The sequence below is a fragment of the Talpa europaea genome (genome assembly GCF_964194135.1).
Source record: "Talpa europaea genome assembly, chromosome: 11".
Taxonomy (NCBI): Eukaryota; Metazoa; Chordata; class Mammalia; order Eulipotyphla; family Talpidae; genus Talpa; species Talpa europaea.
In genome coordinates this window covers 18,430,180-18,550,602 of record NC_140078.1, presented here as the reverse complement: position 1 = coordinate 18,550,602, position 120,423 = coordinate 18,430,180, and the positions used below count along the sequence as shown (strand labels likewise).

Below are 120,423 nucleotides of genomic sequence, written 5' to 3'. Positions count from 1 at the left end.
TCAAAGAATCGGAGTCTGGCGGAGGAGACTAAGTTCTAATGCAAGTATGTTATTAATCATAATGGAGAAATGCACATGTACTGTATTTCTGTGCTGTATATGTAGAAATAAAGGTCTAGGAGGAAACACTCAGCACCTTGGAATATTGAGCAGATTTTGCTAAAGAGGCACTGTCTGGACTTCAAGACCCAGAGTCTCAGAGAGGCTGTGGTCAGGACAGGACTGTTTTAGGGGCAATATTGAGTCCACTACTGCCTCCTCAGACAGAACTTCTTGATGTTGATACACTGCTAAGAAACACATCTGGCACTCTTTCCAGGGTGTAAATTTCCTGAATAAAGCTTCTCTTTCCTCCTCCTGCTGCCGTTTGGGCACTTTATTGTCCTTAGCACCTCTATGAGGAGAATTGTGAAAAGTAGTGGGTGAGGGGAAGATAGGATAAAGAGGAAGAGGAGGAGGAGCTTTCTGTAGGTTTAGTGGGGAGGACATAAATGTGAAATCAGAAGAGAACTGTTTGGAGTGTAGGGCTTTTACTTCCTCAGATTATCTTGTTTCTTATTAGTCTAGGTGGCCCTAGTAATAGTTACCATTAAGCATTTACTAGGTATCCAGCCTTTTGCTGAATGAATGTTTTATATTATTTAATAAAATGAGCCTTGGGATTTAGGAGTTTATTGAATCCCTTTATAAATAAGGGACTATCTTAGTAATTGGCTGAAAGTAAATAGCTTCTAAGTGGAAGGGCTGGGGATAGAATGGGGATCTGTGTGCCTCCTGAGCCCATGTTTTTGTGGTATTAGGCTCCCTAACACCACGTGTTCTGATGTTTCAGGTGAAGAGATTGTTTTCTGAAGGCTGCGTTGGAGGCTGTGACAGAACAAAGAGCCTGTTTGGAACTGATGGGGAGGCTTTCTGAATAACATGGCCCTTCGCCATTAGCCTTGCCATGACCACATTTTTCACCAGCGTCCCCCCCTGGATTCAAGATGCAAAGCAGGAGGAGGAAGTGGGCTGGAAACTAGTTCCCAGGCCTCGGGGCCGGGAGGCAGAGAGTCAAGTGAAGTGCCAATGTGAAATCTCGGGGACACCCTTCTCAAATGGGGAGAAGCTGAGACCTCACAGCCTTCCCCATCCAGAGCAGAGGCCGTATAGCTGCCCTCAGCTGCACTGTGGCAAGGCTTTTGCCTCCAAGTACAAGCTGTATAGGTAGGTAAAACTCCCGAACCTCTCCTTGCCTCAAGCTTCCCTGAGGACAAAACCACTGAGTGTGAGGCTTTATCCGTGACAGAAAAGTAGAGATTAATTTGTTGTACAAGTATACCTTCAGCACAAACCATATGAGGTTACTCATTAAGAAATAATGGTTATTTTTTATCCAGATATTAGAATCTGATGGGTGCAATATCAGTTAGCCATGAACAAACTTAAGATTGTATTAGTCTACTTCAGTACTACTTTCTCTTAGTTCAAAATTAGCAGTCTTAGAACTTTAGAAGGAAAAGGGATGTTTGACCCAATCTGTAAATTTTAAAGTGAAGGCTCAGAGTGGAAAAATAACTTACCCAAGGTCACATAGGTGCTCAGGTCTTGCAGTGCCTCTTCTACTGAACCAGCCTATCACTCAGGTGATTATGTTGGTCTCTGTAGAGCCCCTGGTACTCTCTCCGTCAGCGGCTTCCCTGAAATTGAAACCCAGGAGCCTCAACTTTAAGTGAAATAGAATGTGAAAACCTCCTCCGTATAGAGCAGACATGGAGGAGCAGCTTTGAAGGGCAAGGGACCTGGTTGGAAGTGACTTTGCTCTCGTCTGTGCCTTTCCATCAGAGGTACCGTGAACATGTTCTTTGCAAATGAGACAGGCTGCTGATGCAGTCATTCATCTATCCATCTGTCCAACTGCAATTTATTGAGCTCCTGCTGCCTACCAGGCACATATACCCATGCAAGGGACAGAGTAGAGTACCAGACAGATGGGGGTGGTGGCCTTCCTTGAGTTTATTCACTTAATGGTGGCAAACAAGAGTAGAGTAGTGGCAAACAAGTAAATACAGTAGTGTCCCCTTGTCCATGTTTTCGAGTTCCACATTTTCAGCTGCAGTTAACTGAGGACCAAAAATATACATATGATAAGACATTTTGAGAGACCACATTCACATAAGTTTTGTTTTAGTATGTCATTAATTCTGTTTTATTGTTAATTTTTTATTCTGCCTAATTTATAAATACTTCATCATAGGTATGGGGGGGAAAGTGTATGTTGGGTTTGGTACTGTCTGTGGTTTTAGGCAACCCCCGGGGGTCTTGGAATGTACCTCCTAAGCTTGAAGGGGAGGGAGAGACACTGTTTATTATATGTGAACAAGGTGACCACAGGAAGCTTCAGTTCCTTATCTGAAAAACAGTTGATGGGAAAGGGAATAAAGCAGCTAACAGGGTAGTCTGGCCAAGACTGCGCTCATGACAGTTCTGTGGTCCTCAAAATGCTTTGTCAGTGTGCTCCTGTGACACAGGTGGACTCCAACAGGCTGTCCTCTAAGACTTCCTTAGTGACAGACTGGGTGTCAGTGGAAAGCTGCAGGAAACGTCCTGGTCCAGGAGACAGGAGCCCTGCTTCACCCTCAGGTCACTGTGTGATCTTAAGCACATTACCAAATCACTTTGGGCCTCATTTTCCTCACCTGCAAAATGAGGGAACTTGTGGATCACCCAACATCTCCTCTCATTCGTTATCGTGTCAGTCCTGGGAGGTTGATAGTAACATTCACAAGCATGAACACTCTTGAACACACACATGTAGCCTGAGAATAATGGGAGTGCTTGAAGTTATCCAGGTAGGAAGCATCACTCTAGAGTAGAGCTAGTTGTGGCATACGTAAGCAAATCCAGGTCTTAAGAAATCTGTATCGAAATCCAACCTCTGCTACTATTGATTGGTGAGTGGGACTACCCTGTGCTTCAGCCTCTTGTGGAGGACACTACTAATGGCACAGCTCACACAAGGCCTGGCAAACAGGTCTTTCTGTAGTCTCTCTGAATTCATTCTGGATATACTGTAGAGCCTGCATTGCATTTTCTGGACTCTGAGCTGCTTTCCAATCAAATGGGAGCAGGTAGACCAAGGGGGCACTGAGGTTCCACACCACAAAAACATTGTTAAAAAGTTTACATGGCAAATAAGTATAAACAGTACAAATGACATTCAGTAAAAAATGAATTGTTCTCACACTTGAAGCCATCATTTTTGTCCCCAAAGGTAACTGGTGGGTCAGTTTCTTATGTATCCTTGCTGAGACAGTCAAAACATGTATTCCCCACACCTTTTTATTTTCAAAAGGGATTGTATTACACACATTGTGCTGAACTTCTTTTTTTCACTTAACCCCTATATCTTGGGAGATTGTTCCAGGTCAAGAAGTTTAGGTGTATTTTCCTTTCTCTTTAATGTACCATTAATTTTTTTTAACTACAATTTTTTGGAATGGAAATACATTCACACAGATAGCAATTCTAAAGATGCCAGAATGTATACAAAGAAAATTTTTTATCACACCCATCCATAAGCTGCCCATTTCTTCTCCCCATAGGCAGTGAGTATTTAATTTCTTGTCTATCCTTCTATAAATGTTTTAAGCATGCAAGCAAATATACATGTTTTTCCTTTTTTCATATGCATAGTACTGTCCTATCTCATTGCTTTTTCACCCACTTACAAATCCTAGGAGTGTGTCCCTGTGGGTACATGTAAAGCAGCCTTAATTTTTTAAAAATTGAATCATCTATGTACTTAGGATATTTAGAGTGTTCCCAGTTTTTTACTACTACAAACAGTGCTAGAAAGAATAGCGTTGCGTACATGGTTTTGCAGGAGGGCAAGGATATCTATAAAGTATGGTCAGCATGGTAGCCCTTAACATTGCATTGCATGACTCAGCCTTAATTTTTGCATCTATTCCCTATTAGTGGACACTTCAGTTGCTGACCATCCCTTGTGATCTCCCTTCTTTCCTCTGTCTTCCTTCTCTACCCCAGGCACATGGCCACCCACTCAGCCCAGAAACCCCACCAGTGCATGTACTGTGATAAGATGTTTCACCGCAAGGATCACCTGCGGAACCACCTGCAGACCCATGACCCAAACAAAGAGGCCCTCCACTGTTCTGAGTGCGGTAAGAATTACAATACGAAGCTGGGCTACCGGCGTCACCTGGCCATGCATGCTGCCAGCAGCGGTGACCTCAGCTGCAAGGTGTGCCTGCAGACATTTGAGAATACCCAGGTTCTGCTAGAGCACCTGAAGGCCCACTCACGCCGCGTAGCAGGTGGTGTCAAGGAGAAGAAGCACCCCTGTGACCACTGTGACCGCCGGTTCTATACTCGAAAGGATGTGCGGCGGCACCTGGTGGTACACACAGGTCGGAAGGACTTTTTGTGCCAGTACTGTGCCCAGCGGTTTGGCCGCAAGGACCACCTGACCCGTCATGTAAAGAAGAGCCACTCACAGGAACTGCTCAAGATCAAGACAGAGCCAGTGGACATGTTAGGCCTACTCAGCTGCAGCTCCACAGTCAGTGTGAAGGAAGAGTTGAGCCCTGTGCTGTGTATGGCCTCTCGGGACATGATGGGGGCCAAGGCCTTCCCTGGCATGTTGCCCATGGGCATGTATGGTGCCCACATCCCTACCATGCCCAGTGCGGGCGTGCCACACTCCCTGGTGCATAACACGCTGCCCATGGGTATGAGCTACCCTCTGGAATCCTCACCTATCTCTTCCCCAGCTCAGCTTCCTCCAAAATACCAGCTTGGATCTACCTCATACTTGCCTGACAAATTGCCCAAAGTGGAGGTGGATAGTTTTCTGGCGGAGCTTCCTGGAAGCTTGTCTCTCTCATCCGCTGAACCTCAGCCCGCCTCACCTCAGCCGGCGGCAGCTGCAGCCCTTCTTGATGAAGCACTGCTCACCAAGAGCCCCGCCAACCTCTCTGAGGCCCTCTGCGCTGCTAATGTGGACTTCTCCCACTTACTGGGCTTTCTTCCACTCAACCTGCCCCCGTGTAACCCACCTGGGACCACAGGTGGTCTGGTCATGGGCTACTCTCAGGCTGAGGCACAGCCCCTGCTCACCACTTTGCAAGCTCAGCCTCAAGATTCCCCAGGAACTGGGGGACCGCTGAACTTTGGGCCTCTGCACTCCTTGCCTCCTGTCTTCACCTCTGGCCTGAGTACCACCACCCTGCCTCGTTTCCACCAGGCATTCCAGTAGCCCCTAAGGAGGCCCTCCACTCAGTCTTGGCTCTGTCGAGGAGCCTCAGTACCCACCCCATCCACATCCCCCATGAAGGCAGCTGAGCTTTCAGAGCTGGGTTCAAAAGAATAATTCCAGTATCTGTATGGAGCACTTGGTTTGGGGGCTCAGGCTCTAGGATCATTTCCAAAAGGCTCCTTGAGCCCCGACCCCACAAAAAGATCTCATACCGTAGGACTTCAGGTATTTTTACTTTCATTGTTTTGATCTGAATCAGGAGCCACGCTTGGCCTTGTCCCTCTCCAAAGCATCAGAGCCCCTTCTCTGTGGAGAAGGAGAGGCCTCTTGGAGACATAGAGGGATTCACTTCGGATAACCTCAAGAGAAACAGCCCAAGAAGCCCGCCTTCTGGTCCCAACCTGCAGACCCCAGTCAGTTGGTCAGGCCCTGCTGCAGAGGGTCGCTTGGCTTATCACCTGCTTACACCCGGTGGGCAGGAGACAAGGCCTCTCTTCTTCCCCACCACCCCGTCCCTCCTGTACCAGCACCTCCATGTTCAGTCAGTGTTTTCCAGCAACGGTACCGTTTACACAGTCGCCTCAGACACACCATTTCACCTCCCTTGCCGAGCTGTTAGCCTTAGAATGATTGCAGTGAACATTGTTTACACACTGTGAATCCATTCCCATTAGTCCATTCCAGTTTGTACCAGCCAGAACCATTTGGTACCTGGTGTTAACTGGAGCCCTGTTTACAAGGCGGAGTCGGGTCTTGCTGACTTCTCTTCACTTGAGGTCACATTTTTTCCCCTGTGGGGAATAAACTGACTTTGGACTGCTTCACTCTCTGCCATCTTCCATGACTGTCTGTTCCTGCCGTCCTCAGCAGTGTCCACAGGAGACAGGCAAGAAGATCGGAGCAGTTTACTCACAGGTCTGCAATTCTATTTTTCTCCAAGTACATCATGATCCCCTCATCCTCCATGTGGACTGGAGTGGGGAAGAAATGCAAGGCGTACCTACTTCCATCATTTCCTACTCCCTGACCCCCACCCCAGACATCATGAGTTGTTATCATTCGTCTTGGAAGGAGGGACTTGGGTTCAAGACTGGTGTGGAGAGTTGAGGAGAGGGTATGAATCTTTTTCTCTCTCCTGACTGTCCCTTTTCCAGGCAGTTGTGAAACTGTTGGAAGAAGACTTTTCAGAAAGCTAAGCCTAGGCCTATTCTATGGGTACATCATTCCCTCCCATACCTAACTTTTCTTAGCCAGTTTCCCTCCTCTCTCCTGCACTTTGCAGTCCCCATGGACTCAGGGCCGCCCTTCTCTGCTCTCCCATCAAAGAGCTTCCCCCTTGTATTCCTCCCCTACTGCCCCGAACCTTCTGCTTCCAGTACCTGGTAAGATTTCTTACAGCCGTTGATCAGTTCTCTTCTGACTTGTGGGGCTCCCTGCCACAGACAGCACAGCCCTTGCCCAGCTGAACCGCATCCCAGCTTCATCTTAGTTCTGCATGAGCTTCACTTTTCCCACTTGTGAAGGGAGGCAGCTCAGAGACCACCAATGTGGAACCCTCTTGAGACACCTCCACTCTGATTCAGAAACACACTTCTACCTCTTTACTGTTAACTCCTACAGATGCAGCCAGCAGTTCCCAGGCATGACTCAGCCTATGCTGGCTTCTCCACTAGGATTTCAGGACAAACTACCAAGGAACTGCCTCAGCCTCCCCCAGCCCTCTCCTATTTCTTTCCTTCCCATCTGGCCATTTAGTTTAGCATCAGGAACTGAGCAGGCCCAAGACCTAGGCTTCTGCTTCACCCCAGGCCAGTACTCTGTGGTGACAGCCTTAAAATACAGCTCCTTGGCCCTTGATTAGTAGTGTGAACAAGCATGTTTTGATCTAGACAGGGTAGCTTGGGGATAACTTTCAAAAAACAAACCAGATATAGAAATGTCTGGCAAGATTCAAATCAAAATAGGTAATTTGCTTCTAAAAATTTGTTTCAGTGAGTCCCAGGGACTAATTTTGTTTTAAATAGCATCCGCCATGGTATGCAGCCACCTCCTTCATGCTGTGCATGTTACTGGGACTCGTATTATAGGAAATGGCCTGTGAGGACCCAAGTGGGACTCAACTGCTGCCATTCTCCTTGTCGTCTCTGGTCTTCTAGACCCAGCAACCCTTCACCCACTCCCTGCAGCCTTCCCTGCACCCTCCTTTTTACAGAGGCAAATGAGCCTCTGACCACAAAGTCCTTACTATTAGTCTCTGCCTGCTCTTTCCTGCCCCTTCCTTGAATCTTTCCCCAGTTAGCGATGCTGAGAAACTCACAGGACAGGCAAAGCAATTATTTAAAACCTAACTGGGGCCTTGCCCTCTTGCCCCGCCTTATTTCCATCCTGTCCCTTCTATCCTGTTTGCGCCCTCACCACACTCAAGGAATTTCCTTATCACTGTGAACTTGGCTCGTGCAGAGAAACATCTACCTTCGCTTTTTTTTTTTTTTCTCTTTTTTGGACCATAGCGACCTGGCTGTTTCTTAAACCTCTCCTCAAAATTTAAAAAAAAAAAAAAAAAAAAAAGGCAAAAAAAAAAACAAAAAACACAAGCCTTATTGGCTTGGTGGTTCCATGGATAAGAATAGCTGTATCCTACACTCGGTACCAAACCCACTCGAGTACCCTTATTGAGGCCGTGAGAGCCCAAGGGGCATCTGCCTAGGAAAGGAGCCATGGCATGTGGCAGATAATGAACAGGGACCAGATAGAAGGGGTGATGTCCCCTCTCCCCATCACTCCAACTTCTGTCAGCAGTGAGCTGACCTGAACAGGGGCAGGCATCACCCACCCTGCACAGCAGTTGGTTAGGGTTGGCTGCAGTTCTAGGGGCCACAGGATGACATGCCCAGCTGTCAGTTCAGAGGCTCTGTGCACACCTTAAAGAGGTGAGAGGTAGGGAAGAGGAGCACCAATGAGTTTTTCCCCCAACCTTTTACAAATGGCATTTTAATGGAAATCCGGGAAACAGGTGTGATTACTTTTTTGCTCGTAGATATTGTCCTAAGTTGAAATTCTCTCACTGCTCTAAACTTTGCCTAGTAGCCCTTTTAAGTCCTCCTTTCTTTTTTGGTAGCTGTTTTCTCCACCCCTCTCCACCTCTCTTATCTAGGAGCTGTTTTTAAGCACGATTTTTTTTTTAACAGTTTATATTGTACAGGATCAATATTTTGCTTTTTAACAAGGATATTTATGTAATAAGAAACTTTGCCTTAGGCAGGTGTTGGCCAGAAAAGTCCAGATTCCTCTGGGACCCCACCCTGGCCTCTCCTGGAGCTCTGAACCTGCTGTGGAAGGAATTGGCTGTGACCTTCACCACTGGAGAGTAGGGTCTGAGGCGAGAGAAAGGGTTATTTGGCTCTGACAGGAGGAGGATCATCCCGATGATCTAGTGCCTCTGGGGGACGGAGAGGATGGAAGTATTTCTGTCAGGTTTCTGACTTCCTTAGCCTCTCAGGAGCACCTTTCCACCTCTGAATATTCGCACGAGAACTCCTGAAACACCGCTTCTCCTCACGCCCCTCCTTCCCTCCCTCCCAGTGGTGAAGGCTTTGGAGCCACTCTTTCGTAATGCCAGATTATTTAAAGAGAGAAAAATACGAGACAAAAAAACCTTCTAGCACTTTGTAAACACAGTGAATAACCTCTTGGAGTATTTTTGGCTTTATATAAAACAAGGTTTTTAATTGTAAAATATAAGTGCCATTAGAAAATGCACAGGGCATATCTTTGTTAAAGTAGATTTTTCAATGTTTTACAGAATTACATTTTCAAAAAAAGTTTTTATAATGAAGTTGTTTATTAAAAACTTCTGAATGATGTGTTTGGAAGTTGTGAACCTGTCTGATTGGGGAAGGGCTGGACTCGCCAAGCATCTTTAGCATTGAAGAAGGTGATGAGCACATGGCAGACAATAATGACCCTTCACATTGGCACCTATAAACTTTGTGTATTTTGAAACATCTTACGTGACTTTGAGGTAAGTGACATTTAATCTTGGGTGCAAGGCTCAAAAAAATTCAACTCTGAAATTTCATTTAACTGAAAATGCCAGTAAAGCAGTCTTTGGGTTAGATTAGTCCAACTCAGACATAGTTGGCTTTTGCACTCCTGTTTCTGCCCTAGTTTAGGAGTTTTAACTTCGTCCCTAAGCCCTACAAAGTGGCTTGACCCTTGTGGAAAGAATGCAGCTATGATTCCCAGTCTTTCGTTCCTACACAGTGCTGACCAGGACAAATGGATGACCCTTTCCAGGCTTTGTCAGAAGAGAGAAGTCCTATTAACTCAGTGAACCCTCAGTCCTGAACCCTCAGTGAACATGTCTCATTGGCCCTGATCTGTGCCCTCCCAAAGCCAGTCACTCACTATATGCCAGAGATACAAGCCGAGACAGGGAAGAGCGGTTTCTCCAAGCCTGGGCTACTGTTAAGATGAGAGACGGATTCTTGTTTTCCAGAATAAATGACATCTACTGCTCAAGTTACATAGAGGTGACTTGCCCACACTTGTGCCTACCCATCAGGTTCAGACAGGCTGTTTAGAGGGTGATGTGGCTTCACCTGACATCATTGTTTGACCAGTCTCTAATGAAAAGAGCCATCGCCGTCTTGGGCCCTTTCCTTTGTGCTGAGATCCTCCAGGGCTCAGACTGGGCCCGCTTTTCTGTGGACGGGAGCCAATGTCCATAGCCAAGTAGGGCAGGTCACTCGGAATCCAGCCCGAGTCTATGGGGCATTAACAAATGTTAATGTGTGTAACAGGTGTTTGGTGCACAAACAGCACAAACCTGCTGACTGTCTCCTTGGTCTTCACCTTTTGACCACCAATGCCTCAGATCCCAGAAAGGGTCCCAAAGTAGCACACCTTGCCCTCTAGTGGGTGCATACCTCAGGATGGGTCTCGGGTGGCAGCGCTGTCTTATCTGTTGGATGGGAAGAGGCTGAAGATTTTCTGGAGGAGGCAAGGACTTCCAGGCATGGAAGTGGGGGTCTTTAGATGTTTTGGTGTCAGGCCAGACGTTTGGGAGCAAAACCACTGCAGAATATACTTGCAGAATCAGGGCTGCCGGGGCTGGTCCAATCAACTCTTACCTGCCCAAGCACAGCCCCGGCACTGAAGGCTGGGGCTCACACCTGCAAAATGTTCTGCAGAGCAAGGAATGCCCACCTTTCTGCCAAGTAGCCCAGGAGTATCCCAACTGTGAGGAAACCTGGGCACATGTCCACTTGCTCCCTGGTTGGCCACGTTTAAGATCTTTCCTTGCCCCAGATCCTTCTAAGCTCACCTTGATTCTTGTCTCTCTTCACATATTTTGAGCACCTCCGGGTACTTATGCCGCTCTCAGTTTTGAGTCTGATTAGCTTTTGCAAGAGATACTTCTTGAGCCCTCTGCATATATGCCTGCATAATGTATCCTGTGCAAAGGTGCAAATACCCCACAGCAGTCCCTGCGAGAACCCGGTGACTCGCAGACGCCCAGTGCAGATGCGGGGAATAGTAACGTGGTGCGGTGGCTGTGAGCCGGGTGGGTCTGACCCCGGCGCCTGCTCCTAGCTGCGGCCTGTGCATCGCCAGCGCTCTACTAAGAAGGGTCCAGTTCCGTTTTGCGCCCGCGGCCGCGCCTCCACCGCGTCTCCAGGTATCGGACACGCCGCACGCAGCCAGGGGACCCTGGCGGATCCCAGCCGGAGAAGTCCTGCGCCTGCCATCCCCGGGCGCGGCACCACCGCCGCCGCCAGGCGCGGAACCCACGGTCACCGCGCACCCAGGGCCGCTCTGGGTCTGTGGCTCCTGCAGGTGATGGACGAGGGAACGCGCGCGCCTGCCGCCCCGCCCCGGAAAGGAACGGGGCGCGCGCCCGGCCCCCGCGACCTGGGTCTTAGAAGCGAAGGGGCGCGGGCGCCCCGACCCTGCAGTGGACCCCCGGCCGCCCGGAAGCTGCCTCTGAGGCGTCCGACGGGATTTTGGAAAACCGTCTTGTCGGGGAGGAGGCACCAGAAATCTGGGGCGCAAAAAAGGGTGGGGGGCTCTGGCGGGAACTGGCGAGAAGGCCGAGGGAGGGACGACTGGGGAGTCTGGGGAGAGATGGAGGCGGCAGAGGAGCTGCCGGGGAGGAGAAGCTGGAGGTGGGAGCCGAGGTGCAGGAGGTCCCGGCCCCCTAAACCTTGACGCTCGGTGTGGACTCACGGGCAGCCGTCCAGTGGGAGCGGGAGGCCGTGAGCGCCCGGGAGGACCCCCTTACCTGCGAGCCGGGGCTGGCTTCGACGCCTGCGCCTCTCGCACCTGTCCACAGGCGCTTCCTACGCGCGGGATCCCAGGCTTCTGCTCGCAGTTTCTTGAAACCCCCCCCCCCCCCCCGCAGCTGTCAGCCACAATCAACCCAACATGGAGACACGCTCTACTACCTGATGAATTTAGAGGCGATGGAGCCCTGGCATGCCAGGAGGGGCTGCAAGTTCGAGTTTTGGTTTAGGAGCAACCCCTGATTCTGGAACCAGGTGAAGGAGTGTGGGGCGGGAGGGTGTCCATTTTCAACTCGCAGCCAGCGGCACCGGCTCAAGTTCACAGGGGCTGGGATGAGGTTCTCACAGCACAGCCTCCTGGAGGCAACCTATAGGTTGCCCAGATTATTAAAGAAGATCTGTGGCCCACCCCCCTGCATTCCTACCCACTGGGGCATAGGCCCCACAGAGCCAGAGAAGGCCTAACGAGGTGGCTATAGAAGCTCTCCTGGGGCCTGTGGGTTCCCAGCCTGGCTAGGTTCTGCTCTGGGACCAGGCCTCTAGCTCAGACTCCCTTCTCCTCCTGTGGCTCTGTGCTTAGGCCATCAACAGCACCATGCTATCCACTTTATCCTCCATGTACTCTGCCTCCTCTAGATGTCCAGCACACCCAGCTTCAAGACTGTAATCCTGGTGGCCAAACTCTTGTTTCCAGTGTCTCATGACTGTCCCATGCCACTGTTCTACCTGAGCAGCCTGCGCGATGGACGCGTAACGTCTTCATGTTGTGGATCTCACACATCTTCATGGTGTGGATTTCTCTGATTCCCACCATTGTGACATGGGCACCCACACAGCTCTTTGCTTGGAGGACCAGTGCCTTTTCAAAATGTACTACTTCAAGGCCACACATGCTAGGCTTCATATCTATGCTGGCCCTGCACACTGACCGTGCAAACTGAATCACATCTCCCAAGATGAGGTGGGTGTATTTGGTGCTGGTTGTCAACTAGTCTTGGATGTTCCTTGTCCCCAGGGCCTCAGGGCCACAGGCCAGGCCACCCCAGGCTACTGGACTGTTGGCCATCTGGCAGAATGGATACACAGCAGCCAGATGGCTGCTGGGCACAGGTGAGATCAGGGACACAAAACAGCAATGTATTCTTTGTGGTTACGTTGCTTTCTTGCCCGTGGGCCTACATGGAAGCCTGCTCTTGGCTTATGAAGTCTCAGCTGTGCTCTGCAATGTCTGACCATTGCCTTTCTCGTGAGTTTTATCCAGCTGCCACCAACATTGCCGCTGTTCCTAGGTCTACAAGTACCTCAAGATACACCTGTGGTCACCTGCAGTCACCTGCTAATGCTCGAGAGCCCCATGCCCAACACCCCCAGAAACTGCCACGGTGGCATATCTGGGCATGGGCTCAAGGCAGGGGCAAAGATGTGGTCCCCCCCAGAAGCCTACATTCCTGAGCCCCAATCACTGGACTCAAAGAGTCCAGCTCTCCCATCTCCACCTGTTTTTAGACTTCAGTTTGGGGGCCCAGGAGAGGGCGTGTTTCTGGGCATGGGGCCTACACTTGCCCAGATCTCACATCTTTCTGTTTTAAAGTGATAGCCCAGGAAACAACTGAGAAAGCAATGTGGTTTTGTTGTTGTTGTTTTTAAACAGCACAGAAAGCAGGCTTTCCTGTTGAATCTACCTCTGTCTGTCTCCAGAGAAGGTATTGTAGACTGCATTGATCTCTCAGCTCCCTCTGCTCCCATGTCCCAAGGCCTAGACTCTTCAAAGAGGGCCAGTGCAGGGCTGCTCAACAGGCCAAGAGCTTGGAGTCCCCAGGGGCAGGGTAGTGTGTTGTTTTATGTTGTGTTCTTTTAAGTTAACTTTAGCCCTAACTTTGCTTTCTTCTCCCATCAGGTACAACTGCCACCCCCTGTGGCATCCTATAGGTTCAAGAGCTGCCTCCAACCCACTCCTCTGGTTTTTGGGACTGTCTCCATGTTATTTGGGGGGTGTGTGTGACTATTCAGGGTGGGTGCCCTTATAGGAGAATGCAATAGGAGCCAGGGCCAGCTGGGCAGTAGGCTGGGCAGTAGGGATGGCTGAAGGCCTGTGGGGTGGAGGGAGGAGAGACCCTGGTTTGTCCTAACTTTTTGAACTGATAACAACTCTGAAAGCTTCGAGAATTCTCTTGGTCCGGGTATGACCCTTCTGTATAGAAAGTTAAGGCTGTGTGCTTTGGACTTTACCTCTTTAAAAAATCGTTCTCGAAGTACCATTATTTTACATCCTTGTTAGTGTTTTGACAGTGTAGGATTTCCCCCGCAGGTGCAATCACCATAGCCCGGTCCTCCGCTATCATCCACTGTGTCCTCCTCCCATCTCACTGACTTCACTGTTTTAACTGAACCTATGTGTCTCCTTCATTTCTACCAGTGGGGGAAAGTGAGCTGTACAGGCCTGCTTATTGCTTTTAGTTGAGAACGTTTACAATATCAATAAAACTTCTGTCATTGATGTCACCCCAAAAGAGATAGACTTCACTAAGGCCAGCTTGGCATACAGTTCACCCCATCTGTAAATGACGTGAGATCAGAGGATGGAGATGACTTTGAAGTTGGGGCACTGACACTGGACTTTGAGGAATGGGGAATAGTTTACAAAGTGGGGCTGGAGAAGGGAATTCCTGGCAGAGCAAGCAGCATACCAAAGGGGCTGGGAGGGAAATGTGTTCAGGGCACAGCACATGCCCTGCTGTGGCCCTTTGAGAAAGGCAAGACAAGGCTGAATGTGTGGGTTAAGGCTCTGTTCTGAAGATGGGAATTATGAATGCAAATCACTGCATTTTGTGAGCAGCGGGGAGGGGCATCTGATGTGAATCAGGAGGACTGCTCCCAGGGCATCTGGATGCAAGGAGAGTTGTCCGGAACGCCAACTCTTATATTTTCAGTTTGGATTTTGTCTATTTTTCCAGGCAGCAACTCTTTCAGGAAGCCCTCCAAGACTGCTCTGGCCTGTAACAATCTCTGTTACCTCTTAAGTACAGCCTAGAATCTGAATTTTGGGCACCAGTGCTTGGCCAGGCTGCACGTTCTGGGCATCTCTTTTGTGACGAACACCTGTCCCTGATGTTTCCAGAAGACAGGTTGAGCCCCCGAAACATCCTGGTAACATTGGAATTTAGGGCTGCATGTGACCCCTATTTACTGGGCACTGGGAGAACAAGATGACTATTCTGGCTTCTGCCCTCAGTGGCTCAAGAATCCACTGAAGTGGCTGAAAACAATGACAACCACCACCAGTGTTTAATGAACACCCACTTACGTGAACACAGCAGTCAGAGTGGCTCTCTAAACTTGAGTTGGGCCATGCCCTTCCTCAGCTCCAAATTCCCCTAACAGTTCTGACAGCACACTGGAGAAGTCATGTTCCTCATGGGTTGCAAGGCCCTTATGATCTGACTGTGTGTCCCTTCTCCAAGTTCCTTGGAGAACACCTCTCCTCTTCCAGAAGTTGACTCTTCCTTCTGCCTGGAAACTTTACCTGATATTTACATGGCTGGCTCCTTGATTCATCAAGGCTTCTCAGCTCATGTTATAATTTTACTTCTTCAGGGCAGCCTTCCCTGACATCCTTCCTGAAAAACATCCCTCTCCCTTCCCTTTCATGGATTTGGATTTAATTGTAGCACTTCCAACTATCTGACAGTATGTTGTGTAGTCATTTATTTACCTGCTTTTTTCCCTCTATACTCCTGGGGACTTTGTTTTATCCATTACCCCCTCAGCAAAATGCCCATCACAGCTGGGGGCTCAGATGCTCTTTGTGGAATGAATGAATCCTTCATACCTTTGAGGTTCAGGAGGGTTTAGAAAAGTAGGCAAAGGAACAACACATACAAAGGTATGGAACTGAATGCCTTTGCAAGGCTTGTGTATCTCTAGGGATGGGAACTCTGGCCACCCAAGCAGCCAAGCGGAGTTCAAGTGATGTCTATGGCCCAATTCCTGGTCCTTTCTACAGAGAGATGGCCACCTGACTTATACGCACCTGAAAGGGTAGAGGAGGAGGTAAGGGTTTAGGAGGGCTTCCCACTCCGGGTAGGAACAAGAGCCTCTAGGTTTTGCTTACCTCTGGCCTCAAGGATATTGCCCTGCTGTGTTGGCCTGAGAAGGAACTTTGGACAAGTTCTCTCCAATCTGAAAAACCTGTTCAGAAACTATGGCAATTAATTATAACCTGTAGCCACCTTGATTACAGCTCAGGGACTTTGGAATTTCCTCCAAGGACATGATTTCAGCACCAAAACTCAAGGAAATCCCTCATATCTGCTTGCCTTTGCTCCACAGAAGAATGAAACACTGATTTGAGTGATCTTTGAGGCTCCCACCATCCAAGCTGACTCAGGCTTGCAAGGGTTTGGGGCTGTGGTGAAGAGGGCACCAGCTAGAAGGCAGATAGGCCCAGGTGCTCTGTTCCCCACTGTGTGGCCTTGGGCAAGTCTTTTCACAGCTCCCAGCCTGTCTTCACCAAAAGGACTATTTAGAATTCCTTAGCAGGAGAAAAAATTCCCTTAATGATGACCTCCCTTCCACATCCACCTCCAGCCCTTCAGTTGGCTGGCTTGCAACAATGCTTTTGGTAGCATCTAACAGAAACTCAAATTGACTGAAAGGAGGTATTTTTTTTTTTTATTTATAGAGGCATGTTTTTATTTATTTATTTGTTTGTTTGTTTTGTTTATACATGCACTGGGTACAGTCAGAAGCGCGGGAGGGCGAGAGAATTCACCAGAGTCAGAGCGGAGAGCAGAGCAGGCAGACTGACGAAATACACTGCTGAGGGGAGCAGCGGGCGGCAGGAGAGGTCTGCACGCCATGTGGGACCCTCCTCCGGTGGCCGGGGAGCAGCTGGGGATCGAACCGCTGCGCCGCAGAGGTCGCTGGCAGCTTCGCAACCCAGCGCTCAACCGCTGCGCCACCGGGGAGGCCCCTGAAAGGAGGTTTTTTTTTTTCCCCTTGTCTGAACATCAAGAAATGGGCTTTTGGGTCTCCCTGGTGGAGCAAGGGGTTGAGCACCACACTGTGAAGCAATCCACAGCCTCTGCAGCGTGAGTTCGATCCCCGACCGGCCAGGGAGCAACCCACATGGCGCAGCAGACCTTCTTGTCTCGCCTGCTGCTCCCCCTCAGCAGTGTGTTTCAGTCCGTCTGCCTGTTCTGTTCCCCACTCTGTCTCTGGTGAATCCTCTCACCCCCCGAGCCTCTGGCCTGTACCCCAGCTCTTGTATGCATAAATAAATCTTAGAAAAAAAAAGAAATGGGCTTTTGGGTTGTTTGATTCAGTAGCTGAATGTCTTCAGGGACTTGCGCCTTCTCTGATCTGCCATCCTTGCTTTGCCACCAGGTTGGGGCCAAGCTGGTGGCAATTAGGACATGGCAACTCCAGAAGCAGCCAATTGTATCTTCCCAATTGCAACTCCCTTAATATGAAACTTTCCTGCTCCTGCAATTTACTGGCTAGAACAGCTTAACATATCTACTCTTGAATCAATTATTGACAACAGGGAACAAGCTACCATGACTTGTTTGGGACAAGCATCAGTGGTGAAACGAATGTCTACCCAAAGTGTTCAGTAGGATGGTGAAGCCTGTCATCTCTAGGAGCTCACACTCATACCTTAGCTCTGTTAGGGGACCTCAGGTGGCACTTTACCCCTCAGGGTGTTGGCTCTTAGGATTAGAGGGTACTGACTTTTGGGCTAGTAGAGGTACATTTTCAAGGTTACTGGACTTAGAGTTCCCTAAGTCCATCCAAGTCGCTATTAAACTAGATTCCTAGGAGTCAAGCCCTTCAGGATCATTTTTGGTGGATGTGGAGAGGAAAATGGATGGAGCACTTACTGTGTGACAGAACTCAAATAGTACCTCAGAGCCCTTGTGATTGTATCCATAAAAAAGACTGCAGTAGAGATTTCTACTTTAGTCATGATGGTATGTTAGGGATCAGTCATCCTCCCACTTGAAATAACCAGAAAAACTAGATAAAATACACGAAACGGTGTTTAATAGGCAGTTTCAGTTTGGGATGACAGATAAGTTCTAGTGATGGCCAATGGTGATGGTTGCTAAATACTGTGAATGTACTTATTCGCACTGAATTGTACACCTTCAAATGGTTAAAATGCTAAACTTTATTTTATGTATATCTTTATTTTTTTAAAGATTTATTTATGCATACAAGAGCTGGGGTACAGGCCAGAGATGCGGGGGTGAGAGGATTCACCAGAGACAGAGTGGGCAGCAGAACAGGCAGATTGACTGGAATACACTGCTGAGGGGAGCAGTGGGCAAGTCAGGAGAGGTCTGCTGCACCATGTGGGTTGCTCCCTGGCCGGCCGGGGGATCGAACTCATGCTGTAGAGGCTTACGGATTGCTTCATAGTGCTGTGCTTAACCCCTTGCGCCACCAGGGAGGCCCTATGTATATCTTTTTAAAAAAGATTTATTTATGCATACAAGAGCTGGGGTACAGGCCAGAGATGTGGGGGGTGAGAGGATTCACCAGAGACAGAGTGGGGAACAGAACAGGCAGACTGACTGAAATACACTGCTGAGGGGAGTAGTGGGCGAAACAGGAGAGGCCTGCTTCGCCATGTGGGTTGCTCTCTGGCCGGCTGGGGATTGAACTCGTGCTGCAGAGGCTGCGGATTGCTTCACAGTACATATGTAAAAGTAAAAAGGAATTACAACCATAATATTAAGGCTGGGAAGGGAGAAATGGAAGTATACTACTGTAAGGTTCTTGCATTACATGCTAAATAGTATATCACATGATAGTAGACTGTGATAAATTAGAGATATATAACCTAAAGTAACCATTAAAAGGGCAAACCAAAAAAATTATAGCTAATAAGCCAATGAAGGAGATTAAAGTGCAAAGAATGCTTGATTCACCCTAATGAAGGCAAAAAAAGTGTAAATTAAGTGTACATTTCTCTCCCTGTTCCCAACCATGGGGTAGATGCAGAATAAGCATACAGTTGGTCTGGCTCAATGAAGAGGATGAGCCCAGGAAAAATGCTGTCTTTGTAAAAAAGTTTGGAAATTACTGCCTTCTAGTAACTTCAAAGAATGTTGATTTTGAGATCTGTGACACTGCTAAAACTCCCAGTTTCCAGAAAAGATCATAAATAAATTTTAACAACCCTTTGTTTTCCTCAATGCATAGACAATGTCAGATAGATACATTAACTACAGCTACACCCAGATTTTCTTTGTAGAAACCCTTGAAATGTTTCATGTGACCTCCTTTCAAACTGTATATAATCCATGTTGAGAACCTCAGAATTAAGTTAGCTATTTCAGAGCTACCTGCAGGATATTCCATTAGTCTCAAGTCTTTAATAAACTCACTCACTTTTACTTGTCTCAATTTACTTAAACTGACAATAGGAGAAAGGAAACAACAGATGGAATAAATAGGAAACAAGTGGCAAGACTACAGATTACTAGGCAAATCAGTATCACATTAATTGTAAATGTCTAAATACTCCATTTAAAATGCAGAGATTATAAGACTGTCTTAAAAAAGCAAGATCAAGTTATATGCTACCTATAAGAAACACAGTTTAAATTTGAAACTGCATATAGGCTAAGAGTAAAGGGAGAGAAAATGATATTCTATGCTAACATTAGTTCAAAAAAAGGTAGGCTTGGCTATATTAACGTCAGGTAAAGTAGATTTTGGAACAAAGACTATTAGGGATAAATTCATCGAAAGGACAGTATGCATCTAACAGAGTTTCAAAATACATAGAGCAAAAACAACTTCAACGAGAAATATAAAAACCTGTAATAATAGCCAGAGTTCAATACTCCTCAATCACTGATAAAAAAAAAAGTAGGCAGAAAATCAACAGGAATATCATAGACCTGAACAACTAACTCTACCTAATAATATTTAAAGAACACCTTTTTAAGAATAGCAGAATACTTTTTATTTTCAAGGGTATATGGAACACTTACCAAGACAGACCATATTTTATAGGCTGCAAAACAAGTCTCAATAAATTCAAAAGGATTTAAGCCACACAAAGTTTTTACTAACTATAGAATTAAATTAGAAATCAGTAACAGACTGTTGAAAAAACCTCCCACAATACTTGGAAACTAAATAACATGTTCCTAAATAACACATGAATTTAAAAAAAAAAGGAAATTAGAAAGTATCTGAACTGAATAATAATGAAGACATAACACATCAGAATTTCTGGGATTGTTGCTAAAGCACTAAATAGCTGTATAAGAGGTAAGAAACGATCTCAAACAAGGACCTCAGCTTCTAAAATAGAGCAAATTAAGGACAGCTATCTACTCTCCCCATTTGGCACAGCATTGGAGGTTATAGTCTGTGCAATAAAGCAAGAAAAATAAATAGAAGGCACCCAGATTTGACAGGCAGAAGTAAAACTGTCTTTATTCATAAACATGATCATCCATATAGAAGTCTGATGGGATCTAAAAAAAAAAAAGCTATTAGAATAAGCAAATTTGGCAGGTTTTAGGATATAAAGTCTATATATATGTAACAATTTTTTATACATCAATAATAGAAAAAATAGAAATATACCATTTATAACAGCATAAAAAATATGAAATACTTGGGAATAAATCTGACCAAAAGATTGAAGACCTATATACAAAACACTATAAACTATTGTTCAGAGAATATAAAACCCTATATGAAAGGAAATATAACTTGGGTCAGAATTCTCAACATTGTTAACACGGTATCAATATAAAAATGGATCAATGGAATGGAAATTCCAGAAAGAAATACACACATATATGGACAACTGATTTGTCAAAGGTACAAAGGCAAAGGAGAAAGGATAAGTTTTTCAACAAATGGTACTGAACTGGACATCCATGTGTGAAAAATGAATCTGGATTCATACTTTACACCATGCTACAGTTACTTAAAATGGATCATAGAGCTAAATGTAAAACTTAAAACTATAAATTTCTAAAAGAAAGCATAGGACAAAATCATTGTGACCTTAGATGTGATACCAAAACCAAAATCCATAAAAGAACAAACTTGATCAAAACTGAACTTGTTTAAAAATTTCTGCTCTTCAAAAGATACTCTTAAGAAATGAAAACACAAGCCAAAGACTGGGAGAAAAATCTTAAAGTATGTATCTGATAAGGGACTTGAATGCATAATATATAAAGAATTCTCAAAACAATAAAAAAATCAACTCAAAATTGAGCAAAAGCTCTGACCACACACATCACCAAACAAGATATATAGATGCCAGATAAGCACATGAAAAGATGCTGAACCTGTCAATAGGGAAATGTAAATTAACAATCAGATATTATGTACCTGTTCAAATGACTAAAATCAAAAAAGATTAATCACACCAGTGTCACAACATGGTGGAACTGGAACTCTCATATGCTGATGGAAATGTAAGACACAATTACTTTGGAAAAGAGCTTGGCCATTTAGTTTAAACATACACCCCTGGGGTAGGCAACCCATAACAGTATCTATCCTCTCCTCTATTAATCTCTCTTGGAATCCAAAATGTGCAAACAGTAATCCAAGCCGGGCCCACCAGAAACCTTTCCTGCGATTTATCTATACTGAATATACTAAAGTAGGGAAGGAAATGCCTTTTTCTACTACATTTTCCAAACTTGCTAATGTAAGCCTAGAGTTACCTGTGCCTTGCTGTCCCTGACTCTTCCATAACAAAGAAGGTTGACAACAGGACACAATGGGCCATAAGAAGCACAGCGGAGAAACAGGGGGGGGGGGGGAGTCCTGGGTCTATCCAGACCTGAAGCTAAATTACTCGTTTCCTTAATGACTTAGAAACCAATCAATTCCCCTTGGGGCTTAATCCAGTTTGACCTGTTTCTACTGCTTGCAATCAAAGAAGTCTTCATGTAAAATGAATTAGTAATATATTGGGAATATAAAACCAGGTCTTGGGCCTCCCTAGTAGTGCAGGCAGCTGAGCGCAGCGCTGTGAAGCTGTCCACAGCCTCTGCAGTGCTGGTTCGAGCCCCACCGGCCGTGGAAATACCCACATGGCAGGGCAGACCTCTGTCTCACTCACTGCTCCCATCAGCAGTGTATTTCTGTCTGTCTGCCTGTTCTGTTCCCCACTCTGTCTCTGGTGAATCCTCACCCTCCTGCACATCTGGCCTGTACCCCGGTTCTTGTATAAAAATAAAAAATCTTTAAAAAAAAAAAAACACAAAAAACAACCAGGTTTCACAGCTACCAAAGTTCACACTTGTCTGATGTTTCTGGCTTGTGGGACCAGAGGAGCAAATGCTTACGATTCAGTCTGGAGGGATTAAGCAGATGGAAGTGGTGGTGCATTTGCACCAGGTAGGGGAACAGCAGTGGTCTGAGTCTTAAAAGTCTGACACAAGATAGAGCTTGGATGGAAATCACTCAACTCATCCCATTTGGGGAAACTGTCTCACTTCAGACCCCTAACCCTTGCAGGATTCAAGAGACATGACAACAGGACAATGGCATATTTATTTACAATTGGATCAAAAAAAGGCATACAGGCATTTTTTAATTAAAAATAATGATGATAATTAAAAAATTCAGAAAAATTGACAATGTTCAAACCCTTAATGAGGAATCCAAATCCCCACTCCCCTCCCCTCAAAAGAGAATCTCTTAGGGGAAATAATGCAAGATCGGAATGAACAAGACTGTCATCATTCTTTACTGCTTGCGTTCCCTTTCTCTAACCTGATTCTTGGTGGATGCTGCTGGGCACTGCGGCACCACTGTGAGGCAAGGTTCAGAAGTTCACTGGTTTGATTGTGGAGGTGGGGAGGGGAAGCTGGGAGAGTATGGGGGTTGAAGGGCAGGGTATGTTCCTAGCTTAACCAGCATCCTGAGCGTTATCTTATGGGGGTCCCAAGGGGGCTGCAGTAGGGGTGAGTGGCTGTAACTTAAACTCTAATCCCATGGTGGGCTTGGTCTCTTGCAACTTAAGAGCATTTGCTCTATGACATGCATGGGGCGGGCAGGGGTTGTTAAAAGTGGGCATTTATGGAGGAGCCAGGTCTGCCCCATTAGCTCCCTCTAACCTGGGAAGACCAGACTCTTTGCCTATTCCTGGGAATTGGGGAATGATAGAACTTACCTTCCATCTTCCTTCTCACAAGTAGTTTTCTGGTGTCCTCAAAAGAAGGCAAGAACTTAAGACGGAAGGTGGAGGGGACAGGTCTGACTAAAAGACCTGAGAATGGGCACGGAGGTGGGTGATGTCAGGGAAAGAACAACTCTTCCCAGTCACGTAAAGGTGGGGAGCTGAGGTATCCAGGCCTTGCTCTGCCCTGGAAATTGAAGAGGAGAGGGTCTGCCGCAGCACAACTTGCAAAGAGCAGCGACCTCCTGAGGAAAAGGTTGGGGAGCAATCCTGAGGGGTGAGGAACCTCATCTCAGACGTGTGGATGCCTGGCTCTGGAAATACTTGGCCCCAGGTCCAGGGTTTCTTGGCACAAAAACAGTTCACTGCATGTCTCTTCTCTAGCCCAGCCAACTCCTGCTGCTCTGAGCAAGGGCTCCTGCTGTCCTGGGGCACTTGGCCCCCAGTACTTCTAGGGGATTTCCTTGTAGCAACCAAGACGTGGGCTTGCTCCTGGTGAGAAGATGACCTGGAGGCCTGGCTGGAAGCCCTGCCTTGGGCAGCTCTGGGAGGAGGTTGGGGAGCAGGAAGAGGGAGGGATAGGGCTGGTAGAGGCTGGTTGGCACTGAGGATGCACGTCCGGCTAGAGCTGTGCTTTGTCACGGCATCAACGGCGAGGACGGATGGCGAGAGGCTCGGAAACCTCACTGAAGCCCCAGAAGGCCTGGTGTTTCCTCTTCCAGTTAATTGTGGGGTGGCCAACAGCCCTGAGGAACTGAGGTGGATACAGTGACCAAAACCCAGTGTCTTGGTGGATTTATCCATCCTGGATCCATTTGATAAAAAAAAAAAAAAAAAAAAAAACAACTAAAGAAAAACCCCAAACCAAAAATAAACCTGAATAAACAGGTTTGAGAGTTCCACTGGAGGGAACTTTCTTAGCACTGAAGAAAAAAACAACCCACAAAACACTCATCCCCCACAGAACTGGAATAAGATGATGAAGAGAAATGCAAGATATATCTACAGGCCCTCCCGCCCCCCCCACGCAGCCCCAGGATCCAGGAACACTGTGCCAGGAGTTACATTCCAAACGAGCAGGAGTTATTTTATTTTGTGTGCCTGCAGTTCCGCACGCAGGGTGGCTTCCTGTCTGAGGAAGGAGTGGGCCTGGCCATGGTCCACTCCCATCAGTCTATCTTCACAGCAGCGTAGATCTTGCGGACAAACATGTAGGCTGCATAGAAGCCGATGGTGCCCGTGAGGAGCCAGAAGGACAGGACCATGAGGGCCGTGTAGCCAAAATAGAGCAAAGAAGGAATGAACTCTACGATGTCCAACTGAGGTCCCAGTGGGGGAGAGAAAAAAGGGGCAGATGCTTAGTGCAGCCTGTCATGACAACTGGGAGGCACCCCCACCCCCAAGTGATCTCATACTGAAGTGGAGGCCCTGAAAGGGGGAGTAGCTGGCTCCAGATGGGCAGTGAGGAACTCACAGTCGCAGTGAAGCTGCACTGGTACCAGGGCCCACAATACCTTGCATACTCACTAGAGGTTATTAACCCATTTTACAGATGAGATACAGAGCAGTTAGACAAGAGTTGGGCCTATTATTAAGCTTAGGTTTCACAAGCCATAGACAGAGCCTCTGCTGAAACTATTTAACTCTGCCACTGTAGTGTAAGACTAGTCACAGATGACATGCAAATTACTAATGGCTTTGTACCAATAAAACTTTATTTACAGAAACCAGCTCACTGGCCACGGGCTACATTTCACTGACCCCTGAACTAGGTGACTGTTGGGATGGCTGGAGGAGCATGTCAGTAAACTGGAAGTTTTACATTTAGTATGGCCGGAGGCCCACGCAAAATTATCCTTACAGTGCTTCCAATCTGACATCTTTGGGAAAAGGCATTCCAGCTTCAACCACTGACCTATGAGTCTAGTTTGGAAATACACCTTGGCTGTAAGCAGAGCACTGCATACTTGTGGGTTCTGAAGATCCAGAGTACAGCAGGTGTAAGTTAGCTTCGGAGGTGAGGGGTCCACCAGAGAGACCCCAAGCTCCTCTCAGTGGCCCGTACGGTTATGTGTCAGGCATGAATCGATCAGAACTGTAACAGGGATTTGTTTGTATCCTTGTTCCTGCCACTCTTTGGAGACAAGGAGCTCTTCCCAATGTGCCGAAGCCTACATTTGGGTGCTAAGGGCTATGTCAGCATTTTCTGCTTTTTGCCGTAATAACACTTCTTATTCACATTCCTTATTCTCTCATGCATTGTTCTCTCTGTTCTAGATCTGGAGGGGAGTACTGTATTACCATCTCTATTATGCCCTACTAAAAGCACTGTATGGTGATACATTTCCTTTAACTTCTGCTTTGGCTGTACATCACAGGTTTTGTTTGCAATATTCTCCTTGTCTATGCTGGAGGTTTTGGTCTTTCAAACATACAGAAAATAAATTCTCGTTTCCCTAAAAAGATGCATGTTTTAAAGCAAAAACAGTTCTAGAAAGGCTTGGGTGCTCTCCACTCTTGGTGGGAAAGTATGGCTTTTCCCCTAGCACCTGCCTGTCCTGAAACGGCTGAGACAGTCCCCCACACAGGGCAATACCTTGTTAACAAAATAAAAGATGGCATAGACCAGGACGTAGAATGCAGATCCCCCGGAGACCAGGAAATTCCTCCACCACCAGCGGTAATCCTGAGGAGGAAAAAGAGAAGGGCCATAACCATCTCCAGGCAGAACTTCTTCCCCCAAGTTTCAGAGTATCTGAGAGGCTAGTGGTGGGCTACAAGAACAGTAGTAATATGTAGGATAATGGGATTGGCTTGACATCTTGACTTGATGATTACACAACCATAGGTTCTAAAAACTCATAGAATTGTAGATTCAAAGGGTGAACTTTATTTTTATAAATTACATCTCAATTTAAAACAACAACAAAAGAACAGCAATAACAATAACAGCCCTTATGCAAATGCTCACCGTGTGCCAGGCCGCACTGTAAGTGCTGTATCTGATCAATTCACCTAGTGCCTGCGGCAGCCCCAAGTCAGTGCTCTTGCTATCTCTGTTACATTAGGGGGAATGGGAAGCAGAAAGGCTAGGCAAGGCTAGGATCCTGGCCCAGCTGTTTGTCCCAAAGCCCTTGCATTACCCATGTTGTCAAAAGCTAGTCCCCAGAGAGTGGGTCACCCAACTTACGCCAGCTCTTGGAGAAAGCATGACTGGAACGGGCTCAGTACTGACAAATGTGCTATCTTTTCGTCAAGTCTTTGTGATTAACCCACATGACCATGCTGAGACAGGGGTTAACTGTAGTGTACAGCTGAATAAATGAAGGCTGGAAAAGGGAAAAGATGTACTTGCCCAAGACTCAAGGCAGAAGAGGGGGGATCACAAGGGAAACCCAGACAGTCTCATTGATCCATTCAATGCTGAACTAGCTCCACCCTTCCTCAACTCTTGGTCCCATTCCCCTCACCTCTGCACACAGCTGGAAGTACACCATGACGATGCTGATTTGGGAGCAGGACACAACCAGGATGATGAAGACGAGGAACAGGAAGCCAAAGAGGTAATAGAACTGATTCTCCCAGATCGCCTGTAGAAATATCACAGCTGGCTTTCAGCTAGCCTGCCTCCGCCCAGCTGCCCCTTCCCCGGGCATACTCTGCTTGTTCTCAGGAAGGCCATTCCTCAGTCAGGACTGGCTTATCACCTGGTGCCAGGGCAGGAGTGGAGATACCATCATGACACCACATGGGGGCTATGGCTGGTCCCTCCCCCAGGAATAAAGGGTGAGTCAGGCGTGTCTTAGGCAGGCGCTGGGGGCATGGCTGATTCTGCAACTGGACCTTGGCAGTGTGTGGAAAATAATAACTCCATTCCAGTCAAAATTACACAGCAGCCACCACCATGTAGGGGCAGCTTGTCACATGCTACATAGGAGATGCTTTACATGCATCTCCACAGGTGAGCCTTCAAGTGTGGCCTTTTATGACTTGGGAAGTCAAGGCTCAGAGAGGCTGGTGATTGCCCCAGAGCATAATAGAGTAGAGGTGGCCTCCTTGGGAGGTCAGTCAATACATCCTCTGACCCTTTTCCTGGACAGAGCTGGGTAGGAAGGCTGGACCACTGCAGAGCAGAGAATACCTGTCCAGCACCGACTTGGTGCAGGCACTCTCTGTGTTGGGCACCAAGCTGGATCAGCCACATGTAGATGGCTTGGAACTTCCATCTTGACATGGCTAGGGTAGGAGTAATCATCACAACAGCTACTATTTAACAACACTCCCTGAATGCCAGTCCCCGTGCCTTTTATAGACAGGTTTGCAATGCAACCTCACAATGATCCTGAGAATCAGGGTTCATTCTCCCACTTTCCTGAAGATCTGAGGAACTTAGGTAAAGATGCATAGGGGTCTAGAACGCAACGCTGACTCAGCAATGACATCAAGGGCGGTGGTGACTGACTGCAGTGTCACCGAGGCAGTTTCTATTTACTGAGCCCTTCCCACACTCCAGACCTGGACACTGAGCATATTTCTGCTAAACTTCAGAGCTGTTCTACAAGACAGACTATCACCCCACTGTGATGAGGGCTCTAAGAGGTTAAGTGACCATGGGAAATTTCGCAGACAATAAAGAGGCAGAGCCTCAGGAGGGGTGGAGACTAGCTGGCAGGGGTGCAGGCTGTGTGTGTGGAGGGGTGGGGCGCAGGGTGCACTACTCACACTGAAGATGAAGAAAAGCTCGATGAACATGGCGCCAAAGGGCAGGATCCCAGCCATGAGGATGCTGCAGCAGAACAGGAGGGTTAACACCACCAAGACACCCAGCGTAGGACGCCCCAGGTGCCCTCCCCAGCCAGGATGAATGAGATTGTGGGAATTCCTTTGGCTGCTTTTGTAACAGTTATAATGCCGAGCGGTAGGTAGGGTGGGTAGCATTCTCCCTACATTACAGATGGAGAAATTGAGATACAGAGAGCTGTACCTATTTAATCCACCTATTAACCTATTTAACCTTAACCTATTTAATCTTAACCTATTTAATCCACCTTCCCACCCCTCCCGTTCCCTGCCCTGGTTCCTGGGCTGACACCAAGTCTGGCTACAACACGGTCGGCTTTATCTTAGAGAGGAGCTAAGCTTTCATGAGGTCTATTTGAGCTGGCTGAGCTGCAGGAACACTAGTCATGGTGCCTGGCGGGGAGGTCTTCCCCTAAGGAGAAGGCTCAGGGCAGTGTCCCACTCCAGAGGCCTGCTGGCCTTGCCCCTGCAGAAGACTCACCCCACAAACCGGTTCATGTACCACCGCTGCTCAGGGATCTGCCGGGGAATCTGGTTGGTGCGCACAGGGTTGTCATATGGCTGCTTGCGGAAGCCAAAGTAGTAGCCCAAGTAGACAAGGGGCAGGGAGATCCCGAACCACATGCACAGCAGGGCCACCATCGTGGGGAAGGGCACCTGTGGGCACAGTGTTGTGAGGCCCCACAGAGCCCTTATGCCCAAGACGTGGGGGCCAGGGAAGGAGGGACCCAGTGGGAGCACCATGGTGAGGAAGTCCTGCAGACAACCTCACTTGGGGCTCCTGGACAGAACCCTGGTCTGAAGGAAGAACAGAGTGCAGGCGGAGAAGCACTTGGACGGTGAAGAGAAGAAGGAACATGGCACCCCAGGGAAGCTTGCCATCCGGGGAGGAAGTGGGGAAAGAACAAGGAAGAAGGCACTGAGAACATGGGGGGATGAAGAGTGAAGAGTCCGAATGAGGGAAATGACGTGTGGTTGGTTAAGCAAATAGAAAAAGGGGAAAACACAACTGCAAAGAGTGTTCCTAATTTTGTTAAAATAAAACACCATAATAGACCATTATGTGAAAAAAGCAGGCTACATAATGCTTTTTTAATATGTATGCATAGGAGACTCCCTTTGAATAAAAACACACTGGTATTTACACGTGTATGTGATATGGCTCCTGCTGCGCCAAATACTAGCTCAGCTAAGATAGAGGAAACAAGAACTATTTTTCACATTCTTTATCTTCTTCTGTATTGTTTTTAAAACAAGAATCATGCAAAAAGAAATAATTAATATGTGTTTATTATTCCAAAGAGAGCACCAATAAATGATGGCTATTTTGTGATTTTTCGGTTCTATCATTGCATTTAAAATATCTAAAAAGAGGAGAAAAGACTCAAAAACATAGACTAAAGAATCTGGGTTAACTTCTCTGTACTTTCCAAAATTTCTACCCTGAGTAGTAAGCTGGTAACTGGGAGAAAAAGGCTGAACGAAAGCAGGCACGAAGGTATAAAAAGAGGAAGTGGCCTATAGTCCTTCCTGAGGGCTACTTCCTGGACTATGGCGAGAACCGCCCTCCGGCAGCCTTACCTAAGGACCTTTAACAAGTACCTCCAGGGGGAAGCCAGCTCTATCCATGCCCCACCTCCACTGCAGCTTGACCTCATCTCCCCATCCCCAACTGTGTTCAAAGCCCTACTGAGGGCCTCTCCGATGGCGCAGCAGTTGAGTGCTGGGTTGCAAAGCTGCCCGCAGCCTCTGCAGCGCCGGTTCGATCCCCGAACCCCGGGTGAGGGTCCCACATGGAGAGCAGACCTCTCCTGCCGCCCGCTGCTCCCCTCAGCAGTGTACTTCGTCAGTCGGCCTGCTCTGCTCTCCGCCCTGACTCTAGTGAATTCTCTCACCCTCCCGACTCTGGTGAATTCTCTCACCCTCCCGTGCTTCTGACTGCACCCAGTGCTTGTATAAATAAATATATAAATCTTTAAAAAAAAAAAAAAAGCCCTATTGAGTCCTGGGGCTGGCAGGATCAGCACTCTGAGGACAGGCAGCCCTTCCTCCCCGTTCTCTCTGCCTCCAAGAATAGAGCAGGGGGCAGGGACATTAGGTGAATGTGTTTGGAGATAATGACCTGATCAATTCATACCAGTAGCTTCTCTTGGTTGAGAGAAGGGGAAATTCCCCAGCTGGCCCCTGGACTGTGGAAACCTCCCAACAGAGAAGTGAGCTTTGACCAGCTGTCTGAAAGAGCCCACAGGAAGGCCAGAGGCAGGGCCAGGCCTAGGGCAGATGGATGGGCTGAAGTGGGGAAACCCCAGTCAGCCCTCAGCCCCATGGCTCAGAAAAGAACTCTAGGGATTCAGAAAACGGAAGGGAAAAGGAGGAAATGACCTTTGGGAGTAGGGCTGAGCACTGGCACTCCCTCGTTGGGGAGGGGGCAAGTGTGGGCTGAGGGTAGGGCACTTACTGCTCCTGATGAGTGCTTTCCCCAGATGAAGCAATTCAACACGAAGCAGATGCCAAAAACCACACCAGGGTACAGTGTTGCAGTCTGTAACCAAGAGATCAGGTTGGAAAGCTGTCTTTTGGAGAGCTCTCACCTATCCCAGTGGGGTTTCTAGACCAGAGGTTCTCATACCCTTCTTTGTCCTCCAGGACTCAGCTCATGGTTCATTCCTTCCAGAAAGCATTCTAGACCCCCAGATTATGCAGGCTTCCTGTTTTCTGTCTTCTTCAGTCTCTGAATGCCCTTATCCCAGTTTATAATTACATACTGTTACGTGATCAGCATCTGATTAATCCCCTGCCTGTAAGCTCCTTGGGAGGAGTCTGTCCACTGATAGTATTCCCAGTACTTAGAACACAGTAGCTGTTCAATAAACACCTACTGAATAAGGAATGAACAAAACTTTTACAAAACATGTATGTCTGCGCTCTAGCCCAAACTGCTGAGAGTGGTGGGGAAGTTTTGAGTCTGAGGGGCAGCCGGTGCTGGCCTCTACATGCATGGCCTCACCTAATCCTCCTCACAGGCCCAGATGGGAAGCATTATTTCCATCCCCTTTTAAAGAGGACAGTGAGGTCCAGCAATGCTAAACACACCCCTCAATTGCACAGAGGTTGGAGCAGAGGTTCAAACCCAGGCAGTAGATACCAGAGTCCCAGCTTCGGACTCCCCAGGGTCCTCTGTACTCTGCCATTCAGTCCTTGCTGTCACTGTCATCTTTGGTTCTTAGCCACCCACACCCAGTAGCTGGTTACTGCTCCTGCATGTCCCTGTCCCTTTATGTAGGGCGAGTTCAAGGCATCTGTGGCCTGAATGCTAATGTTGTACCGAGGGCCTTCCATACACAGGCTCTTTCCATCCACACAACAACTATGAGGCAGGTGTAGTCAATTCCCATAAAAGATCCCCAAGGTAACCCAAGATTGCCAACCAAGGAAAAAGAGACAAGACAGGAGGGAATCTAGGAGAGTTCAAAACCTGAAGCCCCCCACCTGGCTGCTTCTGTCTATCTGAAACCCTTTTCTTCAAGGCCCAGGTCAAATGTCATGCCCTGCCTTCTTGTGTGCTCCTGCTTTATCTAATATAGTAGGGAATTCCTTATCTACTTTGCTGGTTGAAATTCATGGACCGGGCACTGCGCTAAATTTAAGGGGTAAGAATAAGAAAAAGTTTGAAGGAGGAAGACAGACCCATAAACGGAGAGCAAAATACATGGCATTACTTGTATGCACAAGGCCTCTGGGGTGCTGAGGAGAACACTGAGGTTAAAATGGGACTTGGAGGGAGATGGGAAGGGCAATGACCCTAGAGTGAAGACTTAAAGGGGGAAGTGAGGAGAGTGAGGGGGTGGTAGCCAGGACAGAGGGGTAGCAGGGACTGGAGGACTGGGGAGCAGCTGTGCACCCGCACTAGTGCAGCCTGCAGTAGATGTCCACCTGTGGAGGAAGGCAGAGCACCAGGGAAGGGTCTTCCAGGGAGACCAGGAAGCCTAGGACAGTCAAGGGTCCAGGAGAGAGAGATGAAGATGCCTAAACCTTCATGGTAAGAGTCCTGGAGATAAAGGGAATGGGAGATTCATGGACTATTTATCAGAAAACCCCTCCATACCTGATGTCTCAGAGGAGGGACACGTGGGGATAGGATGAAGAAAGGAAGCTACCAGGTATCTGGGTGAATGCCGGGGCCACAGGAAGCAAAGAACGGATGTGGGGAAGAGAGAGTGGGTTTGGCAAGACTGAGGCAGACCCTGGAGATCTGCTAGAGTGATCAGAGAGGAGTGTTGGGTTTATGTCCCTAAAGATAGCACAGTGGCCTGAAAACATGCTTAATGCTTCAAGAGTTCAGGAACTCTTTTTTGATCCTTCCAGAATAATTACCATTGCTGAGGGCTTACTATGTCCCAGGGCTGTGATAGCCAGAGCTGAGACAGGCGGAGTGTCCCTGGGGCTTTTGACAGATAGCTGTGAGAATGGTTTCAGAATGCTGGGACCAGAGGCTTCCAGGAGTTTGGACCAAGGGTTTCCCTGATCCTCCACGGGTTGCACTTGCTCTGGGAGAAGGGGGTCAGATTCCCTGGGAGGTGAGGTCCACCCTCCAGGTGCCCTCTGGTTTCTATGGTCCTTCCTGCTACCAAGACCTCTCATCACACCAGGAGGACAGAGGAGGGCAGGAGCTGTCCTCATTAAAGAGGAATGGAGACACCAAAATTTGAAAAGCAGGCTGAGGGAGACATGGGTTCTGGCCTCTTCTGGCCCTGGCAAACAAATTCCCTTACTCCATTGGCAGGACATTTGCTCAGCAGCCCTGTTGGTCTATTTCTGACCTTAAACTTTGGCACCTGGGCTTGATGTCTAAATCCTGTTATTCTCAATCCCGTTTTCTTATTTGAGGCATTGGACAGTGTAGGCTAAGAATCACATAAATTTGACTCCCACATTTTATGGATTCAGAACTCAGGCCTAAAAGGCACCTGTGTCTGTGAATAAGAGACCAGCGTTCCTGTCCGTGAGGTGTGTGCTCCTGCCCCACCCTGTTCAGTCTCTGGCCCTATAGTTCCCACCAGGGCCTGCATATGCTCCGACTGAGGAGTCCAGGAAAAAATCTCTCAGCTCCCCGACAACACCAGGATGAGGTTTAGGATACTTACACAGAAGGCTCCTTTCTTCCATCGATGGCCTTTTAGAGTGCGGTATAGACGGCCAGCAGAAAATCCACCAAATACCCTGTGGGGAAAAGGCAGGGATCCAAACCAAGGGGACCTGTTAGCTGCAGTGCAGGTGGTCTGTGCCAGCCCCGAGGAGCCCACTCAGACACACCTACCCCATGAACATGAACAGGAAGCAGGCTGTGGTCATGAGAGCTCCCCGGCTGGAGGGCGACAGCATCCCGAGCATGGCCACAACTGCGGAGGGGACAGAGAGGATGAAGTCAGGGTGGCTGATAGCCAGGTTCCCAGCCCCCAGCCGGGCTGCTTGACAGGAACAGGGCAGATGGAAGATGAGGCTCGCTTTTTCCTATAGAAAATGGGTCTTAGCTGGGGCTCAGGGGTGAGCGGCTGCTGCTGGGCTTAGCTGGCCACATCTTTACTGCAGCTTTCGCCCAAGAAGCAAGTACAACCAGTCAGGTGCTAGGCTGAGAGCACAATGAACACGAGCTCACGCAATCAACCCTGCCAGGTAGAAGTTAGTTTCTCTGTTTCTCGGATGAGAAAACTTAGGTTAAGAGTTAAGTGATCTGTCCAAGGCATGAAGCAAAAATACAAATTTAGGCAGATTAGTTGCTAAGATTTTATTAAAAGTTTTCATCACAAGGGGAAAAAAATCTTTATGTCAGCTGACAGATGTCAACTAAACACTGTGGTAATAATTTTGGAATATATACTTATATTGAATCATAACGTGTACACCTTAAATATAATGTATGTCAAAAAATGGTTAAAATGATAAAAAAAAAAAGTGGGAGACTGACTTCAGAACTGTCCATAATTATGTTAGTTTTTTGGTTGTTTTTTGAGAACAAAGGACTTCAGTCCTAATCCTGGTACTGACTTTGTTAAATCTCTTCATGTCTCATTGCAAAAGGAGGCCAAGCCCACAGCATTGACGGGTGGCTTCCCTGAAGGCATGCTGGAAAGCTGTGAGGAGAATCTCTATCGCCACCATCTAGGACTGAGATGGCAACTCTGTCTGACTCAGACACTGACATGTCCCCTTTCTCCAAGGAAGGAAGCCTGTCCTTCTCACAGACAGACCCTAACCTCTGGTGATACGCCCCCCACCCAGCCCCACCAGGCACACTCACAGATGACGATGAGGATCATACAGAAGAGCTGAATGCCGGAGCCCAGCAGCGAGCTGAGGATTAAGGGGTACTGAGGGGGCCGGAAGACATCACCATGTACTAGCTTCCACCCAGACTCTTCCATGGTGTCTTCCTGCAGTAAAGGACCAGAGAATGAGGTTGTGTCTTGGACTCCAGAGGAGGCACTCCTGCAGGGACCACCTCTAGGCCTTATGCCCCCTGACTAGGGCTGAGAGTCCCTCACACATCAACCAGGAGGGACTGGCATAGGAGTTAGCAACATGCGAAAGTGCTTCTCTGAGAACTATTACAGGGGAAAGAGAGCACAAACATGAGGTTTACAGCTACATAAAATGAAAATCTCCTTCCGGTGTTTTACGAAACTAATACGTGGAAAAATAATGTAAACATCAACATACTAAAATGCTAACTGTGGGGCCCCCCTGGTGGCGCAAGGGGTTAAGTCGCTGAACTATGAAGCAATCCTCAGTCACTGCAGCATAGCATGAGTTCGATCTCCTGCCAGCCAGGCAGCAGACCTCTCCTGTCTTGCCCGCTGCTCCCCTCAGCAGTGTATTTCAATCAATTTGCCTGTTCTGTTCCCCACTCTGTCTCTAGTGAATCCCCTCACCCCTGGCACCTCTGGCCTGTACCCCAGCTCTTATATGCATAAATAAAAATCTTTAAAAAAAAAAATTAACTGTGATAGCTTTTGGGTGGCAAGACTAAGTAGCAATTTATTTTTTTATTGATTATAAAGGTAGTATGTGATACTCTTGTATAAAAAAAAGAAAAAATTTTGGTATATGGCATGATGTTCAAATGAATAAAAAGTAATAAATGTTTATTGCAGAAAACTCTTTCAAAATTTGTAAGGATATAAAAAAATGATTTATACTCATCACTTAATGATACCAGTTTTGATATATCTCTTTTAGCCCTTTATGTATATGTAATTTTTAAACAATAAAATTTGGAACACACTGTATTTACTGTGGACTTTAAGTTGATGTTTGATCATGCACATTTCTTCATGTCAATGACCACTCTCTGACATGACCATTTTAATGAGTATAACTTTTCAGGGTACAGCTATACCCTAATCTCCATTGTTATGGAAGTTTATATTTTACAATTTGTGATACATACTGCCAATTACTTTTCAGAAAACTACCCATCTGCAGTTGCAGAGCTGGCAAGGGACAGTGCTTGCCTCACATTCACCTTGCCAACAAATCGTACATACACATAAACCTGTGTGAATCTGATGGCCAAAATGGTCTTCTCATTGCTAGGATTTGCACTATGGAGAGTTATCCCTAAGTCAAAACAGTTTTCACATGTCTACTAGCCTGGAGCTCCTCATTTATAAATTTTCTGTTCATTAGAGATTTTAGGGTTTTTTTTTTTTTGAGAGTGGTTTTTTCAAAAGGAGATTTTACACCAAATCTTCAACTATGCCATCTACTTTCAAATTTGATGCAAATGTTTTGCCACCACATGTTCTTATTTTATGTATTCTGACACACAGATCAGTTAAAATGTTTAATGTCCAGGGCGCCTCCCTGGTGGCGCAGTGGTTGAGCGCTGGGTTGCGAAGCTGCCCGCAGCCACTGCAGAGCCGGTTCAATCCCCGGCCACTGGGCGAGGGTCCCACATGGTGTGCAGACCTCTCCTGCCGCCCGCTGCTCCCCTCAGCAGTGTATTTTGTCCGTCTGCCTGTTCTGCTCCCTGCTCTGGTTCTGGTGAATTTTGTCACCCTCCCGCACTTCTGACTGTACCCAGTGCTTGCATAAATAAATAAATAAATCTTAAAAAAAAAAAGTTTAATGTCCAATTAACCAAGTTTTCGTACTGTGATTTCTTTCATAGTTTTTATGCTTCAGAAATTAGAAAGCTTATCTCCATCACTTTGGGTCATGAAAAAAATATATTTCCGTTTCACACACATGCACACGTGCACGCACACACACTCTCACACTCCTGCTCTGGTAGGCCCACAGTCCTCCCTCTCCAAGCCCATTCCTCCCAGCCAAGTCCTCATACAATGTCATCCTCCTTGTTATAGTTGGCGATGTCCTTCCGGAGAGTGCGAATGATAATCATGCTCAGGATGCCTGAAACACACAGGGTAGGGAGAAAGAGAAGTCCTCAGCACTGCCAAAGAGTCTTGAGTTGCATGCCTTTCCTGGCTTGCAGTGATGGCCAACATGCACGTGCTTTAAGTCCTATACTGGGCACAGCTTTACCCCAGCTACTTGGGGAGAAGCCAGGAGAGGAAGGAAAAACCAGCTGGGATGGGTGGGGGCAGTCACAGGACATTGCATTTTATTCCAAGAAGAACAGCATCCTGGCTCCTCTATGGTTTGGTCCTACCAAATTCTCCAAGGTCACCTCCTCCCAGGCTCACCCCTCATTCCACCTCCTGGTTATCTGTTGCTTTAGTTATCAATACACAGCTTCATCTCTCTTACTTCTCCCGCCTTTAGCCAGGTTACTCCCTGGGCGAAGGAATGCCCCCTCTCCCCTAACTCCTCACTCACGCCAGTCTCACCCACAGTATCTTCTCCTCTCGACACTCCAAACAGTCCTATTTGTACCTCCCCAGCACCCACCATCCAGGGAACACATGTAACGGTAAAGTCAGTGGGTATATAACCTCAAGCTAATTCCACGTTTTCAGACTTAATTCATGAGGTTTCAAAGACTGAAAAGTTGTCAAGTGCTTATTAGCACAGCAGCTGACTGCTGGGTAAATGTTTAATAAAAGTAGCTGGCATTATCTTTATATCTCATGAGATATTAAAATGATGTTTCAATTCTACTTCTGCCTACCTCTTTCTCCTTGCTCACCACCCCCTTGTCACCTGGCTTTTTACCAAGTATGTCCCACTGCAAGACTGTGACTTGCTGGAATAGTCTTTCTCTGGGTCATCACCCTTTCTTCAACAGCTGTGTCTCGGCTACTCTATCTGCTCCACAGCTCTTCTCACTATTTGTAACACCACTACCTCTGTGCTTGTTGACTCTTACCCCCGGGCCCCCCAAAAGCAGCACACTCTGTGAAGGCAGAGGCTAGCTGCGTTTGCTCAACACCATATCCCCAGCATGAGGCCCTGCACCCACACAGAATGAGCAATAATCTTGAATGAATCAATGAATGTGCATGTGAATAGAGGTATCCGTCTTCAGAGTATGGGCTTAATCTTGTTCACCTTTGTATTATCTGTTATCTAGCACAGAGCCCTGATACCTGTTTTTAACCCACACTTGGCCCCAAGAATACCCCAGAAGTTCTCATAAGTGATGGGATGCTTCAGGTCCCTCAGTCCTCACTCACTTGTCCTCTCCACCCTCCGACTCAACGGCTCTCTCACCTGACAGGAAGAAGACCACCACGACAGAGTTTATGATAGAAAACCAGTGGATCTGCACATCACTCATGGTGAGGTAAGTGTCCCAGCGAGAGGCCCACTTAATGTCACTTTCCTGGAATGGCGAGGGAGAAAAAGCACTTAGAATCAGGCCTCCCACTAGACAACTCCTGCCCATACCAGAATCCTCCTCCCCCTCCACGGGCTCCTGCCCCTACTTACCTCCCAGTGTACAGAGTAGGTGAAGTACAGCTGGTTCTCCTTGGTGGGGTCAATTTCTTGGGGTGAGGAGTTGGTGCCTTCAGGCAGGGTGCATGAACTCTTCTCATCTGTTTTGAGGTCTGTGAGAGACAGAGACTTAGTCTGTTCCTTTGGGAACCAGTATCACTACCCAAGGGCTTTTCTGGGGGCTTCCACAGCAGCCAACTGAAGGAGGTTGTATGCTGTTGAGACCCAGGGTCTGGCTGGAGGTTGGCTAGCAACAATGGTTTTTCAATTGTGCTCCCCAGAGCCCTGACCTTATAAAGGGCCTTAGGGGCTACAGTGAAGAGGGGTGGGGTGGAGGTGGGTAAAGGACAAAAACATTTCTTTTGAGGCATTTCAACTGGTTTTTCAACCCAGGATGAACTGGCTGGTTTTTGTGAAGAGGCCCAGCTAAACCCCAAGTTGCTATTAAGCCTTGGCCAAGTCACCAACTTCTCTGAGCTTCCAGTGGCTCACCTGTCATTACCAGATACCTCCAGGAATTGCTAGAGATGATCAAGTGTCAAGGTGCCCGCCCAGGACACAACAGATTTCAGTTCTCCCCTCACCCACACCTTTTGTGATGAGAATAATAGCGACCCTACCTTGGTTGGGTCCATATTTCACACTGGGACCTATAAGCCATTTCAGCAATCAAGTGTGAGAAGACCCTGGTGTGGAAGCCTAGACCCATCCAGCCCTGCCCCTCTGGTCGTACCTCCCCACTCACCCTCCAGCCTGATGCTCTGGGGAATCACCTCGAAGCGGACGACGCGGTATGTGTGCTCCTGGTCCTCTTCCAGGTCCTCCCGATGATAGTAAAGGATGAAGGATAGGTGATTGTGCAGGTAGATCTAAAACAAGCAACAGAGACAACAAAATAGGGAGTAGCCAAGAAATAACTAGAAAATCCCTCAAGGAGATCATCTCAAGTATTAGTGCCCTCCCCTCACCCAATTGGCCCAGCTGTCTCCAAACCGTTCTCATAGTACTCCCCTATTCCAAACCCTCCAAGGCTCCCGGGGGCTTACCATGTAAAAGCCCAAATCCCACACCCTGACCATGAAGGCCTTCCACCCTGACTGTCCCCATCTTCTCAGATACATTAGCTCACCTGGCCTTTCTGAGTCTTCCCTGTCCATGAACACGGCCTGTACTGCACCTCTGTTCAAGACATTCAGACCCACTAGAATTGTAGCCCTGCCTCCACTCAGCTCAAGGCTACCTCTTTCTCAAGGCACACCCCTCTGTGACATCCTAAGCACATGTGTTCCCTCTGAGCTCCCTAGCACTGACAGTCACAGCACTGTCACAGGCAGTGAAAGGCAACTTGGACTAGAGACCTCAGTTCTTAGGCTGTCAGTTTCCTTCCCAATTAGGATAGACGCCTTCTGAGGACAGGGGCTGTGCCTCAAGAGAAATGTTTTGTTCTTTACTCCCTAAGTAGTATGTGCTCATTTTAGAGAGTTAGAATAATGAGAGAATCACTGTTACTATCATTGCCACTATCAGAGTATTTCTCAGAGCCCATGTGTGCACTATGAAGTGCTTACTTATATTTGCTTACTTGTATTATCTAATTTGCTCTGCAAAACAAACCCAAAGAACAAGTGTGGTTATTTATTACTAACATATCAAAGAGAAGGAAACAAAGGCTCAGAGAGGTGAAATAGGTAGGCTCAATGACACTCAACCACTAGTAAGTGATTCAAAACATAGAAAGGACACTGCATGCTCCTGCCCAGTACTTAGCTCTCTCTCCTACATACTGATGAAATTCCAGACTGTTTGCTTTCATCTTATTGACGTGAACTCTGACGATTTTGGGACAATGCCTTCCACCTCCCATGCAGCATCTGCCAGAGCCCTGCCAAAGCACTCAGACTTCTGATAATTTTTTTTTAAAAGATTTATTATTATTATTTTTATTTGTTTATACAAGCACTGGGTACAGTCAAAAGCACGGGAGGGTGTGAGATTTCACCAGAGCCAGAGCGGGGAGCAGAGCAGGCAGAAGGACCGAAGTACACTGCTGAGGGGAGCAGCGGGCGGCAGGAGAGGTCTGCACGCCATGTGGGACCCTCCTCCGGTGGCTGGGGAGCAGCCGGGAATGGAACCAGCACTGCAGAGGCTGCAGGCAGCTTCGCAACCCAGCGCTCAACCGCTGTGCCACCGGGGAGGCCCGACTTCTGATATTTTAGATGTCTACCAGGGGCTCTGGGAGGAATTTGCCATGGTTGAGCCACCATCTTTTCTGTGTTGTAAGTCTAAACCTAAAAGTTTCCCCTTCTCTGTGGCTCCAAGTGCTCATGACATTGGGGTATGGCTCCCCAGCTTACTGAGCACACCAAGACACTCTACCTTGTTGACATCCGTGAAGCCAAGCCGGTAGCCGTGTTCGAACTGCACATCTTTTTCCTTCTTCTTGTCATCTCCATCGCGGTTGGAGTAGAGTTCCAGCCGGGTGGCCACAGGTAGGTTGTCGGCAATGCTGGAAACCCAAGGCTCCCGCTCAGTCCCTCTGGATCACCTCTCCCCTCAGTGCCCTCCCTATGTGAAATCGAGATCAGCAGGGAGCAGAGGACAACTTACAGGTGGACGTAGTAGTCCTCTGTGATCCGCTCAGCCACGAGCCGACTCTGTTCCACAGTCAGGGTCACTGGATCCTTAGACTTGCTGCACAGAACTTCACACTTCTTTTCACTGTTCATGAGAACCTGGAAAGGGGTGTTGACAATCCGGTCCCCTCTCAGCACCTCTCCTGCCGTAAGAGAGACAGATGGAGCTCAGAGCTTTAGCCCTGAGCTAAAGAGGTCAGCAGAGACACAGGGCTGACTTGCAAGGCCCTCAGCAGTTCTGTAGCCTGGCACTAGTGATCTGCCCTATCTGTTCTTGCCCAGCTTGCCCACTTGACACCACCTGTAGCACTCGTGCCCCCCACCCCGGCACCCCCCACCATCCCAGCACCATCAGACTCTTCTGAGCGCATCAGACAAGCCATATCATTCCATGTCTCTGGGTCGCTTGTCATTTTCTTTGCCTGGAGCCCCTGCTCCACATCTTGGGAAACTCCTTGTCCTTCGAGCTCAGCTTCTATTTTGCTCTCCAGAAAGTCCGTTATTTGACCTCTTCAGGTTAGAGCTCATCACTCCCTCCTCTGATTCTATACAGAGGCAGCATCATGCAATGGCAGAGAGAAGAGGCCACCTGCTATTAAACGCTGGCGCTGCCACTTACTAGCTTAGCAGTCTTGTTAAGTCCTTTGACCTCACTGAGCCTCAATTTCCTTATCTATAAAATGGGGATAATAGTACCCAACACACAGGATCACATTAAGAAATAAAGTACCAGGCACAGAATAGGTAGGCAGCAACAAAATCCTATTTCTACCATCAACTTTACCTCTGTGCCTTTTCATATGTTGATGATGTGACACTATGATGGTATGTTAAATTTCTGCCTCCCATGACTATGAGAGTTTTCAAGGCAGACAGAGTTTCTTCTCTCTGCATCTTTAGATTCTGGTTCAGGCAGTAAGGGAACTAGGTAAAACCCAGCACCTGAAAATTTTAACCAAAACACCTTTTTACTTTATGAAGTGGCATGCCCTCATGTGCCTCATGTGCTGGCAACAGCAGGCACGGACAGTGGGGTATCAACTACACCCAACAGTGCTCTCATTCTGAGCTGTTCAAACAACTCTACTGCATGTTGCAAACTGGGGCAAGCCTAAGGAACAAGCAACACCAGTACAAGGACTAAAGCCTCTATGTGCATTTGGTGTAACACCTGCCTACTAGTGTGAACCCATGTGATATGGGACTCTGCCTAGTCCACTCACCCCCCCTCCTCCCTCCGTTCCTCCTTCCCATCCAAAACCTGAACTAGGTACTAGCTGAGGGCTATGCCCTGAATGTATAATGTTCAACAGACATACTCATACTTGGATCATAAGGCCTTGTGGGAAGACATACTTGGATCTTAAGACCTTGTGGGAAGACAGAAAAATGAAACAATTGGGATATTGAGAATATGCTGTATAACAAGAGGAACTTGCTCTAGACATCGGGAGTAGGTCTAGGAAAGTTTCTGAGGAAGTGATGCTTGAAGTAAGCACTAAAGGAAGAGAGGCATCAACTAGGTAAACAGATAGGGGAAGAATATTCTAGACAAAAGAAACAGTATGTACACAGATCCCTTGGGGGTGGAGGAAGTGTGGTTAAAGTTGAAAGGCCTGTGTGGTTGCAAAGCAAAGACCAAGAAGGAGAGAGCTGAGGTAAGCTGGAGAGATGAGACAGAGCTGGACCTCAGGGGACCTGTAGGCTACACTGGAATTCGATATTTATCTAGGAAATAACAAAAGTCAATGAAGGATTTCTAAAAGGGGCAGAGAAGGACATCATCTGATTCTGGTTACAGAAGACCACTTTGGCCATTCTGTGATGAAAGCAGAGAAAATGTAAGGAACTGGCTAGGTTGATTGCAGTGAGTCATATTAGTGAGTGATGAAGGAAGCTGGATTAGAGGGTTTGGTGAGGGTGGAAATAAATACATACATTCAGAAGCTACTTGGGAGATGAAATCTAGGGGACATGGTGCTAATACAAGGAATAAGTAAAGAGCAGTGTATATTAGGAATACTCTGAGGTTCCTACATACAGATTCTAGGTGGAAAAAAAGGAATAGCAAATTTAGACAGAAGCCAATTTTTCAGTTTGGGTAAGCAGAGTAGACATGCCCAATTTAAGGCTAAGAGGAGAGAGAGGTCAGGGCTGTAGATGGAAGCCGTGAGTCGCTGGTATATAGCTGGCAAGTAGCAGAGCTGCAAGCTGCATCACCGGAGCACTCTTTCCTCTACGCCATGCCCCACTGCTCATTTCTTTTCAGTTCAACAAGGAACTTACTTGAGGAGAGAAAGAACATACAGAGAAGGGAAAAGTCCTACAAGTGAAGGGGGTATCACTTCTTGATATTTAGACCTTAAATTTAAACCAAGAAAGGGGAAAAAATTGGTCTGGAGTGGCTCATTTCCACTCTGGAAATATTCTTGTTAATTTTTACAGCTATCTAGTCACACTAGAGGAGCAATAAGCTCTCAGGCCCTAGGAGAGTCTGATGTACATAGCACATCTGCCAGGGATACTTCAGCACACACTCTATGATCTGAATCTCCACCAATGTCACAATCATGGGCACAACCCTCAGACAGCTCATCTGAGCCTTTTTTGGAGACAGTAGCCTGGACAACAGAAACAATCTAACTTTAGAGTTAAAATCCTGGGCTAGCAAACTATAAATCAGAGACACAGAGCAGGGGACAAGGAGGGGATTTTATGGGGATTACATCTGAAAGGAAAAATCAAAAATGAACAATGCTAAAATATATTTATATACACACACATGAATATATTTAATAAAACAAAACAAAAACTGGGCCTTCCTGGTGGCGCAGGGGTTAAAGCACTGTTAAGCTATTGCCAACCACTATGGCCTAAGTCTGATCCCTGGTCAGGGATCTAACCCACATGGCGCAGCAGACCTCTCTTGTCTTACCTGCTGCTCCCCTCAGCAGTGTATTTCAGTCAGTCTGACTATTCTGCGCCCCACTCTCCCTCTGATGAATCCTCTCACCCCCCACACCTCTGGCCTACACCCCAGTTCTAATATGCATAAATAAAATAAATCTTTAAAAAAGAAAAAACAACAAAACCTGGGCTAATATCTCAACTTCTCAACGTGTTGGCCACTTGGCCCTAAGCAAGTCTTACAAACTTTTGAAGTTGCTGTTGTCGCCACTGTGAAAAGGAAGCTACCACATTGGACTGCAGCTATCATAAAACTCACTAAGAGTGTGCAGAACATGGTGCTTCAAGAAACTCTGGCGCCAGAGTTGCTGGCCTCCTTGTGCTAACTTCCCTTATTTATGGTGGAAGGTTTATAAGAGCAGCTGTCTCAGAGGGTTGTTGTACAAATTAAGTTTAAGCAAAGAAGTGCTTAGAACAATGCCAGGCTTGCAGAAAGAGCCCCAGTAGTAATAGTGACGACGATGATAATGCAGAATACAAGGCTTACACTCCAACAGGTATTCAATCAAAAATGTTTCTGCTCCATTCCGGTAGGACATGAACACTTTTTTATTTATTTTTTTTGTGGGCCCCTCGCCGGTGGTCGGGGATCGAACTGGCGCTGCAGAGGCTGCAGGCAGCCTCGCAACCCAGGCTCAACCACTGTGCCACCAGGGGAGGCCCAGGACATGAACACTTATTGAGTCCAGTAGCAATGTGCCAGGTGCTAGGTCAGAACTGGCAAAGAGAAATAAATGTAAGATATGATCCTTCTGCTCAAGAAGCATCTGGACCATGGAGGGAGGTACTACAGAAGGACAGAATGAGCTACAATACGGCAGGAAACTTTTTATATAGATGTCTCCATTTCGATGAGGTAGGAACAGTTCCCAGCTTCAAAGAAGAGGCAGCAGAAATTCAGAGGTTACAGTCACCTAGTATCACAATGAGGTGCCTAACTGTGAAGCCCTGGCTGCCTACCAATCCATACCAGCTCACAGGGGAAGAGAGGAGCTGCTGTGAGGGCCTGGTATCAGGAAGCCTGGAGACCAGGTCAGGCTTCCCAGGCAGAGGAGAGGTGGCCAGAACATGGGTGGTTAAAGAGAATAAAGAAGGGTAAGGGTCAGCAGGAAGGGGCACCTACAAGTCAGTGGAACTCAGTCCAGGGCTTGAGATAGGCGCTACTGCCCACTTTAAGCCTGCCTCCAGCAGGTCTGGACACCCAGTACTGATTGGTAAATACATCTGTCTGCTAGGGGTTCTGGAAACATCTGAGCCATGGGTATCCCTGAAAGAGAAGGCAGCCCTTTTGAGGTGTGTTCAGTTCTCTCCGTTAACGTTACTAGGCAAAGAGAAGAGGGAAGTCTCCTAAGTTCCTTGAGGTTCAGGAGAGCATCTGCTCATGTTTTTATCTTTAGGACTTAGCCCAGAGTCAGGCACAGAGGCATGAACAATTGTGTCCTGTACAGAAATTTCCAAATGTCTTTTCCTTTTAAGCCTGCAATTCTGCCAAATAATTATTTGAATTAGAATAAAATGGCTACTATTTATGGAACACTATGTCAGACAATGGGCTGGGTGTGTCACACATTATTTGACACAAGTTCTTGCACAGCTTAACAAGAACTATGGTGACTAGAGTTCTTATCAAGAACTCCTTTCCTCTAGGGCCAAAGCTCATCACTTACTCTTAATTAAAGCAAAGCGGGTTACAGAAGCTACAGGATAGCTAAAAATTAAAGGAGAATGGGTCTGAGTACTAGCAAAGGGCACCAACTCTGTCAGAAGTCTGACTACATGGAGCCCAAGCCCGCTTAGGCACTCATTAACAGCAAACCACAGGCAAGTCACCTAACTTGTCAAATGAAAATAATACCAGCAACTACCTCCCTAGTCCTATTATAAGGATTAAGTAAACTAATATGACATAAACTATGTAGAATGGTCTCCAGCACATAGTAAGTACCATATTCCATAAGGGTTCACTGCTCTTATCATCATGAAAATCTGGGTTTCCCTTTGGGGCAGGCTGACAGCAGTATGGGAGAAGCACTTACCCAAATTCTCTGCCTTGTAGGTTATTTTGGTGGGCTGGCAGAAGGGCAGTGAGTAGTATTCATAAGGTAGCTGGGTTCGAGAGCTGGTGAGCTTCACAGCCTAGTGGGAGAAGAGAGATGGTCATGTCTTAATCCAGAAATCAAGATGACTGTTTCAATAATCCTCTCTGATGCCCACACAGCTTTAGTGCATTCAGTAATACCTAATAAGCAAACTAACTGCAGTACTGCAGTAACACACAATTGTAGTATACTACAGACTATGATTCTGAATTATTGCACATTTGTTTTAGCTACTTTATAGATTTTGTTAAAATCACAACCAAATTCAATAGATACTGAGAATCTTCAACATGCTGATATCCTCTGACCCTATAATTTCATTCCCGGGCATCTTTCTTAATGAAATAACTCCAAATATGAGTTATTCACCTGATTCCTAAGTAGAGCGGCCTTCTGCCCCCAGTCTCTCGGGCAGTCAAGTTCTCTTGCCTCAGGCTTTGAACCTGCTGCCCTCTCTGCCTGGCTCTGAGCACATCTGGTCCTTCTTACATTTACGTCTCAGCTGAAATCCCCTCAATCTGGGGATCCTTCCCAAATCATCTTTAAAAGAATTCCTCCATTATTCTCTATTTCAACACTCCTATGTAGAGATCTGATAAAATGTAAGTATTTTGTTTACCTGTTGCTTTTTAAAATCTGTCTTCCCGATGGAATTTAAGATTTAAGTTCTGCTAGGGCAAGGATAATGTGTGTCTTGCTCACCTCTTTAACCTCAGTGCCTAAAGAGTGAGCACAGAGTAGGTGCTCATTAATTATTTGCTGAATGAGAGAAGGAAAATGGAAAAACAACTAAAAGCCCCCACAATGGGAAACTGGTCAAGAAACCACAGTATGTTCATTTACCCAAATATTACACAATTAAAAATGAGGGTTAAGAAGACCATGTAGAGGACCTCCCTGGTGGCTCAAGGGGTTAAGTACAGCACTATGAAGCTATCCGCAGCCTTTGCAGCACGAGTTCTATCCCCCACCAGCCAGGAAGCTACCCATATGATGCAGTAGACCTCTCCTATCTCGCCCTCTGCTCCCATCAGCAGTGTGTTTCAGTCAGTCTGTCTATTCTGTTCCCCACTCTCTCTGGTGAATCCTCTCACCCCACCCCCTACCCCGCACCTCTGGCCTGTACCCCGGTTCTTGTATGCATAAATAAATCAATCTTTGGAAAAAAAAAAGAAGACCATGAAGAAGAATGTTTAGGAAATGAGGTATAAAGCACATAGAACAGAAGCCTAGAGACAGTCATAGACAACTCCAAAACCATAGACAAAATAGAACCAGTTAAAGTGCTGCACAAAATAAGTTTTAATCTAAATGTAACAAAATTTATCTTGAATATTTAGGAACTTTCCGACCATTCCTCATACACTATAAAAGTAGAATTTGGGCCCACAACCCCTAAAACTTCTGCTTTGGAATTAGGAACTGTTGCAACTTTAGAAGGACAATGGGATATAAAATACTACAGGTTTTGTTAACACCATCCAGCTAGGTTTGGAGCAGCACTCCACATTCAATGATTGTATAGGAATTGCAGAAATATCCACACAGGGACCTCCCTGGTGGCACAGGGGTTAAAATCTCAGCATTATCAAGCTATCGCCAGCCACTGTGGCATGAATTTGATCCCTGTCTAGGGAACTAACCCACATGGCAAAGCAGACCTCTCCTGTCTCATCCGTTGCTCCCCTCAGCAATGTATTTCAGTAGATCCACCTTTTCTGCTCTCCACTCTATCACTGATGAATCCTCTCACCCCCCCCACCTCTGGCCTACACCCCAGTTCTTGTATGCATAAATAAAAATAAATCTTAAAAAAAAAAAAAAGGGCCTCCCCGGTGGCGCAGCAGTTGAGCGCTGGGTTGCGAAGCTGCCCGCGGCCTCTGCAGCGCCGGTTCGATCCCCGGCTGCTCCCCGGCCACCGGAGGAGGGTCCCACATGGCGCGCAGACCTCTCCTGCCGCCCGCTGCTCCCCTCAGCAGTGTCCTTCGGTCCTTCTGCCTGCTCTGCTCCCTGCTCTGGCTCTGGTGAATTCTCTCACCCTCCTGCGCTTCTGACTGTACCCAGCGCATGTATAAACAAACAAACAAACAAATAAATAAAAACATGCCTCTATAAAAAAAAAAAAAAAAAGAGTAAAGGATGGGAAATTAACCCCAATAAAAAAAAAAAAAAAAAAAAAAAAAAGATATACCCACACAAAGTGGGAAGAATCAACGTCAGTCTCATGTCAGTTCAGGTCAGGGCTTGTCTATAACAAGTACAACTGGGTTGCAGAGCTTTCTAGATGGGAGGTTGCGGGACTGAAGACCTCTATTAAGTATTTCATGAACTGCTTAAAGCAAAATGGTCAAGAAGTTACTGGCCATTAGACTAGCCTGTAATTTTGTGTTACTTCTTAGCATTCTCTTTTCCTGGGAAAACAAAGAAAGAAACAAAGAAATAAAAAACACCTTGCAAAGAGAATGAGTTCCTCCCTTTCTCTTTCTCCTGGCAGGCCTGCAAGCCGGAGTCACCCTGTCCCCTCTGCTTGGTAAAGGCCCTGGGAAGAAAGGTACTGCAGCGGCTAAAAGATGGGGCTCTGCAATGGAAACAACCCAAATGCCCAAAAATAGATGACTGGATCAAGAAGATGTGGTACATATATACAATGGAATATTACTCAGCAATCAAAAAAATAAATAAACTCATGCTATTTGCAGCAACATGGATGGAGCTGGAAGGGCTCATGCTCAGCGAAATAAGCCAGAAAGAAAAAGTAAAACACTGGATGGTCTCACTCATAGCAGGAATTTAGAAAACCTAAATATGGGACGAGGAAAAAGACTAATTATAATAAAGTAAAAATCAAAATCAACAAGCAACTATAAACCAGAGACACACTATGGGGGTGGGGGGAGGGGGGAAGGAGGGATTAGGGTCAAAATAAGGAGTGTGGGAATTGTATGGGGAATATAACCAAGATGAAAATGCATACATTGTGCAAAAATGAAATGATGTAAAAAATATATAAAATAAAAAAATTAAATAAATAAAACATATTATGGAAAAAAATGAAAATATATCATTAAAAAAAAAAAGATGGGGCTCCAAACTAATCCCGTCTTCCTTACATGTGACCTTGGGCAGGTTGGTTCCCTTCCCCGGGCCTTAGTTTTCTTATCTGTAAAACACACAGTACCTGCCTCAGAGGGCTCTTGGGGGACAGCCTGAACTAAGCAAAGCATAAAGTCTAGCATGTAAATAAGCCTCAATAAATGTTATTTTAATATTGCTTCTGAAAGTTCCAAGTCCTGCTTCCAAGGAAGAGATGTTCACAATAATGCAACACTTGTAATGCTGCATGTGCTCATTACTACAGTTCTCAATGAGGTCACTAAAGGTTGTTTCTCAGACATATTTATTCACCCTGCCATGCTATGCAGTAGGAGCTGGTGATTCAGTGAAGGAGACAGATAAGCCCACTCTTTTCAGAACCTGTATAGAGGTAGTTTTCATTTTTCTACAAATGTATTATTTATATTTTTAACTTTTAAACTGGTTAACACCCCCCCCCCCATAATCAGAACATGCTATAGTTGATGCCCCAATTAAGCACAATGTGTAGCTATTTGCAATTCTGCTAATATTGAAAATATGGTGGCAAACAAAGGAACATGTACAGGACAGCATGTCACAGGGATGGGCCTTTGTGAATTTCTTGTCTTCTGCTTCTCTTTTTAAACACTGTGATGCTCAGGACAGGACAAATTCTTATTTTCATGCAACTTCACTGCTTTGTTTTTGCAGAGCAGTAAAGATGTGGTTCATGTTGACATGGTAATGAAGAAATGAATGTTTATTTTAGGAGCAGAATTTATTTTTATAACTTTGTAATGTTTGCTAGCCCTTTTTACAGAATCACTAGGGATCTGAGGAGAACTTTAAAATTTCAACTATAGGGCCTCCCCTGGCGGCGCAGGCGGTTGAGCGCTGCACTGTGAAGCTGTCTGCAGCCTTTGCAGCGCTGGTTCGATTCCGGCCGGCGAGCGTCCCACATGGTGCACCAGACCTCTTTGTCGCACCTGCTGCTCCCCTCAGCAATGTATTTCTTCAGTCTGCCTGTTCTGTTCCCCGCTCTGTCTCTGGTGAATCCTCTCACCCTCCCGCATATCTGGCCTGTATCCCGGTTCTTGTGCAAATAAATAAATAAATCTTTAAAAAACAAAACAAAACAAAAAACCACTGAAATTCAAAATAAATAAATAATATTTCAACTATATATTATTTTTTCTATGGGGGATTATGGAGGCAGGAGAATGCCAAGTACCCTTGTATTCTGTAAACACTGTAAACACTGCATAGGAAGAAAAATTAAAAAATACACCCAAGTATTAAGAGTGGTTATATTCTGGGGATAGTAGAGGGGAACCTATCAGCTGGGAGTCCTTCAACAGGCTTACACCACCCCATCTTTCTGGTAGCAGTCTATCTCCAATGACTGGTCCATGGAGGGATGGAGGGAGCCAGTCCTCTTATCTCAGTCTGTAACAATCCTGAAGGGCCATTCCAGTTCCAGAGCTTTCCAGAAATGTTCAACTATTATATCGCAATTCATTGTCTTCCTTGGCCCAGCTCCACTTCCCTCCCTTCCTCCCACAAGCTGACCCCAAGAGCCGCCCCAGTGAGAATCACATACAAGAAGATCCATTCCCCTCCCCCCCACCAGTCTAGCTTGTGGCACTGAGAATGTCACCAAAAGTACATTGTAGACATTAATCAAGATGCCCCTTGCCCCTGATCAACCATATTTTATATTGTGACTCCACTCCCTGCCCCCATACTGCCACAACTGATTAACCCACAGATGGGCAACTAGCCTGAAAAGGCGAAGAGGGCTGGTTGGACAGCTTCTCTCTAGACTCTGATTTTAAGCAATGTTTCACAATCCCTAACTGTTCACAAACCAACTCATCCTATCACTTGTTTGCCTCTGACTCATTTTTAGGTAAATATATTTATTTTAGAAATAAACATTTTATCTCCATTAAACATGAAAACCAACAATGATAGTCATGAAATCATGAGTTAAAGTACTAGCTATATTTTCTTACCTACACTGAAAGAAAATAGCCATAAAAATAAAATATATTGACCAGCCACTTAAAATCATCTCATATGCTACCACTCAATTGGGAGAATCCAGCTGGTGGCAGGACGTAAAATTGAAAAAACAGTGGAGATAAACAGGTTTTGCATGCACAGACACTATGTGTTATGCAAGGAAGGCTGGTAACAGAGAGGATGGAACAGCTGAAACGGGAGGCAGAGAGGTCATAGAGAAAGAAGCAGGATGAGAGAGAGACACGGAAAGACACGAAGACAGGAAGACAGACACACACACACACACCCCTCAGAGAGGGAGAGAAGGAGGAAGGCAGAGAGAGAGAGAGAGAGAGAAAGAGAGAGACATAAAGAAACAGCAAGAAATGAAGACAGAGCCAGAGACAAAGAGAAAGGAAGGAACAGAGCGAGAACACGCAGGGAGGGCCGCAGAGTCAGGGGGCACAGAGAACAAGTGAAATGCAGAGGCAGTGCTCCTGGAACTGCGGGACTGCTGCTGGCATTTTTATTTCAGCCTTGACAGCAGGCAGGGAAGCCTCTTTTTCCCAGGGTGAGTGCTTTGTTCTTTGCCCCACAGGAGGGAAAAGTCCAGCTCACCAGCGTTTTAGACACTCACGTCCTCTTATCAGACACTGGCCACAGCCTCCATATCACTTTACCTCTGCAGACAGTCCCACTGCCCTTCAAGCTAGATCCCCCAGCCAGGCTGCCCAGCACAGAGGCTCTAACAGTCCAGAAATGAACCTACCTTGATTTCTACAGGATCGTTCTGGTGGAAGTTGGTTGGTGCAACCCCAGGGACATAGAAGGCGCTTGTTTCACTTGTGAGAGACAGAAGCAGCAGGGACCACGGCAGCCAATCCTGCTTAGAAGAAGAGACGCTGTGGTCAGAATGGGAGGAAAGAAGTTAACATTCCTCTGGAACAGATCAAGTTATATCACCATCACCTCTGCTTTAACATACCCACTTTTGTCCTCATTGAGAAACCGGAGGCCTTTGGAAGTGCTGCCTCCCAAATGCCCCCAAGAGCTCTGAAAAGGACAGAGTCTGAAATTCCAGAAATGAGCCCTGAATGAAAGAAGTACAGCTGTCCTCTGAACTCAGGGGCTAGAGGCATTGGCCTCCCTACAACTGACTGCACGTTAACTTTTGATTCCTCCAATTTACAAATAGCCTGTCGGTTTATATACATTTTGTATGTTCTACATATTATATGCTATATTTTTTTTTTTTAAAGATTTATTTATTTATGCATACAGCAGCTGGGATGCAGGCTAGAGATGCGTGAAGTGAGAGGATTCACCAGAGACAGAGTGGGGAACAGAACAGGCTGACTGACTGAAATACACTGCTGAGGGGAGCAGAAGAGGTCTACCTCGCCATGTGGGTTGCTCCCTGGTGGGCCGGGGATCGAACCTGTGCTGCAGAGGCTGCAGATCACCTCATAGTGCAGTGCTTAACCCCTTGCACCACCAGGGAGGCCTATATGCTATATTCTTTTTTTTTTTTTAATTTTTTAAAAAGATTTATTTATTTATACAAGTACTGGGTACATTCAGAAGTGCGGGAGGGTAAGAGAATTCACCAGAGCCAGAGCAGGGAACAGAACAGGCAGACCGACGAGAAATACACTGCTGAGGGGAGCAGTGGGCAGCAGGAGAGGTCTGTGCGCCATGTGGGACCCTCACTGGTGGCCGGGGATGGAACCGGCGCTGCAGAGGCTGCGGGCAGCTTCACAGCCCAGCGCTCAACCGCTGCGCCACCGGGGAAAGCCCAATATATGCTATATTCTTAAAGTAAAGTAAGCTAGAGAAAAGAAAGTGCTAAGACAATCTAAGTGGATTATCATAAAGGCCCTTATCCTGTTATCATCATGCAGAGTAGGCTGAGGAGGAAGAGAAGGGATCAAAAATATCCATGTACAAGTGGACCAGTGCAGTCCAAACCTTGTGGTTCATGAGTCAACTGTAATTAACATTAAATGTCACTTCCATAGAGAAGCTTTCAGTGACTCTCCTATCTATTATAAAACAGCATCCTCAGGGCTCCCATCTCCCATTACCCACCCCCCAATTTACGTAATTCATTTCTCTGCATGGACTTATTTACTGAACATGTACAATATGCATTGCTTTGTGTATCATTTGACCCCTTCATTCGAACGTAGTGTTTGTGGCAGCAAGGGCTGTGTTCCCAAAGCCTGGAAAAGGGCAAGTACCAGTAAATAATGTGCCTACAGGACAGTCATATGGGAACAGAAGGCAAGAAAGATCAATTACTGGCCTCAAAAAATTCACTCCATCAAAGCTTCTATTTCCCTTCATTAATTACAACACTTCGTACCCTCAAAGAATCATCCAGTTCTTCTGGTCTGACCAAAGAATTTTGTTGTCCACACACCTAGATCACCAACTCGATTATGCTTCTGCATCTTGGGAATGTTTTGGACACTCACGTCCTCCTGTCAGACACTGCCCACCGCCTCCATATCACTTTACCTCTGCAGACAGTCCACTGCCCTTCAAGTTAGAGTCCCCCCCCCCCCCATACGGATGATTCTTTCTGGAGTTCAGTTTTTTTTTTTTTTTTTTTTTTTTTTAAATTTTTTTTTTAATAGAGGCATGCTTTTATTTATTTATTTGTTTGTTTGTTTGTTTGTTTTGTTTATACATGCACTGGGTACAGTCAGAAGCGCGGGAGGGTGAGAGAATTCACCAGAGCCAGAGCAGGGAGCAGAGCAGGCAGAAGGACCGAAGTACACTGCTGAGGGGAGCAGCGGGCGGCAGGAGAGGTCTGCGCGCCATGTGGGACCCTCCTCCGGTGGCCGGGAAGCAGCCGGGGATCGAACCGGCACTGCAGAGGCTGCGGGCAGCTTCGCAACCCAGCGCCCAACCGCTGCGCCACCGGGGAGGCCCTGGAGTTCAGTTTTATAGGGAGTCAGACTCATTCAGCGGGCTTGCCCAAAATGTCAATTTATCTGATTTTTACTTAAACAAGTTGAGAAAAAAATGGCTTTAAAAGTTTAAGGGGCTGAGCTTGGTACATTTTTTTTTTTTAAGATTTATTTATTTATTTATACAAGCACTGGGTATAGTCAGAAGCGCGGGAGAGTGAGAGAATTCACCAGAGCCAGAGCGGGGAGCAGAGCAGGCAGAAGGACCGAAGTACACTGCTGAGGGGAGCAGCGGGCGGCAGGAGAGGTCTGCGCGCCATGTGGGACCCTCCTCTGGTGGCCGGGGAGCAGCTGGGGACCGAACCGGCGCTGCAGAGGCTGCGGGCAGCTTCGCAACCCAGCGCTCAACCGCTGCGCCACCGGGGAGGCCCCTGGCACACTTTTTATAGATACATAGGTCAAAGTCTTAAAAGCAATATATTCACAGAAAGTTTTATCACCCATTTGTTGTAACTGTTTATAAGTATCTGCCAGCTGATTTTTTAAAAATGAAATAATAGCCTGAGCCCAATAAAAACAATGAAAAGTGGCTAAGACAGCTGTAGTGTATTTGGTAGTAAAGTGGTGAGCAGAATTAAGGGTTAGGTAGGATTTTTAAAAGCAATGACAGGGCTAGTGGGTAGAAATTGACTCATGGGGGAGGACTCTGTCCTTTACTTTCAAAAACATTAAAATATAAATTCAGATCTATAGGAGAGTTGTAAAGACAATATGAAGAGTTCCCATATACTCTTCCCCTAGTTTTCCTTTCATGTTAACATATAACTATGGGCAAGTAAGGCTTTCAAAAATAACTAACATTTGGCCTTCCAGGGGCACAAGGGGTTAAGTCTCAGCAATATGAGGCTGTTGGTGGCCGCTGCACCTCTGGCCTGCACCCCAGCTCTTGTATGCATAAATAAATGGAAAATAAATCTTAAAAAAATGTTTAAAAAAATAACATTTAAAAATTTCTGATAAAGTAAAACATATACAATAAATAATTCAATCAGTACAAGCAGGCATACCATTACACATAAATACCCCCTCCCACTTTAGTTTCCCATATACAGCTATCACCAGCTCCTTGAAAATCTCTCTAGAGACATGTCTGTAGACAGGCACAAGGGGAAAGGCTTAGTAGTATGGGTTTGCTTTGAATACAATAGATTTTTCTTCTTTCTGAGTAGTGATGGAAAGTGTACCAACTGTAGACTGATCACAGCAACCGATTTCCTCTCAACCAGACAATTTCCTCCATGTGACCAACAAGTCGTCAGAAGATTCTGGCCCTTCACTCTTTGAAACCTTTGGTAAACCTCATTTGTTGGCCCATGGAATGTGAGTGCTTTGTGTGAGGAAAGTAAACCCAGTCCCCTTTTTTCCTATAATTCCTCTTTGTACATGAATTCCTATAATTCCTCACTGTACAATGCTAGTTAGACAAATACATTGGTGGCAAAATTGCCACCCGAAAATTGTTTGAAGGAAGAAAACCCTCAACCTTGAATTTTTGAAAAATGATACAGAAAACAACCCTCACACAAACTACTCAATTTATGTTAGAGGAAGGATCAAGACAAGAGAAATAGCAAAGGATAGTTCTATAATATGCTAGAATATTGGAATCATTTAAGTTGGCAAACAAAAGCAATTCAGAAGTTCAACTTAGGGTATTCCAAGATGACAATGTTAAATATTAAATGCCACTGTGCTGGTGCTCTCCTATGGCTACAGGGATTACGTAAATGGAAATACGTTGGGGAAGGGCAATTTGGCACACTCTATCAAAAGTCCTCCGAAAGAACATTCTCTGATCCTCAATCTGGACATATTAAGAAAAATACGGCAAGTATGCCAAAATGTACACAAAAGGATGTTCACCACAGCATTATTTAAAATAGTGAAATAAAGCATCACTTACAAAAAGTTCAACAAGCAGGGGATAGAACAAGGCACAAACTCCACACCCCCTTCCCTTAAGTTATCTTTGAGAAAATGTTTATAGAGGGAAAAAAGGGCGATCTAAATGACAGACCTTTCCCTTTTTAAGAATATCTGCATTTTCTAATTTTTCTTAAGGGATTATATAGTATTTATAACACTTACGAAAAACAATACAGCAGGCAAAAGAAAACATCACTCTTCTGAACACCTTGGTTAATCTGAATTTGGTACAGAAGGACCTCTGCCTGCTAACCCCAAAAAGTCTTTCCAGTAGTACCTCCCATTTCTTCTTTCAAGCTTTTGTGAGCAGACTTGCTTAGGTGAGGCTGCCTTCAAGCTTTTGCTCAGACTGTTTCTGACACCTGTCCTTGCCTTATTCAAGTTCTAACTACCCTTGGAGGTCCAGTTGAAATGTTTCTTCAAGAACCCTTCAGATCCCCACAGGGAAAATGCCATTTCTTCCTTACTTTTCAAGTACTCATAAATATCTTTAGAATGACAATAAAGCCAAGAGAATGGAAACATTACCCAGTAACCAAATGAACTGTTACACTTACATATGTTCAAAGATTTCCATTTAAATCATTTGACAAATATTAAAATCTGTACTTATTTTAAGGTCCTACTACAGTATCTTTCATGTGAATTATGGTTAAGCATCTGCCATCTCTTCACCTGCACTAATCATTTGTTTAGCTTTGTAAATGGGAGTACTCAATAAATCTTTATCAAATTAATAGTTGTACCAACCAATCTCTGAATATGAAACCATTTATATACAGGCTGAATATTATGGTTTTCAATCTTTGGTGTATCCCCTTAATAATTTTTTTAGGGCCTCCCCGGTGGCGCAGCGGTTGAGCGCTGGGTTGCGAAGCTGCCCGCGGCCTCTGCGGCGCCGGTTCGATCCCCGGCTGCTCCCCGGCCACTGGAGGAGGGTCCCACATGGCGCGCAGACCTCTCCTGCCGCCTGCTGCTCCCCTCAGCAGTGTACTTCGGTCCTTCTGCCTGCTCTGCTCCCCGCTCTGGCTCTGGTGAATTCTCCCACATGGCGAGCAGACCTCTCCCACGCTTCTGACTGTACCCAGTGCTTGTATAAACAAACAAATAAATAAAGCATACCTCTATTAAAAAAAAAATTGCTTAAAAAAATAATAATTTTTTTAACCCTCAAATTTAATAATTTCTTGAAACCTCCCACCTTTTCACCTGTCTAAGGAGCTGGTTTGAAAATCCCTGAGACCATCTATTATTCCTTTATCATATCTATAAGTCTAGAATAGTGGTTCTTAACCCTGATGCATATTAGGATAACCTAGGGATAAATGAATGGATTAAATTCCCAGCCAAAAGGCTTGGAGTGGCTGAATGGATTAAAAAAACAAAAAACAAAATCCAGTGATGCTGTCTACAAGAGATTCACTTTAGATCTAAAGACACACATAAGCTGAAAGTGAAGGGATAGAAAAGATATCCCATAAAAATGGTAACAAAAAAAAATAAAATGGCTATCCTTAGATCAGAGAGATTTAAGTAAAAACTATGTCTGAATGAAAGAAAAAAAATCCACACGATCATTTACATAGATAGAAAAAGCACTTGGCAAAGTTGATCATCCATTTATGATTTAGCTCAACAAAATAAAGGCCATATATGAAAAGTCAAAAGTTAATATCATTATTTCTTGCTTTCCCCAAGTAAACAACAATTTCCTCTCCTAAGAAATTGAACACCAGAACTTTGTGCCTTATATATAAGGTGATTTGAAACCAGGGCAGAGGATTACAATCTCCTGTGGTTATCAAGCCAATTAAACCTACAAAGTTACTACAGTTCTACCTTCTTTTGAAACATAACCCTTCAATCTTAGCAGAGAGACATTGCCCTGGCGAACTCACTGAGCTCCCTGAGAGCTTAGGTTGCAAAGGAATGTAAAGCAAATTCTGAGAGTTCCATACACTTTTGTTCAAAGTCTCAACCAAATGTAGCAAGTAGAAGACCAATGTAGCACACACAAAATCGAAAACTAACAAAAAACCACAATAAGGATAATATTAACTCTGATGGGAAAATAACACCAAAAAGCAATAAAAAGTCAGAGTCACCGAGCATCTACAAAATAAGTACAAGGCAGTGCGGCGCACACACACTCCTCCTTTAGTTCATTTAGTCCCTGCTTTGTGCTATGCACTTTCGAATGCTGATATGCACCATCCTCACAACTACAACTACCTAGAGATTTTTGTCATCATTTTGCAGATGACTGCCAGTTAACCCAAGACTCAGAGACGAAGTAACTTGCACAAGATTGCAGAAGAACAGGTATACCTATATAGAGGCAGGTGAGTTAAAAAGGTCGTGAGCATGTGATGATGATGATAACAAATGGCAGTTATACTGTTTATGTTTGGCATAATGGAGTTCTGTTTATATAAACTGATATAAAAGTCTTTGGGTCTTAGACATAGTTTCACGCAATAACCCAATTAATCACAATATTCCTATAAGGTAGAGGTCATTATTATTATATTATTTTTATTAAGGTAACGCTGATTTGCAACACTGCATACCAGAAGGGGGGAAAAAACAGCCAGAAATCAGTAAAGACGAAACATTTGGCAATATAGTAATGTTAGCTCAAGCTGGGTGATGGGTAATGGTAATTTGTTATACTATTTTACTTTTGTGAATGTTGGAAATTATAAAAAAGGTGTTTTTTTTTAAAAGACACTTTTATGTGCATACAAATGTGGAGAAATATTTTTTTAAATCAAAAAGATTATTTACTTCTGATGAACAGATTGGGGGTAGCCAAGTGATGTTCTTTTCATTTATAGCTTTTTAAATACTCTGCCATATACATGGTTCACCCATATTCAAAATAAATATATCTGCATTTAAAGAAGGGGGAGGAAATGGGCTGCCTCTGAAGATACTTGGGTGAGTTCCCCTGAAGATGTATAGCATATGGAGTTACAAGTAAGAAAGATGACGCGGGGCTTCTGACACGAAGTGTGTGGGAAACCAGACCAGATCAGCAATCCTTAACCCAGGAGAGATTGTGGCATACCCCCAAGAACCTTATAAAGACTACAGTCCCTGTTCCCATGGATAAGGAAAAACAAAAACAAAAAAACCACCCTCCAAAATGCAGGCTTTGAAGTATGATTCTGGTAGGATTGGGGACCTTGAAGTTCACAGGCCCTAGTAAGACCCCTGTACTGAATACCATTCCAACTTCTTCCTTTAATTCATTTCCTCTGTACCTCTGATACAGCCCGATAGAGGATGTTTGATTTACAGTTCATTTCTGTAAGGGAGTGAGGAGTAGCAAAGCACCTGCTTCTAGGGAAATGCCTTTGTATCTTTCTTTACCTTTTTTTTTTTTAAAGATTTATTTATTTTTATTTATTTATTTATTTAATTTATTTATACAAGCACTGGGTACAGTCAGAAGCGCGGGAGGTGAGAGAATTCACCAGAGCCAGAGCGGGAGCAGAGCGGGTAGAGGACCGAAGTACACTGCTGAGGGGAGCAGCGGGCGGCAGGAGAGGTCTGTGTGCCATGTGGGACCCTCTCCCCAGCCACCGGGGATGAAACCGGCTCTGCAGAGGCTGCGGGCAGCTTCACAACCCAGCGCTCAACCGCTGTGCCACCAGGGAGGCCCTTTCTTTACTTTTTAATGCTAGGTTCAATCTGAAAAGTCAGTTAAGTATTTAGCAAACATGTTTTGTATGGTCAGAACCATGAAAGAAAAAGGAGTCCTAAGAGATGTGAACCAGACCATTCAACCTTATTTTGCTTTAATTGGTTTCTAAGTCACGAGACTGCAGAAGCAGCATGTCAAGGAACAAGATGATGGCAATCTAGAAACCCTTTCTACTGACACCTAACACCCTACCAATGGCAAAGATACAGGTGACCTGGAAAGTTATGCTGCTCAAGAGACCAAGAATCAAGGTCTTGTCTTCCACTAGTCTATTCTTGAGAGCCAGAAAGACTCTCCCAAACAGTACAATGAAGGACTGCTAGGACTAAAAATCCCCCTAAACCCCTCAAATTTGCCCCACCCAGTTTGAAAGGTATGAAAAATAAACTTCTTTCAAAGAAAATAGGAAGTTTCCCCTGAGAACTGAAAATTATTTCAATCACTCACATTTCTCTGTGGCCCAAAGTTAACCTTTAGTTAACCTCTTCTTTTCTGGAGCTCTCTGCCTTGCAACTCCTTTCCCATAAATAGCATCAACTAGCGGTACAGTCTGGTTGACCTGTACAGACTTTCTGCTTTCTGGTTCCCATTCTATGCCTTTCCTGCTGCAAAAGCAGCAACATTCTTAATTGGCAATCTCCTTTTTCTTTCTCAAAGATACAGTCATCATTTTAAGACCACTTAGCAACTGCTCCCTAGATTAAGAAGAAAAAAAAAAAAAACACACAAAAAAGGGTTTTGGGGGCAGAGTTTGCCAACAGCTAACTGAAATCAATTACCTAATCACTTAACGCTCCCCAAGAATTCAACCACACACCCAGGATGGCTACTGACAACTAAAGACCACTTACCAAGCAGCCCCACGGAACTCAAGAACTCACAGAGCAAGACAACAGAACCAAATTAGCCACAGGAGACTCCAAACTCTGAGACTCTGCTCAGAGCCCACAGACACAGAGCAGCAATACAGAAAAGACTCAAAACTATTCTTTCAGGTTAGGAAAAAACCCACAGCAGGTCTATGGCAGCCCAGGTAAACCTCACTAAGCAACAGACATTCAGATGTAAACCCTGAGGCTAAAGAAATGCAGAAATAAAACCCATGAATTGCACTTACCTGCTTTCTCCGACTTGGATGTTTATAAAAGAACTGTTCACCCAAGCAACAGGCCTACATGGTTTACCTCTGGAAGACTTCAAACTTTGGAGTGCAAAAGTTACAAGAGACCCCACTGTGTGTGGCACTTTCATCTCATGTTTCGTTTTCTCATTACAAATATCCTCAGAGGAAAGTATCACCCTCATTCAAAAAATGAGAAAATGATTTCAGGCGCACCGCCCACACAGGACTGGGCTCCTGTTTGCACAACAATGTGAATGGACTTAAAGCCTCTGAACTCTACATTTGAAATGGTAAGTTCTATGTCGTGTATATTTTATAACTTAAAAAAAGATTTTTAAAAATATAAAGGTTTCGGCCTCCCTTGGTGGCGCAGGCGGTTGAGCACGGCGCTGTGAAGCTGTCCACAGGCTCTGCAGTGCCAGTTCGATCCTGGCCGGCCGGTGATGGTCCCACTTGGTGTGGCAGACCTCTCCTGTCTCGCCCACTGCTCCCCTCAGCAGTGCATTATGTTAGTCTGCCTGTTCTGTTCCCCACTTAGTCTCTGATGAATCCTCTCACCCTCCCACGCATCTGGCCTATACCCCGGTTCTTGTATAAAATAAATAATCTTCAAAAAAAAAAAAAAAGATAAAAAAAAGATAAAGGTTTAATGAAGCCAAAAGTCATAAAGCAAATCAGTGGCAGATTCTAGCCGAGGGCGGGCCTCCCTGGTGGCACAAGGGGTTAAGAGGCAACATATGAAGCTATCCGCAGCCTCTGCAGCACGAGTTCGATCCCCAGGCTGGCCAGGGAGCAACCCACATGGTGCAGCAGACCTCTCCTGACTCGCCCACTGATCCTTTCGGCAGTGTATTTTGGTCGATCTGCCTGTTCTGTTTCCCACTTTGTCTCTGGTGAATCATCTCACTCCCCACACCTCTGGCCTGTGCCCCAGCACTTGTGTACATAAAATAAAATAAATCTTTAAAAAAAAGATTCTAGCCGAATTCTTTAGACGTCTTAGTTTCTTCATCTCTAAAATGGGCTTTTGTGAAGATTAGATGGAATAATAGATTGGGTACAATGTTTATCCACTGAAATGTGTCATATGAGAAGAACATTTTACCCTGAAGTCAAGTAACACAAGGGATTATCACAAACCTAAATGAAAAAGCCACTCAGAAGACAAGTGGGAATAGAGGGGAAGGTGGTGAATTGGACCCTCCATGGGCAATGCTCCTGATGAGGCATTTGGACCCACATTTTGAAAAGAAAATTAAAATAAATAATTTTTTATGTGAATTCTCCCAATTACAACTAACTCAAAAAGTTTTAACATTCCCTGCCAGTCAACCCTCTCCACCCCAAATCAGGTCCATATGTGTGAAGATGTGGGCCACAGGATGACTGTGAATTTACAGACTTCTGGTAGAAACTGAGACCCAAAGATGTTAAATTACTTGCCACTGCACCGTCTCTCCTGCAAACTGACTTAGGAATTCAGTTCCAAATTGTTATTTGATTTTTTTGTTCTAAAGAACTGCTGGTAGCACTTAGCATGCCCTCTAAATACAAAACCTCAGGACTTCAAACCCTGGAGGTGTGTCAGTTTAGTGATCAGGCAGAGGTGAGAAATCACGTTAGGAAGGCAGAGAAGGAAGCAATGAAGAAGAAAGAGATGAAACTAAGTAGTACTGGGTGTCTGCAACTGTGTCCCATTTAGTGCTAGCAAATGGTTCAGGGATCAAAGCAAGTTTGGGGGTGATCGGTAGGTCCATCATTCATCTGTAGCCAGATGGCCCTGTTCATCCTGGGTCCTTCCCACATTCCTGCCAGTACCCAGAGATCAAAACTCAACCTTCTACAACATTCTGCAACCTGCTTCTTTAATGCTGGGATCAAAGGGGAACTTTTGTCCAAGTTGTAAAAGAGAAACCAAGAGCCTACGTCATGCTGTCTCTGCCTCCTCTGTACTTCCTGAGGGGATTAAGGGCACTCCTTTTAAGAGACTCCTCAGAGCAACACATTTGAACCAAGGACTGGGATCACCACCTCTGTTCCATGGATATAGCAGCCCCTTCAGAAACTGTGCCGGGGGCCGGGAGGGGGGGCAACTCAAGAGATTAGACAAGGTAACCATAACTAACAGCAGCTTGGAAAGATCAGGGACTATGACCACGGAAACAAAACAAAATCAATCTGACTTTATAGGCATATTGTTTAGTTTATTAGCAAAGGTAACTGAATGAACTTGGAACTCAGAAATCAAGTCCAAACCTTAATTTCAAACATGACATACGTAGAAACAGACCTATAAAGGCCAGGCCTTTATTGCCCAGGGCCACAGAGTGGATCAATGGCAGTGCTGGGACTAAGTCCAGGCTGCCTAACTGTAGCTCCAATGCTTCTTCCTTAACAGGCTGATGCCCACCAGCAACTTCACACAAGCGCTAGTGTGGTGGCAGAGTCCAGTCCTCCTGCCTACCTCTTGTTGCATGCAAGACTCTACCATCCAGAATCCAACACTAAAAACAGTTCCTGGGGGACCTCCCTGGTGGTGCAAGGGGTTAAGACGCAGCCTATGAAGCTATCAGCAGCCAATGTAGCACAAGTTCGATCCCCGGCCAGGGAGGTGACCCACATGGTGCGGCAGACCTCTCCTGTCTCACCTGCTGCTCCCCTCAGCAGTGTTTTCAGTCTATCTTCCTGTTCTGCTCCCTGCTCTGTCTCTGGTGGATTCTCTCACCCGCCGGCACCTCTGGACTGTGCCCAGTTCTTGTATAAATAAATAAATTAAAAAAAAACAAACAAAAAATAGTTCCTGGGCCATCAGCTCAGAGGAATCCTGAGGTCATTCAGTCCATTCCCAGGCCTCTGGACTGGATCAAAACCATGTAACTTCGAAAGAGTGTGATGTGACCCAATAATTCCAATCCTACTTATAGACTCAGGAAAACTGAAAATGCATGTTCATATAAAAACTTGTAGACTAATGTTTATAACATTATTCATAACAACTGAAATTGCAAACAATTCCAGTTTCATCAACTGATGAAATATTATTTGGCCACAAAAAGGAATGAGGTGCAACAACATGGATGGACTTTGAAAGCATTAGGCCATGTAAAAAAAGCCAGATTTAAAACACCAGATATTGTATGATTCCATTTATATGAATTATCCAGAACAGGCAAATCCATACAGACAGAAAGTAAATTAATGACTGACGGGAACTGGGGAGAGGGTAGAGTGGGAAGTGATTACTAATGGGTTTCTTTGTGCGGTGATGAAAATGTTCTGGAAGTTGTGATGGTTGCACAACTTGTGAATATGTTAACCACTACTGAACTGTACAATTCACAAGAGTGAATTTTATGGTATATGAATATTATGCAATAAAAAAGGGAAAAAGATAACAAAATCCAAAACAAAAGGAACAATAATATATGTGAAAGAAAAACTCATTCTTCAAACGGAAATTCTACATTGCTGAGATGTCTACAAATGCATTCAATGCACATTTCCCTAGTTCCAACAAAATAATATTCTCAAGAGCATACTCCATATGCTCAACATTTCCACAAAGAGACACGAGCCTACTCTCACTTCAAACCCAGCTAGATCAACTTCCTATTCTGTAACTTTATAGATTTATCTAAATGGAAAGCAGGAACACTAGAGGGAATTTGACACTGGCCATCTACTCCTTTAGTGACAGAAGTCCTGCCCAGGTTTGGGAAACACCCACTATTCCAACCCTTCAGGGAAGAAGAGTCATTCATCAAAGGCAGGGAGGGAAATGGCTAAGATACCACTTGAAACTTGTACCCACAACCCCAACTTTCAAAACAAAAGAACAAACCAAAAACCTAGCCTGTTCCCACGGTCACTGAATCCACTAGCTAAGTTCCTCTTCGGTTTCCTCAGAAACCCATATACCCCAAAGCAGCTCCACAAGACTCCATCCCCAGTGGATGTGAAATACCCTGTGTGTACGGGGTATGGGACTGCTGTGACTTCTGAGTAATACACTGCTTGACACAGACCAACCTCAGTCTACCTGTGACCCTACTCTGCTATTACACATTCCCCCTGTAACAAACTAGCTTCCACCCCTTTTTGCTATTGTATCAAACCTGAAGTTTCTCATGTGCACCCTTTAAACTGTATTCATCATGTAAGCACAGTACAACACTTCCAGGTGACAGGACAAAAATCACAGTGCTTAGAACAAAATCCAAACTCCTTTCCATGGCCTCTCTGTAGTCTGAGAACAAGCCAAACCTGTACTGTTCTGTCCTGGAGGTGGTGGGAAGGAAAAATACCCTAAGAGTATAGTCTCTTTCAAAATTCAGTACACAGACTATAAACTGTAACAACGATCCACCCCTACTATAGGCATGCGCTTCTGGAAACACAGCTGCTCCTGCCTCTCTCTGATTTTATCCTTCTACTGTCCTCTTCCAACCCCACCCTTCACCCTGCATCAATTTCTCCAGTCTTCCAGGCTCATTCTCACCTTGGCCCTTTTCACTTGCCATTTCCTTTGCCTGGAACATTCTTCATCGGGTCTCAACTCAAGTCACCCTCTCTGGGGTTTCTCTGAACACTTAATCCAGAGCCATTGCATTTTGGCCACTCCCAATCACTATCATCACCTCACCGCCCTCACAGGAATTACCACTATCTGACATTAGCACGTTCATTTATTTCCTTGTTCACTTCCTGTCTCATTAGACCAGAAAAGCTCCACATGATAAGGACCTTGACCCTCTAATTCACAATTACATCCCTAGGTCTTGGCATAGAGCAGGCACTCAAATACTTGTTGATTAAATAAATGTTTACCAGAAATATGTATTGCTAACTTATTACCTCTTAAAAACCTGTGACCAGCAAAGGAATTTTCCAGTGCAATTCTACAAATGCCATTTCACTGAACTTTTTCCCAATGGCAAGAGAAGATGTGACTTTTCCTATAAATTTTTATGCCATCCTTGTTTTGAATGTGGTTCAGGAAAAAAATAGGTTTTGGCAAACCATTTTTGGATCTTCTCCACTTACGGTTTAGACTGAAGTCTGAGGTCACCGAAACCAGGCAGGCTGTGACATTTTGCCTGCCATCTGAGGTTCTAAATAAGAAATCACTCACTAACAAAAGGGATTAAGTTAGGTGATTGACAGGAGGGAAGCTGGTTATCAGCCAGTAATCTACCTGGTTTAGAGAAAAACACCACCAAAGAATTTAATAAGAATCTTCCTTTGCTAAAATCAAATGTCACTTCCTTTTCTGCCTCCCTTGCATTCATTATCTGTTGTGGAAATAACACACAGGAACATCTAGGAAAATCACCCTGGACTAAAAATGACTTCAACTTTGATTCTTGTATCTTGACAAGCCGAATGTGAGCCAAGCTTCTGGAAAAAAAAAAAAAGTCAATTTTTCATAGATCTATTTCCAGGCTTCTGAACTAGGAGCCAGCAATGTCTGACCCCCTTTCCAGGCACAGTTCTTTTACCTGCAGCCCTATCCACACACAGCCTTCATCCAGAGGAGCTCCAGCCTACATAATCCCCTAACTAGTTGTGTGGTGCTGTAAGGAAGGGAAGGGAGCCAGGAGGGGATAAAATAGTGTTTTTCAGTAGTTCACAAACTACCCCCATCATAATCACTGGATTATGGGGGTTACAGGAGGCAGGGACCGAAGCAGAAATTGGAACTAGTGGAGGGGGTAGTTGAGATGGCTCCTCGAGTCAGTGCCTTTCCCAAAACTTTAGGCCCTGACATGTTTGAGTGCAGGGCCAAGGGCCGGAGAGTGGCAGTTTGGGAGTAGAATCTACTCAGGGAGGTACGTCAGGCATGAACTAGGGGTCGCAGACGTGCTTATAAAAGGTGCATATCCCTGAGCATGGCCTGGCCCTAGGGAATTTTTAATATATCTCCCCCTATAATCCCCCCAATCTTATGCACAGTAAAGATCAGGAACTAATGGGATAGCCGCTCCCCAAAAGAGAGGCAGGGAGTTGATGGAGAGACAAGAGAAACGGTTAGGCAAAGGTCTAGTGATGGAAGAGAGGAGGGACGCGGTGAGGGCAGGCTCCAGGGTAACGACAGTCCGAAACTGTACGAACATTTTGTCGAACAGCTGAGGTGGATGAGAGGACAGAGTTTCTGGAAAGGACCTGAAAGAGGGTTTGGGTTGGGAGGCTGCTTAGAGGTGAGGTCGCATCTGCGGACTGGTCAGGATACTAGGGAAGCGAAAAGAACAGGTTCTGGACGTGAGGAGGAGGAGCGAGGGTGGGAATAATGGGGAGTTCTGTGGAGGGATCTAGGCGGGGAAGTGAAAACGGGATCACAGGAGGCGGGTACCAAAGCAGGAATAGGAACCAGCGGTAACCTAAATCTTTCCTCCGAATCAGTGCCTCCCTCAAAGCTCCAGGCCTTGACAAGCCTACGTGAGGGGCCAAGGCTAGGGAGAGGGTGTCTGGGGGAGACGAGCCCAATCAGGGACGTTCCTCAAGCATGAGCTGAGGGCCCCAGAGGTGGCTCGGGCCAGGTATGGGGTACCGGAAGGTCCTAGGACACCCCGAAGAGCCCCGCTCCATCTCCGGTTCTCGGAGTCTCCTTCACTCACCATCGCCGCCGCCATCTTGGATCCACGTGTCGCCGTAATTACGTCAGCGGAAGTGGAGATTTCCTGGTTACGGAGTTTAACGCCGCGAGATTGTGCCCGGTTTCAATCGCTCTTATAGTCGCGGCCAGTGGAGCGCCAAAGAAGACTTAGCTCATAGCCAACACCTTGGTCTGGGCAGTCAGGTCGCTGATTAGGTGAAGAAAGAGAATGGTGTAACTACGGTAGCCATATTAGCTCCTGGCAGAGACAGCGCCTCCCCACATTCATCCCATTGCACTGTGGGAAATGGAGGGGGGTGGTGTATGTATAAATAAGGTCTTTCTCTGGGCGCCATGTTTACTAGTGGCAGAGAATCCCGTTGCCAGGGTTACCCGAGGTGCTGATTTGGGACAGTAGGCTCAGTACCAGGGCTCCAATGGCAGTTCTAATCCAAAAAATAACTTCTATTGTTTTCTTGACTATCCTGTAGCCTCTCCAATATACTGCAATTACCGTGAGGGTAGAATCCTGACTTTTATTTAACTTCGCTCTACCTCATTCTTATCTGTGAGACTACAAGAGGATTACTATAATACTTGGGTCCCAACCTTATGATGAGGTTCCAGTGACTTAATGTCACATAGTATGTAGTCAATAAATAATTGTCATTATATGCTTATGTATATTCCATTGTGTATATGGTGGGTGTCCAATATAACAATTTATTAAATGAGTGAATGAAAAATAGAATAGAATGAATGAAAAGTAGAAAAATTGAATGAATGAGAAATAGAAATGTATGATGAAAATGGGAAAGTATAATAGTGGAGGGAAACTTACTTGAATATGGACTTTCCTATGTGCTAGTTAGCTGTCTGTGACTTGAGGCAAGTCACTCAATCTTCTTAAGCCTTAGTTTTTGGTACCTGGAAAAGGGGACTCAAAGATACATGGTGTTCATTTAGTCTTCCTATCACTGTAAAGTGCTATCTGCAACCATTTGTTAAAAGAAAAATAATGATTAATAATAATCATCGTCACTTACTGAACGTTTTCTGCGTGCTGCAACATTTCACATTTTGCTAAACCTCCTGAGTCTCCCTAATCTAATTCTATCTCCTGGCAGGGGGCAGTTGAGTTCTGATCCCCACCTGTGAGTAACACTGTAGTGGATTATCTGCAAAGATAACTGCCTTCTGTTGGGAATACTCTTAACATTTTGTGCTTTAGCCCCTTCTTTTATGTTCATATCTCAGTTCAGTGGTTACCTCCTCACAGAAGTACTCCCTGACTGGATGTATACAAACACATAGTACCGGACTTATGATGGATCACTTTAGGATTTTTTGACTTTATGATGGTGTGAAAGCAGTACACTGCACATTCAGTAAAAATCACACTTTGAATTTTGATCTTTTCTCAGACTAGTAGTACATGTAGGATTCATTCTGATGATGCCAGGCAGGGCCAGAAACACAACTTGACCTAGCTACATGATCACCAGGGTAAATAACCAATATCTTACAGATTTTTTTCACTTTCAGTATGGTTTCAACAACTTACATGAGATACTCAACACTTTATTATAAAATAAGCTTTGTGTTAGATGATTTTGCCCAACTTAGGCTAGGCTAATGTAACTGTTCTGAGCATGTTTAAGGTGGAATAGGCTGAGCTATGCGATTTGGTAGGTTAAGTCTATAAAATCACCTTCAAATTAAAGGTATTTTCAATTTACAATGGATTTATAGGGATGTAATCACATTGCAAATTGAAGATGATCTGTATAATTTCATTATTTGTTATTGTCCATCACCTACGAAGTCCTGGACTAGATCTGTGTTGTTCCCAACTGTATCCCTCCTAAGGGTGCACTCAAAAAATATATTCATTATGAATTAACCTAAGCCTCACTTTATCAGTTAGGAATTGCTCCAACTTTAAGGAAGAACCCCACCCTTAACCCCTCCCATAACAATGGCTTTGCAAGCTAGAAGCTTACTTACCTCTCCTAGTTTGGGTTCCCCCAAATGCAGTTTGGTTGGTATTTTCAAATTGACCAGAGTGGGAATATTTACACCACAAAAATATCAGGGTTTGCATTTTTTTGTTCTGTTCACAAGGTTTTCTGTAAAGGGCCAGACAGTATTTTAGGCTTTGCAGACCATGTGATTGTGTCACAACTACTCAACTCTGCCTCAGTAATGCAAATACACAGTTACAGATGATAGAAAGTGGGTCTGGCTGTGTTCCAACAAAATGAACTTTGCCATAGTTTGCTAAACCCTGGTTTAGGCTTAAAATAATGGAAAAAAGTCAGTAATGCAGTTAATGCTGTGCCTGTTGCTGTTACATTGTGATTAGCACAACTGTGACAGTATTTTAAACTCTTACCTATTCCATAGCAAGGAAGTTGCTCATATCACGGATTAACAGGTGAAGTTCCAATATATGTGTTCATGATTTCACTTTATTTTTATTGGACTCATGAATATAAATGAGACTATCAACCCACATTCGTGTCAGAATTATACTTGGAGAGAGTGTGTTGCCGAGTAAATCAGCACTGTGGGTAATTTAAGCTTAATCCTGTGGGGAAACTATGGAAAACAATGCAAAATACACACCCAAGAGGCAAGGGAGCTGGGGTATTTATACACTGAATCCCCAAAGTCATTAGTTGAGGATTGATCCCAGAAGGCGTTAATTCCTTAGCTCTTAGATCTTCTGGGAACACTGGAAGCTGAGGCCCTCAGCAGTTTTAGGAAAATAGCCCTCAGGTGCAGTGATACAGATAAAAGCAGCTAAAAGTTCAGCCCACTTTAAGGAATATTGATGATGCATACTGAGCCCTGAAATCTGTCTTAGCTGATGGTGGCTGTTCCTAAAATATTTCCAAAGACCCCACATTAATCATCATATAAGGAAGGATCCTGTGCTTTTATTTCCAACCAATTGATCAGAACTTCATCACATGTCCATACTTTGCTGCCAGAGGGAGTGGGAAGTGTAACCTTCACTCTGAGTAGTCACATGTCCATGATAAATATTCTGTTTCTCTAGAAGGGGCAACATGGATATGGGGACAACTAGCAGTCATTGCCAACCCTCAAAAGGGTAGGGGTGCAAATGGATTGCAACCTGATACAGTTTTATGTCAGGGCATATTGTGACAAAATTGAGGGTAGGGGAATAAGGAGGCAGTTTTCTAAATCACAAAGAAGAAGTGAAACAATGTTTTTCTTGTATTTAAACTCAAACCCACAGATAGGGACTAGAGGGAAGCAAGTCATTAACTTCTTATGACATAGCATCTTCCCTATGCCTTTCTTTGCCACCTTCCAGGGGAAGAATGCATGCAGCTTTTCCATAGAATTGCTGGTACAATGTCCCGTGTTTTTGTTTTTCATTTAATAGACTTCATGTTTTAGAGTACTTTCAAATTTATAGAAAAATGAGTGGAAAGTTCTCAGATACCTCCTCATCCAGCTCCCACTTTCCCCTATTAACATCTTGCTGTGGTGTGGTAAACATGTTGCAATTGATGAGCCTACATTGACATGTTATCATTAACCTAAATCCATAGTTACATTAGGATTTGCTCTTTGTGTTGTACATACTATCTTCTAGAGATATATATCCACCTTGGAAAGTATCACAGAGAATAATAGTTCCATTGCCCTGAAAATCGCCATCTATTTATCCCTCTCTTTCTCCCCTCCAAACCCCAGTTACCACTGGTCTTTTTCTGTTTAATTTTGCCTTTAACAGAATGCTTATGTAGCTTGAATCATACAGTATGTAGCTTTTTCAGATTGACTACTTTTACTCAGTGGTATGTTTTTTAAGGGTCTAAAGTTTTAAGGTTCTTCCATATCTTGATAGCTCATTTCTTTTTTTTTTTAAAGATTTATTTATTTTTATGCATACAAGAGCTGGGGTACAAGCCAGAGGTGCGGGGTGGGGGGTGTGTGTGAGAGGATTCACCAGAGACAGAGTGGGGAGCAGACAGGCAGACTGACTGAAATACACTGCTGAGGGGAGCAGTGGGCAAGACAGGAGAGCTCTGCTGTGCCATGTGGGTTGCTCCCTGGCCAGCTGGGGATTGAACTCGTGCTGCAGAAGCTGAGGGTTACTTTATAGTGCTGTGCTTAACCCCTTGCGCCACCATGGAGGCCCCTTAATAGCTCATTTCTTTTTATCATAAACAAAATTCCATTATATGGATATATCACAGTTCATTCACTTTCTGAAATTTGCTTTCAACTTTTGACAATTATAAATAAAGTGGTTATAAACATTAGTGTGTAGGTTTTTGTGTGGACATAGGCTTTCGACTCATTTGAGTAAATACCAAGGAGTGCCATGGCTGGAAGTATGGCAAGAGTGTGTTTAGTTTTGTAAGAAACTGCCAAGTGCCCTCCAAAGTGGCATCACCATTTTGTCTTCACACCAGCAATGGATGAACATTCTTGTTGCTGCACATCCTTGTCAGAATTTGGAGTTGTTGGGATTCTGGATTTTAGCCATTCTAATAGGTGTGAGGTGGTAACTCATTGTTTTAATTTGCATTTCTCTATTGACACATGATGGTGGGCATCTTTTCATAAGTTTATCTGATACCTGCACATCTCCTCCTTCTGTGAGGTATCTGTTTGGGTCTTTCCCCCAATTTTAAATTGGGTTGTTTTCTTATTGTTGAATTTTAAGAGTTCATTGTATATATTGGATATCAGTCCTTGCAAATATTTTCTCCTAAATCACATCTTGTCTGTTCATTTTCTTAACAGTATCTTTATCAGAGCAGAGTTTTAAATTTTAATGAAATCTAGTTTGTCCATTTTGGGGGGTCATGGTTCATGCTTGTGGTGTTTGTTATACCTTTCCCCGTGTTTTTCTGAAGTTTGTGAAGATATTACCTTACATGGTCAAAAGGATTTTGCAGGTGTGATTAAGAATCTTGAGATGGAAAGGTTAGTCTGGATTATCCTGGTGGGTCCAAAGTAATTACAGTAGTCCTTACAGGGAGAGAGGGAAGCAAGAGACTGGAAGTCAGGAAGATGTGGTTATAGAAGCAGAGTCTAGAGCGAAGAGTAGAAAGGAACCACTAGTCAAGGAACAAGCAGTCTCTGGAAGCTGAAGAGGCATGATTCTCCCCTTGAGCTTCCAGAAGGTGTGTAGCCCTGCCAACCCAGTTCAGACTTCTTACCTCTGGAACTTCGAGCTAACAATTTTGGCCTATTTTAAGCCAACAGGTTTGTGGCAATTTGTTACAGTAGCAACAGAACAATAATACAGCCTGCAACAATTTTTGGCAGTTAGAAACTCCTAACATTGAATCTCACTCCTCTGGGAGTGTCCTTTCCCCTTATGGTATTATCTTACAACAAAAAGGCAAACAGATATTTAGGAACTGGCTGGACAAAAAAAGCTAATCTGTCAGTGAAGCAGTGGGGTACGGTCCAGGGTGAGGCAATTCACCAGAGAGTGGGGAGCAGAACAGGCAGATGTACCAAAATACACTGCTGAGGGGAACAGCGGGCAAGACAGGAGAGGTCTGCTGCACCATGTGGGTTGCTCCCCAGCTGGCTAGGGATCGAACTTACACAGCAAAGGCTGCGGATAGCCTCACAAGCACTGCGCTCAATCCCCTGTGCCACCAGCGAGGCCCAGCATTAGTACCTTTTATTTAAATATTTATTTCATTAATTTTAAAGTGCCCCATCCAAACCACAGATATAACTAGAATCCAACTGTCCCAGGAAATAGAAATATCAACTCAGGGGTTCTCCTGAGAATGGCAGATTGTAGATTGCTAGATTCAAAAAGAGATTGTCCAGTCCACCCCGCCCACTTGACAGATGAGGGCTGTGGTTAGAATGAGGGCAGATGCTGCAGAGTTGGAAGGGTGGGTAGGGACTTGGCAGCCAATCCTGGAGTCACAGGCACAGCCTTGGAGCCTGGCCCTGCCCTGGTCCTGCCCATCATGGCTGCTGCTGGTACTGGCTCTCGGTGGCTGTATAGAAGTCTTCCAGCACACTCTGGATATATTCGAAGGTGGGCCGCTCCTCAGGGCGGTTCTTCCAGCAGCGAGTCATGATGTTGTAGAGCTCCTCTGGGCAGTGCTCTGGTCGAGGCATCCGGTATCCACGCTCCAGAGATCGGATCACCTCCGGGTTTGACATCCCTAAGAACGAGCCATGCAATTAAAAGGGGAAGAGTTGGGATAGCAGCTCCGGAGTGCGGGTGGGGGGCGGGGGCGGTAGACACTGCAGCCTCCCCAGTGGTCTTCACTCCTCACCTACCTGTAGGAGGTGTGCCTGTCTTGCTGTGAAAGTACAACTTCCCTTCCCACCCTCCCTTGCAGCTGTGGCAGGGACACACTTCCTAGTTTGGGCCTCGGGAGCCGAGGGGGAGTCCCCTGGGAGACTTCCAGGAAAGGCTTTCCTCCCTGATAAGAAAAGAGGTGTGGGGGCCACACCCTTCCTCCTTCCTTTGGACACTATGAGACAATGTGATTGTTGGAGCAGCAGCAGCCATTTCACCACATGAGGAAGACAGTCACAGAGAAAGTCCTGAGAGTGGTTGAGCTAATTAACCAGGCACCAACGCCAGACTCCTTGTTATTGGCTATTGTTCTGGCCTTTCTTAGTCTGTCATTTTGTTACTTGCAGTCTAGTATATCCTGATGGATACAGAGCTCCAGAATCCATTGCCTGGCTTTTACTGGTGTACCCAGTGTTGATGTCACCTTATGAGTGGGACCACTATTCAATTTAAGTTTATGTTAATTATCCTTTAAAAGAGCTGTTTACATGATTATGATGATCCCCAGATTTATATTACCAACCTTGAACTCCAAGTTCAACTATTCAAGGACTTCCTTGAACATCTTTACTTGTTTGCTTACAAATCACCTTAGGAATGTAACAAGGCTGAAACAGAGCTCTTGAATTTTTACCCCCAGACCATTACCCACCCAGTTGCTCAATGAAAACCAGGAGAATTATCCTGGATTCTTCTCTGTCCATCACCAGCCACACCCTTTCTTCCTTTGAAATGTATAATCAACCCATTAACTGATCTGTAGTGCCATCTCTGCCTGTGACTCTGAGGGCTGCCACACCTACCTGCCTGTGATCTGTTCTGCGCTCTACACTTAACCAAACAAAGCATCACTTAAAGATGGAATCAGGTGATGCCACTTCTTTGCCCAGAACCTCCAAGGGTTTCTGCACACTTAGATTAGACTCATTCTTTCCACCAACCTCACTATCTACCACCTGCTCTCACTCCTGGTCCCAGCTCCCTGACTTCCTTGCTATTCTCCATGCATACTCAGGCCCTAGAACCAGCAGTGTCTTCTGCCTGGAATGCTTTCTCTAGATCCTTTCTCAGCTTTCCTTCAGCTCAAATATGATCTGCTCTGACAGGTACTTCCTGTCTACAGAAACCCAACACCACCCCCTTCTCCCACATCACTGCCTCATGTTCTTCTCAACTTGATCTCCATCTGAGAGGGTGTGTCTGTTCAGGGCGTGTCCCTCCAGGCTGGAACCTCAACTCCTCACAAGCAGGAATGTTGTCTCTCAATGTTATCTTCAGTTCTAAATACATGGTAGGAATTCAATAAATACTGTTAAATGAACTAAGCATCTATATCACCTTACTTATAATTTTCACAACCATCCATACAAGGTAGATACCATTACTTAAATTTTTTACAGGTGAAGACACTGGGATAGGAGAAGAAAACTCACTTAGAATTCAATTTCAGGACAGTTTTTGTAAAATGTCAGGGACTCTTTATATACACCTTACCCTTTCACCCCTGTGCTTTGGTTCAGACATCCCAGGAGACCTCCCAACCGAAAAGGAACTGAGAACAACAGTATTTACTGAGTCCCAGGCAATCAACATGTTGGGTATGTTTTTGTAGAATGGTATGGTCCATGGGTATAGCATGCTGTCCACAGGCAGCAGGATTTATCCAGGAATGCATACATTTATCCATCAACAAAAAGTTACTAAGTACCCACAATATGCTAAGCATAGAGGCAGGCAGTGAAGATACATCTGTGGGGAAGGCAGACATGATTTCTAGTCTGATGGGGAAAATATAGAACAAACATACAGTTACCAACTGTGATGGATGCTGTGACTGAAACAGCTCAGGGCACTATGAGACAGTCACCAGAGAGATGTGTGGTGCTTTAGAAGGCTGGGAGGTGGGGTGCAGTGGGAGATAAAGCTGGAGAACGAGGGAAGGATTGGGTCATGCAGGATTTACAGGCCATAATTAGGAGTTTGGGATTTTGTCCTAGTTATAGTGGAAAACAGAGAAGGGATGAGATCTGGTTCACAATTATAGAAAAAATTTTCTGGCTGTTAGTGGAGAATGGTCTACAGGAGAGTGGGGAGGAAGCTGGGAGCTGGCTAGGAGGCCTCTGCACCACTGAGCTGAGAGGTGACATTGGCAGAAGCTGTGGGGTTATAGGCGGGCAGACTTGAGATCTGTTTTGGAGTCAAATGGCTAGAACCTTGTTGGACATAGTAAGAGACAGAAGAGGAAGGACCAAGGAAACCTGAGATTTCAGACTGAAGAAATTTGGAGAGGGTAGTAGTGCCCTTACTAAGAGGCGAGAGTGAAGGGGAGGTTGGGGGTGAGGATCAAGAACTCAGTCCAAATGGAAACACTCATAAGAGAAGGGAATCAGGCTGGGCCCTGGAAGCAGCCCAAGCTCGTGTCACTTCCCTACCTGGGTAAGGGATCCGGCCGTAGGTGACAATCTCCATGAGCAGGATACCAAAGGACCAGACATCTGACTTGATGGTGAAGGAGCCAAAGTTGATGGCTTCTGGAGCTGTCCACTTGATGGGGAACTTGGCCCCTGTGAGGTTGGACAGAGGGGGGGTCAGTGAGAGCCTGGAAAGCAGCAGGGCTGGGAACATGACCTGCTCCCAGCAGAGCTGCGATTTTCCTCAATTTGGCCTCCATGGATGTAGGGAACACTATCCTGAAGACAGGGAGCTCTGGGGTGTGGCAGGAGAGGTGACTCTCTGGGGCCACCTTGTTAATTCAACTGATACCTTGGTGAACCACACATTCTCGAGCAAAAACCTAGAGGTCACAGAATCTATGGGGACAGGAAGATACTGGGGGCCTTGGAATTGATACTTTAGCCCCTTACCCCTGGTAAGGGTGGGGAGGAAGATTTTGGCTCTTGACCCCTGAGGTGTCCAGCACTCACTGGATGTCTTCCCACCTATTCCTCCCCTCTTTGGTCTGGGAGGAGCTAAGTTAACTCAGGTCAGTGATTCCTGTCTTATTTCCACTGGGGTTGATAAGTGTGGTCTCCAGGACACATGTTCTTTGGAGTGTGGTGAGACCTGTTTATCACTGAGAACGTAGTCCAGTTTTCCAAATGCTCTATGTGATTCCCCCATCCCATCCATCTTTGGGATTGAGAGTATTTTCTTTATTCCTGCTTATCCTCTCTTGGCATAGACAGCATACATTCTACTACTGTTCTTCCAGTGCTTACCCTCAGTTTGGATTCTTTATTATTGCATCATAATAAATACGAAATTAAGAGCACAAATCTTTCGGATACAACATGGCACATTTTCTACATGTATGTGCCTATGAAATCACCCCTCAGGTCAGAATAGGTCAGTATCTCACAAGGCTCACCCTTCCCCTAGTCAATACCTGCCATCCTGACCTCTGTTGCTAGAAATGATTTTTGCCTATTTTTTTCTTGAGAGCTTGTATTGAGATAGATTCACAGACCATATAATTCAACCATTTTAAAGTGTATAATTCTGTGATTTTCAGTCTATTCAAAAGTCATGAATTTTAGTTTCTCCTCACTCCTCCCCAAAATCCCACAGCAGTCACTCTCCATTTCTCTCCACCACCCTTCTCTATCCCTACACAACCATTCATCTCTTTTCTGCCTATGGATCCACTTGCACTAGACAGTTCAGATAAATGCAGCTATACAGTGTGTGGTCTTTGTGGCTGGCTTCTTTCACTTCACATGGTGTTTTAAAGTTCACCCATGTTTGGCACGCATCAGTGCTTCCTTCCTTTTTTATGGCTGAACAAATTGCACGGTATGGACATATCACCTTTTGTTTATCTGTCACTTGTGGACATTTTGGCTGTTATGAATAAGGCTGCTACAAATATCGCATATGAGTTTGCCTGTTTCTGAATCTTAGTTAAATGCAACCATCCAGCATGTGCTTTTGGGGGTGTGATTCCTTCCCTTTTGATATTAAACCTCTGAAATCATCCATCTCGTAGCACATAGCATTGGTTTGTAACTTCCCATGGCTACATAATGTTCTAGTCTGCTAGTATACCATCATTTATATACCTATTCTACTATTTGTAGACATGTGGACTCTCCCTGTTTTTTTTTCTTTTACACAGAGTTGCTCTTATACTTAATTTCAACGTGTACTTGCATAACTCAATCTTATCGACCACAGCCCCCAGATGAGACTCTGGAAGCCAGAGCTCTATATCCAGAAGGATTTCATTAAGCTAAATAACACACAACCCATACCGGGACAGACCTTTATATTTTACCAATCACTTTCACAAGTGTAACTCTCAGTACTTGAGGGGCGGCAGGGGCCCCTGGGCACTCCCTACCTTCCCGCGCTGTGTACTCATTGTCCTCAATGATCCGCGCCAGGCCGAAGTCGGCAATCTTGCACACCAGGGATCCAGAGACCAAGATGTTGGCAGCTCGGAGGTCTCGGTGGATGTAGTTCCTCCTCTCAATGAAGGCCATTCCTTCTGCAATCTTCACCCAAAACAAAGACAACTTCATTTTCAGATCTGGCCCAGCCCAAGGTGGGCCTCACTCAAAAGCCAAAGAGGAGCATCCAAGTATGAAAAGTGGGAAAATATGTGCACCAGCTCCCTTTTTTTTTTTTTTTAAAGATTTATTTATTTATTTATTTATTTATTTATTTATACACGCACTGGGTACAGTCAGAAGTGTGGGAGGGTGAGAGAATTCACCAGAGCCAGAGCGGGGAGCAGAGCAAGCAGAAGGACCGAAGGACACTGCTGAAGGGAGCAGCGGGCGGCAGGAGAGGTCTGTGCGCCATGCGGGTCCCTCTTCCAGTGGTCGGGGAGCAGCTGGGGATCGGGGATCAAACCGGTGCTGCAGAGGCTACGGGCAGCTTCGCAACCCTGTGCTCAACCGCTGCGCCACCGGGGAGGCCCAGCTCCCTCTTTTTTGTTGAGAGGGTGCCAGGCTCAGTTTGGTATATCTCTGTCTGTCCATGAAGGCTAGGGGGATCCTCAGGACCTGGGCCAATTTGGGGTCTTCTCTAGAGTTTTGACACTTGCAGGGAACACTCTGAGGACTAAGCAAAGGCATTATTTCTCTAGGACACCCACACCCCTCTCCTTTTCTGGGGACAACTTAGGCTCATGTCCTACTCTGCTGTATCTCTTACACCATCATCACCCCCAAAACTTCATCTTCAAGCCTAGGTAGGGAAAATTCATTTTTTCATTCAGCAAATATCTACTGAGAGCCTTGTAGACACCAGATATGCTACTTGAACAGGTGGTAAGTTAAGTAAAATCCCTGCAGGTGGTAGTAAGAACTACAGAGAAAGGATAAAGCAAGGTAACAGGATTGTTTTGGATTAGGTGGTCAGGGAAACCTACTTTGAGGTGACATTTTAGCAAAGATCTCAATGATGTAATAAGTGTGTCAAATGAGAGCATCCTGGCAGGCAGCCTACTAGGTGCAAAGACCTGGGGGTAGGCCTGAACTCGGGTTTTCGTGGACCAGCAGAGACCAGGGTGGCCGAACAGATGCTGTCATAGGGAGAGCACAGGGAACTGAGGCTGAGAGGGAGGCAACTGATGATTAAGAAGCTTGTAAGTTCGGAGAGGAGGCTGGATTGTACGCCGAGCACAATGAGAAAATAGGGGGCTTTGAGCAGGGATGTGACAGGGCCTGGTGTGTATTTTACTGTCATCATGGCTGCTGAGTGAATAATAAATAGACTGTGGAGGACTGGTATTCATAATGGGGCAGCCTCTGATGGAGAGATGTGGGTTTCCTTAGAGACAGTCTTACTTACAAGGGTTTGTGCAAAAGAGGTTTAAGATGAACCCTCAGGCACCAGAAAGCAGCATTATCATTTAAAAACTGGCCTTGGAGCTGCTTGAGGCAGGCGTTGTCACAACCTGTTTTACTGAGAATAGACCCTTGTTCCAGATCACATCACCTGGAAAATTCTGAATGTTGGACTCAAGCCAGGTGGGTTTCTAATCCCAGTGTCCAAGCTGCCTCTCATTACCCAGAATGACAGTGTGCTGGAGGACTGCAGCTGAATGCAATCTGGTGAGACTAGATGGGGACTGAGGGGTCTGCCCAGACAGACAACTGAGTCCACCAAGCAGCTCAAGGTCTAGGCAAGAGGGTGCTGCACTAGCAGTAAATGGCCAGCAGGGGGCACTCGTGGCTGTTGAATCAGAGGTTTCAGGCTCCAAGCTTTCCAACAAAACCTTGAGACTTCATGATTTTGTTTGGAGTAGCTGACAGAGGGTGGGTAAGGCAGAAAGTCTTGGCATGGGGGGTGTGGGAAATTCATAAGGACGGGCCATTATGTTCATAGCAGCTTGTAGCTTATTTATTCTGTATGAGATACTCAACAAGCTTAAATAGCATTTGTTTACTTGAATAGCTTTCTATTTGGCAGAGAGCAGGCACTAAAGCTGCTGGTTACCATCTCCTAGTACTTGCCGGCAGACACACATGCGCACTTATTGCACAGGAGCAATGTGCAATAGGGCAGTGGTATGGACCCTTGTTAGACAGTAATGCAGAATGGCTCGGGGTAGCCCCAGGGCTGTGATCTCAAGCAATCTCCTTCATCCCTCTGGCCTCACTTTTCTTCTCTATAAAAGGGGAACAACTGACCCTCCTTCCAAGGGGTCATATGAGGATTAATCTTTTAAGCCTACAATCAGGGTTTAGAACAGTGTCTGGCCTAAGTATTCACTTCAATGGTGGTTATTAACACTCCTGTGAGGAAAGTGGCCCTCAGAATGGACAGCAACTAGCTCAGAGCTCACACACAGCAGAGCTGGCATCAAAACTAAAACTCCATGTGACTCCCAAGCCCACAGGCTTACAAGGCATCGCTCTCAAGTTCTCGACAGCTGAGGGTATAAGGGATAAACTCACCAGGCTCAGCGTTGTTCTAAAAACTGGGGGTTGATGAAATGGTGAGTTTTCATGACCGTCAAGTGGGCTACCAGGATGGATGTTGGGCATTGGGTTTGGATTTGCTTCTGAGAGTATCAGGGAATCACAGATTCAGAGCTAGAAGGCCTGTTGGGAGATCCCAGGCCCCAGCTCTTCAAACTGAAGCCTACTCAGACCTCAAGGTGAAAGTGAGTAGCAAAAGGGAGATCACATAGGGCTCCCCTCAGTTAGAGCAGCTCTGTTTTGACCTATTTAAAAATATTCTGCTGCTACATAATATTCATTTGATCACCAGTTAGGGCTTAAAAAAAAATGGTTCTCGAACTTAAAAATTACAGACATGGTCTAATTCCTTCAGCCTTCATGACAGAAGAGACAGAGACCCAGAGTGGGGCTGAAGCCATAGTTAGTCACTGGTGGAGCTGGGACACCCTCCCACTGCACCAACCGGCCTCTCTGGGAATGGAGGGGAAGCCCAGGCCCCCAGGTTGGCTCCGTCCTGTGCCTAGACCCTGAGTCTGCCTCTGCTCCTGGATACACAGGGCCTGGCACCTCTTTCCCGTCTGTGAAATGGGGAGAATGGCTGTTTGCTCCAGTGTGTGACTCTCAGCCGAGCAAAGTTTCTGCCAGTTTGATGGTTGAACTTAGCTACAGGCCCGGCCATTGTTTCCCCAAGGAACAGGGTCCATTGATTTCCATATACCTTTAGCATTGTAGGCTCAGAAAAATAGAGGTTTTTATTGTACCTCTGCCTTCCACCCCCAGGATTTGCATACTCAAATAAGCCCTGCCTTTGGCATCTACAGTAGGCCTAGCCCTCGGCCCAGGGCAGACAGAGATCCCTTAACCATACCCCCTTCTTCCTTACTGGCCACTTAGCGCCTGCTGACCAGACACAGTTCTTTAGTTTCCCCCTTTTGGCATAGGCTATTTCTTTGATCTAGAAAACCCATCCTCTTCATTTGCTGAACTTCTGCTTATCTTCAGGGCTCAGCGTAGAGATCACTTCTTCTGGGAAGTGTTCTCTGATTGCTCCTGGACCAGGCTAACTGCCCTAGCTATACACTCCCATAGCACCCTGTCCTTCCCTGGAGAGGGTGAGGGAAGACAGATGTAAAAAGCACTCAGACTGGGAGTCAGAGGAGATTCAGAAGAGGGAAGATGAGAATAAAAATGGGATTTTAAGAAGTGTTTCTGTGACTTGTGTATGTCATTTACTTTACTGGATGCTGCATTCTTTTGACGCTGAGTCAGAGCCACTTGGGTCACAAATCTCTAACAGATTCAGTTGTTAAACATCTGTCATCCCATCTGAGAAGAACTGCAGTATTTTCCATTTTGCTGTATTCCCCTAAACTAGCACAGTTACTGAGACAAGGTACTGAGCCTTGCTGGGTCTGTTTCCTCATCTGTACTTAGTTTTTCTATGCCTCAAATTCCTCTGTAAAATCTGATGACAATGATCTACCTGTGACAGCAGGTCACACCTACTGGGATTCAGGCCCTTGCGCAGTCCCCGCCTACACTGACTCTGGGCTAGGTCAGGTGACTTGCCTTGGCCTGTGGGACATTAGCAAGCAGAGGTCTCCTAATTTCTTGGCCTGTAGGGCTTGGTCCCTCTTATCCCCAAGCTGTAAAGAAGCTCAGTTGGTTTATTGAGCATGACAAGCCACACGGGGAGAGACTCCAGAGGATAAGCCACCATCTAGGACAGTCTAGCTTCTGGCAAGCTCTCAACAGGACGTAACCACCTAAGTAACTCATTTTCACCAGGTGAAGCAGAAGGACCACCCAGCCAACCCCAGTCAACTTACAGAATCATAAGAGATAATAAATTGTTCATTCAAGCCACCAAGCTTTGGGGTGGTTTGTTACATAAGAATAAATAGCAAAGATCTGTTCTGTGAGGTTGACGTGAGGACTAATGAGCCAGCACATGTGAGGTCATACAAAGACTACATTTTTAGAGCCTCCCTGGTGGCGCAGAGGTTGAGTGCTGGGTTGTGTAGCTGCCTACAGTCTCTGTGGCACCAGTTTGATCCCCGGCTGCTCCCCAGCCACCGGAGGAGGGTCCCACATGGCGCGTGGACCTCTCCTGCCGCCTGCTGCTCCCCTCAGCAGTGTACTTTGGTCCTTCTGCCTGCTCTGCTCCCCGCTCTGGCTCTGGTGAATTCTCTCACCCTCCTGCGCTTCTGACTGTACCCAGTGCTTGTATAAATAAATAAATAAATAAATAAATAAATAAATAAATAAATAAATAAGTCTTTTAAAAAAAAACGACTGCACTTTTATACTGAGTAGTTAGTAAACGTTAGCCATTGTCATGAGAAGAGCAAGTGGCCAATAAATTCGTGTTGGATAAATAACTGAATTCCTTGGCCCTGCTCCCAACCTCCCCACTAGACTCTCACCTGAGCTGAGAAGTCGATGAGCTTGGGCAAGGGCTGCTTGCTGCCTTCTTCGCTTTTCAGAAAGTCCAGCAGGCTTCCTGTGGGAGGGGGAGGGGCCACATGGATTTCATAAGCACAGTGTTTTTGCGGTAATGGATTTAAATAAAAATGTTTACTTACTACTCTGGGTGTTTGAGAAATAGATTTGGGCTTTTGCAAAATGACTTTGGAGTTGGTAGACTGGATATTTGAGACAGCCTCTGAGCCTGGATTTATTTCTAATACAGCACAATTGTGTATTTAGAAAATGAAAAATGTTTTGGGATTTCAAATTACACTCTATGAGGCCATGTGAGATGTTTCTGTTCATTGAAAAATAGGCAGGGAAAGAACAGGGTGGTCAAACGTGGCCAGAAGCCCCCCGAGGAATCCTGGATTGTGGTTGGTGGGGTGAGGGCAGCAGGCAGGAGGCTCTGCTGACCCTTTCCCAGGGCATCTGTGGAGAAGGTGACTGATGTGGGGATAGTAGCCCTGGGCCTTTAAGGCTCAGAGCTGCTTCTCCCACCCACCCTTGGGGTTCTGGCCCCACTCCTCTCTCCCGTAGTCCTGTATGCTCCCCTTCTCCTTTACATGATTTCACCCCACAAACCAGAAGAGCTGGGTGGTTGCAAGAGCTCACTGAGTACTTGTCAGAAGAGCTCCTGGTTACACTGAGGGCAAGACCCACTCAGAGTCACCTCTGAGTCTGCATCTGACCAGTGTGAGCTACAGCCTGCACCCCAGCCTCTGGGTCAGGCACCTTTGGCCATGAACTCCGTGATGATGTAGATGGGCTCCTCCGTGACCACTGCATGCAGCTTTACCAGCTTGTCGTGCTGCAGAGTTTTCATCAGGTTGGCCTCTGCCAGGAAGGCCTCCACTGACATGCTCCCTGGCTTCATTGTTTTCACGGCAACCTTGGTGTGCTTGTTATAGGTGGCTGGAGAGGAACAGGGAGTAGGAAAGGTTATCAGAAGCCGCTGGTCTCCCCCCATGGCCCTGGAAGATCCAGCTAAAGATCTGTCTCCTTAGAAGGGTTCATCTCAGTCTAGAGAGGGAAGGGGAGTTGTGAGCTTTAGCCTCAGACAGATGTTATCTGGAAGATCAGTTCACAGCTTCCCAGCTGTGTGCACTTAGGCAAGTCATGTAACCTCTCTGAACTGTGACCCCCTCACCTTCTAAGTGGAAATGACCCACAATGTCCTTGAAGGTCTATTGTAGTGATTAAAGAAGAACCTGAAAACATCAGATTCTCTCTCTCTTTCTCTCTCTCTCACACACACAACCTTTGCTTTTTCACTCAACACACACATACTCCACTCCTGCTTTATCATGTCCATCTTGTAAATCTTATAATTGTTCATATTTCCATTTTGCCTTGGCTACTAGGAAGCTCTGATTAGACTCGAGGTCTTCCTGCAGTAAGTCAAGAGCCTGATATATTTTTTGTTTTTAAACCTCATTATTCAGATAGTTCTTACCTTCCTCTCCATATTTTCTCTGCTATACTTTCTTATTCTTATGAAAGCCTGGCACACAGCAGGCTCTCAATAAATGTAGTTGAAATATGTGGATTTAAAACTTATTTTATCTGGCTGAATTGTTTGCAATTCTATAAGCTGCCTTCCTTCCCATTTGAAACATGGTGGAGTTTTAACATAACGGGGTGCACCAGGCACTGGGCCAGGTAATGGGAACCCTACAACTCAGCAAAGTAGCCATCATCATCATTGGGACCAACAGGCTGCTCAGAAGTTTCCAAAGTGGCATACTGGTTATTTTGAGTTGAAGGCAATTGAAAAACAGCAGATCCAAGGATGACATTTTGCTCAATTATCTATCTCCATTAAAAAAAGGAAATAAAGCATCTCTGCAGTGGTCCTGGAGGTAAGAGACAGACTTATCACCCCAGACTAGGGCTTGCAAGCTCTGTTTTCCATGTAGGTAGTGCAAGCTGAATTTCCCTACTCTTAGTTTCATCATCCTAGGAGGCCCCCGGTTGTGTCAATCCCCAACTGGTGGGCTGGCCCAGCTCCTTGAGAGGGAGGGGATATCTCATCCCAGATGCTCATCCCAGGAGGAAGTTTGACACCAGTGGGCCTGCTCTCAAAGGCAAATCAGTGTTTGCTTGGCAGACAATTTGGTTTGCTATCAGAGGAATGACTCCTTTATGGTTATTATTCAAAGCCCACTTCTGCCCTCTTGGCCTGCATTCCCACTTGGATGCAGGCTATTCCAGGAAGCAGAGGCTTCTCTTTTCCCTCCCTCCCTTCTCCCCTCCCTGCCTCTTCCCTCTGGCTCTGGGTCCTTACCCATCCAGACTTCCCCAAACTGCCCAGCTCCAAGTTTCTTCTCCAGTTTAAGGGATTCCCGGGGGATCTCCCAGGCATCTTTCTCCCACGGCTTCTGAGGCTTGGAGGACACGCAGGGGACTGTCAGTTTCTGGCAGAGTCCATCACTTCCCTCTGGAACAGAGTCTCCAGTCAATTGAGGGCAGCCAGCTCCAAGCTGGCTAGAGACTTGAGACTTCCCCTCAGACGCCTCTCTGCCTGGTCAACTGATGGGGCCAATATTCCAAAGGGCTGCCACCATCGGGGACATTCCCAAGAAAGCAGAGCACTCTGGGATACCACTCTGTCTTCTTTCTCAACCAGTTTCAGGAGAACCCAGGATTCCCCAGAGCCAGGCCCACCCAGGTTGGGATGTGGCCCTGGGCAGGACTCACTCTTGTAGTGGGCCACCAGCTCCTGCAGGGTGCTGAAGGTGCTCCGTGGGGAAATGTAGAAGCCCCCACTGTCCAGGGTCCGGATCTTGTAATGTTTCACCGCGTCCCTGTGCTGGGGGTCGTAGTCTCGCACGGACAGAGAGTAGCTCCCTGGATTGGCCAGAGAGAAAGCACTCAGGGATGGGACCTCAGAGGTCTTTAGCCTCATTTCAGCAGCCTGACCCCCGGGAAAGGCCACCGCTGGCACTGTCCAGGCACCTGGGCGCTGGAGTAGGAGGGTGAGGCTGGAGTCAGGCTGCTGGATTCTCATCCAGGCACCTCCATATCTAGCTGGAACAAATGACTATATCACCTCTCTGTGCCTCAGTTTCCTCATTTGTAAAATGGTAATAGTCATCATACTGCTCTACCTCATCACATTGCTTAATGATTAAAAGAAGCAATACTTATAAAGTACTCAGGAGAGAAGCACTCATAAATGCTGGCTTCCATCACCTCATTGCCTGTCTATCTGTGTATCGATCTATCTATCTATCTATCTATCTATCTATCTATCTATCTATCTATCTATCTATCATCATCATCATCTATCTAACATGGTCAAAAGGGATTTTGCAGATGTGATCTGTTAAGGATCTGGAAATCAGAATATCCTGGATTATCCAGGTGGAACTAATGTAATCACAAAGGTGCTTATAAGAGGGGTAAGAAAGTGGGAAGTCAGCAGCAGGGGTAATAAAGTGTGGAGATGGATACAGGAGGTGGGAGAGATGTGAGTGAGGGCCATGAGCCCAGGGACGCTGGTGGGCTCTAGAAGCTCAGAGACAAAGGAAATAGATTCTTTGCTGAAGACTCCTGAAGGAACCAACCTTGCTGACACTAATTTGAGCCCAGTGAAACTGTTTTCAGACTTCATCTTGTTTTAAGTCACTAAAAGTGTGGTAATTGTTCCAGTGGCAATAAGAACCTAATGCACAGGACCTCACATAGAGCAGAAACACACGGTCGTGCAGTCCACAATCACAGTTCTGTCATGTTTTTAACCTAAATCTGCAACAATGGGACTGAGGAAGCCCCCAAATCAGGTTTGGATGAAGGGCAGGAGAAGACCTGGCAGCCATGGTGGGCTGCTGGAGTTTTTCAGCTTCCTCCAGGGCATCTGGAGAGGGAGGGGGTTGTGCCAGTCACCCTGGGGCACCCTTGCAGGGTGGGGGTGTGTGAGATGGGGGTAGGGGTCAGGGGAGGGCTGGGTCACCTTTGGTGGTCTCGCTGTCCCGGATCATGAAGGAGCCCAGCACATTGCCAGGGGCCAGCAGGTGGCGCTCTGCATCCTTCCGGCTGATGCCTTTGAAGAACCACCTGGTGGGAAGGAGTGGGGGTGGAGTGTGAATGCGTGAGTGGTCCTGTCCTACTCACTTTGGATACCTGGGGCTGGTTTCCTGTGGCATCAATGTTCCTCAAAGATGCTTTTGGAGAAAACAACCATTCCTTTGATATTTCTATCTTTGAAAATGAGATTTGTTGTACATTAAATAAGGTAATTATAGTTTAAGCCAAAGCATCTGAGCAGGGGATCTGGTGGTGGCCTTGCATATGCTCACTTGCTGTAGATAGTATTTGCATATTTTAGTCATCCATAGGCCCAAGGAGGCCCCAACTAGGAAGCAACCTAAACTTACCACCACCAGCCTTTTACATGAATCACATCACATCAGAATCAATGGACATGTATTTTTTACCTAATGCAAGTATATAATGCATTAAATGTATTTATGCATATACGTGTGTGTGTGTGTGTGTGTATATATATATATATATATATATAGTCTCATAATTACTCAAAATCTAGGGCTGGAGAGTTTGCATTCTCCACCACTCACCACATGCCCAACTGAGCATGCTCATCCGGTGTCAAGAGGAAGCAGTGTCTTTCTGCTGGCTGCAGAAATTTACAGATCTGTATATACAATATTTTGTCCTGCAAACTCCACCCTTTTTGGAGGGAGGGAGAAGTTTTCCTCCTTGTTCTCTAAAAAGGAAAATCTGGTAATACTTCAGTTAGGAAGACATAAGAAATAGTGTCCCAGAAATGCAAATCACACTTGTAAAAGAAAACAAATTTCATCCAAGGGTAGAGAGGAAAAGAAAACGGGAAAGCCTATGAATGTTTAGACTGTTCTTTATTCCCACTGTAAATCACAGCAATATGTTCAGTGAAACTGCAACTGGCCATCATTTTACCAGGCCAACAGGCATTTTATCAGGTGTGACTCCAGTATGCTGAAATGGAAATTAATGCATTTTGGGGAACTTTCTTTAAGAAAAGCAGTGCTGCATTACAAATACCAAATGCCTGTGGGTCATTCCAGCCTCACCCAATGTGATGGATAAAGTGATGGACAGAAACAAGGTGGAAAGATACAGCAGTTATAACCAATTATGGTCAAAATCTTACTTTTGCAAATTTCATAAGAACACAACCTCTCAGTGAGTCCCAGGGCAAGTCAGGGTTCAGTAGGCAGCTTCAGGAACAGTGCAGGCAGGGGCTTCGGGAGAATTAAAGAGGCTTCTGAGATAAGGGCAGAAAAATTCAGGAGGGCTAATGAAGGCAGTAAATTTTAAAGCTAAAATTTGAGGCTAATTGGGACAGTAAATTTTAGGAGACCTTGGACAGGGAAGGTAAAAAGAGAAACTCTAAGATAAGAGCTGGGAAAATGGGCACATCTTCCTGGAGGAGTACAGCCACTGGGGGAAAGAGCCAATCACAAAATAGGATTAGATTTTAGAATAGAGGGGAAAATGGTTTAAATATCCCTATACACAGGCCCACAATGGCTTCCTTGCCCCTCCCAATGACACTTTCTTCCTTTAAATAAATTTTTCTTTACTTTCTTAAACAAAGTTTGTTTCTCTCTGCTTACTTATCTAAAATGTCTGCAAATTCCTTTTTATGACTTTGTGGGACAAGAACCTGTGGTGGTTCAAGGGCTAAATTAACAGTGCATACCAGCTTCATCAGGATCTTGGAGCCTGGACTTCATTAACTTCAGAGACAAATATAAAGCTGGCAAGAATTTCTGAGCTAAAATATGAAATTTCAGATAATTTTATACTTGGATCCATATCCTTGGGCCTTTCTTTCTCCCTGAGTGTTTGTTCTGGTGGAAAAGGTCAAGCAACAACAGCCAAACCTATTCCCACCCTTCCTAGAGTGAGGAGTACTTTATGTGCTATGACTGGAAAGCCCCAGAATGGAGGTCAGCAGGACTTAAACCTTCCATAAATCTGCTGTGTGACTTTGAGCAAGTCACTTTCCCTCTCAGGGCATCTGTTCCTCTGATATCAACTGGGGATAAAAACAGTTAATAATCATGGCGTTCTTATGATCTATCCAACTATAAAATTGTCTTTGTTACCCAAAATGAAGAAATCGAGGGTCAGAGAGTAACTAACTTGCCTGGTGTCACAGGTGAGAAGCGGTGGGGGCAGGATTCAAATCCATCTACCCTAGAGCCCAAGTTCTTCACCATATCTCCCTGCCCAGCTTACTAACTGCAATTCATTCTGTAAAGTGGTTCTTGCATGAGAAGTATCCCCCAAGGTTAAAGACCACGCAGTAAGAACCACGTCCCTGGCAATTCCACCCTAGGAAGCTGTCCCACAGATCTAGCAGGAAGACATAACATATACACTAGGAGATTCACGGCAGCTGGAGACTGGAAGCCACTTTATTGACCACTGATGGGGCAGGGGTCTTCTATGTGATGGACATTTCGCAGCTAAAAAAGAAGGATGCTGTCTAGGAGATCTGGACAAAAGGTATAGAACAGTGTGTGTAAAAAAATGGGGAGATGTGTATACTTTCTTATAAGATTACAAAGCACTCGGGAGCACTCACAAGAAACTGGGGAGGGGAGCTAGCTTCTGCGGAGGGGAAGTGGCCTGCTTCTGCAGAGGGGAAGTGGCTGGTTGGGGTCTGGGTGAGAGAAAGACCTTGCACTCTTTATTCTATATCTTTTGGGATCATTTACACTTTAAACATTTGAAAGTATTGCCTATTTCAAGGCAGGGGAGGAAGTTAGATTCCATCCCTGTGAATCCTGTGCCTCTTCCTCCTCCCCAGAGGAGCCCCAGGGGGGCTCCTGTTACCAGTTTCTTGATGCAGAGACAAGAAACCTGGGAGACCACTGCAAGACTGACCCTTGTATTTGGGTTGCTGGTTCTCAAGATAGGTCCCTGGACTATCAGCATCAGCCTTACCCTAAAACTTGGCAGTAACACATTTGGGGAGTAGGGCCCAGCCTTGGGGTGATGCCGAAGTGCTCACATTTGAGATTTGCCCAGTTAGGTTTTTGTTTGCAAATTATAATGTAAGGTACAGTTGCCTGCCCCTGCCTTTTCCTTTAGCAATTGTGTTGCCTTTGAGGAGTAATATTAGCCTAAGCTGCTGCTAGGGGAGGAATAGGGATTCTGTCATGCTGAGGCCCGAGTCGGGGAGCAGCTGAGTGCCCCCCCCACCAGCATGTAGGGTATTTGGGGGGAGGTCCAGGGCAGAAGGGTAGGCAGGGAGAGAGGGGGCTTCTTTACCACCATATGAGGGGAGATTCCACAGTGTAGAGAAGTTTCATGTGCACTAAGAAGGGGATGACTTCAAGGTGGGCAATTTCCAAACATTTTAATTTGTAACGGGCAAGCATCCCAACATACCATCCAGGCAGAGGGAGGAGGCAGAGGAGAGAAAACCATGGGTACTGTCATTTTTCAACATTTTGACTGGTTCTGAATTGGCTCTATTGCCAGCCTAGAAGTCATCTTTTTAGTTGTCAGTCTCAGCCACCACACTGTGAACTTCTCCAGAGAGGAACACTAGCTGAGTCATCCGGTCCCCTAGGAATGGGACAGGGGTGGGGGGGGCAGTGGGTGTTCCACAAGTGTCTGTGGATGATGGGATGGGTGGATGGATGAAGTATAACTGTTTATGTTTTCAGACTCAAGCTTGACAAGAGGAAGAACCTGCAGCCAATGAAGGGGTGCTCCTTGAAGGGAAGGGGTATGTCTTATTCATTCTTGCAGCCTCCTGCCTGGCACGGGACTTGGTGAGGAACAGGAACATATTTGTTTTATGAAATCAATGAGGGATGATTGGCAGGTGTAGGCTGGCTCACCTCCCAGAAGACCCTCCTTGGCACAACCATATAGTTATGAATATGAACACACATAATAATATGAACACATATTATTGAGCACCTGCTGCAGGCCTGTCTGTGCCTCGGATGCAGTTGTGGACAGACAAGATGCCTGCCCCATGTGCCCACATCCTAAGTGCAGGGGTGGGGGGGCAGGGGAGGCAATGAGCATGTGAATAACCAAAGAAACAAGATCATTTTTGCTAGTGAGAGGTGTTTAGAAGGGTCGTCCTATATGATTCCATTGAGTGAGTCAGAGGAGACCCACTACCCATCAAACAAATAGCCCTAGGAAGAGTGTGCCAGGCAAGGGAGAGAGTGAGTGCAAAGGCCCTAAGGCAGGAAGAAGGCTGGTTTTACTCAGGCTTCCTTCTGGAAGGCAAGAAAATGGAATACTTACTCTTCTGTCTCCAGAGAGTTAACACGTGCAACATAGTTGCTTGGGATGTAGCCCTCTTTCCGGGTGGCCAGGGATTGAGCCTTCCACCACTCCCCGGACCTGAGGGATAAGACAGAGCAAAAGGGTCAGGGGGCAGAAGGAGTCCCCTTGCACCCCCCCCCAGCCATGACCCTGAATACCTCCCAACTCCAAGGAACCAGTAGGGTGAGGATCAGGAACACAACTGTACTGGCTCCAGCATGCACCCCATAATTAGAACAGAGATCTTAACAACAGTCTCCACTATGCATCAGAGGTTCTAGAATCAGGCCCTGTCCCTGCATTAAGAGCCCGCAGTCCTTTGCTCTGGACTTGGCCTTAGTAGTAGCCATATTCAAGGTGGGGCCCTGTGCCCATGGCAGACTCACAGTGAGTCCGCTGGACCAGAGTCAGAGATAGTGGGCTCAGAGTCTGACCAAGCATAACCACCCCCATTTTAAGGCCCCAGCACATACTGGACACCTCACTGTGGGAGGTTGGAGATGGAGCTCAGGGATCAGAACTGCAAACTCTACAGGTTCTAGTCCACAGGTAAGCCTGTAGCTTAGTCACCAGAGCCCAAGGAAGGCTTCCCTGGCAACACTTCTACCTGTGCATCCTGCCTGGCCATGCACCACCAGTAAGTGCATCTTCACTGGCTGTGTACCATCAGTAAGTGCACAGGCCCCTTTGTTATGGCTTTCACCCGGGTTAACAGCAGCCCTCCCTCCCCTAGAATCAGGTTCTTATTAGTCATTTATACCCTAGCATAAGATAGTCTATCAAGTCCTTTACTAAAGCACAAAAGAGAATATATTTGGAGAATAAAGTAGGCTTTCTTAGGGGGAGTGGGTGGGGACTTACTCCTCCAGGACTACCATCTGATCCCCCTTCTGGAAACTGAGGTCTTCATGGTGAATGGCTTCATAATCATATAGGGCGACCACAATGTCCTCAGAACCTAGGGGGAGAGAGACACGTGGGAGGGAGAGGCTTTATCTGCCTACATCTACACACTGGGAGTGCCCCATCCCAGCACCCAGCCCCAGAAGTGCTGACATGTCTGTAAACATCTGGCCATGCTGGCCTCCATCCTAGTTCTTAAAGCTAACAGTGTTTTATTCATGTCACTAGACAGTGTTACAGAAACGCAATAACCTGTACGAAGTACTCTGGGGAGATTTTCAAAGGCAGTTTTGACTTTTTGGGATTTTTACCTCAAGCTCTAACCTAATCCTCCACATAACACAAGGCTCCACTGCGCATGTTTGCCAGATACTTACCCTCTGGGGACCCTGGTGAGCTGCCGCTACTATTAGGCCCCTGTGGGGGAGAAATGGAGAAAGGGATGAATCTGATAGTGTGTGGTACCTCAAAAGGTCTGTGTTGAATGGATATCCAAGAGCATTTCATCATAGCCCTGTGTGTCATGGGAAGAGGCCCAGAGAAGGTTGGGGCTGTGCCTGAGGTCACACAGCATACCGGGGGCACAGCCAGGCCAAGAATCCAGGTTTCTTGAGTAATAGGCTCTGCCCTCAGCCTTGGATATCATGAGGAATGCTGGTTTGTCCTCCTTGACATACAGTGAGGGGACTGGGCCACATCTGGGTTTTCCAAGGTATGTATGAAGAAACCCTGGAGCTTCCAATATGTCCCACGAATAAAGGTTCCGTTAGTATGTGAAAGAGCTGACATGTGCATCTAAAGGGGAAATGACATCTAAAAAAGGCACCCCAAACAATTCTTATAGGAGGGGGGGGACAAGCTTCACACAACTAGACCTCAAAGATATATTGTTGAGTGAAGAAAGCTATTTCCTCAGCATTATAAATATAATACATTCAGATAAAATGCATACACACCTCCCAAACACCTTCTGTGGACACATACTATGTGTCAGTGTAAATTCATGGGAACTGTTAAGAGTCCTCACCAAACTGACAATAGTTGATACCTCTGGGAAGGGTACACTGGTCAGAAGAAGCTCTATCTTTCCCTGTAATTTGTGGTTATTTTCAAGGAAAATCATATATATAAGTGAAGCACTAATTTAAAGAAACAGTTTTGGGAAACCCTGAGAAGTACATCCTTTTGGAGAGAGTCACAAAATCCATTACAAAGATTCATAAAGGGCCCCCACAGGGAAGGAGCCTAGTGTTTCTCAAGCAAATTTGACCTGGGAACTTTCTCTGAGGAATCTCATTAATTTACTGCAGAACTAATACCCTATAAGAGAGAACAATGAATGACTGACAGTGACATCCCTTAAAACTGGTGAAGAAAACTCTTAACATCTATCTGGTGACAAGTTAGAGGGAACATGAGAACCTGGAGCCCTGGCCATGGAAAGGCCCCAGGGTCATGCAGTTCAAGAAGAGGCAGACCAGGGCATGATTTTGGGTTTTAGCTTAGTTACCAATGTGAAAAATTCATGTAATCTCAGGTTGTATTAATAGAGGTCATGTGTCAGAGGGAGGAAGGTGACTCTTCTACTATTTTCCCATTTCTAGAATGATTCCTGCTCTAGGCATCATATCTGGAGAATGGCAAGCAGGATGGAGAAAGGTCAGGAATCCAGGTCCTGTGAAAGATGCTTTGGAAGGAATGGGTATATTGGGATAAGATCTTTGCTTTCAGTCTCTCCAGGCTGTCATGGGACAAAGGGAGTAAATGTGTTAGGAGCAGGGCTTAGGGGTAGGTTTGGGATCAAGGAGTAAGGGCAATTGGATAATAGAACTCTCCTCAACAGAGTAAAAACTTTCTATGCCCTCCTCACCCCCTCCTGGGGAAGGAGTGCACCCCAGCTTCTGCAGGCAATAAGCACAGCCTCTGCTTCCCCTGGAGAAGCTCAGTTAAGGGAATGGACTGAAGGACAGCAGAGTATAAAGAACCCCAACCTTGGGCTTAGAAAGACCTGGTTTTCCCACTCACTTCCCGGCTGTGTGACCCCTGGGAGCCATGAGCCCTCTTTGAGCCTTAGCCCACTCTGCTGTAAAGTGGTGTAACTCCTGGCTCACAGCTTCTGGTGAGGATTAACGATGTGGAACTCCTTCATTCAGTGCCTGGGACATAGTAGTTTGACAAATGGTCAGGATGATTATGACTGTTACGGCTGCTCTGAATTCTGTCATTGCCATTGCTCGAACTGTCACTGTTGACACCACGGTGCTGTTTGGTGCTGCTGCACGACAAGCAGTGCTGGGGGCTGTGAGCTGCCATTACTTCTGCTACTGATACCTCCAGGCTCACTGCTGCTCATCATTAGCACGTGTTCCTGCTCCTTCCACCAGCACTTGGAACCTGCACTGCCCAAGTTTGAATCCAGGCGATCCCCCTTACTAACCAAGTGGTTTTTGGAGAGTTATTTGATCTTTGTGACCTACAATAGGAGTCTTAGGAGGATGAAAGGTGCTAGTAACTGCAAAGTGTTTAGGGTAGTGCTTGGTTCATCATCAGCTCTCGGTAAGCACAAGATAAGTAAGTAAATATGTCTACCAGTATCACCACTGCTTGGCTACTTCTTCTATTGGTCCTGTTGCTGATGCCTAGACTCCCACTAGCATTGCTGCTTTGTTACGATGACAATTGTTGTTACAGTTATTGCCAGGAGGTGGAGACCACCATTAAATTACTGTTGGTGCTGCTCTCTGTTCTGGCCTGGTCACTCACTGTTCACAGCACCGCCTATGCAACCATGGAGGCCTGAGGCTGCCAGGCTCTCTCCCACCTGGTCACTAGAGCCCAGGGTGATGGGCCAAAACTTGGGGGGCAGGGTAAGAAGTGAGGTTCTTGACTCGGGGGCTGGGTGCAGATATATTCTGAAGAGTTAGGGTGCTGTGGGTAACTGCTCAGCCTCATTTCATCCAAACACACCTTGCTCAACTTTGAGAAACCAGGAAGTTAGGACAATTGAGGGGCAGTCCCCTAGCCCCACCCCAGCTGCCAGTCCCTCTGTGCTCCCCAACTCACCCGCTTGCTGGACAACGTGGGATCAGGCACGTACAAGGGACTGTGCGGGTTAGCACTGGGAGTTGTTTTCAAGTTATTGCTTCTGTCCGGGAAGAACTTGGACTTCACACACCCCATCCTGTTGCAGAGAGAAGGGAGGTGAGCCCGGAACCCATGAGGTCCACATGGGGGAGTCTTCAAGGCTGGATCTCAAGCCCCCCGGCCCAGTCTGGCTCCCACTGCCTTCCCTGTCTTCCCTCCCTGCCAGCCCCACTCACCCCACCCTGGCCATGCAGAGCTCACTCTGCCCAGGGACCTCTGGCTCCCTCACAACCAGGTCTGTCACACTCTCACAGAGCCACACGTTTCACAGTCATGCATAAAATAAATCACAAGGATAATTGAAATTCAACAGGGAGAGCTGACAGCACAGAATGGGTTGGTGAGTGCTTCTGGTTCTTGGTCAGAAATCCTGAGTTAACACTTGCCCCTCCCACCTCCCCAGCTCAGCTCCTTATCAGCAATATGGGGTAATAATAAAACCTACTGGCAGGTATTGGAAGAGGGGAAAGCATGTGTGGTAGTAAATACTCTGTATGGAGTCAGGCTCCAGGCGACTGGTTAAGTAAAATCATACTGTTATGTATAATAAATTACCATTTTATATTAAATGACGAAGATGAGGTCACATAACAATCTAGCTAAATAATAATCAAGGCATCCTATCCTTTGTATCAATTTAAAATTGCCTTATAACAACTTTCTCCTCTCTCTCCTCTCTTCTTTCCCTTCTTTCTCAGATGGATTTGTTTGGTCATCATTCATTCATTTACTGAACATTTTTACCACAAATGAGACAAGTTTATGTCCTTATGGAGCTCGCAAAGGAGAAGAATGGGGGCCACAGACAATTAACAAGTTAAATTCAGTCAGTGGAAAGTGTGGGACAATGAAAGAGAATGTGATAGGGAGCAACTATACGGGGTCTCTTTAGACAGGGGGGCTAGGGAAGGCCCCTGAGATGATGTTGACCTGGGCCCTGAATGACACAAAGGAGCCAATCAGGTAACACTCTGAGGGAGCAGTGTTCCGGGCAGAGAAAACAGCAAGTGCAAAGGTCCTGAGGTTGGAATGTGCTTGGGGAGAACAAGGCACTGAAAGGCAACCAGCATGACTGGAGATCACAAGCAAAGGTGAGGATGGTATGTGACAAGGCCGCCACTCTCTTGTGAAGAATCTGGATTTGATTCAAAGGATGATGGGAAATAATGGCAAGGTGTAGGCAGGAGAATGAAAGGATTCAGTCAGCACTTTCAGTAATTCCACTGACTTCTCTGTGGGATGGAATGCATGGAGAAGGGCAGGGAACCCTGTATATTGCAGTGTCCAGGCCTGAGCAGGTGGTGGTCTGGCCCCAAGGTGGTGGCTACTGGGAAAGTAAGAAGTGAAAAGATTTGAGGGATAGTTTGGAGGTAGAGCTGACAGATTTTGCTGCTGGATTAATAAAATTTAAGATGCTTAAAACATGTCTACCTAACTAGAGTCAAAACTTAATTATAAAAGCAGAAGAATTGTTTCATTTCTTTCTCAAAATGTGTACACATATTTGCTGAGAAGACAGGCTGGGCCCAGTCACATAAGGAAGTGATTGCTTTCCTCATTTCTGCAGAATTACAATTTTCTTCTAAAAGCAGTTAGAACTCAGTTACACTTATCTTGTTAACATAAATATGTGTTCGTAGTTTAAGAAAAAAAACCTTGCATTCCTAGATTTAGGGGAGTTATTTTAAAAAAAATGCTTATTTTTGTTCACAAGGATGTTTTTGTCCTGGTGGGAACTGGGAACAATTTACCACCTCAAACCTGAAGCAGTTTCTTCAAATGAAGTTTCTACTTCATTTGCCTTTTGTGAATAAAATCAGAACTGATTCGGACTCCTGGAGTGCTGGCTTATTAATTTGAAAAATTATTGCAATTAATTAATGCTTTATAATGTACTTGTGTGCATTTAAAATAGAAACACTTCTGTTTGATTTGAGATAAATGTGTATTACCCTTCTGGGAAATAAAGCATACAGTGTAGTTTTGCATGGCATAAAATATTACATTTCATAGATTTTTAGCAACATCAGGGTGTTCTGAGAAAGCCACTGCTGTGTGATGTAAAGCAGTTCTGGCCACCTCTCTGAGCATTTATTACTTTCATTATGAATTTACGTATTCAAGAGTCACAGGGCACTGAGGGGTGGTCTCTGAAAGCCTTCTGTTGACTCAGGGTGCGAGGGAATCTCTGAGAAAGATGGCAGTGTTCATCTGCATGGGGTGGTGGTGAGAATGGAGTTGATAAGTATAAGGGTGCTCACACAGCGTGTTCTCCGGAGGTATTAACCACAACTATTTCTGTTTACCAGCAAATGTAGCACTTCTCTGGAGCATAAAGAACACTTTGCAATTCACTTGGTTTATAAGTGTAGAGATACTGTAACACTTGATAAGTTAATGTTTTAAAATAGGGAATTCCCTATTTTAAATTTTAAATTCCCAATTTTTGCAAAATAAAATGTGAATTTTTTAAAAAAAGTGATATACCAACAGGAGTCAAATTTGCATAAAATGTGTTTGTTCCTCAGAAAAAGCTCATTTTTATGACCACTAGATCTAGAAATGTATTGAGTCACATTGTAATTTAAAATTTCCTACAGTCATATCTTGAAAGTAAAAATGTAAATTTTACGATATATTTATTTTTCCCAATATGTCACAATTATTAACACATAGTATAAACATCATGAAATACATCTTTTCTTCATACAAAGTCTTCAAATCCTAGTATGGAAAAATTAGAAAATAGGCACTTTCTTTTTAGAAGGATTGTTATTATAGATGTAGATGTAGGAAGCTGGAGCCATCCTCATATCATGTAAGAAGGGGATGCCTTTCAGTGACGCCACACAGACGAAAGTAGACTAAGCCATGGAGACAGAGTGATCTCCACAAACACGTCCAAGCGCTCGGATCTAGTTGTGCCTTCAGCTTTTCAACCTCAGAGTTTTTCTAGATCATGAGAAGATACATTCTCAATTTTGCGTAAGTCAGTTTAAGTGTACTTCTGCTACTTGCACCCGTTACAGTCAGGGATGGGGGACATGGGTCATTAGGCAATGTCACTGCTGTGTGAAAGTTATGGAGTGTAATTATACAAACCTGGGTCAGAGTCTGCTGTATACCTAGGCTCCAGGGGATAGTTCTCAGGACCTCTGTGGTATATGTGGTCAACAGTTGACATAAATGTGGTTAAGCAACACCTGTAGTGTTGCTGATGCTTGTATATTCCTGGACTGTAGTTCTTGCTGATGCGTGTATATTCCTGGACCACACTCTAGACTGAACAAACCAGTTTCTGGGGATGAGAGCCTGGAATATGCATTTCTAACAATTCCTCAGGAGGCTCTTAGAGAACATCAAAGGTTGAGGCCCACCACAGTAGTGAGATGAGGGCTGAACTTGGGGTCAGGATGCTTGGGTTTGGATCCTGCTTCTGCCACTGATTGACTAAGTGACCTTGCATGAGTCACTTTCCCTCTTTTTTTTCCTTAAAGATTTATTTATATATACAAGAACTGGGGTACAGGTCAGAGGCACAGGAGGGTGAGAGGATTCACCAGAGACACAGTGGGGAACAGAACAGGCAGACTGACTGAAATACACTGCTGAGGGGAGTAGCGGGTGAGTCAGGAGAGATCTGCTGCACCATGTGGGTAGCTCTGTGGCCGGCCGGGGTTCGAACTCGTGATGCAGAGGCTGTGGATAGCATCATAGGTTGTGTCTTAACCCCTTGCACCACGAGGGAGGCCCTCACTTTCCCTCTTTTAAGTCTCATTGTCTTCCCTATAAAATAAGAGGTACTTGCTTCTCAGGCTTGGCCTGAGGTCCTGTGCAATACGGATGTGAAAGGCTTTGAAGAAACTCTGAACATACACTTCTACTTGTCTAATGTGGTTAAAAATTAGATTATGAGAACAGAAGTGGCTTCCCAGGCCTCAGGCTAGTTTAAAACTGCTGATCCATGCAGATACTTCTTTAGGTCACTGCAATGTGCTGGAACCTGAAACCTGCTCCTTGACCCCAGAGCTTCTTCAGGCTTTGCATAAGGGAGGGAAATGAGAGCATCAGCCTGGCTGCTTCCCCTGGTCAGCATGCTGGCTGCTGAGGTCGAGAGATAACTCCTGCACCCCCAGAGTGAGGTCCAAGGAACAGAGGCCAGGGCCCTGCCAGAGATGGTTTTCTGGGAGATTTTAGGCTCAAGTTAAGGCTTGTGAGGGTAGGGGTGAGGAACACCTGACCTGGTCCCACCTCTGCCACAAGTTTGCTGTGTGACCTCAGGCAAGTAACAACCTCTCTCAGGTCCCCATTTTTTCCAGATGTGAAGTGAGATGTTGGGTGATAAGTTCTCTGAAGGGGACACTTAGTGTTCTTTCTTGTGTAGCCTCTTCACCCCCTTCTTTTGAAAATAGCTTCCCATTGTTCCTTTATAAATCACCTCTCCCCCATTCATGGACCAAGGGAGACTAGGCTTCAACTCCTGGCTATTAGGGTGGGCTGTAACTAAGTCTGGTCAATCAGAGTTCAAGTAACAGAAGAAGGGATGGGCCTGTGATTTAGTCCTGATCAATAAGCATCATCTATTTGGTTGGAAAAGAGACTCATGGCTGTGGAGAAGAGTAAGAAATGTGGAAACAAATTTCCTTGACTGAAGCCAATGTGCTGGTGGACACTTCAATAACCTCCCTCTTCTGTTTGAGCCTGTATAAGTTGGATTTCTGCCCCCTTAAGACTCAAAGAGTTCTGCCAGTGTAGAGGAAATTCTTACAAGGGATTGCAATTCACATTCAAGTATAAATAACTTAAGGCAAAGGCTTCCTAAATAGCAAGCTTGGATAGAGTAGGTGAGGGTATGTGGCATATAGGCCTATGAAGCTGCTGGCACTGAAACCATGGCTGGGAAGCACCTGGCATGTATTATGCCTGCCAGACATTTGTGGAGCGAACGTACAGTGTTTAGCCCTCTACAGGCCTACTGTACTTGGCGGAGGTCGGCAGTTTCAGAATTTTCAGATGGAAAAATTGAGGTCCATAGCAGAGAAGATCTCCAGGTAATCAGTGGCAGGTAGAACTAGGAAACAGCTCTCTTGCATTTCACCCTCCACTGGGGTCAGTACCAAAGGCTGGAGGGGTGGGGTGAAGGGAGGATAAGGAAGCCAAAGAGGAAACTCAGGAGGGCAGTCTGCTGGAGGCCCAGGGCTCAATACTGTCCAGTTAGAGGAACTTTCTTTTCTCGGAACAGCTCAGTCACAGGGGTGGGGGTGGAGGGCATCTTCCCCCATGAAGGGCCAATTTCCTGAGAAGTTTCCAGGGGTACATAGCCCTACCTAGCTCTCCTTGGAATCCCTAATGGTCTTCTGAATGAACCACCCAAACCCCCACATGACTGTTGCCCTTAATGGATATTTGGGGGAGTCATTCCTTGATTCTTCATCTCTCCCCTTTTCTGAGCCAATCCTTCTTCTGATCAAAGAAATCAAGACCATGACTTATCAAACAGAAAGGGATTTGAGAGACCTTCATTATCCAGGTGGGAGCAACAGTCCCTGAGTGTGGGTGCTCTCACACAACAGCAGAGCAACACGCTGAAGAGGAAGTCAGGGTCTCTGGTCATTTGTCTGACTGAGCCAGCCAGGAAGCTGGCTCTGAGATGCACGTGTTTTAACCTACTTCAAACATGTAGTAAATTCTTAACATGTTTAATATTACCTCTTGGGTCACCTGGCCAGATGCAGAAATCAACAGCAATTGTGATAGGAGGGGGCAGGGAAGTTTAGAAAATATCAGATAGGATTTGAAGTCAGAAAGAGCTGGATTCAAATCCCCATTCCGCTTTACAGATAAGTGAGCCTTTTACAACACAAGCAGGTCATGTCCCTCTCCCCAAAACCTTCCCGGGTTCCTACTGCACTTGGAATAAAAGCCTAAGGTCCCTTACAGGTGACAAGAATTGCATGATCTGGGCTCCCCTCAACCTCACACACCTAGCTCCTGCCAGCCTTTCCTTGATTTTTCCTCTCCATTCCAGCCACACTGGCCTCTTATTATTCCTCAACTCATCAACCATCACTTCCAACCCAGGGCTATTGCACATGCTGATTTCTAGAATGAACTTCACTCATCCAGGTCTCGTCCCAGATCTCATTCTCAGAGAGGTCTCCCCTCATTACCCTGGCTAAAATAGGAACACCTACCCCCAACTGCCATTAGTTTCTAGTCCCTTCCCAGCTGTATTCTTCCTGGCTTTTAGCCTCCACTGAATGTGGTGGCCACACGGATGGGCTTCTCAGATGCCCAACTAGAGAGTGTAGACCTGACCAATGGCCCCAGCTGCTGTGCTCTGATGTCCATTACTGTTGCCAATGACTTAGTGTGGCAGAGATACTGAGGGACACCTGCGCCAGGGGAACTCTGACTGTGGCTGAGGTCTCCTTGACAGCCTTGCCAAGCTTTCCTTAGAGCTGCACTGTGATGTAGGACACTCTACCTCCTCTCCCCTCCTTCCCTCCACCCTTTCTTAGTCATTTGGAGTCAGATAAGCCTTGCCACTCCCTCTAATAAATTTCTTGCACATTTAATCTCACTGAGAGTCTGAACTAACACACCTAATATATTATCTATTGATTTGTTTATCATTTGTCTTCCCTAGAAGTTAAGAGATAAGAGGTTGATAACTTGTTTTGTACACCGTTCTGTACAACTAGGACACACAGGTACTCAATATATATTTGTTGAATAACTGAATGAAAATGACTTTAGTTTTCTGGATGGCCGAGCTTTCCTCCAGCTATCCCCAAGTCTGTCCTCCACAAACAGATACCTTAAAACTACGGTAATCCATACTCTGATCCTCTCACAGCTACTTTCTTATAGTTGACAGAGCTTCAGTTTCTTTTCTGTTTTGGAGGGTATAAGTTCTGCTTTTAAAGTTACATTTTATTACCTAGTAAAACATTAATACATTGTCATGGTTAAAAGTGAGAACATGACAGACAAATCTAAGGTGTCCTTGCATTACTTCCATATAGACCCTCCAGGTGACCGGTCTCTGCATTTCCATACACCTGTACCACGGCGCCTTCACCGTTTCCAAACACTCTCACTGGACTTCCAACTGCCAGCACCTGCATTTCTTTGCCTGAGAGAGTCTTCTCTGGCCACTGGTGTCTGCTCTGCCCATGAACTTGGCAAATGGAAGCACTAGAGAAATAATATCTCCCCTCGGAGCAGATCTCCGCCGGTGACAGAAGGGAGTTAAATCTCCCAGTCCCCTACCTCTTGAGCATGCTCACTGGCTCGCAGTCTCCCCGGGAACCCGAGCTCCAGGTGGCCACAGTGGTGACTGGCTTGATCACACACATCTACTTCCTCCCTCCTCTCTCGCTTCATCATTTTCCTACCAGGATTTTCTGGGATGTGCTCCCAAATAAACTACAGTTGTGTGCTGCTTAACCACATTCCTTCAACCAACAGGCTACTCCATTTAGATGATGGTCCCAACAGGCTACCCCATTTAGTGCAGGTAGTAGGTGATCCCATTGAGGTATGCGTAAGTACACCCTGTGATGTTCACACGATGACAGCATTGCCTGATGATACATTTCTTAGAATGTATCCTGTTATTAGTGAGGAATGACTGTAAAAAGTAAACTCATTTAGGGCCTCCCTGGTGGCGCTAAGGGTTAAGATGCAACCTATGAAGCTGTCCACAGCCACTGCAGCACGAGTTCAATCCCCAGCCAGAGAGCTACCCACATGGCACAGCAGACCTCTCCTGACTCGCCCACTGCTCCTCTCAGCAGTGTATTTCAGTCAATCTGCCTGTTCTGTTCCCCACTCTGTCTCTGGTGAGTCCTCTCACCCCCCCAAAACCTCTGGCCTGTACCCCAGTACTTGTATGCATAAATGAATAATTTTTTTTTTTAAAAAGTAAACTCATTTGAAATATTTTCTAGAGTCTGCTTCTGGGGACATTCAAACTAAGACATACACCCAAAGGAAATATGTAGTATCATTTTGGGTGTGTTAACACCAAAGGAATTGCATGAATTGTGAGGAATATTCTGCTTATTCTCATTGTTCCCATGATGAAATGGAGACTTAGAAAGTGAACAGGTTTGCCTAATGCATCACAACTTGCCTGCGGCAGCACTAGCACTCAAACTCATGTGTCCTGCACTCTCTCTACTGTCCTTCATTACACTGGCAGAGATGAAGGAGATCTCCGATTCTCTTCACTGCACCTGTGTCTCCTGGGTCATAATATATAGGGATAATGACAGGAGGTCAGGTGAAGGAACCTGGAGAAATGGGTTGGTGATCAAAGTGCTGTGGGGCTTATTAAAATAGAAGTTAAAAAAGATTGTCTCACTAACTTGCTGTGTGACTTTGGTAAATTACTTACCTCTCTGAGTCTGACATTCTTTTTTATAAAAAAAAAAAGGAGGCTTGTCATGACTGGAAGGCAGGGCTTGAAAACCCACATGGCTATAGGGGCCCACAAGATCATCCATATGAGGAAAGTGGTCCAGACAAGGCTGGTACAAACTGGACAAGCCAGGAGTCGTCTCCCGGCAGTACCTATTCAGCTTCACCAGTGCTGCCATCAGTGAAAAGCAGAGGAGCATAGCAGTAGGTTCCAGGCCCAGAATTGACAATTTTCCAAATTTTCAAGAGAAGACAGAAATCCACATTGATGTGAGTTCTGGACTTCATATATTAGCAATGAATTTAAAAGAATCACCGTGGGGACAACCAAAATAGACCTATGGGCTGAAATATCTCAGGGAGAGGGGAGAGGTTGTCCAACATTTGAGCATTCAATTTTTTTAAGGCCCTACTATGTGCCAGGTGCCAGATGTTAGAGATAGTGGTACAAGACTGACTTATCCGTGCTGTCAAGGGATTTATTCCTTAAAAGAGTTTAAAGTCCAAGCCCTGGTCTCCCCTCCAAGCCCTGCTAAATGGTTGGGGTGAGATTAAGAATCATGCTTCCCACACCCACGAGGTTGAATATAATAATAATAGTAATAATTTCTAAAAAGGAAAATAGCAGGCATTGGCAAAGACGCAGAAATCCTCATATATTGTTATGAGAATGCAAATGGTGGAAACAGTTTAGAGATTCCTCATGAAGTTAAACATGGAATTACTCTATGACTCTGCAATTCCACGGAAACTGAAAACAGGGGCTCAAGCCAATACGTGCACATATATGTTCCTAGCAGCACTATTCACAATAGCCAAAAAATGAGACAACCGAAATGTCATCTATGCATGAGTGAATAAACAAATCATGGTATATATGCACATATAATAAAAATATCATTCAGCCATAAAAAAGGAGGTACTGCTAAATGCTTTAATGTAGATGAACCTTGAAAATATGCTAGATGAAGGAAGCCAGACACAAAAGGCCATACCTACCTATCGTATGATTTCCTTTCTATGAAATATCCAGAATAAATTAACCTACAGATATGAAAAGATGACTGGCAATTACCAAGAGCTGGGAGGAGGGGAAATGAGTTTCCTTTTAGAAAAGGAAATGAGTATGGAGTTTCCTTTTGGGGTGATGAAAATGTTTTGGAACTACTAGACGTGTTGGTTGCACAAAATTGTGGCTGCATTAAATGCCACTGATTTTTCACTTTAATTTAATGCTTAATTTTATAACAATAGTTGAATTCCACCTCAGAAATATTTTTAAAAATTTTATGCTAAATAAAAGTGCTTTGCTAGGATGGGAAAATAAAGTATGGCACATCCAAACATTGGATTACACAATGCAGCCATCAAAAATTCAAGAACATTGTAATGACATGGAAAAAATGCTTACAATGTAATGTTAAACAAATAAGTAGAATAAATGTTGTATAAATAGCATTTTACTAGTTATGTTAAAAAATGCACTGAAGACTATAGAAATATACTAAAATATTTGTTACCCACATAAAAAAATCATACTTTCATTGCTTGAGTACCTACTAAGTGTCAGGCACAGTGAACAGGTGCAGGGACACCATTACTCTTCTGTAGCAGAGAACGAGATTCCTGCAAGAGCAGCCTGGGTCTAGAGAGACTGAGAGGAGTCATCTCTTTTTTCTCACCCGGCTCTCTACCAGGCATAGTCCTCCTCTCATGCAAAAGAAGAGGTCATCTGTGCCCCTCTGGAGAGCATTCAAGCTTCTATTTTCCCCAAGAAACACCTAATCCTGTGGCCAAGGTCACACATTGAGCATGGGCCCAGCAGTTTGTTGTAGTGAACACCTGGAACAACCTGAATGATCATCAACAGGCAAGTGAGAAATAAGATGGGGTGGTGACCTACCCACCGAGACACACCAGTTGGAGGGATTGAACTAGACCTCTATTTTTCATCTTGGCCAGATGCTGACAACTTCATGACAAGAAGTTCTTAATGATAATAACTTAAAGATAAAGGGAAATTGCAAAAGAATCTCACAGATAACATTTATGTAGATTTCTAAAAGAAAACAACATGGTATGTGTTGTTTATACATACATATCTATGTGTGTATATATATAATACACACATATAATACATTTATATAGGCACAGACTGGAATGACTATAATGTAAGACAGTGGTTGCTTCTGGGGAGGGAAAGACCCAGGACTGGAGGGATGCAAGGTGGGGAGGTTTCAATTATATCTGTTACTTCTAGTAATTTAGTTTTTAAAAAAATCTGAAGCAGGGCCTCCCTGGTGGCGCAATGGGTTAAGACACAACCTATGAAGCTATCCGCAGCCACTGCAGCACAAGTTTGATCCCCAGCTAGGGAGCAACCCACATGGTGCAGCAGACCTCTCCTGTCTCGCCCACTGGTCCCCTCAGCAGTGTATTTCAGCCAGTCTGCCTGTTCTGTTCCCTGTTCTGTCTCTGGTGAATCCTCTCATCCCCACACCTCTGGCCTATACCCCAGTCCTTGTATGCATAAATAAATAAATCTTTAAAAAATAAAAAATAAAAATCTGAAGCAAACAGGACAAAAGGTTAACATTTGTTAATTCTGGATGGTATGTTTCTGGGAGAAATTTGTCTTTTGTTCTCTTCATTTTTCTGTATTTTAACTGTTCCCCATCCCCAACGCAATCCCTCCAGAAAGATAGTGTAGAGAAAGTGGGATAAAGGAACTGGTACCTATTGAGACTCTCTGTACCAGTCAAAGGTTATGCCAGTGGTTCTCAAAGTGAGGTCCCTCAACCAACATCATCAGCATCTGGGAAAGAGCCTGTATCAGACCTACAGAATCCAATACTCTGGGTTTAAGGTCCAGAAATAGGTGTTTTGACTAGCCTCCCAGCTAATTCTGGTGTACCATTGAAGTCTGAGAACCACTGGGCTAGACCACATTGCTATGACAACAGTAATCATGTACTAGGCATGTGTACCTGACAGGCAGTCCTAAGAGTCTCCCTTCAGTAACTCAATCTAGTCTTCAAAAGAACCCTGTGCAGGCCTCATCATCATCCTCTCCATCCTACAGTTGTGGAAAGGCCCAATCCCCTGTCCCAAGGTCCAGCTCATAGGTTGCTCCCAGAAGCCCCCTTCCTTAACCACTACACAAATTGTCACAGACATCAGCTCTCACATATTCTAGCTCACTGCAGCTTTGGAAGGAAGAATTAACAGCTCCATCTGACAGATGAGGAAACTGGAATTCAGGGAGGAAGAGTGACTGGCCCAAGCTCTCACAAGAAGGAAAGTGAAGGGCCAGCCTTCCTGTGGCTTGTGCAGGAGATTTTGGGGTTTGACCTAGACCTGTGGGCATGGGGACCACGGGGATGGAAGAGGGAGAACAGGGAACGACCCAGCTGCAGCCCCTGCCTGGGCTGCCTCACAGGGCCAGCTGTCCCCTCCCCAGTGTGGCTGCCACCCTCTGTGACCCGCCACCCACACCCACCAGGAACTGTAAGGATCTCCCCCCTCCCCCCCCCCCGGGCTCCGTGAAGCCCCATCCCTTCCTTCTCATTTTTTTTTTCTTCTTCTTTTGCAAAGGGGAACCCAGATGGCTCGAGCGTAAAGTCACTTGGTGGCCTGAGCGTCCCCGCCCCGCGGGCTTTCCCAGGCTCGCAGGTGGGCACGCTCCCCTCAGCGGGGTTGGCCCCTCATCTCATAATCAGTGCCCGGTTCCTCCACCGACCCTTCTAACTTCCTTACCCCTTTTACCCCGCCCCCCCAACGAGCCCTGCCCACCACCCGGGGCTCCTCTGCAGCCCGAAGACCCTCAGGACAAGCTCACCACCCGGGGTGCTGGGCTCCCGCGTCCTCCGCACTCACCTGGGCCCCCGCTCTTCTGGCGGGCAACCCGGATCCTCGCAGCTCGAGCGCCCCCCCAGTTCTGCAGCTACCGGGGTCCTGGGACGCCCGGGTCCGAAGGAAGACGGACTGACTTTCGAGGAAAGGCTAGGGCAGCGCTCGGAGCGGCGTCCGCGCCACGGGCCGTCTCCAGCCCCTCTGGCACTGAGCTGTGCCGGCCCCCCGACTCTCCTCCGCGCCTCGGAGGTGCGCACGGGCTGGGACGCTGGACCGGGTGGCGCCCACAGGCCATCCGATTGCCTTAGGCGCGCCCGCCGCGATGCTAACTCCGCCCCAAGGAGCCTAACCCCGCCCCGAAAATTCAAACCCCACCCTAGGAATTCTAATCTCTGTCTCCACCTCTTAAAACCCAAATTCCGCTGCCTAAGGAAATTTTAAAGCTTTGGCTACTGGAGGCTACTAGCCTTGCCTCCCGGGGATCCCAACTCCGTTTTGAAGGATCAGAACCCCGCCCCCAGCACTTTCAACCCGCCCTCCAGGGATCCTAACCCCGGCACCCTCCTCCAAATATTTTCCTAACACTGCCCCTAATGTATTCTAATCCCGCCTCCCAACGCCCTCATACGGTCCCCCAAAGGAATCTAAGCCCCACCCGCAGGGATTCTAACTCCACCTCACAAGAAACCTCACACTGTTGCTGTTACAGGGCAGCCCCAACCAACGCCAAGCGGGTTGCCTGACTGTGGGTCCTCACCCGCGCGCTTAAAAGGGACTTATTAGTACTCAACTGCAGGCGCACACAAAAGGTTAACAAAGGGTTTATTTACTAAAGAAAGGGAAATGAATATCTCGGGGAAAAAAAGAGGGAGATAAATTCATGAATGCGTCCTACCAGTTCCGCTGACCTGGAATCCCAATAGCAGGCTGAGAGCTGGCGAAGAGCCATGAGCCGTGAGGCCAAGAGCAATCCAAGGCCCACTTGTCTGGTTTTATACCAAATCTGGCTGCTTAACTCCACCTTTAGGTCCCAGCAACCCTCCCTTTGGTGATGATGGGATTGTCATTTCCAGTGTCTTGATGGCTTTGGTCTGGAGTCCACAAAACCCATACGGAGTTTGCTCAGGACATCCTCTCCCCCTAACATTTCCTCTTCCCAAAATTCTAATTCTGCCTCCAAAAGATTTTGAATGCCACATTTTAAGGATTTTTAACCTCTCCCACTGGAGGGTTCTAATCCAGTCAACGAAGGATCCTCATCCCTCTAACCCAGCCCTAGAGATCTAGATCTGCAACCCCAGGGATTCCCTTCCTTCTGCTGAGTGATCCCAACTTCATTCCCAAAGGATTTTAATCTGCCCCCCTATTCTAATCGGCTCTTCCAATGATTCCAACCCTTTCCTCTGGAGGGTTCTAACCCTGCCTTATCAAAGGATGCTAACCCACCCTCACCTCTCACACAGGATTCTAATCCCACTCTAATCTGTTTCCACCACCACCATTCCAACCTCCTCTTTCTAGGCCGACCCCCTCCCCCACGCCAGATCCCAAGCCTCCCTGTCCCTCCTGTGGTCAGTGGTTTCAGTTCCACAGGCTCTGCACTATTCAAACGCCATGCAAAATTCCTCACCCGCAAGAACAGCCTGGGCTCCTTGCTCGCCAGCTTCCGGGCAGTTTTGGAGGACCTCACAAATTGAGTGGGCAGGAAATCGGCTGAAGGCCCAGCATGAAGGAAATGTGCCCAGCACTAGGTAAAGGCAGAGCACAGGGGTTCCTGGAAAAGAGAGTGCTGTCACCCCATATTCTGCCACGCACACCTCCAAAATGTACAAGAATCCTCCTGCACTCCCAGTGCTACCAGACATTCAGGCCATCATCATCTCTCCTTGATTCATTCGTTCCACAACTCTGCTGCATGCTGGGTTCACCCCCCAACCCAGGCAATCAACCTCAGCACTATTGGCTTTTGGGTAGTGTAATCCTTTGTTGTGAAGGGCTGTCCTGTGCCTGATAAGTTTAACAGCATTTCTGGACTCTTACCCACTACATGCCAACAGCTACTCCTTTCCTCCCTTGTAACAACCAAAAATGTGTCCAGACAGGACCAAATGTCTCCCACCCCCACGACAGAATGACAAATGGGGAAGATAATGAACCTGCTTGTATGTGTTTGATATATGTGCTTAAGATGTGTATGCACTTTAAAGAAATACTCTTTTAATTGTGTGTTCAATTTACTTGAATGGTATACTTGTTCAATTTTGTACCTATTAATATCTAGCCACACTGCTGAAGGTAACAACTGTGCAATCATTTTCTGCACCCCCCTCCCCACAGTTTATTTAACCATCCCCTAATCACTGGACACCTATATGGCACATGACTTCACACTACCTTACACAGTGCCAGGTGGACATCCTCCTACACGGCCCTTGGGGAACCTAGTGAGAATTTTGTCACTTGCTTTGCCAAGAATGACAGATGCTTGGGGAATAGCTGCTTCCCTAATCCTTCTTCTACCATCTACCCATATCTACACCGACCCTTTGTATCATTCACCGGCCTTAATTTCAGTTCTCCAGCAGCACACCCCAGGGCATCTGAGTGAAAGTAGGTTATTTGGGAGATACAGAAAACACTGGTAGGTATGTGAGTGAATGGGACAGGGAAGGAAAGGAAGCCAATTAAGAAATCAAGTTACAGCTGTGGACTACTGGGCCTCAGTCCTGCTGGGGCTGGGATCTCTGGAGACAGTGTGTTATACCCCACTTCAGAGCTGCCCCTCTGGGAGATGAGGAAGCTAGGGAAACTCCTGACTGTCATTGGATGAGGGATGCTTCCGGGGGCTATTAATCTTCCTGCCCTATTCATGCTCTAGTCACCGAGAGAGCGTCCAGGAAGAGAAGTAGAGGTTCTGAGGGCCCGAGAAGCTCATCATCAGTATTAGCTACACTAGTTTGATGGCATTTTGATGGCAAAGGGCCTGAGATAGCCGAAACATTCTTCAGTCAATTTTCCCAATTATTTTTTGCTAGTAAAGTAATGCTGCCATAAAAATACATGTTCCCAAAATTCCTATCAACTTTATTGTGGCATAGTTTTACAAATAAAACACACCATTATAGGGGCCTCCCCGGTGACTCAGCAGGTTGAGCACAGCGCTGTGAAGCTGTCAGCAGCCTCTGCAATGCAGGTTCCATTCCCGGCTGGCCAGGGAGAGTCCCACATGGTGCAGAGGACCTCTCCTGTCGCGCCCACTACTCCCCTCAGCAGTGTGTTTGGGTTCGTCTGCCTGTTCTGCTCCCCACTCTGTCTCTGGTGAATCCTCTCATCCCCCCCTACCTCTGTTCTGTACCCCAGCTCTTGTATAAATAAAAAATCTTTAAAAAAAACACCACTATAAATATTCAGCTTCATAAGTTTGGAAACTGTGTACACCTGTGTAACTACCACCTTAATTAAGATACAGAACATTTTGATCACCCCAAAAGCTTCCTTATGTCCTACTATATAGTCAACTTCTCCCACCCATCGCCTTAAGTAATCACTGATTAGCTTTTTGTCATAGATTAGCTTTGTCTTTTCTAGAATTTCACATAAATGTAATCATACTATACATTTCTTATGTATCTCTCCTTTTATTTACATATTGCTTTTGAGATTTTCTATATTGTTATATGTTCTGGTGCTTTGCTTCTTTTACTACCAAGTAATATTTCTTACTGTAGATATACCCCCCTGTTTATCAATTACTTGTTTGTTTTTTTTAAAGATTTATTTATTTATACAAGCACTGGGTACAGTCAGAAGCCCAGGAGGGTGAGAGAATTCACCAGAACCAGAGCGGGGAGCAGAGCAGGCAGACTGACGAAATACACTGCTGAGGGGAGCAGCGGACGCCTCAGGAGAGGTCTGTTGCGCCATGTGGGACCCTTGCCAGTGGCCGGGGAACGAACCGGCACTGCAGAGGCTGCAGGCAGCAAAGCTGCCCAGCGCTCAACTGCTGCGCCATGAGGGGAGGCCCTCAATTACTTGTTAATGGACACTTGGGCTGTTTTTAGTTTTTGGCAATATGAATAAAGCTATTATGAACTTTCACATACATGTTTTCATTTCTCTTGGGTAAATACTTAGGACCCAAATTACTAGGGCATACAGTAAAATGTATGTTTAACTTTGTAATAGACTGCTAAATTGATTTTGTAAGTGATATACCATCTTACAGTCCCACCAACAATGTTCAATTTCTGGTTTCTCCAGAAATTTTGGCAGTTCGGTGTCATCATTCTTTATTTTCTTTTTTAAATATTTATTTTTTATTTATAAAAAAGCTGGGGTATAGGCCAGAGGCTTGGGAGGGTGAGAGGATTCACCAAAGACAGAGTGGGGAGCAGAACAGGCAGACAGACCGAAAGCACTGCTGAGGGGAGCAGTGGGAGCAACAGGAGAGGTCTGCTGCACCATGTGGGACTCTCCCTGGCCGGCCGGGAATCGAACCTGTGCTGCAGAGGCTGCCGACAGCTTCACAGCCCTGTGCTCAAAACGCTGCGCCACCGGGGAAGCCATCATCATTCTTTTTAACTAAAAGAACATTTTCCATCTAACTCATAAGAGCATCAAAGAGCATTTATAGAATCATAAATTTTATCCTAAAACACCACCTTACCAGCATTTGGGGTGGTAGGCATCCATTGTCATGAGAAATACAGCTGACAACAAGATGTGGTGTTAAATGCTGCATCTTTGGAATCACACCAGAATTCAAATGACACTTATGAACTGAGTAACTCTGTACAAATTGAGTCTCCTCCCTGAACCTGTTTCTTTATGTATCAATTGAAAATAACAACGGTATTTACCTCAGTGAGTCATTGTGAAAATCAACTAACATCTCATGTCCAAGGATGATATGTATTATAAGAAAAATAAAACAGGTCAGGAAAGGTAGTAAGTGGGGAGAGAAGTGATGGTGTGACTTGAAACACAGCCTTTCTGCAGGGAGGGTATGTGAGCAGAGCTCTAGTGAACTGAGTGAGTGAATCATGTGGCAATCTGGAGGAAGTATGTTCTCAGCAGAAGGAACAGCAGGACAAAGGCCTTGGGGCTTGGTGTGTGTAAGGAAGTCAGTGTTGCTGGAATAGGGCAGGCGCAGGGGAGAGTGATGGAGATGATGTTGGAGAGATAGAGAGGTCAAATTGTGAGGCCCCAAATGTCTTGGTATCGACAATAAACTTAAATTGAATATATGGGAGCTACTGGAGGTTTTTGAGCAAAGGAGTAAGCTACCCACTGGCGTGTGTTTTAATGAGACTTCTGTGGCTGCTGGGTGGGAAATGGATTGGAGGGACCCAAGGGAAGTAGGGAACCTGGTAAGCAAGCTAAGACAGTCATCCAAGGGCAAGATGGTGGTAGTGAGGGCCAGGGTGATGGCAACTGACAATTGTTGGAGCTCAGAAAGAGAAGAATACCTGAGTCTTCATAGGTATATTTAAGAATAATCATTGAGGCTTTTACTAGGAAAGGACTGGAAACCTAAGTGTGCATCATTTGGGGACTGAGAAAAGAAGTGACAATATAATAATGGAGTACAAAGAAGTTGTCAGAAAGAATAAAGATGTAGGAAAACCCATTATTTTTCTATATACTAGCAACGAGCAAGCTAAAAATAAAGTTAGGAAAATAATTTCATTTATAATATCACCAGGGGACTCCCTGGTGGCACAAGGGGTTAAGCACCACACTATAAAGCAATCCGCAGCCTCTGCAGCACGGGTTCGATCCCCGGCCAGACACAGAGCACCCTACATGGCACGACAGACTTCTCCTGTCTCGCCCACTGCTCACATCAGCAGTGTATTTCAGTCATCTGCCTGTTCTGTTCCCCACTCTGTCTCTGGTGAATCCTCTCACTCCCCCATGTCTGGCCTGTACCCCAGATCTTGTATGCATAAATAAATAAATCTTTATAATATCACCAAAAAAGGACAAAAGACAGGAATAAAATAAATTAAAATAGTGCAAGATATTCTGAAAACTAAAAAACATTCTTGGGAGAAATTTAAGAAAACCTAAATAAAATTATCCTATTAGATGGGAAAGATACTTCATGGAAAAGACATGCTTTCATGAATTGGAAGACTTAATATTGTTAAGGTGATGATATTCTCCAAATTGATCAATCTAATCTCTATCAAAACCTTTTTTTTTTGGTAGAAATAGACAAATTTTCCCAAAAATTCATATGTAAATACAAGAAACCCAGAACAACTAGAATAAACTTGAAAAAGTAAAACAGTGTTGGAGGACACCCACTTCCCACTTTCAGAACTCACTACAAAGCTACAGTAATCAAGACAGTGTGGTACTGACATAAGGGTAGACATATAGGTCAATGGAACAGAATTAAGAGTCCAGAAATAAGCATTTCTGTTTATTTCTCATATTTATGGCCAATTGATTTCCAACAAGGGTGCCAAGACAATTCAATGGTGTGTGGGGGAAGGTTAATCTTTTCAACAAATTATGCTACAACAACTGGATATCCCTACGCAAAATAATGATGTTGGAGCCTTACTTCACATCATCCACAAAAGTTAACTCAAAATGATACACCTAAAGAGGTGTGATCCTTTATCTTTGAATCATATGTAGTATTGTAAAGCCAATGTTATCCCAATAAAAAATATAAAATAAAAAAATTAACCCAAAGTGAATCATTAACCTAAATGTAGAAAATGTAGAAAACTATGAAACTCTAAGAAGCAAATCTTCATGACCTTGGGTTAGGCAAAGTTTTCTTAGATGACATACAAGTAACAAAAGGGAAAAAAAAAGTAAACTGGACTTGGTCAAAACAAAAAATTGTGCTGCAAATGACACCATCAAGAAAATGAAAAGAAGCTCATAAAATGTGAGAGGACATTTGCAAATAAATCATAGATCTGATAAGGGACCGATATCCTGAACATACAAATGACACAATTCAATATCAAAAAGACAGCATAATTGAAATTGGGTCAAAGATCAGAATAGCTATTTCCCCAAAGAAGTCAATATCACTAGTCATTGTGGAAATACAAATTAAAGTCACAATGAGATGCCACTTCACATTCCTAAGAATGACTATAATAAAAAAGACAGATAATGGCAGGTACTGATGAAAATATGAAGAAATCAAAACCCTCATATGTCACTGGTGGGACTTTAAAATAGTACAGTTGCCTTGGAAAACTATGTGGCAGTTTCTAAAAAGGCTAAACATGGAGTTATCTTATGAATTAGAACCCCACTCTTAGGTACATACCCAAGAGAATTAAAAATACCTGTCTTTATGAAAATTTTACAGCAGTATTAGTCATAATAGCCTCAAAGTGGAAATAACTTCAAATTTCACCAATGGTAAATAAAATGTGGCCTCTCCATTCAGCTGGATATTATTTTGTAATAAAGAGGTAGGAAGAGGGCCTTCCTGGTGGCACATTGGTTGAGCGCTGGGCTGCGAAGCTGCCCGCCGCCTCTGCAGCACTGGTTCCATCCCCTTCCACTGGCGAGGGTCCCACATGGCACGCAGACCTCTCCTGCTGTGCCTGCTGCTCCCCTCAGCAGTGTATTTCGTCAGTCTGTGTGTTCTGCTCCCCGCTCTGGCTCTGGTGAATTCCCTCACCCTCCAGTGCTTCTAACTGTACCCAGTGCTTGTATAAATAAATAAATAAATCTTTAAAAAAAAAAGAGAGAGAAAGATAGAAAGTACTGGGACATGCTACAACATGGACGAACGCTGAAAATATTTGTGTTAAATGAAAGAAACCAGTCACAAAAAACCTCATATTGTGTGATTCCATTTATTTATTTATTTATTTATTTATTTATTTATTTTAATAGAGGCATTTTTATTTATTTATTTATTTGTTTGTTCGTTTGTTTTGTTTATACATGCACTGGGCACAGTCAGAAGCGCGGGAGGGTGAGAGAATTCACCAGAGCCAGAGCGGGGAGCAGAGCAGGCAGAAGGACAGAAGTACACTGCTGAGGGGAGCAGCGGGCGGCAGGAGAGGTCTGCGCGCCATGTGGGACCCTCCTCTGGTGGCCGGGGAGCAGCCGGGGATCGAACCGGCGATGCAGAGGCTGCGGGCAGCTTCGCAACCCAGCACTCAACCGCTGCGCCACCGGGGAGGCCCTGTGTGATTCCATTTATATGAACTGTCCATATTAAGGCAAATCTATAAAAATAGAAAGTAGATTCGTGGTTGCCTAGAATTGGGGATTGGAGAGGAATAAGGAGTGACAGATAATGTGACTAGTTTGTTTTTTTTTTGCAGGGGGAGGACAGTGGGTAAAAAAAAATCCTACAATTAATTGTGGTAATGTTTGCACACCTGTGAATATACTAAAAATGAGCAAATTGAACATTTTAAGTGGACGAATGTGTGCCCTGTGAATTGTAATTCAATTAAAATATTTAAAACGAAAGAGTGAGGCAACTTCTTTTGTATGAATAGAGCAGAGTGGATGGGGCAGGAGGAGCAAGGTGCACAGAGCGTCTATTGTATTTTACTATTTGTGTAGAACAAGAAAACAAATGTGTGGGGGAATTTACCAGCACAGGAAGGGCACACATAAGAAAGAGTTCCGACCAATTCTCTCAGGGAAAAGCACTAGGGAGCTGGGTGACAGAGGATGGAGAGTCACTGATCCTATCCACCCTTTCTACTCCTGAGTTTTGAACTACATGAATATACTAGCTGTTAAATAATAAAATAAAGTTAAATAATAAAGTCAGAGACTTCATAAACAAGAGAGAATTAAGACTGGGTAGGATTTTTTGAGGATAGAAAGAATCAGGAAAAGTTCTAGGTGTGCACTTGACACTGGGCCAGGGGTGGAGGAAGATGGAAGAAAGGTCATGAGGCTGGACAAGCTGCCTCTCGTTAGCGGTGACTTTGGGCAAGTTACCCAACCCTTCCCTGCCCTGCTTTCCTCATCTGCAAATTGAAATGAATAGAGTACCTACCTCACCAGGTCATTGCATTTAGTTGAATTGCATATAAAACTCTTATGATTGTGCCCTCACTTACATCACCCATTGAATCATTTTGAGATAGGATCATTATAAATAGATGATGTAAGAGATGTGAAGACATTTTCTCAAAGTCGTACAGCCAGCAAGGCACAGAGCTGGGATTCCAAGCCAGCTGCGTGAGCCAAGAGTGTGCTTCCAAAGGCTGTGCTTATGATGATAACATGAACTCACTTATGTGTGCCCTGGACACCAAGGAGTAGAGACAAAGATATCAAACAGGGGCTCAGCACAGGCTCCCTCCAAGAGCTAGGGAATAAGCAGTGTTCACTTTGCCATGGGTCCGATGCTGGCTCTTTCAAAAATATATTTTCCTATTTCCAGGGGCATTTGCATTTTATATTTCAAATTCTTTGGAACCACTGTTGATTGTTCCACATTCAAAACAGGATGGGGAATAGAGAAGAGAACCACAATCATTATTTCAGGGCTTAGATATTTCCCCTTTTATTTGCAAAGTAGCCAGCATTCATTTCACAGTGACAGCCTCCTAGGCAGGAGGTCACCACTGCCTTCACTTTCCAAGAGCAGCAAATGAAAATGTAAGATGACTAGCTCTTGAGAAACTCACAACAGCCCTCAGGAGCTCCTTCATCTCCCTTCCAAAAAAGATCTTCCTTCTTCTCTTTCTTCCTCCCTGCCTCTGCCTTACTTTTCTCATGTTTATATGTTAACCTGTTTCTTATCTGTTCCCCTACTTTTTTGCATGTTCCAGGCAGATGCTACTCACATACCCATTGTACAGATGAAAAAACTGAAGCTCAAGGTTTATGAACAGCCAATGAATGACAGCACTAGGATCTCAACCTTCCATTTTGGTTAATTCTATTAATGTTTATTAACATTAACATTAACATTTTGAGTTGGGAACACAAAAAATGGACCAGATAGTCTTGGCCAAGCAATGTCCAATCTAATCGGGGAGACAAAACTTAAACCCATAACAGATATAGAGGGGGAAACGCTGCAGTTGAGAGAGAGGCTCATAATATCATAAGACCAAATAAGAGGGATACAGGTCCAGCTTGGGGTACCTTAGGAGGATTTCTGAATGGAGGGATCAGTTGAAGCTTAAGCATGCTAATAGAGGACCTCCTTGGTGGCACAGGGGTTAAAGTCTCAGCACCATCAAGCTATCACCAGCCACAGCAGCATGAGTTTGAGCCCCAGCCTGGGAGCTGACCCACATGGTGCAACAGACCTTTCCTGTCTTGCCCACTGCTCCCCTTAGCAATGTATTTCAGAAGATTTGCCTGTCCTGCTCCCCACTCTGTCTCTGGTGAATTCTCTGACCCCCCCACCCTGCACCCCAGTTCTTGTATGCATAAATAAATAAAAATAAATCTTCTAAAAAACAAAACAAAAAGATGCTAATAAAAGGTCATAGCAAAGGGTGTTCCAGACAGAGGAGTCCTGACAAAGGCTTGAGGGAGGAACAGCCTGGTCTGTTTGAAGAAACACATATTAGTGCCTGAAGGGCTGCTCCAGTGAGGCTGGAGATGGCAGCCGATGTTGATAACAATCAGGGCTTTCTCAGGCGGGTGATCTGAGAGATGGCCCGGGAGTGTTTTGGAAGCATACTGAGGCCAAGTACCATCCTAGAGGCACTTGATCTCTTGCTCAGGGGTGTGGTGGGACTGGGTAGGGATGGGGGTGCTGAGTGTGCCCATGAAGTTGTTTTTCTGACCCCAGCTGCATGGCCACCTCCAGCTGGTAGGTTCCCAAGGGGTGCGGGGACGGTTTGGTTTCATAACCCCTCCTTCTCCCCAAAGTCCCGGGAGGCCAAGAAAAGAGGAAGCACTTCATGGACTTCCCCCTGGGCTTGGGTGTGCATGAGCTCAGGCAGTCCTGGGTTGGGGAGGGCAAGCAGGCAGAGTAAAACTGGCCAGCCCTCAAGCATTCTGTGAGATCAAAGGGCTGGCTTGGAGTACACCCCCATTTAGCAGCAGTCACAATCCTGTAGGGTACACCCAGATGCAGCACCTAGGAGAAAGTTTCCCAACTCTTTTTGCCTGCTATGTGTTTGCCTTTCACTCTGAGAATCGCATCTCGAATAAGAAGACATATCCTTATTCAACAATTTAAAACTGAGGCAATGTTCATGATTCCCACGGAGAGATCCCAAGACATACTTGTAGAATAGTACACAGAATACATTCATGTTTTAAAAATAACAAATAACATGGCTTTGCAATTACCTACATATGTAAGTAAAGGCATAGAGAAAGTTCTGGAAACTGCATAGCTGACAAAAACAGAAGTTGTCATTAGCAGTGACAAGAAGATTGGGATCAGGGAGAAAGATATGGTGACTCTACATATTCTAACTAATTTGTTTCTATCTGTGTAATTAAAATGGTAATAGTAAATGAGAAGATTGGTTCATATGATTATTGAGGGTCTTTTCCCCCAAACATTCTATTATGAAAACTTCCAAACACACAGCAAAATTGAAAGACTTTTATAATAAAAATTTCTACTCACCACCTACATTGCTTTATCAGATATCTGTCTATCTAGCCTTCCATCAAGTCATCCTTTAAAAATGTAATCAAAGTAAATTACTTCAGCACACATACTATTCACTAGAGCTCAATGCTTGGTCATGGTATTTTTAATATAAAAATTTAATGTAAAACCAAGTGCACAAGATTGTTTCTTTGCTGAATGTTTACAAATGCAGGTACATCTATGTAAATGCTATACATTTCCATCACTCCAGAAAATTCCCTCTTGTCCTATAATGTATTTTATTTTATTTTTTTTAAAGATTTATTTTTATTTATTTATACAAGCACTGGGTACAGTAGAAGCGGCGGGAGGGTGAGAGAATTCACCAGAGCCAGAGCGGGGAGCAGAGCAGGCAGAAGGACCGAAGTACACTGCTGAGGGGAGCTGCGGGCAGCAGGAGAGGTCTGCGTGCTATGTGGGACCCTCCTCCGGTGGCCGGGGAGCAGCTGGGGATTGAACGGGCACTGCAGAGGCTGCGGGCAGCTTCGCAACCCAGCGCTCAACTGCTGCGCCACCGGGGAGGCCCCTATAATGTATTTTAACTGACAACTTTCTGTGAGTTAGCATTTAACACAGGTCCAGGTACATAATAAGTGCTCAATAAATGGTGGTGGTGACCATCCCTGGTGGTGCAGGGGTTAAAATCTCAGCATTATCAAGCTGTCACCAGCTACTGCGGCATGAGTTCTATCCCTGGCCAGGGAACTAACCCACATGGCTCAGCAGACCTCTGTTTCACCCGCTGCTCCCCTCAGCAATCCACCTGTTCTGCTCCCCACTCTGTCTCTAGTGAATCCTTTCACCCTCCACACCTTTGGCCTACACCCCAGTATACATAAATAAATCTTAAAAAAATAAATAAATATTGTGGAAGGAACAAATGTGTCCCTGTTCCCCTGAGGGCATGACCTTAACTTTTCCTTTTCCTTCCTTTCTTTTTTTTTTAAGATTTATTTATTTATGCATACAAGAGCTGGGGTACAGGCCAGAGATGTGGGGGGTGAGAGAGACAGAGACAGAGTGGGGAACAGAACAGGCAGACTGACTGAAATGCACTGCTGAGGGGAGCAGCGGGCGAGACAGGAGAGGTCTGCTGTGCCATGTGGGTTGCTCTCTGGCTGGCCAGGATTGAACTCATCCTGCAAAGGCTGTGGATTGCCTCATAGTGTGGTGCTTTAACCCCTTGCGCTACCAGGGAGAACTTCTTTTAAAAGTATATATATATTTTTGGCTTGAAGAGCTGGTGGGTAGGCCAGAAGTGTGGAGGAGAGGGTGAGAGGATTCACCAGAGACAGAGTGGGGAGCAGAACAGGCAGATCTACTGAAATACACTGCTGAGGGGAGCATGGGGCAAGACAGGAGAGATCTGCTGTGCCATATGTGGGATAGCTTCCTAGCCAGGGATTGAAACTCGAGCTGTTGCAGTGATAGTACTGAGACTTAACCCCTACGCCACAAGGGAGGCCCTTTTTCTTTTACTTTCCCCACAGGGAAATGCTTAAAAAAAAAACCAAACAACTTATTGATTGTATCCATAATATATTGCTGTGTAACAAATCACCCTAAATTTATCAGCTTAAAACATTATAGTTATTATCTAATGTGATTTCTGTGGGTCAGAAGTCTGGGAGCTGCTTAGCTTAGTGGTTCTGACTTGGGGTCTCTGATAAGGGGGCAGGCAAGGTCAGCCAGGTCTGCAGGGTGGATTGGAGCTGGAGGGTCTGTTTCTGAGATGACTCACTCACTTGGCTGTTGGCAGGAGGCCCCACTTCCTTATCATGTGAACTTCTCCATAAGGCTACCTGACTGCGTTCAGGACAGAGGGGCTGGCTGCCTCCAGAGGGAACGATCCAGGGGAACAAGGCAAGCCTTCATACTGGCTACACAGCCATCCTGATTAAAGGGGATCTGTGCTGGGCCATAGTCCTAGGCAGGCGCATTGATTGGGGTCCTTTAGGAGTGGTGGTCATTA

General features: G+C 45.6%; 3 protein-coding genes across 3 annotated transcripts; 1 reads left to right on the top strand and 2 right to left on the bottom strand.

Moving 5' to 3' along the window:
* Positions 1-946: 946 nt before the first annotated feature.
* PLAGL2 (PLAG1 like zinc finger 2) lies at positions 947-5,260 on the top strand (the record flags this gene model as incomplete). The annotated part of the gene is made up of 2 exons (XM_084248052.1): positions 947-1,206; positions 4,030-5,260. The coding sequence occupies 2 exons, from the start codon at positions 947-949 to the stop codon at positions 5,258-5,260; spliced, it is 1,491 nt and encodes a 496-aa protein (XP_084104178.1).
* An 18,629-nt stretch (positions 5,261-23,889) lies between these two features.
* On the bottom strand, positions 23,890-66,560 carry TM9SF4 (transmembrane 9 superfamily member 4; the record flags this gene model as incomplete). Its single annotated transcript, XM_084247939.1, has 18 exons — positions 23,890-24,039; positions 25,317-25,406; positions 26,191-26,310; positions 27,443-27,506; positions 28,002-28,177; positions 29,979-30,062; positions 32,665-32,740; positions 32,838-32,919; positions 33,819-33,951; positions 35,865-35,935; positions 37,196-37,307; positions 37,415-37,533; positions 38,166-38,289; positions 39,797-39,926; positions 40,028-40,196; positions 45,057-45,156; positions 50,968-51,081; positions 66,423-66,560. 18 exons carry the CDS (start codon positions 66,558-66,560, stop codon positions 23,890-23,892), a joined length of 2,052 nt encoding a protein of 683 aa, XP_084104065.1.
* A 5,948-nt stretch (positions 66,561-72,508) lies between these two features.
* On the bottom strand, positions 72,509-106,965 carry HCK (HCK proto-oncogene, Src family tyrosine kinase; the record flags this gene model as incomplete). The annotated part of the gene is made up of 13 exons (XM_084246693.1): positions 106,889-106,965; positions 94,505-94,622; positions 91,819-91,858; positions 91,400-91,496; positions 90,518-90,616; positions 86,187-86,290; positions 84,932-85,081; positions 84,519-84,671; positions 82,967-83,146; positions 82,189-82,265; positions 77,191-77,344; positions 75,284-75,415; positions 72,509-72,711 (listed from the first exon to the last, which is right to left on the bottom strand). The coding sequence occupies exons 2-13, from the start codon at positions 94,619-94,621 to the stop codon at positions 72,509-72,511; spliced, it is 1,506 nt and encodes a 501-aa protein (XP_084102819.1). The 5' UTR covers position 94,622; positions 106,889-106,965.
* Between the last annotated feature and the right edge of the window lie 13,458 nt (positions 106,966-120,423).